Source organism: Anopheles coustani, chromosome 2 (assembly GCF_943734705.1).
Source record: "Anopheles coustani chromosome 2, idAnoCousDA_361_x.2, whole genome shotgun sequence".
In the NCBI taxonomy this organism is placed as follows: Eukaryota; Metazoa; Arthropoda; class Insecta; order Diptera; family Culicidae; genus Anopheles; species Anopheles coustani.
Genome location: NC_071289.1, coordinates 72,385,633 through 72,510,218, shown reverse-complemented (window position 1 = coordinate 72,510,218; position 124,586 = coordinate 72,385,633). Strand labels below are relative to the sequence as shown.

The following is a 124,586-nucleotide window of genomic DNA, read 5'->3' as shown; positions in this document are numbered from 1 at the left end:
AATATCGTTAGACTCTAAATACATGTTACTGTAAATATATTACTAATCCATTTTCACGTAATAACAATCCATCAAAATCAACCAGCCTCATCATTCAAACTGACTTTCAGGTTATTGAAAACATTTTAAAGTGTTCATCTCGATTAACCACATTCCTTGAAACAATTTTTGCAATTTAATTAAACACCTTAAAATCAGTTTTATTGTCTCCCAGAACGAGCTTAATCCCCAGCGACCGCGGGACACCTCCCGCAAATCCGTCAACGAAATTTTTCCTATGTTTACGATCATATTTCATTAAGCCTGAACGGGCACGAAAATGGATTACCGTAACGTCGTTACGGCAAGCCCGCCCCGTTAGCGGCCATCAAAGGACGTTTAACGCGGATAAGCATCGGCGATTCTTCGACCAGTACGCATCAAACCATGCCGGAAAAACTTGCACCACAAAGCTAAATTTACACATTAAAGCGCGAACGGCCACCGAAAATGGGTAATCGTGTTTAAGAATTTTAATTAAATCGCGGGCAATTAAAGCTAAACGAGTTAATGAAACAGCTCGGGTGGGGAAACTTGGGATGGCGTTTGGGGAAGTTCGTTGTTCGCCATCGGGGGCCATTGAACAAGGCTAACACCCTTCTTCCTTCAACCCACCACCTAGTGGCCCTTCGGCTGAGGTCATCGGATCAGGAAGCGAACAAGGTCCATTAGAGTAAGGTCCCAGCACCCACATGCAAATCGGAAGTGCTGCCCCTAGCATCAATCATGATTCTGTTGGAATATTTTGAACGAAAAAGTGCACGAAAGAAGACTTTTTTGTGACAAAAAATCTGCATCCATGTTTTTATTTCCAACCAAACACCACATCTTTCATACAAATAACCGCTATCCAATGGTGGGCAGAGTCAAAAAACGAGATTTTTGTAACAGTTGGCCGTACGTTCTCGTTCCGGACGCACGAAAGCGCCAAACCCATGGCCACACCGACCGAGAGTCAATGGGATAGCCGGCTTTTTACGTATGGGTTGTAGAAGTTTGTGTGCCAGTGAGTGCGTATGCAAATAGCTTGAAAAATAAAAATAAAGAAAACCCGACCAAGCTACATCTCAAGTGGTCCAGCCACGCGACCAAGTTCGCCTGTTGTTTGCGCGAAAGCTGCTTTGCGAAGGCGGGGACGGCCACAAGTTAACTTATCCAACAAACCTACACACCCCCTTTCCGCGGTCTGCACTTACACACGCAGGGCCCGATCGACTGAAACATGCCGCATGGTTTTTTGGCTTGCTTCGTTACGAGATTTTTATTTCATTCTGTTTGCTCGCTTTGATGGAATTTAAATCACATCGTACCTAACCTCAAGCAAATTCTTTCCTAAGGTGATCGAACTGCGGAAGCGTCTGTTCTGGGTCCGATTACAACCCAAGCGCCTTCACCTGTGTTGGTTGCATAGCGCTAATCCGAAGCTGGCCTTAATGACATCATAAGCGAGTCTCGTGTAAGATAGTGCCGCTTGGAGCAGCATCTTTTCTCCTTCCTGAATTGCAATTCCAACAAACTCACGTGGGTGAGGCGAGGAGAAAGGGATCGGTTCACACATGATGGCGCAAGGATGCGATACATCATCGCAATGCAAAGACTCACTCCCCCGAAACTCGCGATGATTTTCGATTGGATTGGTTCACGTTCCCATTCCAAAAGTCACTAGCACCGAGAGCTGGCGCAATTAAGAACTTTCTGAGAGTTGAAATGACAAAATGGAGGGGCTTTAACGAGTGTTTCGAACGACGATCGAGTTTGGGTCTGGGAGGGAGGCAATTGTTTGGATTGCACCACCCTGTCGTAAAAGCGTCAAACGGCGAACAGAAACGGCACAGTCGTACTTACAACCACGCTGACAAACGATGCCTCATCAAGAGCCGAGTTTAATGGCGACTGTTCACTTAGTAGCATATAGTCGGTGCATTGACACTTTACCGGGAGCTCAGCGGATGATTCCATTTAGTTTACCATGCAACAAATCGTACAAACTATTTTGTTATTTTTATTTGCAAACAAAGGGGCAAAAATGGCTACGTTTTAAAGCCAAGCATTAAAGCTAATTTTTAATCGAAACAAAATGAACGATTAATCACTCGACTGATTGCTATCCGCTTCGAAAGCGACGGTTTTTAACACTGACTAAACAGTTTCGTACACTTCGCGAAGGAATCTCGTCAAGTACTTCCAGTTGATTTCCTAATAACAATAAATAATCCTTGACATTAGCATATTTATCGATGAGTTGATAAGACGCTTGAGATCCGAAGCAATGAGAATTTCGCTTCATTAAATTATAATTTATCATCATTTCGGCACCCGAAACGAGCGATAGCCGTCAGGCAAAGGCTTTAGGTTGTCGTTCGCTTTGCCATCCCTCGCGCAAACTCACTTTAAACCGATCCGGAGCCCCTTCGAGATCCTCACGTAATCTTTTCCTAATACGAAAATTCTCATCAATATTAAACGCCACCCCGCGACCCCAGAACACGTTTCGGGTGGTGTAGCCATTGAACTGGGACGGAAACGCACGAGGCTGGGCTAGCTTTAAATCACAGTTCGGTCGATGGATTTCGGCTGTCCTTCCGAGAAACCGCAGGACTTTACGCTGTCCCGGTGAGCCAGCGAAAGTCTTATCCGATTACGCGGGGATTACTTTTATTTATCAGTGCTGCTGAGGAGAAAATTATTGAGACACAACGGCCTGTGGCCAAAACGTATCGAACGTAAAGCTTCGGTGTAGACCGCAATTGGGAAGGAGAATATTTTAAGAAGGAAAGGAAACACACAAAAAAACACCCTTCATTCCCGGCTTCATGGCCACCAAATGCAACCAACCAACCGAACTGCACACGTTGCAAGCCAGCCATCGAGGCGTGGATGTAAAACAGGTTCCCCTACTCGGCTGGTGGTCGACGGCCCGTGCCTACTCAATCTGGTAAACGAGAATATGGCATGCTGTGCGCCGTATGACAAAAAAAAAAACAAAACGTTGAAAAAGTAAAAACCTTGGCATTAACTTCCGAAGCAACCAAGGGGAATAAATTATCCCCGTCGTACCCAGAGGCAGGAGCCATCCGTCCACGAAATAAATGTTGCAGCATCTTTTTGCAAACGAATATTGTACAATCTGCCATACGTAAGTTTTGCAAAAAAAACGCTTCAGTTCAGACTAGCTACATTATTCAGGGCTTTTCAAACGTCACACTCATGAGAACACTATTCTAAACAACGGCATACCGTCACACTATCTTCAATTGCCTTCGCGTGAAGAAGGCCAAGACTTACCGAAACACGGGCACGTCCGTTAACGAGCTTCCGACGCTTGGGCGGTCGTTGAATTCCCAAGAAATACGGGTGGCCAACAGTGTTAAATGAGTCTGGGTACATACAGGCATACAGGTCGGATGTTAATTATGAATAACGCTCCCAGCAAGGGCATGACCATGTCGAGGTCATGCTCATAAAGCTGTTCTGGTGAATTTTCACTCCCAAAATTAGTCATATTTTTTATGCAGGGTAGAAGTTGATGAGTAAATTGAATTGAGATCAAACAAACATGCGCTAAAGAAATTGAATTGTTCTAGTTAGAATACACATTCACGATTGACATGGAAAAGTTAAGAGATGTTTTTCCTTGAGGTGACTCCCTATCAGTACTTCGTCTAACACTTGTATCATTCGGAAGCTTAAGCTTTAGGCTCATAGGAAATGCACTTTAATAACAACAGTTTCGACACGCGTATGTAGCACGCACACCTTTAGACACACGGTACACAAAAACAATTTCCTCCCTAGTGAATGCCCCGTTTTAGCCAACTTCCTGTCCAGGAAGCAGTTGTAACCCTGCGAGTATCGAGTCCAGGGAAGCACACGGTACCACTATGGCCGCCACACGGACGCGGACAGTAATATCTTTGATTTACCGACGCAATTACATCGCCTGGTCGGGAGAGGGGGGGATGTTTTCGTCGTGTGTGCGACGCGGAGGTGAACGCGGCAATCGTTTAACCTTAACCACACCACGCAAGGTGACCAACCGTAGATTGGCGTGCAGTTTGAGGAGCCTGGTGCTTTATTTTTCCCAAACCGAGCCGAAATGGTTTACCGTAAAACTGACCTTCCTCGCGGCCTAACAAACCGATGGAAGGTACGCACGCCAGTAGCGTTTACGAGCCTCACAAAGGCGCCAGTAGGAGAAGGTAAGAAAAAGCACTTTTTGGGGATGGGAATTAAAAATGGATTGATTTACCATTCGAACACAAAAATCAAAAACACACTGCTACACAGTAACGACACACGTGCACCCACGGCACGAACAATTTAATTTTATCAAACCAGCAACGTTAATCCGATTGTTTCCGATTTAATGGTGCGAATTGATCTCTACTGCAGCACCACTAGGCCCCATGAGCGTTTACCAGCTGTACAGGTAACCTGTGTTGCTTGCAAAGTAACGCACCGTAACGCATCCAGTGGCCACCGAGCAGTGTTGTCATCCGGGACGGTCTACACCGAACGCGCGTACAGATTCAACTGAGCGGCCCGGCGCTCGAGCTGCCTATGGCACATCAACAGGCACGGAATCGAATCCGGAACTGCGTGTGGTGCCCGGGTGTTGTGGGCGCTCGCGTGTTGCCACTGGCTGCGTTATGCCGAGCCGAGCGTCCGAATGCGAAGCTCAGCAAGCTGGATCCAGCAGCCGCCTCCCACGATCGGGCACGAAACGGTGCGAGTTCGCGAAACCCGCTTGAAATTGTGAGCGCGAGAGAAGAACCTGTAACGAGCGATGCAACACACGGTTGGGGGAAAGGTGATCCCCGACGAGCCCTCTACTGCTTGCCAACAACATAATCCTGCAAAGCGGCGGGCATCTTGGACGAGCCTGTCGCGGAGGTAGATCCAATAGCCTCCGTAAACCACCGAACGCGTACTACATTCAACAGGGTTGAAAACAAAGCAACCGAGCCGTCAGGATGTGCCGAGAGTTCGTGCAGCGAGAGAACTCGTTATGTTCATGCTCCCCGGGTGAGCTTTTTGTCTGTGTCATGGCGAGCGTGAGCAGCTCCAGGATCCGGTGGAGAGCTTTTGGGACACTCGCATTGACTTCCTGGGGGAGCGACGACTGATAACGAGCTGATAATAGCAGGAGCGAACGGCGGAACCTAGGGTGTCCTGTTCCGAAAATACTTCCGGCAGCTCATACCCCGCTCCATCGACGTGGTCACTCACTCTCTCGGACAAGTATTCTCGTTCGATAGGAGCTATCCTTCAAAGGATTCTAGGTCGCGCGAGAGAAGCACACGCGCTACAGGTGAATCCGATGCAGAAAGGTCAAGCTGGTTCTGCAGTTTTTCTATTCCACGAATCGTCTTGTTTGTCTTGTGCTAACACTCCAACAACTTAACTGGAAAAAAAAATGTATTCTTTTATAATGGTTTCAAATTTGTCAATCATAATCAATAGTATAGTCGTTTCGTTTTCCAGTTGTATTTTATAATAATTAGTTTAGAACCATTTTTACCTAACCTCAATCCATCGAGTTAAAATGGCTTGTAAAAATTGGTTTCTAAAATCTGAGCTTATGTTTCATTTTTTCATAGCTATTTTTAGTTAAAAAAGTTTTATGTTATATCTCGAGCCTCCCCGAAAAGGTCCAGTACCCAAATGCTAAAAATGCTCCAGACGATTAACAGTCTGTGATTTCGTGGAACGGATGTTATATGAATTTCCTAGGTGCAATCAACTTAGGAATTCATAAGCTATTCCCTCAAGTATCTTTACAATTGTACCTATGCCAACACCTGCATCTGACTTCAGTTTTCCTAAGCCAAAACTGTCTCTAATTTCTACAATACTCATTATCAACAGATACGGTGTGTGTTTCGTCAAAAGCCTCACCTTACGCTAACAAAGGCGAAGAAAGAAAGACTGTTGTTCCTTATGGGCAAGAGTCATACCTAAAGTTTAGCACGCCGTCCACTGCACCTGAGCAATATGCCACTATGAGCTCCGGAAAATATGTCCAAAATGCCCCTCGATATTTCTCCTCAACAACTCTCACCACGAGCGTTCCAATGAACGTTCGCCATATCCTTTGTGTTTCCGAGCGCGTCAAGTACCGCGAGGAAATCATTACGGCCTAAATAAATAATGATCCGTGGCCAAACGACGAGACTCGCCAAGCCTGTCTTCACTTTATTGCTTCCTTGGGTGTTTGGTGGGAAACTACGACCCGGTTGTAAAGTGGTGGAGAAGCAAATGAAGTGGATTATGCTTAACGATAAGAGGGGCCATGTTCTAGAAAGAATAACGATTTGTGAAAAATTACTTATATTGAATTAAAAAAGATATCGCCCCACAATATGCAAGAAGAGATGTAAGAAATGAGGAAATAGAGTGGTCCAAGAACTAAGAGTTACTCGTGGACGTCCCCATAGGTAGAGGGCAATTCGTCGGTCCAACTCCTTCTCCGAGCTCATGCGAACCTTCGAACGTACACCACCATTGTACTATAACTTAGAATCGCAGGAAATAACAGGCATGGTACAACTTTTTCCAGCCACAAACACCTACCAAAACCATCAAGCCTCTTTGTTGGAGTGTTCCCGTAAAGTGGCGATGACGTAGCACCTCGGTGTGAAGGCTCACTTCCGGAAGGTGCAGAAGTTCAACCGACAAGCGCCGCTTGCGGGATTTAAAAGTGGTGTTGTGCTCTTTATTGATTTCACCATCACAAACCCTGGTACAGGTGGGCTTTGTAGCTTCCACTCTAAACGTTCGTCCTCGAAAACAGGAATCGTGCCGGGACGTTCAGCTAGCAGCTGGGGATTAAGAACCACGAAGTAAGCGTCCGAACTTGTGCATCCACATTTGACCCGGTTCCCAAAGCCATCACCCGGATTGGAACAGCTGCATGGTTCCCAATCCTATTGACCGCGTGAAAAAAAGGGAAGGAATGATACAGAGAGACATGGTCATCAGGTTCACTAGATTGTGACAGGTGCACTAGTTAAAACCTACTATTATTCCACCTGGATGTAGCCTGAGAAGAATGAACAGGAGAAGAATAAAACACGTACTTCCCCTCATTAGAAAATCATTCTAATGACGAAGATTAACAAAAAAGTGTTGAATATGCAATTCCTACCTTTTTCAAAGAATATTCTTTAAAAACATTTAATCAAGTAATTATCATCACATCCGATAAACGTGAAAAATAATACAAATAAAATAAAAGTAATAGAAGTAAAGTAAAAATCAAACGATAAAAAGTACAAGATAAAACCACAAGACGGTCACCATATCGATGTCCAACACATTCGTTGAAAGAAATAGAAGCGTTACTTCAACAGAGCTAATTTAATTGCATTGCAAGTTGTACAAACTGTCAACACCACAGTTTGGGTTTATCAAAACTAGGGTTGCTGCGTTTCATTTCCAGGACATCTGGAGAAAACGAACCAATATTTGCAATCAAGAGGCAAAATAGTGAGGTTATCTTCATTCCAGGGCGGACAAACAAACTTTCGCATTCGTTTGGCTCGTACACTGTCATATAAACCCTATCCGTCGTGCAAGTCTAGGGCTAGGATGGGCGGGCCGCAAGAAGGTGGCCACTTTCACAAAACTACCTTCAAAATCTCATCAGAAAACGAAACGACGGTTGGTTTCAAGTTGATAGCATTAATAATAGTTGTCGGTCCAACTGTAGATAGACAGAAGGGTTAGATGGGGCGATCCGAAAGGAAACTCGGATGCACCGAATCCGTTTGGAGATAAAAATGACAAGTCATAAACTAACTCTGCTCCGGTTCGCAGGGCTTGTTTGCAGCTTTCCTCTGCAGCAATGTGTATGAGCTGAGCAGCGTTTCTCTGACGAAGAGGAGGAATCTTGAGAAAGTTATGAATTTCGTCCACCCTTTCTCCCGAAGGAAGCTTCATAACCCTCAAAGCTCTTATCGAGATCATCCACTGGGTTGAAAGTCCCGGTGTTTTTCATTCGAAAGCATCTATCCTCTACAGAGAACTGAATGCTTTCGTTATGGCAAAACTTTACGCACCAACATTCTTGCCCTTGGAAACTTGGCGAGGTTTCTCATGAGATTTTCCAAACTGTGAGTGGAACGTTGTTTATGGAACTTAAGCAGTAGTGTTTGTCATTTCTTGGAAACCTGTTTATTTTTAAAGTTGTGTATTGGTGAGAAATCTATCACTCACGTTTCATTTTGGTTATGAGTTAAATACATCCTTTTCACCAGAAAAGTAACGATCACTCGATAGAGAAGAGACCACTTCGGGAATTCGTTAACAAGGAAACCAAATCTAATATCCGTCTTCCCTGCTCTGTCAGGTAGGACTAAAAGCAATTTCAACGCAAAATCTGATGGGTTTCAGCGAAAATTTCATTAAGGAAACCATTTCCAATCGAGCGCCAAGGAACTGGGACCATTTTATTTTAACTAACGAAAGCCTCCACTCAACACCTTTTAACCCTTCCTTCCAAAAACAGGGAGGGGGAATCTTAATGATTGTTTGCGAAAAAGCGTCCCCCAGCGTTGGCAGATGATGGCGTCTTGGCATTGTAGTAATGGATTATAAAATTATGCATTTAATTTCGCACTATTCCACCGATCGTTTAAGACTGGGGGTTTACCGCAAGAAGTCGTTCGTTGACCAACAAATGACACAGTGTGGCCTTCGCTTTTCGATAAAACGACGAAGAAGCGCTGTTTCAAATGTAAATAGAACTCTCTCTTCCGCAGGGATTTCAACAGATGCCGAAATTCACGAGTGAGCGGTTGACAAGGAGTTGAGTGGGGCAACAATCCTCGAAGGATTTCCACCTGTGGAAAAAAATGGCCAAGCGAAATGAAAAGCTCGACGTAAGGCGAGACGCAGATGAATGATATCGAATGCAGAAACTGTCTTTTGCGAATGCAGAAGCCGCCAAGCAATGGTTGCATTACGCGAAGGTAATAAATTGCACCCTGAAGATCCTTTTGCATAGAAAATTACAATTTGAGAAGTAGTTTTTATCAACGGCGTGTTTGGAAGATGAACTTCCTACTGATACTTTTTGGGGAAATGATGGAATTTGTGTTGTTTGTGGCAAGAACTTTCAAATGAAATAAATTGTCAACGATGATTGTCAACCAACACCTGTTGAGTCCTACCAATTTCCTGATCCAACTCTGCACTAATTTCAATTTCCCTTAATTCTCCATAGAATTCCCATCTTCATCAATACCGCACGCTGATACCTAACTACGGAAGACGTTTCGCGCCATTTCCCGTAATGGGCCAACAAACCGATCTCGAAATTAGCGGGATAACTGCTGCACCTGCTACTACCGTACGCCAGATAGCTCTCTAATGGCGTCAGAACTTTTGCCAAAGATTTTTCTATCCGACCAGTTTATCGAGAACGAGTAATTGTACCGAGTGTGCCGGTGAATCTCGGACCAGCAAAAGCAGACGAAGGCAACCCGGGGCGCACACAAAAGAATCCCGGAGAACTTTAGCTTTGTAATCTTTCGTGTCGGGGTAGTGCTAGGTGCTAGTGGTTCCCTGGTGCGCCTGATCCTCGATGTTCGACAATTCCACATGCTTCAATTCCCTTCGATCCATCGCTGGCACCAGCTCGACGAGGGTTGCGCAAACAACGTCGAATAAAGTAATTACATTCTCATTTGGCATGGTAGATAAACTTTTCCAAGCACGTACACCGAGCGAAAAACCCGCTCACTCTGGCCCGACTCGAAACCGCGCCCGAAACCTTGGCCACCGGGGGGAGATGAGCACTGAAGTTGTCTGAAGATCTATCAGCAGCAGACACCCTCCGTCGACTGTCCACCGTATCTACCCCGCTATGGCACGGAGACTCTGGTCGTGGCTACTCGCGTCTGGCTTCTGACAATCGGTTTACGACAAATGGGTTCCATTCGGTCCGGGCGCGAACGTCGTCCTGCTGCAGTCGAAAACGCACTCAACAAGAAGCTAAAGCATCGCAAGACATCAGCTACAGCATCCGAGATAAACGACGTTTGGCCGCCCACCGCCTGCCTTCGGGAGAAGCCCTAACTGCCAGGTGTCGCTGGACGCGCCTTTCCCGTCACCCGGTGCTTCCAATACCCCGGTGTGCCTAATGTCTTCATGCCACTTCGTAGCCTTTTCGATTCGATTCGCTCCGCGTTGCAACCGGTACGATGTTACGCACAATGGAAGCGTAGTTTGAAACCATCGGTCAAATCGGGTTTGGTTTAAATTCGTAGGGAGGATATGACTAAACTCACTTAGAGAAACTCAACTACAAAAATTTCATTACGATTTCACAACGAATCATTATTCATATCACGTTTCTCCATAAACTTTTTCTCTACTTGTTAAGCCTTTATGGCAAAAAAAAAACCTTTTTCCCGTTCGTATCTGGCTTCACCTACTTTCGAAGAAATGTTGTCTGTTTGAAATTGACCTTTAAATGTGCCTTCACGACGGAACTCGCCGCAAACACCGTGCCATTCGTTTGTCCGGCTTAACAATTTTTTATGTTCTTTCGTGTAGCTCTGGTCTTTTCAATCAGTACACATAAATTACATAATTAACCATTAGAACTATATTTACTATGACGATCACGTACACTTTAAAAACAGAGGTCCTTGGCCTAAAACTTAACGGTACATAAAACAGACGCCACGCGCGGCTCGTCCGTGCCCGATCCTCTTCCGATTCCCAGCCGAAGTCAACTGATCGACGGACGCTGCGCATTGACCCCGATGGATAGCAGGAACCCACATCAGCTGATAACGGCGAGTTATCAGTGAGTGGCCCAAAGCTTATCCATCGGGTCAGGTCCTATCACAACATCTCCCCCTTTTAATTCAGACGATACTCGTCGAGCCTACGTGGGGGTCTTCTAGGCCTAGAAGACCGGCGTGGCTCTTGTATCGGCTGCCGTCGTCTGCTAGTCACGAAAGGGACTGGACGTGGAGATGCAACCGTATCCGATGTGTTGATTTGCTGCCCTGCAGGAGAAATCGGCCTTGTTTCCTGCGGCGCCGGATCGATGAGCAAATCCAACGGCAATCGGTTCGGCTCTACGGTATTACTAGGTGCATTAATTGGCGTGGCAGCACCGCGCTCTCTAAGCTGATTCAGGTGACGTCGATGCACCTTGCGATCCTCGGTCTCCACCTCGAACATCACCGTACCTAGTTCTCGTACAATCCGTGCTGGAACCCACCGCCAAGAGTTTCTAGCATACATCTTGGTATAAACGGCGTCACCGCTACCGAACCGTTTATCGCCCACTGGCGGTGCTTCCTTTTCTGCGGAGGGAGGTTTCAATAGTTCTAGGGCGGTCCGAACCTTTCGCCCCAGCATAGCCTCCGCCGGAGTTTGGCCATTTCTTACAACCGGGTTGGGAGTCATCCGATAAGATGCAAGGAAAATATCGAGTGATTCCTCTCGTGTGGCTCCACCTTCGTGGATCTTTTGCATTTTTCTTTTTAGCGTGTCCACGAAACGCTCAGCTTGCCCATTCGATTGAGGATGAAACGGCGCGGTTTTCACGTGGTCTATGCCGTTTCTACAACAGTAATCCTCAAACTCGGACGATACGAACTGGGGCCCATTATCGCTGACCAACGTTTCGGGATAGCCAAATCTTGCGAAGATGCCCCGCATCATCGCAATAGTAGCCTTTGTCGTAGTGCTACGCGTCCTTACCACCTCTGGCCACTTTGTATGCGCATCAACCATTACCAAAAAGTAATCACCGTCAACTGGACCGGCATAATCGATGTGGATGCGCTCCCAGGGCTTCTTGGTAGCTGGCCAGGAAACGGGTTTCTCACGCGGGGAGGACTTCGATGCTACTGCACAGGCGTGGCATGTTTTCACGTACTCGGCAATGTCTCTATCGATGCTTGGCCAGTACACATAACTGCGAGCCACCGCCTTCATCCTTTGGATCCCTGGATGTCCTTCGTGCAGCTGCTCCAAGCAACGCCGCTGTAGCTTTCTTGGGATGACCACCCTCTCCCCGAACAAAATACTTCCCCGGAACGTGGATAAGGCCTCGCTTCTGTGGAAAAAGCGAGCCAAATCTTCGCCGTATGATTTGTCTCGCGGCCAACCTTCCATAATGTATTTTGTTACTTGCCGCAGTACCGGGTCGGATTCCGTTGCCTTCGCGACATCTCTAAAATGAAGCGGAAATAGGTTAATACAGTTTATTACAACGGAACTCACGTCCTCTTCCAACTCAGCGCTTGCAATGATGTACTCTGGATCTGGTTTTGCGTGCTCCCTTATTAGCCTTGAGAGCACGTCCGCGTTGCCAAATTGATCCGTTTTAACATATTCGATGCTAAAATCGTACAGTTGAAGCTGCAGAGCAAAACGCTGTAACCTGTTGGCTGTGTAAACAGGTATGCCTTTGTTGGAGCCGAAAATGCGCAACAGTGGTCGATGATCCGTCTGCAACCGGAAATGGCGTCCGTACAGCATTTTATGGAATTTCTTAACGGCAAAAATGATCGCTAGACCTTCACGATCGATCTGACTGTACCCTGCTTCTGCCTTCGTTAGGGCTCGTGAAGCATGCTGCACCACCTTCATCGATCCATCAGCAAATCTATGGCTGATCGTTGCGCCTAGACCAACCGACGAAGCATCCGCAGAAACCACTATTTCCGCGTTGGGGTCGTAATGCGTCAGGAGCAGGTCGGAGGCCAGTATCTCTTTAAATTTCCGAAAGGCATCTTCGCACTCGCGTGTCCATTCAAATTGTGACTCGTTTTTCAGCAGCACATCCAGAGGGTACCGAAGGTCTCTCATCTTTGGAACGAACTTCCCGTAATAATTCACGGCTCCTAAAAAGGATCGTACTTCACTCACATTCCTTGGCGCCGGCAACTCGTGAATTACTGCTATCTTTTCGGGATTCGGTCTGAGACCCTGGCTATCAACGATGAACCCCAAATACTCAATTTGAGTCATTTTGAATGCACACTTTTCCGCGCGGATGGTAAATCCGTAATCTTCGATGCGCCGGAAAAGGTTTAGCAGGTTCTCATCGTGCTCACGCTCTGTTCTTCCTCCCACGACTACGTCGTCCATGTACCCGGATGTACGATTCAATCCGGCGAGCATTGCATCCATCAGCTGCTGGAATGCCGCTGGTGCAATCTTTATCCCGGGTGGCAGGCGGTTGTAATGGTATAGTCCGCGATGCGTATTTATCGTAAGTAACGGACGATACTGCTCATTTATTTCCACCTGCAGGAACGCGTCCGAAAGGTCAATTTTGCTGAAAAACTGGCACTGAGCAAGTGTTGCAAAAATATCCTCTGGAAGTGGTAGTGGATACTCATGGGACTGGAGAGCTGAGTTCAGGCCAGTTGAATAATCTCCACATATTCTTATACTGCCGTTCTGTTTCCTCACTACCACGATTGGGGCTGCCCAATCCGAATAGTCCGTTCTGGTGATAACACCCAAGTCTTGCAGGCGGTCTAGTTCTTTTTCCACAATAGCTTGCATCGCGTATGCAACCGGACGTTTGGGACAAAATACTGAACGGTGATTATCCTTCAGCCGCAGCTGAATATTTGCCTTAGTGCACAATCCACTTCCACTGAACATTTTAGGGAACTTGCTTTCCCATTTTAGCGCTTCTGTGCTTATCGCGTTACAAAAGTGGTCCATTGGCACCGACCCGAGCTGGAACTGCTCGATCGCATCTGCTCCCAGAAGCTGCAAGTCTGCTTGTATGACGCGAATAACGACGACCTTTGTCCTGTCGCCAACCGTTACCCTTGCCGTAAATTCCCCATCCAGCTGCAGCTGCGAGCCAGACGCTGTCCTCGCACATACTCCTACCGGCTTCAATGTTGGCCTACCCAACTGGTCCCATGCACTCCGTCCGACCACCGTGATGTCCGAACCGGTGTCGAGCTGCATGCGCACCTTCTTGTTGCCGATCAGAAGGTCGACGAATTTCCTTGTTTGCGTCACCTTGCAGACGTTGATCGTTACAAACCGTGTCTCAACCGGAGTGCGCCTGTTCCATTTCTTGGATTTTCGCCGCTGGCGCCTACCGTTTTGTTGGTTGCAGAAACCCTCTCTATGGCCCGTTTTGTTACAGTCACGGCACTTATGTTGGGCATAAGAACAGTTTCTTGCCCAATGGGTACCTCCACACAACCAACAAGGCCCAGCCGGCTTGTCGCGAGTTTCTCGATACACGCCACGTTCTTGCCGCCATTTTCCTCCTTGATCTTGACCAGGCGACTGGTATCGCGGTCCTCTGGCCCTTAGCGCCAGGACGCGATCATTAGTTTTTGCTGCAATCATCGCGCTGTCGACTTTAAGACTTGCGATCCGTTGACATTCCGCGGAAAGCTGCTCCAATGTCACGTCGTTTCGCTCCTCGATTCGAGACAGAAGCCTCGTTCGCACTTCAGCGTCGGCTTCATCTTTCAATCCGCAAACGAGCATTAAACATTTAAATTGCTCTTCGCTCATTGCGGCAAGTTGAAAATTCACGCAGGAGCGGTTCACTCTGCAGACAAATGAAACTAAGTCCTCGTTCCGCGACTTTGTAAGCTGCAAACAAGTGTATCGCTTACTAACGAGCGACTCTGCTTTTCCGAAAAGAGCTGTTAACCTTTTCGTAGTATCGACGAACGACAAGTCACGAGGGACACTCGGCAAGATAAAACTAGTGTACCGCGCGTACTCGGCGGGTCCCAGCTTGCGTATCAGCAAACGCACTTTAGCTGCATCGTCGAGGCGAGAGGCATCCTGCGCAAACAGATCCTCGTATCGTGCAAACCATGCACCGAAAGTTACGTCCGATTCCGCCTCGTAACGAAACTCCGTGATGCTACTCGATAAAGCATCCATAATCACCTCGGGATTGCTGGGAACACTATTTGTCGGCTGGGAAGGCTGTGATGCGGATTTCGGCTGCTGCAGCAATTGGGCGAATAACTGATGCTGTTGTTGCATCTGCTGCTGCTGTTGTTGCATCTGCTGCTGCATCTGCTGCTGCTGTTGCTGCATTTGCTGCTGCATCATCTGCATCATTTGGGCCAGCATCGCAAAATCAAAATTCTGCCCAGGCGCTCCGGATGACGCGGCAAAATTATTCTGCAATGGCTGCGCGGATGCACTTTGCGATGGAGGCTGCGTCCATGGCGCTTGGTTTTCGTTGGCGGGCTGCGCGGATGCGCTTTGCAATGGAGCCTGTGGCCATGGCGCTTGGTTTTCGTTGGCGGGCTGCAAATGATGTTGCCCGGGAACAAAACCACCAGAGCGGATCGCGGATGATCGACGCTCGTCCCCTTCCACTGGAAACTCGGATGCACCGCTTCCGTTAACGCTCATCCTTCGCCTTTTTGCCCGTGGACGCGGAATTTTGTCTTCACTGTGCACGCTCGTACCAAAAGTCTTGTGTCTTTAATGCACACGTTCACACCAAGCGATTTTTTTTTTTTTTTTTTTTTTTTTTTTTTTTCACTCGTCGCCACTTTTATGTTCTTTCGTGTAGCTCTGGTCTTTTCAATCAGTACACATAAATTACATAATTAACCATTAGAACTATATTTACTATGACGATCACGTACACTTTAAAAACAGAGGTCCTTGGCCTAAAACTTAACGGTACATAAAACAGACGCCACGCGCGGCTCGTCCGTGCCCGATCCTCTTCCGATTCCCAGCCGAAGTCAACTGATCGACGGACGCTGCGCATTGACCCCGATGGATAGCAGGAACCCACATCAGCTGATAACGGCGAGTTATCAGTGAGTGGCCCAAAGCTTATCCATCGGGTCAGGTCCTATCACAACACAATTCATTCCACATCAACTTAAAATGCCATCCAGCGTCCAATTCGGTTTCCAATGGTGCAACAGTTTAGGAAAAAAAAGGAGAAAAACGGTAGCAAATTGTTGCTTTTCCTTCGCCATGTGAAAAACAATTTCGAGCTGGCAGTAACGCAAGGAAGAGCGGATGCATCTTGCGGCGCCATCCGCAGCATGTGAAGCTCGGGCAGAATGTGAGCATAGTTTTTTCAGTAAGCACACAGCTGATATAAAGTAAACTAAACGAGCAAACGGAACTGACCAAACCCGTACGTGACGACCGAAATCCCAAACCGCTGGGAAATGATCCACCGGTGAATTTCCGGGTGCCGCGTGGTATCATTTTCTTTTATTTTATTTTTTCTAAGATAAAGATTTCCCACCTCATCCTCTGAGTGTGAGCAACGATAGCAGCAGATACCGGTTAGCACTGTCCCGCCTAACCTCTTACCCTGTCTGCGGCAGCTAATGGCCAGGGCTAGTGGTACCACATGGTGCACTTCAAGGATATGGCATAGATTAGGTTCACAAAGGCTGCCCTGTAGTAAGTGACTTGTATGAAATGCATCGTTTGTAATTTTCTTCGAAGAGAGAAAGTAAAGGGCTCTCCCGGGACCACTGCATGATCACGCGGATTCCGACGCTTCCTAGTCTCAACTTAGTTTAAACTATGGAATTATTTTTTATTTAATACAAATGTTTAGTACCCAAGGGATGTTAGCAAATGATTTTTTTCTGAACGAAACACGAATATGTAGCTTTATTTTTGAAAATATCCTTTTAATATTTTTTTTTATATTTTAAAACTTAAACTCTCAAATCGCATTGAAAACAAACATAACGTCAATCAAAACTTATTCAAGGATCTTGTTGATTTTTTAATAGTTGTATTTTAATAAAAATAAATAAGTGCGTTATCAAATATCTCAAACATAACAGCTGAAATGAGCAAAACACGAAAGAGTAATATATTTGATGTGCGTTATTGTGTATTTCATTTTACATTGCTCCGTTCAGCAGGACAATTTCCGCTAGAATCTAGTGAAATAATTAGACTAAAAGTCTTACTTCATAGGTTTCGAACAATTCTCTCCTCTGAGTTAATGTCTTGTTAACCTTCCGCACCAAAATATAATTTGAGGGAGTTTTTACATGACACACTTGCCTTAGGAGGTCCCGAGAAATGGAACATGACCGCAAACTTTTACTACATGAACTGTGGAAATATTCTCACCTGCAATGAGGATCATTTCAGGTACAGCGTCGAACTAGAACATTCGCTACAACCAAATCCTTGTCGATGCTTCTCACTAGAGCATAATCTCCACTGCACAGGACTAGAACTAACTGTGGGGAGTAATGTTTTACATTCAGTTGCTACTGGCAAAATAGAAAAGGATTTCACTCGTTTCATAGCGAACTCGAAAGCTTTGGTTGCATACGATGTTTTCGGAATCACTAAGATCATGTTTTTGAACCATCATGGAGTTGCGGGAGATGATCAGAATCATTTAAAAAATGTATTCAAATAATGATGCTGAGCCCTCTTTTTGTGGCGATATCATACTCATAAAATTCAGATTCGTGACTTAACATGTCCAAGAGTCACAGGAAAAAAGTAACACACACACACAAACACAATCCTTTGAACCGAGTGCAGTTTTCCCGAGATGCCCAGAATTCCTTTTCCGAAGCACAGATAGTTACCCTGCGTCACTCTAATTTATACCACCGTAATTTGCTTTAATCTAAATGCTAATCAGCATCGGGCAGTTGCGCTGCCAAGTGACCGGAAGTGGAAAATGGGGAAAAATTAAACACCGGATTCGCGCCGGACCCAACACCGGGGTCAGTGCAATTCCGGTGCCGTGCCAACAGGTTGGGCGTGCAATGGCACGTTTGCGTGTCGATTTGCGATGACGATAATTATGAACACACCAGGCTCCAGCTGTCCGACCGGAGAAGTACAGTACAGCGCATGAGAAGCATGCAGGGTCACAGCGTGGGTGAGAAATATTTAGGTCAACGGAACTCAAACATTCCGGGGTGAGGTTTTGGTGCGTAAAATATGAATTCTAATGCACTCAATATAAATTCAAGCATTTTGTAGGTAACAAAACAGAGGATCTTAAAAATAAAAAAAATACTGAGCTACATTTAAAATTTGTTGATAAGCTAAGGAAGAAGGAATAATTAAAATAAGCTACTTGTTCGTGTCACGCTACCATGGGAAGTTTTTCTTTACAGAGCTCCTTTTAGCATACATCGAGGCGAAATTGCATGACCCTTGGAGTGAGGCAAACATCATACCCGACAAGATAAATTCATTTTCTCCGCATGTAGGTGAGATCCCTGTCTTAAAATCTAATTAAACTTTCGTGTGAATGTACCACAGATTGGACCGTGGACCACGAGTTTAGTGCCATTTTTCACCACGAATTTTGAACCACTGAGGCAGTATTGTAATGCTAAAATTAAAAAAAAACCTTAGACCACCAGCAAGGTAGCTTTTTTTGCATTCATGAAAATCAAATTATTTCTAATGCACGTGCATGTTAAAGCCATGCGTGTGTTACCTCATCGGAAAAAGGACAACCGTTATGATATCAAACTATGAAACCAGATGTTCAAAAGGAATCAGGTCAACCGAAGCGTATCCCGTACGCTTTTTTACAGCTGGTGCATCCCGTTTCACCTTCGGTTTGCTGGCGTGCAGTAGGTTGGAAAAATTGAAAGTCGGCTTAGGGTAATGTGGGTTGAAAGAGTCAACATTGGATTTATGATAATGGTGCCTACATCTAGAGGATAACAATGTGAAATAAAATCAATTCCGCTTTTCGCAGGAAGAGTTTCGATGTAATGGATTTGGCTTTATATGTGGGCCGGCTTTACGAAATTTTATTTTATTGGAATACGCACATGAGTGTGTTTGAAAACTAAGAGTACGCAACATGTGTTCTACAATCAACTATGTAAGTTGATACCAGTCAACATCTAAAACTGTTTTTGATGCGATATCCTGATCGTTTCAACGCAGTATGTTAAAATCGAACCAAATAAAATGTTATCAAAAGTATTTCAATTTTTTTTTGCAATAGTAACACCCGTAATACCTTAATAAATAAAAGTGAAAACGCTTGGACTTTTCGGCACATTTTGCTTTTGTGTTAGTATTTGCGAACCACTTGTAAATTCTTGAGTGCGCAGCAAACTGAGTGATTTTATTACAGTTTCGTGCACTGTGTAATGCTGTGAAATATTTACACATACTACTGTGTCCAAAAAGTAAGGTGACATTGGATGTTAAATTTTGCGCGCCAAAAATAGCCCCTTGTTTTTATTTTTCGTATGTCACTATGCATGTTTTTGACAGCTGTGCCAAGTTTCAAGTCAAAATATCAACCCGGCTAAGAGCAGCAATTTTTGAAATTTGGTGCTACCTGTGTAATCCTCGTTGGGTAAAGATGTCTAGCACGAGCAACTTTGTTGAGCAGCGCTCGTGTATCAAATTCTGTTTGAGAAAGCCTTAAATGCACTGTACCACTTGTACACTTGTTTTTTTGACATTGTTTTGTCACCGAATGCTTTTACCAACATTCTCAACGTCTCTGCAGCGGTAATGTCGTTTCTCAAACAGAATTTGATACACGAGCGCTGCTCAACAAAGTTGCTCGTGCTAGACATCTTTACCCAACGAGGATTACACAGGTAGCACCAAATTTCAAAAATTGCTGCTCTTAGCCGGGTTGATATTTTGACTTGAAACTTGGCACAGCTGTCAAAAACATGCATAGTGACATACGAAAAATAAAAACAAGGGGCTATTTTTGGCGCGCAAAATTTAACATCCAATGTCACCTTACTTTTTGGACACAGTAGTATTTCAAACACATTAACCGACATATAAACATTCAAAATAATTTGAAAGCACCTGTGCAAATGATTCTTCCTCTTATCGTTGTGTTGGTCTTACACCAGATAACATGAAGTAAATGTTTGTTCAAGCGCATCGTAATCAACTTGCAATAAACATCATTTGCAGGCACATGAGAGCATATGTTTTCGTAATGAACTCCTACCAGACAACCAAACGATCTGTAAGTTATCCGGTTTACAACCCAGTCGTTTCCAGCGATATCTGGCCTTGCGGGGTTTGCCATCCTTCTAAGATTGGACGTACTCAAACGTGCTTTATTGTATGAATAAGCATTAAAGATACAACCATTGTTAATTGTTTTAATCCACTTTAAATCCTACAAGATCCTTGATGGATGATTTAAACTAAGAAGCATCAGTGTTGATTGTTCAAAGGTCCTTCGATCGTATTCGATCTGGTAGGAAAACTTTTGTCGAATCAATACTATTCCCAAACATAACTGTTTCAAACAGAACTTAGCCGTGTAATCCCGTACCAATTAATCCTTTACACTGTTGTAATATCGAAGGCGATGGGCGCCGGGGAGTTGGCATTCTTTTGAGCTCCCGGAAGATACTATTCCGACAAGACGTTTATTTCAATGGCTACTACCTGCCCATGCCGGATCTTTTGTCGGAAAGATTTCCAAAACGACCGCCACTGCCATCCCCCTCATCGAAATGCTACGCCTACTACGGCATATCAAGATAATCGCTTATTTACTTTGCAACTGGTCATCTTACCGAGCGGGATGAAGAAAGCGGGAGTCCTAAAACAACAAAGGCGCATCCTCCTCAGGTTGAGGATAAACATTGCCCACATTCCGTTTAATGGCCGATGTTCAACACAATGCGCCCCCAGGTGAGCAGATGGGTTAATAGCGGCATAATGTTTCAATCTTCCAATGGCGTCAATGTTGATTGTCCGTAAGGCGGGTTGAATCCCATAAATGCGGTATTGTTCTTAGAATTAGTATCGCTAAGTATTACCCGACCGGTTCCGCGATGGGTTTGGAAGTTAAAGTTTGTTAGTTTCACGAACCAAGAGAATACTGCGGCTAAATGGTTAGTTAACTTGTTTGAATTTGATATGTTTCTGTCGATTATTTGCCACGGGTAACCTCGATGAGGGTAAGACAATTTATAATCCGAACAGAGGAAAACGCGGTATCATCATCACAAACCTCAAAGTTCATTATAAAATTTATTTGCATTTCATTACGTTTCAACACTCTGTATTATGCAAAAAAAAGAATTGAGATTACAGATTGTGGAAGGTGAATTTATTTCGCCATTTTCTGCGAACTAGCTTCCTAATTAGGAACGAAACATCTATTCGGATAGTTGCCGGAAGGAAAATTGAAATGCAGTTGCACCTGTAACATGCTTAGACACAAAACCAAAGCTATTCGGTTACCAAGCATTCTCTAATGAGATTTTGTCCCGGAAAATGTTGATGTACTGAGATTCTGAGTAAGGTTTGAAAAAAGGCCCGCTTCCAGCTGCATCCCGTAAAAGCCAGCAACACCGGTGCGAACGAAGAACGCATCGTGCCAGAGGAAGGAGAAGCCAAATATGCTTGATTTACCATCCGAACCACGGTTAATCGAGCTTTCGACGGGTTGTGTCGTTCCTTTGGCTGGGAGATGTTCCAGCTGTCTACCGACAAGGGTACACCGCACTCTGGGCTATCGGGATGGTTCCAAAACTCGGGATCCTTCATCGACTCATCCGTCCGGGGTGACGAAATGGAACGTAATTACGAAGCATCGAAGCGCAACCTACGGGAGAACACGAGATTCCGATTGCGTCCCAGTTTTTCTCCCCCATCAAAGCTTAGGTGGCCGAAGAAGAAAAAACAAAAATGGTGACATCGAAAGGTTGGAGGTCGAGAATAGCGCCAGCTCTCAGCGCGAAGGCGGATCTAGGTTGATGAGCAAAAACATAGAAAATCCTTTCAGATCGAAGATAAAAAAGAAAGAACAGAATAATCCGGAAGCTTCTCGCCATCGCCGGGCATCTGGTATCCCCAGGTCCTCGGTCGGGGACAGAATGAATCCCTAATGGAAAATTATCGAACATCAACTTTCTTCCCCCTCTCGCTAAGGATGGAAGATGAAGGCGAAAGAAAAAAAAATTACCAGGTTTCAACAATTAGGATGTCCAAGCAAAAAAAAACCTAAAAGTGAAAGCATTTCTCATGGAAACTTTTCCCAAGAACTAAACGAAGACAAAAAAAATGTTACCCACTACCTCGTCTGGAGGGACCTGTTTCCAGGGACGAGCTTTACTGGATACTAAAAACAAAGTGCTATCCCCCGTAAAATAGAAGGATCTTTCGGTCAAAACGGAAGCGACAGGTTTGCCGCCGCCGCCGCGTTTGTATCCAATTTCGAAACACCACCCCGGGGTTTGGGGATCGGTAAAGTTCGACAGCATAATTCGCCCCCGATTGGAAACGAAACCGAAAAGTTGAAATTACTTTCGCATTACTTTGAAGAATGTCACCCGGGAGAACCGGGTGTGGACAGAGGTCCGAGTGGACCGATTGGGACGAGGGAAAATCCTCTATGAAGTGAAACTAATTTACCACACGGAGACGAGATGAGCAAGTCCGCTAAGTACTCGAGACAACAGCTTAGGAAATATCAGGAAGCATCGTTGCACCGGGAAATCCCGAAGCCGGAATGGGACGAAAAGCACTGCTACGGAGCTAGAACGTGTAACATGGTGGAAAAACTGGGAAGCCGGACTGGGACGGAGGCAATGACATAAATCAGTTTCTTCGCTTTCATCCGTATGTCCGGAACCGGTGCAGTGTTCTAAAAATACAAACTTTGCCCATTAATTAATCCAATTCAGTAGCATTCATCAGACTGCTAGCGGTCTTTGGAGCGCGTCTAATTGCGAGCGGTCGCTCCGGGCGGAGGTGAAAAGAAACTTTTTCAACCCATCTTCAACTCCAGGCTCAGGTTTCAACGCCATACGCATCCATTCGTTCGTTCGCAGGAGAAATTGATGGTTTTGCCGAGCTTAACAAATGCCAATACGACTATACAGTTCTAATGAGCATTTTTTCCAGCGACTTTAATCTTTACCCTTATATTTTTACGAACTATCGGAACTATAATCTTTGAGCAATTCGGCCATGCTGTCCCTTTTGAGTTTTTATTAAAAATGGAATTGTCGAGCTGCTGGCGCTTATTTCATGTAAATTAGTATCAAAACTAGACTACCTTTGAACAAACTCCAAGGATTCAATAGAAAACGGGTACCGAGTTTGAGAAGATCCTGCCGACTGTTTGACCGCGTGATGAAGGTCGTTTGGCATTTCGAAATGAGCATCAAACCAATCACCCCATCGTCATCCCTTAACTCCTTCGGTCATATTTAAAACGCTGTTCAAAGGACGATGCCGTTTGTTTACACTGAGGCAATCGGGGCAGTCTGGCCAGGGTGAACGGCTGGCTAGCTTCTCATTTCCTTTCTCGTTGATCCGTAACTAATGACTGCCCGAATCGACCCTCAGGTGGCTGTCGGTTTTTGAAGATTCGATGGGAAAACGGGTAGGTAGAGTTTATCTCCCTTTTTCCCGACAAATGCCATCAAATAGCGATGATGTTTGTTTTGGTGTCCTTAAAAATGAACCGTAAAAACCGCGTACGACGTCGCTTTTCCTTTGCAGTACGGTAAAGCAAGCAGGTAAGGTTAAAGCGAACAAACAAAGGAATAAATGCAATGGTCATCTGGGATCGGGTATCTTTCGTTTTCCATTATTGTTTCCATTGACTACAACGAATACTCAACGCAATTTGCAAAAAAAATCTACTTAATGTGTAGATTCAACGATAGAGTTCTTAGGATTGAAAACTGTGCTTGATTAACATAAATATATACCATGATGACGATGAAAATAAATTCAATTTGTAGAAAAAAGTAAAGCAACAACATCAATCCGATGAGAAGTCAATTAGTTCGAATATGAATTGATTTTAATTTTTAGCACGCAATTTAATTATCCCGACAGGTAGAGAATAGGAAAAATACTCACACGGTAGCAGTTCATACGCTTTTCACTTATGTAAAAAGTTTTTTCACACATAATCCACTAATCTAAATGATTATTGTTGGTAAACACAAAACTACTTTGCTTAATTTTGTTTACGTTTGACAACTGTCCCTTTAAACTTCCGCGGAATCAGTTCCATCAACAAGGAAGAATGATATGGGTTCGCTCGCAAGCCAAGACCGAACTAGAGTTGGGTAATTTCTATTCACACGAATTCTACCATGCAGCGTTACATCCCGCTTCAAAAGTAGCTTAGTTTCAGCAGAACAATCACGACAGCGAAGTGCGACAGAGGTAGAAGTATATGGGGAAATATTTACAGCGTTTTACATCGCATCTGCAACCCTGGCAGTGCACGTAGAACATTAAAAAAATGATAGCCTACTGTAAAATATCAAATGATGTTGAACCATCAAACTTCCAAGTTGCAACACCAAACGGGTCAAGTAAAATATTCGTCGATTTCTAGGATTTCCTGCAATGGGGCATTTGAAGGATTTTGTATTTTTTCAGAAACGTCACCAAGAAGGTTCCTGTGAACGGATCGAACCTGGTGAGTTCCACTACAAGATGCCCATCACTACAAGGGCTGTGTGTGTTTGACAAGGTGTCAAAGCAAAGAGGAGCAGAGAAAATTTTCAATATGAAGATGGCTGACGGCTCTACGATCTTGAGAAGAAATAGACCCGGAACAAAAGCAAAGGTTTGCAATTCTTCTCCTTCACATTAGTGCCAACACCTTGCTCAGTGCCCCGTGTTAAGTGGTAGCCAGTTGAAATGACTTCGCCCTCAGTTCGGTGTCTCCTTAAATGGCGTTCGCTTCCCTTGTTGTGATGAGAAAGTGCACCCCTTCCACTGTGTACTAATCGATTACAGCGCAGCGCTGTCCATTGCAGTTGGGCTTGGTTTCCTTTCGATAATATGCTCCATACGTAATCTTTTTTAGGATTTTTCCAACTGGCCAGATGAGGTGTTCGAGGAGATGGACAGCACGCTTGCCGTGCAACAATACATTCAGCAGATGATCAAAAAGGATCCATCGAACGTCGACCAAATTCTTACTATGCCCGATGGGCAAGACGAGGGTGTATGGAAGTACGAGCATTTGAGGTGAGTGATGGGAGGATTTGCTGCCTGTTAAAGTTCTGCCCGTACTCACTTGACGACTGTTTGGTTTTCTTATGCAGACAATTTTGTATGGAACTCAATGGACTAGCCGTAAGGCTACAGACGCAATGTTTTCCGGCTACTTGCACACAGATGACGGCTACGGAACAGTGGATCTTCTTGTGCGCTGCCCACAAAACCCCGAAGGAGTGTCCGGCTATCGATTACACCCGGCACACGCTCGATGGTGCTGCTTGCTTGTTGAATAGTAATAAGTATTTTCCCAGCAGGTACGACCCGGGACCACCATCACGCTATAATCGCTGCCCATTAATTCCATCTTTGTTTGTTACGCTTTCTTTTCCACCTCGATAGGGTATCCATTAAGGAATCATCTGTAGCTAAGTTAGGTTCGGTTTGCAGACGCGTGTATCGGATTTTCTCACACGCTTATTTCCACCACCGGCGAATATTCAACGAGTTCGAGGAGGAAACTTCGCTCTGCTTGCGATTCACCAACTTCGTTACGAAGTACACGCTCATGTCGAAGGAAAACTTGATCGTACCCATTCCGGAATGTGAGCTTACGCCGGGGGAAAGTGAAGCCTAAGTGGCGGACAATATCGTCGACAGGGAAACGGCACGCGTTTGATCGTGAGAAGAAAAGCAGATAAACGTAACCGTTTAATGCCGAACGAGAAGATTAGAATCAACCCTCGTCCTGGTAAAAAGGAAAAACAAAAAACAACCGAACCTGCACGGAAAGGCGCCTCACAGAGTGTTGAAGGACAATAGGAACAAACAGTTTGAAGGGGATATTATATCCGGGTTCCCCACACGCTATATTCACTCGAAGAAACGCTAAAACCGCTAAAGCCAAAAACGGCAGTACAACAAACATCTGAACGAATACGCCATACATTGGTCTATTCGATTGCGTATTTTACCTTCCTTAAACGACTTTACATGTATCATATATTTATAACTAACTTCTTTTTGTTCCCTCTCGCGTTCTTCTGTTCATCTTTCAAATGTCTTACATTCGGAACGGACTTCTAGCTAGGATTCGCTCTATCCCTCAGAAAACAAAATATTGGAAGGAGTTAGAAAATCCACTAACATGCACGTTAAGTCACGCACCAAAATTCATTGATAACATCTTTTGCTGCAGTCAACAACCAAACATATAAGTGTAGCGGTGGAATTGCAATATAAAGTGAAATAGTGTACGTGTGTGTGTGTGTGCGATTATAAAGAACAAAAAAACATATAGCAAAAGATATTATGCAAACAAAAACACAGGACATTAACGTAAAAAAAGTAATATAATAGGTAATCCTATGAATATATAAATATTCATGTATAAATAGTGACACTATTATTTAATTGAACAAATCTACACACAACTCAAGAAAACAGAAAAAAATCATCGGTAAAAAGGTGCCCTAAATACGTCCTGTTGCCCAACGTTAAATTTAAATAAAACCATTTAAAGTATAGCAAAACTGTCGGGAGCATTTGAAACTCTAATAATACGAATCGTAATACCACAGGGACACAGAATGAATCCACTCAGAATTGACTAGATTTATGTGTTTCATGTAATTATTTTTAATTGACTATTCAATGACCCACATTTCGTTCCGTCATTTTCTCTGTTCTCTGTTAACTTTGACAATCTAACAAGGTTTTTAAGCAAGAATCGTTTCGTGGTTTAAAAAAGATAGGCTGCATTTCGTTTCTTTACATTTGTGTTATTGTAACCACTCCCGACCGATTGCCCCTTGGAGGAAAAACGGATGATCTGTGCCGTGGACAACTCATTCGAAGAACGAACTCGAACTCAAATCTGTAGTGAAACGAAAAATCATATGCGAATAAACAAACACCTTTCACTAACCGGGAACACGAGCAAACTCAACCGACATCCGGCGTAATCTATCATATAGTAGTTACATACATGCAACGTGCGTGAGACGGCGAAACATTATATTAAAAGCAAACTGTAATGTAAGGAGAAAGTAATAAAATACATTGATCTAATACTTTCCTGAAACATGTGGTAAAAGGACGTTTACTTGCCATTGTGAGAATGATATGTTTCGAGGAAAATTGAATGAGGCCCCTCACCATCGGTCAATTTATCTGTACAATGTAAACCCGTTGACCTGGGGTTGTTAAGGTACGGGGAGTTTAAATGAACATTTTCCTTGGCATTCGGTGAAGCAAACTCCTCCTGAGGGTTTGAGTTTAAAGCTCTACAATCTTTTTTTCTTGTGTCCAAAACGGTTCCCTTTTTTTAAACGGCTCAATAATTTTATTCACGAATGACTGGTTTGCATTTACGAGTTCAATGTAGCAAAAAGTAGGAAGATTAAAAATGTGTCTGTTTTAAATGCCTGTTGTATCAACGTGACTTCATGATACCATGACTAAAACGTTAATTTGTATTAACGTTAATTGTTTAATGAATTTACCTTTTTCCGTAGTTTATTAACCTATGGTGAGAGGCAAACGGTTCTGTACTCTACTTTTCTTTCTCAATATAACGAATAAATTATTCAAAAACGGCTGAGAAAAGTAAATATGAGGTTTGTACAAGTCACGTGTTCATAGGAAAAGATTTGCACACAGTCGTGCAAGTCGCTCAGCACTTGCTCCATCGCTGGTTTCCAACGGCATACTGCTGTCCTTTGCCGTTGTGGAGTCGTTCGTACTTTGGTTATTTTCCCTTCGTCTGTTTACCCTGCTTACCCCGTTTACCGTTAGCAAAATCCCTTTTTAAGTGTCTTCGATTTCGAACCCTGCTGCTGCTTACCTTTTCCCTGCGAACCACCAGCCGTACCGCCACCTCCACCACTGCTACTCCGTGGTTTTCCACCACCACCACTCCGTGGTTTTCCACCACCTTTGCTATTGTTTCCCGCACCGTCTGCGGTACCATTGCCAAAGTTCCGGTTGGGTCGTTTCTTCAACTGTGGTCCGCTGAAGTAGTTTCGTTTTCGTGCCCCTTCGGGAGTTGTGGGTATGCCGGCACCCAACCAGAAGCCAGCTTGCACCTTCGAGTGCTGATAGCCGGCCACTTTGGTGTCGATTTCATCCATCGATAGCAGTATGTGTACGCAGGGAATGTTCCGTTTTGCTACAATCCGCTCCAAACCGTCCTGCTGTGGGTCCCAGAACTCTTCGACTCTGAAATGAAAAGACATGGGAAGAAAGATAGATCAACATCAACCATCTGGGGTGGCAAAACCAGATCCAAACCCCCGGCCGTTACTTACTGTCTGTAGCAAATGCGTGTCACCTGATGCAGTTCGAAGTGTCGCTTTAGGATTTCCGCACAACTAACCGTCTTGCCGACGCCACCGTCCGATCCGGACCACACCACCGACCGGTACGAACCATCCTCGAGCGCTTTCTTGGCGTACTCGACCACATTCGGTACGGCCGTGCTTCCTTTCACCTGCATCCAGAGGAACTTTTCCGGCAGCACCTCGATCGGGATGAGCTCCTTGGAGAGGTCCTCCTCGACGTTCTTTCCCTTTTTGTAGTGCATCATTCTGATGCGTTCGCTTCGGTTGTACCCGTCTCAATGCCGTATATCCACCTAGCTTCCCAAACAACTCCCAAAGCGTTGTGGGAGAAATCTACGAAATAGAACAAACAAAGCCAGGGAAACAGATTAAGAAATTGAAGAGAAGTTGGTCGAAGACGGGTCTTTACTCAACGACGGGCATATGAACTTCGATCGATTAAGGCCGTCGCTAGGTAAAGAAATGTAAAAGGAACAATGCCAGGCGCCCGCAAGCAACCGAGAGTGTGTCGGGAAGGTTGTGGCGTAGCACCGGAATGTCACCAAGGAATGTTTTCTGCATTCCAAAGCGACCGAATCGATCGACGTTCGCTGAACCCTTTCGAAAGCAAAATGCGTGAGCAAATAAAGAACCTCATTCATTTCGTCTTAGTTTTCCGACGATTGAAGCGATGATGACTGAAAATATATATAATTAATCTCCAAAATTATATATATTCGACGTCTTCTCAGAAACAGCGAGTTGACCCAACGACTTGCCACCGTTTTACGTCATTCTATCGGGACACGCGGCCGATTCAGCTGATCAACCAGTTTCGCCAACGCCACCATCCGATGGCGGTTCAATTTAACTGAACTAGCTCGATTAGATTATCCAATTGAAAGGCGTGTACGCAAATGCGAGGGCTCAATGAACGTCGCATTTGTATCATCCTTGCTTGAGTTTCGGATGATAAATTACTGGCTGCCAAAGAAAAACCTCGTTGTAATCAATTCGCCATTTTTTAAATGCGTCATCTACAGATTATGGTCGGGGCGAAAAACTGGCTTATGATCCTAAACCCTTACAAACTGATGTCCAAACCGCGGTTTGTTTAAGGCTTTATCCTTTTGAATTAACTCCTACCTATCGTGCGAAAACTAGAAAAGGTTTCCATATGTTTAATGACAAAATTATGTGAATTGAAACGAAATTGGCAGATTACAGAATAAAATTCGTAAGGTCAAAATAATTAATAATAACCCCATTATTTTTCCCGAAAACACGCAAAAAAAATTGATAGAAGAATAACCTAGTATATTATATTTCTTTTTTTTTCTTTTTTTTTCTTTTTTTTTTCTTACTTGAAGGTAGCATTCTTATTATTTTGTTCAAAATCCAGCATATTTGAATTAAAAAAATGTGTTACTTTAAAAATTTCTTTCCCTTTGAGGGTTAAACAAACATTGATAATTAAAACCAGCACTAAATAACAATAAAACTCACATTTGGAACCGGCACATAAAACGCCACCGCTTCCAAAATAATTGATATCAACGTGATACTGCCATTGAAGAACCCAAGGAACATGTGCGAACATAGTCAAGCTACAAACGTTTTATTTCTTCATTGAACGAACACTTCTCACTTCTTGAGACCAACCACCGTACAAGAAGTGGCCGTGGAAATGATTCGTAATTTAATTGACTCTCACCACTTCTACACGTGCTGACGGAGGCCCCAGTAAAAGATAGATGATGAAAAAATTACCAACTCAAAGCAAGAAAGCAGCATCACATCTTGAACATTTGATAGAGAGCCAACCGTCGGTGACTTGTTCGAATAACGTCGATGCCGATGGCCTGTGGTTGACATCCACCGCTTCCAGTGTTCCGTCTAAGGAGGTTCACTTACATCGGAACGTGAACCGTGGTAAGATAATTTTCTCAAACACACAATTCAATTGTGCCACCAGTTCGACGGTGTTTCTATCCGGTTCGCATCCGGGGATTCAATATTTCCTACTGCGAAAAACCACACCACACGCATACGAAATCAAACAACCCACCCGGATCATCATCGCCATCGCCGTCGACATGCCGGTTAGGAAATTGGAACGGTGGAAAAACGAGTGGGTGAAATAATTTTCCATCGACAGCCTTCCAATGCTCTCGGATTGTATGTTCTCCAATGAGAATCACTAACACAAGCACCATCAGCACTCGGTTTTACGTCTCACATCTCTGTCGCTCCGGTTGCGGACTCATTGGGAGGTGAATAAAATCAAACAAACTTCCATCGCTTCCCTTTCGCACAAAGTTATGTTGGCGGCGTGAAAGAATTTCATTCAGAAATTACTCGTCCCATTCTTCGTCCTTTCGCCCGTAGAAGTGACACCCGCGATTCTGTTTTCCCGCACAATGTCTGTGTACGAGCCGGGAAGCTACAGAAACAACAGCAACACTCCAGAAGGAGACTAGAGAAGTACACTAAAGACTATTGTAGTAGTATTGTAATTTAAAAAAAAAAACTACAAACCAACATAGTGGAACAAACATATTTGAAACTGGAAACCTGGAATATAACCCGCAAGAAAGGCAAGGACCAGTGACGTCAAAACTTTCCCGCAATGGAAATATGTAAAAAAAATGAACGAACGAATGCGTCTTGTTCACTGGAACGGACGATAGCAACATATGTTGCAACCCGAAGGCATCGATTCGTAAGTAAGTAACTTAAACGAAGCACAGACGAAGAACTTCGAAACTAACTCCAACTGTATTTCATTCTCAAAACACGGCAGGATGTTTTATTGAATTTAAAACTATTTAATAATAAGTATTAAATCGTTAAAATAAAATAGTAATTATAAGATACTTTTTGCATAAAAAATATTATTTAAAAAAAATGTCCTTGTAAAGGTCATTAAACTTTACCAGTGCTGACGTTGTTGCAAAATATTACAAAATCACAGAGCTGGCCAAGTGCCGTGGTCAATTAACGTCAAGCCGACACATCGAGGGCACTGTCCGGAAATCATCTGAATCTTCTTTTGTTCAGTATACATTAAAACATATGCACGCAATTTCAATTTCATCACCGTCGTTCATCCTTCAATCATGCATTTTTAAACTCTCCCTATTGTTCGTGATTATCTCCTGACAGGGCAAAAAAAAAATAACCAAATTACATCCTCTGTAAAATTAAACAACATGCCGAACTCCACCGTCGTCGTAAACGCTTCATCATATTTACGGGAGCTATTCAAAGGCCTTTTTCAATTAATGAACACTCGGTAAACAAAAAAAAACAAAAATCGCAAACATGCACTCCAACGGTAAAGTGTAAAATTTTACCAATAAGCATCCCGTCCTACCCTGGGCGGGAGGAAGATTTATGGACCGCTTGGCCAACGGTTTTCCACCGGTTTGGAAAGTTGAAAAAGGTGAATGAAAGTTAATTGATTGGACGTAAATAACACCGAACGTGACGAGCTGAGCCTCACCGGGGAACAAAGCCATACTAGAACACGAACGTAGAACTTTTGACTGTGACAAGTCATGAGAAGTAAGATAGGTCGTCTATGATCGTATCTGATAATCCCACAAGCGGAGTTCTTAAAAATAAATTATATAAATAAGGATACGGTAAGCAATGAAAAATACAAAACAAATGTCAATATATTGAAAACCAACGTTTAAAATACTCAAGTTTGGAACTAGCTGGTTTAAAAATACACTATTTTTTATTTTCAAATCGATTAACGATAAATTCGTCAAACTAGCTACATAACGAACACATTACCCTTACAATCAACAAGTGGCTTCCCATTGAATACAAGATCTGTTTTTCATTCTCGTTCTTTCCAGCTCACCGGGTCAGTCGACAACCGGGACATTTTTAACCATGGCACAATTATTTTAAACTGTATGTACCAAAACGAAAAAAAAATCCAAAATAAATTAAATGTCTTTCAATTCGATTTATTTTTTACGAACTCGTTCGAAATGAAACCTGACACTCGAGTCTGCGTCTGCGTGCCGAGTGCCGGTGACGTGCTTCGGGAAAAGGACCTCCCTTTCGGTCGTCACAACTTCGTGCCATGACGTCAGCAGCGGGAACCGCAAGGATCGACCTCGGGTACGACTGATCGGTGCCACCCCGTGGGATGTTTACTAATTTTACCACCTCATGACTACCGTTTATCGGGATCTACTTTGCACCCAACAAGGCTTTTTTCAATCTTCGTTCGGGAAACCACACTTATTGAAAATGTGATTGGGAAAATCATATTCCGTGGGACACTTTTTTCTTCTCTTCGCTTGCGTGGTTCAAACGGGTTGATGGAACACTCTCCTCCCTAATCGATATGCTGCTTTTCATTCATTCTTTTTTCCCCCTTCCCACGCCTGAATAGACATCATTCTAATGCATTGGTCTACGCGGAGCGAGGACAACTTCATTACTTCCACTGAAAAGGCCAAGCTGTTGCGCGCGTCGTCGGATCGTCGTCGGAGTGCCGGAGTCCCGACTGTGGTACGCGTTGGAATGTGGATCGTATCGAAGGGTGGGCACCTCCCGGGTTTCCTGCTGATACCAGCGGGGCCAAGGAACGACGAATGTTGCTTTCTCTCTCGTTCGTATCCGGTGGAATTCATATCATCCTTTTTTCCCCCCAATGAGCCCCGAGAGATAAGCAGCAAAACACCCACCAACCGTCAAGTGATGGATGATGGATGCAGAAGAGGAATGGGAAGCATTTCGAAAGCGAATGAAAAGCGCCCAGGATACCCCTAGTTGGCGAATACTTTATCGACAATCCTATCCCGCCGATGGTAATGATGAAAAACGCCGAAGCTACCGACAACGATAACGATGATCCACCGAGGGGGGAACCCGTGAGGATGTCGTAAAAGGGGAGAAAATACAGAAGAAGGACCGCCAAGGACCGCCAGGATCTATTCTGACCGACAGAACGACCAACGGCTCAGTTACCATCGGGAAGTCGTACCGTCCGGTTGTGCCAGCAGGACAAAACAGGATAGCCCGGGAGCTCTTGTTGCAATTTCTAGAATTGAGTGATCATTTCCAGTGCACAAAAAGAGTGAATTCTTCAACCGGTCTATAAGAAGGGAAGTTTCCTAGTGTAACAGATTAAGAACCCCCAGTGCTATGTGATTTGCTATGTTTGATAAATAGAAACAAATTAACGCATGGTGAAAGTGTTTAAATGGCTGTGATAAAAATCCAAAAAACACATTGTTCCTGAAAATAATATTTTATACCTTTTGTAAACGATGGATATTTTTCATATGGAAAAATATTTACCCACATCTTTTTAAGATTATATAGAAATGTCGCACAAATAAATGTTCCAAATTGCGAGTTCGAATCAATACGACAAACACTGATACGAATATGTTTTATGATAGTACACGAACATGTTTTTCGCAATTAAAAAAAAAACCTCTCCAATTAATTTTTGCAAACGTGTATGGATAAAGATCTTTGAATGAAACAACTATCATTATGATTTTTATTCATTAATAGTGAAAACATAAACTGTAAAATGCAAAATTTTAGAATATAACAGTGTACATTTAGTAATATTGAAACAGAACCAGAACAGAAAAGAAACTTTTTCGAAAATTTAATTTCACGTGTTTCATGGAACTTCGACAAATCACTCTCCTTTATATCATCGTTTATGCCATAGTCATAATCTAAATGCACAGGTTCTAAATGAAAATCGTTCTATGGCGACTAATACTGATATGCAATGTGTGATGGACCACTGAATAGAGAATAACGATCTGATTGTAAAATCACAATCCTAGGACTAACCATGAAACAGACATAGGATGGATAGTTACACGATGACGCACTCGTTAATTTGAGAAGCAAAGTTTCATATGAACAAGCGAACCCAGTGCAACTTAATCGTTGCTAGCGGCAACGCGTCTGCATCTATTTGCGAAGATCATGAAAACGCATTTTAGGTTTCACATAAAACGAATTGATAACTTCACACAAACGGTCAGCTTGATCAGGGCAGTGAATCATCAAGATTTATAGGGTCTTTGGCATCGGCCGGTAGCTGCGATCATTTGGCGATGCGTTCGTCTTAGCAGTTTGAACGATTGTTTATAAATTACGAACGTTCTCCGAAATGTGCCACGCAATGCAGCCCCGTTCGCGTTAGCGTTGGCCGTCGTGATATAATCGTTGGCGCTCAGCTGAACGCAGAACGTGCCGCTCTATTTTTGACATTTATTGCCCTCCACAGAACGCCACACGCCCGCTGCACCAACCGGAGACCATGGACAGCAAAGAGTTCCGTCGCCGGGGCACCGAGATGGTCGAGTACATCTGTAACTACCTGGAGACGCTGGAGCAAAGGCGCGTGACGCCTTGCGTGGAGCCGGGCTATCTGCGGCACCAGCTGCCGGACGAGGCCCCGGAGGAACCGGAACCGTGGGACCGGATCATGCAGGACGTCGAGGACAAGATCATGCCGGGCGTGACGCACTGGCAGCATCCGCGCTTTCACGCGTACTTCCCGTCCGGGAACTCGTTCCCGTCCATCCTGGGCGACATGCTCAGCGACGGGATCGGGTGCATCGGGTTTTCCTGGGCCGCCAGTCCGGCCTGCACCGAACTAGAGACGATCGTGCTGGATTGGTTGGGTAGGTGGATACATACACTTTTAAAACAGATCATTTGATCATTTAAGTAACACCGTTACACCCGTTATCCTATTCTAACTGTGACGTACTAAATACGTGACGCAGACGTCACAGCATCACCAAGCGGCGTTACGACGTGCTGCTCGTGACCAAAAACCATAGCCTCCAAAAGAGGAAAAAACACCATCCATCCCGCCACAATAATGCAAACAAACAGGTCGCGGGTGTGCGTAAATACTCTTGGACGGTAGCATGAGCGAATCAAAATAAATCATACAAACATTTCTCGCACACACAACTTGTACAACAAGCCTTCGTTGAGAAGGAAAAAGAATACGGAACATTTCTTCCGGTGCTCGGCCGCAACGGGCCAGAGGAACACGAGGAGAAAGGAGGTGTGGGAGAGTGCAAAATCGAGGGGGTAGGTCAGTGGAACCGATCGCCTATTTTTAGATCAATCTTGTGTCCGAAAATAGCCCGCCAAGTCGATCGGAATGGGAACCATGCGGTACTACAACGATATTTAACGGTTCAATTATTTTTACAACCGTATCGCATACGCGCGGGGGTTCTTTTTTATAATCAATCATTGGCAATCGATCGTGAGAAGACGCACAAAAAAAACAGCAGCGCTCAAATTACCACCAATTCATTGGTGACGACGATCAACAAATCGTCGAACGTTTGTTTTGGTTTCGAGACAGATGAAAGATTTACGGGTGTGATTGAACGAAATTTATGGCCATCACACGCCGAATGGAGGGACAGGTTTAAGTAATCGGTGGTAAAAGTGTACGTTATTTATATGAAACAGATGGCTTTTCCGGAGGAGGAAGCGAACACTGGTTGGATGTTGGTGTAGAAAAGTGTTATCATCATAATATTTTGTTCAAAGCAACAAGCGAAGCGAAATTGCAAATTAAGAGACCTAAAACTAATTTAATTTCCAACTTTTCCACGTGCACGCTTTAAAACTATACTATCAGCACTTTTGTATGCGCCCCACGCACTCGACGGTATGTTTATCGCCATGAACTGCACCGTTTAAAAATAATTGAAATTCTTCACACATGACTCACGGCGCAGATGCTCCTTCCGGTCGTAGATTTTTTTTTCCACAGAAACGCCTTCACGATCGTGCCCTCCCGAAAATATTCTTCTCCAATCGAGGAAATCCACACGTTCTCCAAAACGGGGTGTGCGTGTTGTTTTTCTTCCCACTACGCCTACCGTCATAACCGGCAGCAAGAAAGACACCGTGACGCCTAGCCCGAAGAAAATAGATGCTGTTTGGTCCAACTCATTACCATAAATAATCGATGATAGAGCAGGGCCGAAGGCAAATGTGACGACACGGGTTAGGAAAGCGAGTAGATATGGAGTGTGAAGCATAGGCAGGCTACTGGAGGAATATTTCACGCCATCTTCAACCGGCTCCACCATGCCTATGGCTCAGATCGAAGTTTTCCCAGCGAGAGGTTCCGCGTGGAACGGTAGCATAAAAATGGCCCACCGTGACACTCCTTCTCCGACCCCTCTGAGAAAGGATGTTGTAAACGGTGTAATAATGATGAAATTTTGCCCACTTGTTACTCCATCGGCTGTATGTTGGTCACCGTTGGCAGCAGAACTGTGTTGAGAGCGCGGTCTGGTCGAAATGATAAATTGCATTTTAATTAGATCAGTGCGTGATGGCATTCCGTGGCGGTTTCATTCTGCTAGAGGAGTCCATTAGTCGTTTGCAGATTAGGTACACTAATTTTGGTTGAATCACATTTCTTCTAAAATATTTTAACTGAAAGATATAAAGAAATTATTTAGCTCAGAGTTGCGGACTTGTTCTACATAACACCAAAAGTTGTTGCTAACTGAACTTAGACAATTAATCCATCTGGCCATAATTTAATTGAAAACTAGTGATGATAAACGAAAACTAGTTTGGCAAATTACTGATAGAGTTTAATTAGTAATTACCACCGTGAGCTAGCGGCTACCTTAAGGACATTAATGAAGAGGATATTCATTAACAAGTAGTTTAAGAACCACTCTCCACTCCTGTTTCATCTTTCCGAACAGGTAAAGCGATTGGTCTTCCGGATTCGTTTCTCGCACTCAAACCCGGAAGCCGTGGAGGTGGCGTAATACAGGTAACGGGTTTGCTACTATTATCATCACTCGACGGAAGAACTAACTCCCTTGCTCTATTGGTTTCCCCTTTGTAGACGTCCGCCTCCGAGTGCGTACTGGTGACGATGCTGGCCGCCCGTGCCCAAGCCATCAAGTATCTGAAGCAACAGCATCCGTTCGTCGAGGAAGGCCACCTGCTGTCGAAGCTGATGGCGTACTGCTCGAAAGAGGCCCACAGCTGCGTGGAAAAGGCGGCCATGATTAGCTTCGTCAAGCTGCGCATCCTTGAGCCGGACGAAAAGTGTAGTCTGCGGGCGGACACCTTGATTAAGGTAGGGTAAAGCTTTCTTAACCAATTCCGAGAAAGTGTCCGAGTTAAATTTTCCCAAATTTATCAATGCCATCACCCGCATTCATTTTGAGTAAACGAAAGCCCCACTCCATCGTAAGATGTGTAAAAGAAATGTTTTGAAACTGATGCATCTAGCACAGGAGAATGATACAGCTGGAGGTTGTCTTTGGTTGCCCCGCGGAGGAGTGTGAAGTAATTTCTAAAAGTAAACAAGACATTCCGAAACAAATGACTCACATTCGTACGTACCGGTTCGAAGCAAAGTAAGCCTTTCCGTATTTCTTGCCAAGGTTTGTTCATAAAATCAAATTTAAATCGAACAAAAGTTGGCAAGAACTCACTTAAAGGAGTATAATATTATAATTTGTGTTGCGCAAAGGCACCTTTCAGTTTATTAACAAAAATACTGTTTCCACCCTTGTCTTCTGATTTTCTTTTCGCTTTTATCAATCGATGCCTAGGCGTTCATAGCTTTTGCAAAATCGTCTGTTTTAAACTTCTTTCCTAATTCATCACACAAAACAGTGGTGGAAAATCGATCACAAAACCGATCGGCGTGACGAAGCGAACAAACGCACAATCCATAGCATGGTCGCGTTAATTTCCAGCCTCCTTCCTACGTGCCACGTCCTCCAGGGCACGGCGGGCCTGCTGCTGACCGTGCTCGAATCCAACCGCGAACCCCTTCCGGTAGCCTTCGTCAAAATTTCGCTGATAGTGCAGCTGCCGACCGGCATCGACTCCGTCCGCGTAGGCGGCCTTAACGAGCGGTTCCGTGGCCCGCTGGGCGTCCCGTTCGGCCATGTCAATGTCTTCCCGGTCCATCCCTTTTTATTTTAGAACGCCTTCATGCGGAGCGGTCGCGGTCACGTGGAGAAGGAGGCGAGAAAGAAACAAAGGAGAAGGAGGTGGTGTGATTAAAAGGATCCCTTTACAAATCCCACTACCATGCTGGTAAAAGTACTTTTGCAAAATCGAAATCGTCCCTTGATGCTGGTTTGTAATTTGTGCCGCTGACTGACATCTGAATCGAACCGCCACAAGATTAAACGTCATGGTAGTCATGGCAACCAACAAACAGCCGGCGGGACTGCTAGAGATGGCTACATGGTTCCGCTTCTTTGAAACTGCACCCAAACATGAGTTGAATATTGTTCAAAAGTGCTTTTTATTTCCCCACTAGATTAGTTTGCCTTCGGCCAACGCCACAGTGATAAAGAACTACGTGCCTCTCAGTCGATTGGTAGCGAACGGTGGTACTGTAAATAAGCGTCCCACAGGTCAGCGAGAAAGGTTAATGGCGGAGAGACGGTAATTTTATTTAGTTTTGTTCTACTATCTGGCTTCCGTTGCCTTTGTTTACGGCGTTGTCCAAGGTGAGTTTAAGGCACGGCGTAGTATACAAAAACATCGAGGTTCGGTCCAGAATTTGATGGTCAATCAAGAGCGTATAGGGATTTGCAAATAACATTGTTCCCTAACGTATCATTATTTTGTTTTTGTCAGATGAGATTGAACAAATGTTCAATCGATCGTGTCTTCCAAGGGACGTTTGGTAATTCATGGATCCAGGAAGCAAGGCACGCCTACCTAATGACGTCATTTCTCTCGACTGTTTTAAGGCCATGGAGGAGGACGAACAGCAGGGCCTGATACCGTTCTTCGTGTCGACCACGCTTGGCACGACCGGTTCGTGTGCGTTCGATGATCTGGCAGAGATCGGCGAGGCTTTGCAGCGTTTTCCCAGCGTCTGGCTTCATGTGGATGCGGCCTATGCCGGTAACTCGTTCATCTGTCCGGAGCTGAAGTACCTGTTGAAAGGCATCGAGTACGCGGACTCGTTCAACACCAACCCGAACAAGTGGTTGCTGACGAACTTCGACTGCTCGACACTGTGGGTGCGTGATCGGCTCCGGCTCACGTCGGCACTCGTCGTGGATCCGCTCTACCTAAAACATGGCTACTCCGACTCAGCCATCGATTACCGGCACTGGGGTGTACCGCTGAGTCGTCGGTTTCGTTCGCTTAAGCTGTGGTTCGTACTGCGCAGCTATGGCATCAGTGGGCTACAGGCGTACATCCGGCACCACATCCAGCTGGCGAAACGGTTCGAGTCGTTGGTACTGAAGGACGGCCGGTTCGAGGTTTGCAACGACGTCAAGCTTGGGCTGGTGTGCTTCCGGCTGAAGGGCACGGACCGTATCAACGAGAAGCTGCTGTCCAGCATCAACGCTTCCGGTAAGCTGCACATGGTACCAGCTTCGGTTAACGACACGTACGTCATACGGTTCTGCGCTACGGCACAGAATGCCAAGCTCGAAGATATAGGTGAGTGAGTCCTTGATGAGAAAATATAACAAATACTCTTCCTTTGACTGAGCCAAATGCTTGACAGACTTCGCCTGGGACGTCATTAGTGACTTCGCCGCGGAAATACTGGAAAAGGAACAGGCGGACGAAGTCAGCGAAATTGTCGACAGGCGCAAGACGCACACGCTGGCCCAGAAACGGTCGTTCTTCGTGCGCATGGTTAGCGACCCGAAGATCTACAATCCGGCCATCAACAAGGCCCAAACACCGCACCGTATTTCGACGGAGCTGACCTCACCCGGACACGATGGCACCGTAGTGACGGTCCAGTCCCCCAAGTATGCATTTTCCCAAAAAACACAAAAATGCGTCACTGGTTGCCAATTGATTAATCGGATGAAATTCCATTTGCTCCCCGCCTAGGACTCCCGGATCGGCGACATGGATCAGTTGGCCGCTGGCATTCCTGTTCGCTTCAGCGGACGATGGTACGAAGAATGATGTCACACTGAGGTACGGATACACCCTTTTCTTGACTCATAGCCAAGGCGGCCTTAAGAAGTGCATCCTTTTATCCTTCTTGTTTTCTTTTTTTCCTATTTTATGAAGATTCCGCCACCTCGACACCATGATGAGGCTGTCGGCTTCCCGCCGCAACTCGGCCACCGGTGGCTCCTCGCCGTCACCCGAGGCCGAAAACGGTATAACCCTGCTCAAGTCACCGAAAAAATCCCCGATCATGCTACGAAAACGGGGCACATCGCCGAACCCGCCCACCGCCAGCAACGCCAACAATGGATCGAACAAGTAATGCAGCAACATCATAACCAGTCAGCTTATCCTCCTCTCCCCTCTCCACCCGGCCACTATTCGAACGAGGGAATGATCAAACAACGAGATGCACCGGTTCGCCAGCTTTTAAGGAATTATATCTTAAACAACGTTACGAAAACAAACAGTTTATCTAAATCTGATCTAGCCGCAACACACTTCCCCCAACATGGATGTTACTTAGGAGTGCAGGGCCAAAGTCGAACTCAACCGTAATTAAAATAAATCCCCCTTCCTCCCGAGCGGACGCGGTCATCCGCATGAAGGAAGACATGGCAAGTGGAACCAGATATTAGAAACTCAACTTTGCTGTATTTATTCCCGTGCATAAATAAACAATGGTCGAACGCACCAACGGTCGGCTTCTTGATGAAATCTGAACCACACTCCATAAAACACACGGCTGATCGGATTTGTCGGTTAATATCGATAAGTTCGATCGATCGTGTACACAACATTCCTTCGCAGGTAAGTGGCCACTTGAGCTTTTCTGGAATTTACTCACCCACTAGCCAGTCTACTGTTTGTCCTGCCGGTAAGTTAATATATTTTCCGACATTTAACAGCACTTCTCGGGAATGTTTGTGGCCGACCCGATGGGCAAACTGTTTACTTCCAAATACGCAAGTTGTACGGCGTTACATTCCGGCATCCGATCAAAGCAGTGTGATGTGCGAAGGTGATCATTTTGGGATGTTGGTACGGGCTACATTCCATTCGAGATAGGTCAGGTTCCGTCTATGTACTGCTAGAGATCACCTCAGATTTCAAAGCGGACGTCACTAGACTATGGCGAAATTCTTGCTAAACAAGAATGCAATAGTCTGGAATGGTATTTGTCTCTACGTCTCTACAATGTATAAGGCAACATATCGATGGAAAGATCGGATGATCATTGACTATAAGTATTACAGCTGGGCCTGCATAACGTAGAATTTAGGGCTTATGGGTTTTTCATAGCTTACTACGATTTTTTGTTCTATAAGCGCTTCGCGATAACCTCCAGTTTACTGAATTCATCATTGAAGAGCATACGGAACTTGGTCTTGTAGGGAACCATAATTCTAAAATATCCAATATTTCATACATGCCTCATGCGACATTCGCGATCAATTTAGCAATATTACAAAAATGTATTTGAAAAAGATTTTCTCTCCGACACAATCTGTTTCGAATGTGCACACTTGTTTTTCGTTGACACATCCCTGGGGGATTTGGTAAGCGAAACAGCTATCGCATTCAAAGGCCTACAATCGGACAAGGTCAGCCGGAGGAAAGACTACAATCTTCAAATGGGTGTGTACATGCTAAAACAAAACGTTAAAAAACAGTTAGCCATCTTATCAACGAAAGGAAGCATAACACACGTCAGGTCATCTGAAGGTTCGCGCATTATCACCGACAGACGAACCTGGGATGAGCATAATTAGGCGCCCGCAAGTTCAGTTTGACCGCGAGGTTTTTCGAAGCAACACTTGGTGTTCCTTGTGGTGTGATCGTCCGTGACGTAAAATCATACAATTATGCTACCGAAATGGATTTCTACAGTGTTGTTGCTGGCGACGGTTGTGTGTAATCGAGCGGAAGAAGCGCCTCAAGTTGAACCCCCGAGCGCTATGGACTTTTCCTACGCCCAACTTTGGAAGTACGCACAACAGCAATGCGAAACCAAAGGCATCACTCCGTCGGAGTTTACAAAATCGTGGCTCGCCGTACGGCAGTGCTTAAAAGAAAAGCTGAATGTGGTCCAGTTGAATGAGGATTCGATGAGAATGGATATAGACAACCAGCACGACATACTGGGTAGGTAAGTAAGCGCAAGAGTGAGTGCACGCAGAGTCCTGGAAAATGGTTATACAAATGTTCGTCCCGGAATAACAGACACTGCCCGGATCTGTTCGAGGGAGTCAAATGTTTCGACCCGTTCGTGAGCATGGTGCAGGGCTGCGTTAACACGGAGAGCTTCGAGATCTTCCAAGCCTTGCGTGGCTGGTTCCAGGGCATCTTGGAGTACCTTTGTGAAAACAACGGCGCTAACGTTGGTAGGTAGCACGGATTTGTTCTTCTGTGAATTTCAAAGTTTTTCGCATGATGCACTGGGTGGAGTTTAAAATTGATTGGTTTCATATCGACCTCAGTTTACGACAAGAACAAGCATGATAATTGTACACATGAAATCAACAAGTACATCATTACCTGCGCTGCCGAACACGTAGTCCTCTCGCCGGAGTTGAATCGTAAAACACTTACGCAGGAGAACTGCAAGTATGTTTATAAATTACAACGACATTACCGGTGGCCGGTGTTAATCAAAGCATATGTTTCTATTTGATCTACCAGTTCGCTGGCGACGGCTAAAGATTGCCTACTCGGAAAGCTGAAAGATTGCAGTGTGTTCGCCAACGGGGCACGATTGTTCTACGAGAACTTCATTCAAATTACGTCCTGCAAAAACTACATACCCAAATCCGACTGAAAATAAATCGTCACCATTGACGAAACGTTTGAGAATTTGAAGATGTGCTACTGTTTGTCAACTCTTTTATCGGTAAAGTCGATCCACAGGTCACATTGTTTTGGTAAGTAACCAATTCTAAAAAGCCTAAGTGTAATATTGTTAGAATGCCTTTAACTCCAAATAACAGCCCGCTATCCAAAACTGTTGGATATAAAATGTTTCAAACCATTCTGGCAAAATGACGAAGGTTTGGGTTAACCAGAAGGGATAGGACCTTTTCCATGTTTGCTCTAAAATATTGCGAAGTTCACCTGCTGCAATAACCACACACCACTATAATTGCCTAGAAAATAAACGACATGGAGATTGAAGGATACGAGGTTCGGCGATGGTCTACTTTTTGTCTCTTATACAACGCAAACGTGCCCCACGTCACGTCCCAAACCAACCGGACGAGACGAGCATGTGATCGACGACGATGCTTCTGTCCCCCAAAACCAAACCGACACACCAAAAGTGTCAAAAAGTGGCGAAATTGTAGCGAACAGTTTCAACGAGATGATTCATCTAGGAATTCACCTTACGCCTAGTTCCGTGTGCCAGGTGCACGTGCCACTGTCCACGCTTTGGAAACACGATCGCGATCGATAATCGTTCTCCAAAAAGGGGTTCAACAGAAGAAGCCAATAGCAAACAAAAAAACCGCGACGATGGTCATTCATCAACCTCCGTTGCCAATCGGCAACAACCTTTATGTAGCTGTGACCAATGGACCAGGTTCGCTACGGTGGACGAACGAGCCACCAAAGAGACTACCGGATGACGGATGACGTCTCAATAGCAAACAAACGCTCCATTCCTTCCCCCCTCCGCAAGAGTGTCCTCAACCTCTCGAATTCCTCTTTTTTGCAGCACTTTGCACACGCTAAGTGTGCACGCCCGCTCAAAGGCCGGTTCATGACGAAACCGGGTAAAATTATTACAAAATGAATAAAAAGCGCACCTCCCAGGGAGAGAAAACATTGTTTTAAGTATAAAAAAACAAATGTGAACGACAAAAAGAAAACTAAATTTAACTTGAAAACCACAGAAGAGTGGAATTCCCGGTCGGGCGGATTTTCGCCCGCTGCCCGCGTGGCCTTTCAGGGCGGTTCGCAAACTCATTCATGAGCCAAAAGTCTGCAGATCACGGCGTGGCGTGTGTCGGTACGGTAATTGATGTTTGACCGGCATACAACCGTGCATAATTCGTGGGGCCACGGGCATTTCTGTGCCTTTGCTCCATGGGAACTCCCCTCTTGAGACGGCGAAAAAAGGTGTGAATGACGCATCCGCCATGACGTAGCACTTTTATTTGCCCATAAACGATGGGCGATGGGCATAACGCGATGGATAGGTCTATCCCCTATGTTGTTTCCCTCTCTTTGCCGGGTGAAACTCCAAACGCGCAATGTTTGCGAGCGGTTTTACACGATACGGTGGAGCCTTCCGGTCGATTTGGAGTTTGCCCAAAGACTTTGCCAAACGACGATCTACCTGACATTCCTCCTCGGAGGCAAAGCAGGATGGACTTTGGACCATGTGGATTGATGCCACGATCGACAGCTGTTGATTTTTTTCAGCTAGCTCTTGGACAACAGAACATTGAATGGGCGGGCAACATTCGAAAGATGAAGCAGAAGCATAGAAAGCGAATGGATTCAAGTAATGACAAGACATTTTTGACACCGCGTTGAAAGTACTTGTTCAAAACGATATAAAAACGACACTGGATATCCCAAGGAAGTAACAAAGAACCTGTAAATATGTATTAAAGTCAGTTTTCTGCCCTGCTGTTAGGACCGTTTAGTTCCCGGATATTTGGGCTTTTGATTTTGCATGTGCGAATAATAACAGTTCCTTTAAAAACGGAGTTGATAGATTTAGTGAATCTCATATATATCTCCTGAGGGTCAAAACAAGTAAAACATCTGTTATGTTGAAAGCTTGTAAATTTCGTTCCAAAATGTGTCACCAATTTGATTTGGGTATGAGTTTGCCGATAAAATCTTCCATAAGCATTTCTACCAGATAAATCCCTCCTTTGTCACCTCGTGAGTTTGAGCTGACCATCGGCTGTAGTACTCTCTTTTTTTTGTTCTCCAACAACTTTACCGGTTGATGGCACGTCATGGCTAAAGAGGAAGCTGCCTCACCACTAGCCCTGGTGTACTACAAAAAAGCAAACAAGAGCAAGACCTCTCCCATCCCGAGGCTAATGCGATCGCCAGCAATTGAATTAAGTCACGGGAAAGTGTAATCGCCTTAATTCGATAATGATTGTCTCGCGCATGGGTCAATGGTGTTGTCTGTGTTCCGGTACGCGAACCCAGAACCCTTGACGTTCCCTAATGTTGCCATGCACACTACAGCAACAGTGAGGGTTGCGAATAAACACACCCGGTAGTTGACGATGGTGGATGGGTAGTGTTGGGATTTTTTGTCGTCCATCGTTATTCCAAAACAATGGCCCCGGAAGGGAATGGGGAGTGGCAGTGATTGTGGCGACGATCTCTACTTCTTTTTGTCCCAGATTTGTACCAGATACAACACCGCTAGAGCGGGTGTAAACCAGATCGTCAGATCGTAGTCCGTCAGTTGAACGGTAGGTTTTAGGGTGATCGTGTTGACACTTTCGTTGCTCCGAGAAAGATGCATTTCGGCGGTGGTTCGTCATTGCTTGCCATACTTCCACTTCTACTGATGGCGTGCAGTGCAGCGCCATCATGTGAAACTCAATCCCTCGAGGGTCCGCCGTTCCTACAAGACATCCGTCAGTACTGCCGCAACGCTACCGGGGACGAGCGTGCGTTCGATGAACTTAAAGACTACATATCGACCGACCTGCCCCGGTGCTTCATGACCCACGTCAACATGGATCACCTGAGGGTGAACACGAGCGGCCTGGAAACCAAGGATAAGGCAAAACTGATTGAAAAGTGAATGAACTGAAACCTTTCCGCCTACTGCGACGCATCGAAATGAAACACATTTCTTTTAACAATGTTCTAGCGTATGTGATCAGATCAACGAGTCTTTCGTGTGTCTAAAGCCGGTGATGGCCAAATTGAAGCCCTGCCTGGATAAAGAGAATGTCAAAGTCATGGAGGAGGTGGTTGGCGCCATCCCGGAAGCGTTGAATATGGCCTGCACCAACGGTGGAGCGCTGCTGCAAAGTGCGTCATGTGAGCTAAAACGAATATCCCGAACATAGTGTGACCACTCTTATGCCGTTCGTTGTAGAATTCTCGGAACCCGTCTACCGGGCCTGTGCCATGGAACTGCCGCCGATGATAGAGGAGTGCACAAGCGAACTTCCGGACAGCATAGAGAACGTTTCCTTCTCTCAGTACACTGAGAAGCAGTGCGAGTAAGTTGCGACTCCAAAGCCCCTTTTGTGTAATATCTGAGGATGGTTTGTAATTGGTCAATATTGCTCCTCCAATTCCTTTTCATCTTCAACAGTGAAATCTACAGTATGCGCGACTGCTTCTCGAAACGAATCACCGAATGCGGGGCCACCGGATTCATGGATTACTTCATACTGTTCTACCGGAAACTACTCTCCCTGACTCCATGCAAATAGTTGCCGACCAGACACAGCCAAATCAACCCACATTCCACACGGCCGACGGAAAAATGGCGGACCTTCACCATCCCATTACCAACAATGCAATAAATATGATCGACGGATATTTAAATATCGCTGATTCACAAAGCATGTGCAGATTATTTCCATGGCCTACCGGGAACAAGTACATAAAAAAGTTACATCGTCGGCATCGGCGGGAATACCCCTTTTCCAAAACGATTACTAATGTCGTCGCGATGCAGCACTTAGGAAGACGACGGTTGTTACATTGATACACTTTTAAGGAGAGCTCAAGAATCAACCGCCCCACCGTCGCCACCGATCGCCACCTTCGTAGGCACGCGCGTTTGCTATCTATAGAATATGGCCTCCGGTATGAGTTATCGGTGGACCGATATCTGATGCGGCATCAGGTCCGTCCAGAAAGCTGACGAAAGAACACCCGTTCAAAGTTTCGCGCATTTGTGTGTACCAAGCAATTAGCAAACAAACATAATGTACTCTACGCCGGCAGGGAGGTTGTTTAAATTCTGCGCAAAACCAAAAAGGGACAACCCACTTCCCGTGGCGCGCCACGGGCCACATCCGAACCGTCTGCCTCCGTATGCAGACAAAACTTTTCCAGTACGCAGTAGAGCGTACATTTATCATAAAGCCAATAAAGCTATAGCGGCCCGACCCGATGCTACCGTCGACGATAAAAAGCTATGAAATCGAAATGCACTCACTCTCGGCACATAATCAGGAAAGAAAACGTGATTGGATTGATGAACGTTTATCGTACCGCCCGCTCGCTCCATCGATCTTGTTTGAAGTGTGATCAGACGAATGGAACGGGGATATGATGCAACGAGGCAGGCAGCTTACCGTTAAACCTGAAGGCGCTTTTCACCTACCCAAACACACTGTGCATGATAAGGTAAGGAGGCTTTATGATACCCTGTCACCTCGGGATGAATCATCCGACATCACACCGGGGGCTCGTGATTGAAGAGGATTGCACTAGCGCTTTCCTTATCGCAACATTACACCTATCTGTGCGAACCGGTTCACTTTTTGGGGCACGTTTCTGCACGTCAGCCGCCTAATTGTTGCTGGTGATAACGATCGAGATTTACGATCATGTGTCGGTTTGCAGAGACTACTGATAAAATCTCATGCAAAACAGTTTTGCAGCTTAATTTATATGTTTACACCAGCATTAAAACAGCTGAGAATAGCACAGATATCTATAAAACAAAAATAATCAATGGAAAATGTGACTCTTCTAACGATGACCAGGCGTCCCCATCGAATACCTGCCAGTAAGTGCGGTGGCGAAAACGTAAACAACAAAACGACGCGAGGAATCCGACAAGCTCATAACAATGATAAACACAAAATGATAAATAGATAACACCGATAAAACGGACAAATCAGTTTCGGTATGATGTAATTAACTAGCCCAGACATATGAACACTGGTATGAAGGTACATAGCAACATTCGGTCGCTGATAACGAATAGTTCCTAACGGCGTAACCGACTCCACCATATCTCTTATGCTATCTTTTTCACTCACCCTCTCCTTGGTTTAAGGGATTTTCGGATTGTTTATAACGGAGCAGCAAAGGCCAGCGCTGATTCACACTCCAAATGGAAAAGCGATGACGCGGGCAACCCGGCATCCAGATTTCCATCCAGTCGCCAGATACACCTATCAATGGCGGGAAAGCGATAGTGAGTGGCCATTCGGGAACATCTGATCGGGTTGAGTTTTCCCGACGGTAAAAACGACACCTACGCGCGTGTTTACAACTTTACCTGCGTTAAACCCGGCTCCACCTCTGCTGCCTTTCTGTTCCGTGTACACTGCGGAACGGTTTATCAATGGGTGGTGCCTTCGATTCATAACGATCCCGTTTTACGGGGAGAGGCTAGAGCTTAAAAACATCCGCCTGAGAAATTGTTCTGTTTTCAACGCTTCGCACTGTCAAACAAACGATAAATTTTTCACACGGTGCGATGTTCCCAACAGCTGTGATGGAGAAGATTGTTTGCTTAAAACCATCCGAGCTACGCCGGAACCTTTGGAAGATTCCTTTCCGGGAGGGAGAGGGATTGTAGACGTCACGGAGAATTCAATTATTGATCCAACAAAAAATCAACAATGTTCTGCATGAAAAAATTGAATGGAAAGCTCGCAGAGAACATACAGAAGAAGAGATAAACAGACAAACGATACAGCATAATTGATCATTGGTCTTTGGACCGATCTTCCTTCGGATGCGTGAACCGAACATGACGACATGACACTCATCCGCTACCAGATGTCCATCCAGCCACGCGGCAAACCGCTGACAAGAGCTGACCGTTGAAATTTACTTAGTTGGATGGTGTTAATTGGCGAGATGAATTGTGACGGATTGTGGCGAACGAAGCTTCACCGTGGCGGTAGCTTTTGCAAAACCACTTTTCGCCCGTCATCCGATTCGGCGACTTGTTCACCGTTAACGAGATGGGTCCAAGGTTCAAGTGGGGGACCTGAGTAAGACATAAGCATCGCCATGACGTCAGCTGTCGAGTGGTACTCCACGCTCTGTCTAGCGGTGCGATCGATCTCCAATCTAAGATCATCGTCGATAGAAGGCACACGCAGGAGGCGCTTATTAGACGCCTTCACCAACATAGAATTATTGGGCCGGGAACCACCGGGAAAGCGATATCATCATACTGCGGAGATATGAAGAACCCCCAAAAGCTACGCAGAGATAGTGATGCTTTATCAGTACAAGCAACACCAGCAGCAAGTCAATTCTACAAGGTCCTAATTAGGCAATACACCAAGTGGATGGAATCGGTCAGGAATTCACACAGGAATGCAGCATGACTAGACTAGCCGAGGCACACCAGAATCGACGTCGGAGAGCCGTAAATGAGTTCCTGTGAATGAAATACGGCACCCGCACTTGTTGTTGTTTACGTACCCGGTGGAAATATACTGACCCCATCGCACATCTGAAGCTAACCGCATACAATCAAAGGTTATTCGGCCACGTGGTGGGCGGCAGTTACTCTAACGCAGCCAGTCCAAACATCCGCGGTACAAACGGCACAGATATATCTATGACCTAGAATGGATGCCGCACGGCCGAAAAAGTCGAGTTGAGGGAAAATGTTGTACAAACATGCGAGTATCCATTCCGATTTTTATATGCCATCTTCCGTTTGAAGGGGGGGGGGTTCTTTTTTCTGTAAAGTGGGTAATAACTTTGCGTATACACAGTTGGAAAGCGTGGCATTGCTAGGCCATGAGTAAGATGGACATCGCACCGACGCAGGACGGAGATCTTAAGCAAGATCTTAGACGCCAGGGACCCAAAATGAAATCATCCGGCGTAGGGTGATTCACACCGAGGAGGATGCCAAGCGGGGGACAATCATAGGAATGCCGTTCGAACCAGGTTCAAAGACGGATGTTGCAATAGTTTTCGCGACAGACAATAAAAAGAGTTCCAAGGTTAGATTCTTGGAACTAACGTTGGATCCTTTGCGTTTGATTTGATCCGTACAGCGTATCAATCGGACCTACTGTGACCATTAGCTGGCTCTCTATTTGCCAAGTGATGAGTTATGAACACTAGAAATGCCCGCGACAACGGTGGCATCTCAAGCTGCGCCCCGGCTCAATCGGCACGATAATCCGTAGCTTCCGATATCGCAAAGTCGTCTGATAACGGACAACGTGGAACAGAGTCGCGTGCGGACATACGATCGGATCTTGCCCATCGTGCGCTTTTGCCCTTTTTTTTGCAAGCCAACTCCTCTGTGTATGGTAGAAAGTGTAGCGTCTGACACAACTCCAATACCGAACACGAAAGAGATCCCAAGATGAAGATAGGAGGAACGTGTCACTGATGACGTTATTGACGAATATTGTGAAATTTTGACCCACCATATCGTGGGAAATGGTGCTTTTTTCCCGGCCTCGGAATTGGCGCCAGCGGTTATCACTATACATACCTTGGATATCGCACGTGGATCGTAATTTTTTGGGCGGAAGGAACAAACAGTGGATCACGCACACGGACGCAAACAAAGTTAAGATCCGGTGATCGGAAAGGAAACTACACTCAGGGTATTACACGTGGTATGTAGTAGGTTCCCTCCCAGGCCAGGTTCAAGACTTCTCTCGAGGGGGTACGCCTTCGTCAAACCGCTTCCCGACACCGAAATCCGAACACAACGGCTATGGTGCCGGCCTCCTTTTCCACGACGGATTCATCGTCGGATTCGGGATCGGGTCGATGACGTCGCGACGTTCACCGGTGGTGGCAACCGAAACGTATACCGGCCGAAGCCGTATCGCGCCATCTCGTTCGCTCGGAGCGCTTCTCGCATTCGGGCGCGAATTTGCGCGGTCGCACTCGGGGGATGGTCGCGATAAAAAGCTTTCGTCCGCCATCGGACCCGTTCAGTTACGATCGTTTAACGAAAGCGTAAGCACACTACCCCCGGGACTGAAAGAGTGGCCGCACCGGAGTAGTGAGAAGTAAGAAAATTGTAAACTAAAACAAACACGAGTCCATTGCAAAACACGTGAAGATTTGCCTCCACACCGGACTTACCTCGAGCAAATAGAGGATTGTACCGATTCAACTACGCTACGGGCACGGAACACAGTGTGTGTGTGCACTTAGCGAGGATAGGTGTCAAACAGAGTGTGCATATTTATGCAAAGTATAACCGAACCATTGCGTGATTTTTGCGGATAAATATTTTCGGTAGCAAAACTGAAGTGCAAACGATTTTACGTACGCGGTGGCCAACTACACAGAACAAACAGTTATCACCCACCGTGTGTGTGCTGGTGTGCTTTGAGTTGAACTGAGTGGAGTTTCGAAGTGAATTGGTTGTGGCGGAAATTTGTGACGGTCAAAATAAACACAAATCAATCACCATGAACACGGAGGAGTTTCGAAAGTACGGCAAACAGATGATCGATTACATCTGCGACTATGGGCAGACGATTGAGACGCGGGACGTTGCTCCAACGGTGGATCCCGGGTTTCTGCGCCAGCTACTTCCAGGTAAGCTCTTAGCCTCTAAGCATTTAGGCTAGCGTTGATTTGGGTAAAGTTGTTTTGCTACATCAAATCGTCAAAGCCTAGTAGGCTACACGTGCTCCTCTATAACTCGTAAGCCACACGTAGTTACTTGACAAAAACGTGCGCACCGTGTAACGTTCCTCGGGGGGTGATTATTGACCGATCATGTGCAGAAACCCCATCTCAATTAGCAACCTCTTCCGAAATCGTTCTGGCTGTGTCATTCTATAGATTACCTACAATTGAAAAATTATAACCATTTAGTGATGGAGTTTGAATTGGAAACCGGGAAATGATTTTCCCAACAGGATTCAGCTGGTTTATACGATCAGCGTTTTTTTTAACAACACATTAGTCACCTGAAACAGGAAACAACTGATAAACTTGAGATCGTTAAAAGAAAACCATACGTTATAAATTGAGGATGAAGTCATCGATAGTGTTTATGGACTCCCTTTGAAGAATTCCCTTGCAGGGGTGAGGCAGTTTACTAATTACTCCCCTTTAGTACCCCCTTTTCCCCTTCGCAGTGAACCACCGAGCCTTCTCCGCGAAAAAAAGGGGGTAAACTATGGCCTCCTCAATTCGCCGCCAAAGCCTATCCATAGACATTTCCTATCCATAGATATCTCTCTCGCCGATGGTGACGCGCGCAAGCACGCGGTCAACCGAACACGGGTACATCGGGGGATATCTGCAAGGATTAACGTTCGTTTGGCGATAATCCATTTTAGACAAACCAACCGAAGAGTGGACCGAGCACACGCGTACGTTCTATGCCACGATAAAACTTTTGCGGTCTCTTGTGTACAAAACGTTTTTACACTCACGTTTGGTTTTGTTTTTACTTCCTTTTCAAAGAGTCCTGGATTGCCTTGCAATACCTTGACGACGCGTGGCCTGCTTGAAACCGTGTGAGCGACCAATCGATCGTACAATACGCTCGCAGTTTTATGTGCAATATGACGTACATGTCGAATGTGACACCTTCAAAAGTACGGGAGGGCGAAAAAAGAAACGAAAAACGAAACTCAGGACGGTTCTTCCTGGCTTGGAGATTCCCAGTTAAAAATAACGATTACGAGCGACTGCAACGCCTCAACGGTGGGGACTGCAAAGTCACCTAAACCTTATACTGTGTCTAATGCCAGACAGATTTTGTTCGCCGAAACTGTAAAGAACACAAAACATTAACAAGCCATCGCGCAACTTCACAAGATCGGACTCGGAGGTAGAAAAACAACAAATACACTTCCGTCAACTCCGGCCGACGGGGGAGCTGCTACTTGACGTTTCTATCCCACCTTACCCGGGTTCAACTGTTCCGGGTGGGACACGGGTGCGCATATTACATCAGAGTCTAATAGTTTATTGATTTAGCGCTCGAGCACGGGTGGTTCAAGTTGTAGGAAAGTGATTCCATGAATGAATGAACAGCGCTGACATTGACTGGTTAGTGTATAATCCATCACCCCGACGACGCACGACGCACGGCCTGGGAAATGTCCCGGATGCTGCGGTACGCAGGGGATTTACACAGACGAGCATCGTTCTACCGCGCGTCGAAAAGATTCAAATATTTGTCCATCAAAACTATAATATAGGTATGGGAAAAGAAGAAAGGTCTGAATTGTTGGTAAAGTGTTTGTTATTTACACACGCGGATAATAGAAAATTGGCCGATATATTGAAAGCCCTCAAAAATGAGACATGGCTGTTTATCCCTTTTCTGATTATCACCAATGATTCACTACGAACATATTATTTCGAACGGAGATCCTGCTGCAAAATACCATTCTCAATTCTTCGTGACCTTTTCCGTCACGACGCCCTGGTGCTAACAAGCGTTCCACAGCGGGCGGACCATATTTCAGCACGTTGAGTCACTTCTCAAATCGACGCTCGGATCATCTGATCTTACAATAGCTCAGACCAAAATCAGCACAATTTTCAAATCCCTATCTCCAGCGGGGAAGAGGAAGATTGCACGGTGTGCAACCCGTGGAACCCGAGCACAGAAATAGTTGGTGCAAAAACTACGCCGCGTAGAACGCGCCCCGTACACTGCGGCAAACCGAAAACAGTATAATCAAATTACACCAAAACCCGCGGGGTTTACTGCCGATGCATTCGAATGCGCCAAAGTACACAAAACCCACCGGCACGCAGAAAAACACGGTAATCAAAATGCCAACTCCTGGCGAGGGTCGGGAGAAAGAGAGTACCGCTTATTTGGATCGAGCGATAAACTGAGGAATAAAGATGGAAACTATGCTAGTGGAGGAAACTAATTTTTTTAATACTACTATTTTAATTCCGAATAATCCCGTGTTTAGAAGGGTAAAAGTAGCTTGAAGTCTGCCTTTCGTGAAACGTGATCAACAGACGGTGATCGTGCCCCTGTGTTCTGTGGTCTCCAGTATCCATCCGGTGGACATAAAAGCGGGCCATTAACATTAAAAAAGAGAACCAACAGAAACCGGGGGTTTAGTGCCAAAAACTCAAACCTAGCCGACCAATTGAATAAACATACCCGCCTTAAACTACATTTCACTAACAAGAGATCATCGTCGCGATCGACACTCGGGTCGTTTCGCGTGTCTTTTTTTTTCTCTTCACCTCCAACAGATGAGGCACCGCAGAAGGGCGAAGACTTTAAGCGTATGCTGGATGACGTCGAGACGAAGATCATGCCCAACATGGTACACTGGAATCATCCGCGCTTCTTTGCCTACTTCCCGGCCGGCAACTCGTACCCATCGATCCTGGGCGACATGCTGAGCAGCGCAATCGGGTCAATTGGTTTCTCATGGGTAAGTGTACGAACGATGAGAGTGAAGGCGGTGTGCGCTGTTGTTGGGTGAAGGTGGTTTACGGTGTGAAATATTTACCCAACGCGTTCGTCCCCTTTTCCTCTAGGCCTCTAGTCCGGCGGCCACCGAGCTGGAAACGATCGTCCTCGATTGGTACGCGAAGGCGCTCGATCTGCCCTGCTTCTTCCGCAGCGACGCCAAGGGCAGCCGCGGGGGCGGCGTCCTGCAAGGATCGGCGTCCGAGTGTGCCCTCGTGTGCATGATGGCGGCCCGAGCTCGTGCCATCAAGGAGCTGAAGGGAAACCACCACGACGTCCACGACAGCGTCTATCTGCCGCAGCTCGTCGCGTACGCCTCGAAGGAAGCACACTCATCGATCGAGAAGGCGGCCAAGATGGCGATCGTGAAGCTGCGCGCACTCGATACCGACTGCCGGGGCGTCTTCCGGGGCGACACGCTACGCCAGGCGATCCAGGAGGATATGGCACAGGGTTTGACCCCGTTCTTCGTCGTCGCCACCGTCGGCACGACGTCGGCCTGTGTGTTCGATCATCTGGTCGAGATTGGACAGGTGTGCCGCGAGGTGCGCAGTATCTGGTTCCACGTGGACGGGGCGTACGCGGGCAATTCGTTCATCCTGCCGGAAATGCGACGCTTCAAGGAAGGTCTCGAGTACGCGGACTCGTTCAACACCAACCCGAACAAGCTTCTGCTGACCAACTTCGACTGCTCGGCCATGTGGGTGAAAGATGTTAAATCGCTCACGACGGCGCTGGCCGTGGATCCGCTCTACCTACAGCACGATCACAGCAGCGCGATCGACTACCGGCATTATGGAATTCCGCTCAGTCGCCGCTTCCGAGCGTTGAAGCTTTGGTTCGTGTTCCGCTCGTACGGTATCGTTGGGCTGCAGAAATACATCCGCAATCACATCGCGCTGGCCAAACGATTTGAGACGCTGGTGAACTCCGACGAGCGTTTCGAGGTTCGCAACGATGTCAACCTGGGGTTGGTCTGTTTTAGACTCAAGTAAGTACCAACACCACCACCAGAGTGCAAGCGTTGGTGACCAACTTTTGGTTCCCTTACTTTCCCTTCCAACAGACAACAGGATCGCATCAATCGGGATCTGCTAGCGAGGATCAATCAGTCGGGCAAATTCCACATGACCCCTGCAATGGTCCGGGGTAAATACATCATCCGGTTTTGTGTCACATACGAGCACGCCACAGAAGAACATATAGGTAAGTCAAGGGAAAGCACGTGTCAAGCAGGTTGAAAACCCCACCCCATATTCTGTCGCCCTACCTACTTCCGCTCGGGTTCAGTACGTTTCCAAAACGTTACTATCGATTTGCATAATTGTACGGTATCGATTTTATCTCACACCAATGCTACGACACAAGGGATGGTTGCTTCAATGTGTTAATTTTTCATCACATGATGCAATACGGCGCATGGGATGTTATCAGCTAGTTCCCCTTCGATAGCAAGTTCCTCCACGGGAACCATTTTGCTGGGTTGATTATTAATGTTTCAACACGTTGTGCGCTCTTCGCCAGATTACGCCTGGGAGGAAATTAAAAACTACGCCGAGGAAACGCTGGCTGCCGAGTGTCCGGAAGAAATCATGGAGCCCGTCGTCACGGCCGCCGCCAAAAAGCCACCGAAGAAGCTCACCCGCAGTATGTCCACCCGGTTTTCCTTCACGCGCAGCGTTTCGAGGGAAATTTTCGAACGACAAAACAGCCGGTAAGTGTTGGATATTTTCATATTTTTTCGAAACTTCTTACAAAGGAAAAAGGTGTTACTATAATGGGTTTCCTTTTTCTTCGAACAGTTCCCAACTTACAGACGGATGCACACCGATCGTCATCGTCGACACGGATGACATCCTGGAGAGCTTACAGCGCGCCTCGCGGATGAACGGGGAGCGAAATTCAAACGACACATACGACAGCGACAGCACGGACGAGGCCAGCAATTGACTAAGCCGGGCCAACTCTTGCATTTCCCGATCGCCCCCTCTCTTGGTCTCCAGCCCGGACGAAACGGACCCCACGGAGAGTGCGATGGAGCCCTCGACTGAAGCAGCCCGATGCAACCCGGTGCAGAACGGTTGCAGTCATCCGCCATATCTCCACGAACGGCAGGACTCACGACCGGCCACCAAGTCGAAGAGTTGTTCGAACATTCAGCAGTTGTGATACGCCCGACCGTTATCGCCGTCAGTTATCGTGTACAGCCAAGGCCGAGAGCACGAGACGCGCTACTTTTAGGAAAGCATTTATCATCGATCCGCATCTATTGGACGTGGTACCGAGGTGGTCGTACCGACTGAAAAAAGTATTATTTATTTGTGTATTATCGCGTAGCCAGAAAAGAGCACTATACTATAAGGCCTCTCCACCAGAAGGATTAGTTTGTAAGTTGTTTCCCTTTCATACCATGACGAAACTTATGTAACTGTGGCGTTCACCCAAAATGCAGCGCCGTTTAAAATAGGAGTATAAGAATTGTGTGTACTTATGTGCGCTAAAGTAACTGAAATAAATGTGTCCATCAACGAACTTCTGTTGTTGTTTCGAATTTGTTTGCATTGTTTTGACCATTCAAGGGTTTATTGTTTACATTGCAAAACTGCACGGCGGGATCAGTTTTCTACCATGTAAAATGATAAAAAGGTGCACAGAATTTGGCCACTTAATCACATAATTGGAAACTCACTGCAAACCTCTTATCTATTGGTGTTGCACGTAACATACAATCAATTGCCTTTAAAACACCACATCGGAACAGTCTGTACGTGAAAGTAAGCACGATCTGCATTGTTTCAATGCAAGTATCAAACCTTAACTTCAACCATGCCATTCGGCACAACATTGGAGAAATTTTTCCACTAACCTGTTACAAAACTATACTGCTCGTTGCGTTCACAATTGTTCGATTTTCACTTCTATTTACAGAGAATAAACACCGCGTGTTTTTTCCAAATCCAAACAAACCTTTTTGGCAGTTCAATCTGCCGGTCTTCTTACGTTTATACTATAGTGCTATCTTATTAATTTCAACCCAGATTGAAGTTGGAATGAAATCGGGTTTTGAAACCAGATTCAAGTGATTCAAATTAAACAATTTTATGGCAACGGCATTTTTAAAAACTATACTAAGCCGTCGAGGATCGAAGTGCCAAAGCAAGTGGTGTAGTGTAATTTTTAAAAAATTGGCCCCTGATTGGAGTTCATCGTGACATATTAAGATTTATAAACACTGAATAACAAAACAATGTACAATTAAATTAATCGAGTGTATCTCGTATCCTAACATCGGACGGATATTGAATTAGTTCCTCATGGCGATCATATCCATAAAGCCAAATAAAATGAATTATTGACCTAATTTATAGGCAATTCACCATTGTAATGCTATCCCACAGTAGCGAATAGATTTGGTAAAATTGGGTCACTATTTAAAATTCAATGCTGGTGCAATTATTTCAAATTAAAAATTTTAAATTTTCTCAAACTCAATGCCGTTTTGCCAAAACAGGGGTTTTAAAATGTGACCTCATCACAGGTGCCGGCGTCTCCCCAGCCTATAGTTCTTTATATATACGTGCCTTTTGTTGCCGAATCGATAACGCTTCGGTGTCGAGCCACGAGCAGCAGCAGCCGCCGCAGCACCAACGGCAGCAGATCACTGGTAGTAGTATTCCGTATCCGTGAAGACAAAACGTTTGTTACGCTGTCTACTTGCTGGCCGGTCGGGCGATCGAGTACATCAGTCGTTCCACCATACCTGTGCCTCGCAGTCGCAACACTCTCGGAACCCGTCGTCGGAAAAAGAAGGCAGATCGTGCAGACTTGAAATAACTTTTGTCTGTTCCCATCAGTAACGACATCCATGACAAAAACTATTTCAATGTGTTTCGTGTACTATTCCGCTGTTTTACTACTGATCGTGTCGATACACGGACGACATCATTCGGGCGCGCTACAGCTAGATGTCGGCGAGCCACTGAAACGAAACCAAAACAGTGTAAATGTTACTGAGCGGGAAAGTGGTAAGTTTAATTGCAATTATTTTCCACCCAAACGGAGTGGTTATGTCGAACAACGCATGCCACAACTCTCCCCTAGTGATCTACAAATGAACGGATGAAATGAAATCGAAAGTATCGAAATTATGTATTCATTTCAGTCCATCCACCACCTCAACCGCCTGGTGGCAATGCAGGCGGCCCCACTCCGGAAGAAACGACCGATAGCGGTCGTGATGGACAACCAAATGAGGCACGGCTCCGACAGAAGCGGCTCATTTCCGCGGGTGAATACGAACAAACGGCACAGTACTGGAACATCGGGGCCCAGCTGAAGCTGAAGGAGCAACTGCTGAAACGCCCGAATCGCAACGTGGCCAAAAATGTGGTATTCTTCCTCGGTGATGGTATGTCTATACCGACGCTCGCGGCAAGCCGCATGTACCTCGGCCAGCAACAAGGTCATACGGGTGAGGAAAGCATGCTGTCATTCGAAGAGTTTCCCGATGTTGGCCTTGTGAAGGTAAGCGCCGTTGGTGGATTATGTCATGCCGTCAAAACATTGTTCTGCATATGGATTTGGATTTCAGTTCCTTGGAAAGTAGTGCCAACCTATCAATTACATTGTGTAGTGTACGTGACGTTCGAACGAAAATTCCTATGGTACTGAAAGCTCGTTTACCCTCTTCACAGACGTACTGCGTTGATAAGCAAGTGGCCGACTCAGCCTGTACCGCCACAGCATACCTGTGCGGTGTGAAGGCCAACTATGCAACGATCGGCGTTACGGCCGCTGTCAACTTCAGCAACTGTGCCGCCGGTAACGATCGGCGCAACCACGTCCAGTCGATAATGGCGTGGGCGCAGGCGGCAGGAAAAGCGACCGGAATCGTGACGACAACCCGAGTAACACACGCTAGCCCCGCCGGAACATACGCGCACACATCCAACCGTGAATGGGAAAGCGATGCCGACGTGGTCCGATCCGGTGGTGATCCTTCACAGTGTCCCGATATTGCCTCACAGCTGATCTACGGCGAGCCGGGGAAAAACTTTCGTGTCATCCTCGGCGGCGGACGACGTAAGCTTATCCCGCGCTCGATGAAAGACGAGCAAGGCATCCCCGGGCAGCGCTTGGACGGGGTGAATCTGATCTCGCAATGGTACTACGACAAACCGCTCGGAACGGCGCGATATGTGTCGAATAGGCGCGATCTGATGGCACTGAACTTTACCGAGGTGGACTATTTGATGGGCCTGTTTAGTGCGGATCACCTTAAGTTCCATCTTGATGCACACCCAGAAGAGGATCCGACGTTGAGCGATCTAACGTACGCGGCGATAAAAACGTTAGAAAAGTACCCCGAAGGCTACGTTCTGTTTGTGGAAGGCGGAAAGATCGATTTGGCGCATCATTTCACGAAGGCACGTAAATCACTCGATGAAACGGTACAGCTTTCCGATGCGGTGCAGGTGGCCCTCCAGCTAACCCGTGCCGACGATACGTTGCTCGTGGTTACGGCTGACCATTCGCACACGATGACGCTATCGGGGTACGCGACACGCGGCAACGATATACTCGGCCTCAACAGCCAAGTTAGCGACGGTGACAGGAAGCCGTACACCACACTAGCCTATGCCAATGGGCCCGGTGGGCCAGTTCCGGGACCGCAGGGTGAACGGCCAAGTATAACGGAATCGATGCTTAAGGATCACGAGTTCCAGTTTCCGAAGGTGGTACCGATGAAGTTTGAAACTCACGGTGGAGACGATGTTGCCCTCTTTGCCTACGGACCCTGGTCACATCTGTTTGGCGGGATGTACGAACAAAACGTTATACCACACCTGATCGGCTACGCTGCCTGCATTGGTAACGGCGAGCACGCGTGCGGGGCTGGCGGTAGTTTGTAAACAGGTAGCATTGTTTTATTTTAATTAACTATAGTTTGTGTAGTGTTGTGTATGTAAATAAATTTTAAATGTTTACCGTTGTGCCGGGATTTGCTTATGAAACGATTTCGAGTCTATTTTTGCATGCACATGTGTATGTCATTGCTGATGTTCATTATGTCTACATATTGTAACAATATCCATAATTTTAGGTAAAAGGAGAAATTCCACAAACATATTTTCAAAATCAATACCCGCTTCTAAATTGGAACAATGAAATATCCAAATTTTACATATTTTTTGGCGCCAAAACGAGCGCATGGCATTTTGGGCCAGTAGCTTAGCATCAGGTTGCATCATACAAATCTAAAATCTCAATCTAAAATAAACGATTAACATCAAAAAGTAATGGTAAAATCTGATGGTTATATTCTACTTCACTTCGCAAAGATGTTAAAAGTTCACCCAAACAGGATAAAATTACAGCAAAAAGGAAAAAAGGGACAATGATTAAATAATGTAACCTGAACTTAGGGATCCTTTGGCAAATTAACGTCACAAGTGACACACGGCCGCCATTGTAAATGAATTCATACGTACCGGAATGGATGTGTTTGTGCATACCATGCGAATGTATTCGTTACACAATTGACTTTCTTAGAGAACTACTAGAAAAACTAGAAAAGATGGTTAAATTTGTAGTACCATACTTATGACAAAGTTGCGTGTCTTGAAAAGACCATTAATTTGAGGGGTCATTTGTCAAAATCGGTTCAGGAACTAAAAAGTTATTGCAGAATCAAGTTATGAACCAGAAAAGCTAACCCGAAACCTCGCTGCAGTTCAGTTGACAGCGGGTCGCCGAGAGCTCGTCGCGGATTCCTTGATCGTCCCTAGCGGATTGTGCAAAATTGTTCGCATGTGTGCCTATGTTGTGTCGTGTGCGGTGTGCTAGCAGCACCGCGGGATACAGGATTGCAAAAGTTCCGTGAAACTGAAACGAAACCAAACTTCTGAACGCCCCGTTCCGCACGACACACTCATCGGAGGTGTGAGCAAAACCGCGTGTCTGTTTTCCGGCTCTTTGTGTTTTTTGAGTTGCGAATCTTTCCCTTCCTCCGGCCGGGAAACCGTGGTCGGTTAATCGACTTTTTCACCGTGCAAAGCATTTGCAAGTGTGCACGGCGTGTTGTTCAATCTAATCAGTTCTGTGCGGCTAAGAAATCGCCTACTCAGTGCATTAATAATCGCGCTTCCTAGCGTTGCCATTGCGTAGTGTCAAAAGTGCTGCTGCGGCTGAAAAAGTTGATTTTAGGTTAGGAAGTTCCGTAGCCGGTCGCACGGGAGTGAGCGTGACAGGAAACATCAAGAGGAAAAATGGATACCGTCAAGATTAGCGAACTGCTGCGGGCCACCATCGAGCCAACGCAGCGAATGCAGGCTGAGGAGCAGCTGAACCAGGTGAAACAGGCGTCCATTAACCAGCACGATGTCTGCCGCCCGGAAATTCCATCGGGAAGATCGTGGCAAACCATGTGCTTTTCGTGTAAAAATTCCATCATCGCACGCGTGATCTCGCTTGCACAACCGCAGTTTTCGCTTTACCCTCTCGGCGCTTCGATCTCGCTCTTTCCCGGCGCCGTGGAATGTAACGATGTCGATTTTTGCGTAGCTTCCGGTGGTTCTGCTGGTCCACCGGTGACCTCGACCAAGCCAAAACCAAGCACTATCAGCGAAGGATTGTTGGACCCATATTTTAAAAATAGCGATTTTGTAAACCGGCCGATAGTGGGCTGGTGGGAATGATTCGTGTGCTTGTGACACGTACTTTTGTACGCTGAACATCTGTGCGATGCGAGACCGCGAATGTTCTATCCCGCTTCACGTGTTTGGCATGTCGGATCGAAGGATTGAAGTTGTTCAATTTGGCGGTTTCGGAAAACCTATTGCACTATTTACAACTGTAATCTTTCTGAATGTATGATAAAGCTATTGGGTTTTAAAAAAAGCTGAGTTGGTATAAAAAAGAACGTAATTGCTTGATAAAAACTTGGATAACAAGACTCCTAGTCTTAATGATTTCCTATTACCTTGAGGATTTCATGTGCTTGTTGCAGTATGAAGACAAACGATTAGTAAAACTAACTTTGAAAAAGACTAGACAATCCTCCAGGGCTCATGACGAATCAACCACCTTGCTTTTACCCCCTCGACCTGTTGGCGAAGATAATTCATTGACCAAACACTTGAAACTGTTTCTCGGCAGTTGTCTTGCCACAAGTCGCTGTAGAATAAATCCTCCCACCATCGGGAGAGATACAACCTAAAGATCGATTCTATCGATGCAAAAACGACTTGGAAACAGTGTTATAACACTGCTTTTGTGAATTTTCTTGATATTGTTTTTTCACTTCCAAGCGAGTTTCCATTAAAATGTTGAAACATTTAAATGAATCATTAATCAAATTCCGACCCACCGTCTCCGGTTAGTCGATAGCAGTTGCTTGGCTCGTGTGGTCGTGAAAAACCTACCCCCTAGTTCACAAATGAACGTAAACTAGACGATCGGCGGAACGATGATAATCTGCTAAATAAGCGGATGATTCATGCGTTTCTTCCAGAATGAAGGTTGATTTAAATGCCTTTCGACTGTGTGTTCGCGTATCTTTTAAGATTGCTATTTGAGGCTGGAAAAGATCTTCTGAAACCAATCGATTCGGGTATTTCAAAAATATGGTCAACAAATCTGTTGGCTCAACTGTTTTACACATAAAATGGGCCATTTTCGCCTTGAAAACCGTAACTTGGTCTCGGAAGGTGTTTGAACGGTTGCCTAGGGTGATCGGTGTGAGCGTTGACCTAAACACCCCTAAAATAAATATCCTCCGTTATTTTAGCTGCAGCGTGGCGGGTCGATGGGATTTTATAGCACGGCTTGCTTTTTGATGGAAAGACGGTTGTATACCACGGCGATCAAGGTTGTTCGTAAATACTAACATATTCGCTTAGTTTATAATAACTGTTGCTTCTGACGATGTGCCGATGTTTCTTAAAATACAAAATAAATCTTCATCGACTGTCCGGATATTGTATTGGAAAATTTTCAACTTGTTTTCGAATTTGGTAACAATGGATGTCGGCACATAAAACGAACCATTTGCTAATTCTGCATTCCGATCACGAAGCAACATACGAATGGTCTCTGATACGGATGCGTACAGCCCCTCTACGGTCCCCCTGGGTCCTGTGTAGTCTTGTAGCGATTGCTGCTAATTTCGTTTCTTTCCGCCCTCTCTCACAGGTACACAAGATCATCGGTTTCCTGCCCAGCCTGTTGCAGGTGGTCATGCAAAACGAAGTGGAAATGCCGGTCCGGTTGGCGGGGGCCATCTACCTGAAGAACTTGGTCAACAGCAGCTGGCCGGACAAGGAGGCGGAAGCTGGCAATCCGATTCCGTTCGCCATCCACGAGCAGGACCGGGCCATGGTCCGGGACACGATCGTCGAAGCGATCGTGCACGTTCCGGCCGAGGTGGTGAGGGCTCAGCTTTGCTTTTGCCTAAGCCACATCATCAAAAGCGACTTCCCGGGCCGGTGGACACAGGTGGTGGACAAGGTGAGCCTGTGTCTGCAGAGCAGCGACCCGAATGCGTGGCACGGCGCTCTCCTGTGCATGTATCAGCTGGTAAAGCACTACGAATACAAGAAGTCATCTGAGCGGTTCCCACTGACCGAGGCGATGAACTTGCTGCTGCCGCAAATCTACACCATCATGCTGAACGTGCTGAACGAGCCGTCCGAGCAGAGTGTGCTGATGCAGAAGCAGATCCTGAAGATTTACTACGCGCTGACGCAGTACTGGCTGCCGCTGGAGGTGATCAGCAAGGATGTGTTTGCCAGCTGGATGGAAATCTGCCGCCAGATCCTCGAGCGTCCGGCACCGGACTCGTCGCACATCGAGGAAGAGGAACGACCGCAGTTGCCCTGGTGGAAGACGAAGAAGTGGGCCTCACACATCATCCTGCGTATGTTCGAGCGTTACGGAAGCCCGGGCAACGTCATCTCGAAGGAGTACAAAGAGTTTGCCGACTGGTTCCTGCAGACGTTTACCAGTGGGCTGCTGACGGTGCTGCTAAAAATTCTCGACCAGTACCGGAACAAGGTATACGTGTCGCCGCGCGTCATGACCAATACGCTCGACTACATCAAGACAGCCGTATCGCACGCGTACTCGTGGAAGATGCTGAAGCCGCACATCATTGAGATTATTCGGGACGTGATCTTCCCACTGATGTCGTACACGGACGCCGACGAGGAGCTGTGGGATAGCGACCCGATCGAGTACATTCGCAAGAAGTTCGACGTGTTCGACGATTTCGTATCCCCGGTGCAGTCGGCCGAGATGCTGCTGCACAATTGCTGCAAGACGCGCAAGGGCATCCTGACGCAGGTGATGCAGATCATCATGCAGATCATCAACACGCCGAACCTCGGCCACAAGGAGAAGGACGGTGCGCTGCATATGGTCGGTTCGCTTGCGGAGGTGCTGCTGCGTAAGAAGATCTTCAAGGAGCAGGTCGAGCAGCTGCTGATGCAGTACGTTTTCCCGGAGTTCGCCAGTCCGCACGGGCACATGAGGGCGCGCGCCTGTTGGGTGATGCACTACTTCAGCGACATCAAGCTAAAGTCGCCGCAGGTTCTCGAACAGGTGATGCGATTCCTCAGCAATGCACTGCTCACCGACAAGGAGCTCCCGGTGAAGGTGGAGGCGGCCGTGTCGATGCAGATGTACCTCATCGCGCAGGACGATGCCGCACCGTACCTGGAGGGCCAAATCAAGGAGATTACGATGGAACTACTGAAGATCATCCGCGAGACGGAGAACGAGGAGCTGACGACGGTACTGCAGAAGATCGTGTGCACCTACTCCGATCAGCTACCACCGATCGCGGTAGACATCTGCCAGCATCTGGCGACCACGTTCAGCCAGGTGCTAGAGACGGACGAGAACGGCGACGAGAAGGCAATCACGGCGATGGGTCTCCTGAGCACCATGGAAACGCTGCTGGCCGTGATGGACGAGCACCCGCAAGTGCTCGCCTCGCTGCACCCGATCGTGCTGCAGATCATCGGCCACGTGCTGCAGCAGAACGTGTTCGAGTTTTACGAGGAAGCGTTCGGGTTGGTGTGTGACTTAACATCAAAGTCGATTTCGCCGGATATGTGGAAGCTGCTAGAGCTGATCTATCAGGTACGATGAGATGAAGTTTTCATAATCTAAAGATTCTTTTCTAAAAGAAACTATGTGGAAAGGATGAATGACGATCCGTAAAACCCATCTTTTTTGTGGAACAGTTGAATCCTACGCATTTTGTTTCTCTTCTTGTAGACTTCGCTACTTTAAGATTGTGTATAAATTCGAGCTGAAAGATAATCTTTCGAACTATTTTGTTTATTATAAATTTATTAAGAACATAAAACGACTTTGCATCAAAGTAGTTTTGGAAATCTTGTTACTATTCGATAAGTGGTTTATTTATTAATGCATTAATTTAAAAACTCTCCTTCCCATTCAACTTTAGTTGTTCGAGAAAAATGGTGCCGACTATTTCGTCGACATGATGCCAGCCTTGCACAACTACATTACCGTCGATACGCCCGCGTTCCTGTCGAACCAGAATCACGTCATTGCGATGTACAATATGTGCAAGTCGGTAAGCAAATTGAACCACCTGTGACCTTCCGGTCACATCCGCTATTTATATCAGCATGGGAATAGGTTGGTCTTAACGGATTGCGTCCCTCCTTAGATACTTGCGAGCAGCGCCTCGGAAGAGTCGGAGTGCAGTGCGGCGAAGCTGCTGGAGGTTATTATCCTGCAGTGCAAGGGGCACATCGATGATTTTATACCGAGTTTCGTGGAGCTGGCCCTGATGCGACTAACTCGGGAAGTGAAAACATCCGAGCTTCGAACCATGTGCTTACAGGTAGGTTTACAACAAATCGGTCCCATATCCTCGAACTTTGGGGTTTCATTAGGGTGTTTCGTTTGTAGGTTGTTATTGCAGCTATCTACTACAATCCAACGCTGTTGTTAGACATACTGGAAAAGATCCCGATACCGGTGCCCGATTCATCCATCACGGCCCATTTCATTCGGCAGTGGCTGCACGATTACGATTGTTTCCTCGGGTGAGTGATTGTCTGTGCCTTCCTACAAACATGCTTTTAATTAAATTCTTCCTACCTCATCTCATCTGAATGAATTGTAGTATCCACGATCGCAAACTGTGCATCATCGGTCTGTGCACGCTGCTGTCGATGGGTGAGCGAAAACCGACCGTTTTGAGCGAACTGCCAGACAAGATCATTCCAACGATGCTGCTGATTTTCGACGGCCTCAAGCGTGCGTACGCGGCCCGCGCTGCCGAGGGCGAGGAGGAGGAGAGCGAGGACGAAAGCGAAGATCTGGAGGACGGTCTGTCGAGCGACGAGGACGACGTGGACGAGATGAGCCCGTACTTTAAGAACGTGACCAAGATGGTGCAGGATAAGGCGAGCGAAGCTGGCTTCGAGGTGACCGCATCAATTCAGGTGAGAAGAAATGGAACATTATTGTATGAATTTTGCTCAAAAACTTGTTTCCGACTTGTAAGGATGCCGATTCGGACGATGACGACGAAGACGACGACGACGATGATGATGACGGTGATGAGATCGATGAAACGGCGCTGGAAAGCTACACCACCCCGCTGGACGACGAAGAGAACCCGAACGCGGTGGACGAGTACATCCTGTTCCAGGATGTTATGAACAGTAGGTGTCTTGGAAGCCAAGTCCTCCCTGTCTTGAAGAGTAAACGATCATATTCATTTTCCATTCTCGCTTTGAAACAGATCTCCCCAACACCGATCCGACCTGGTATACAATGCTTACCAGGAATTTGAATGCATCTGAGCGCAAAAATCTGCAGGATGTGCTCGTCCTAGCGAACCAGAAAAAGGAGACGAAACGTTCGAAAGAGATTGAAAAGAGCGGAGGTATGAACTGCTAGTAGACAGTCGTCGCTGTGATCAAATGATTTTCATTTATTATGGTCCGTGCTTTTCTCTACTCACAGGCTTTCAATTCACCCAACACCAAGTACCCAGCACGTTCAGCTTTACGGGACAGCAGTAGTAATTTGCACTGGCCGGCCCCGGTATCACCAATCCAGGCATAGACAGAGTGAGGGAAGCCGAGACACCATCATCATCCAATCGAGAATCCACTCTTCGACCGTGTAAAGAGTAGTTAGTTTTCCACCCGATATCATCCTTGTCAACCGTTCACCCGACGATCGTCTTGATCGAACGATAATACTTATTTTGCTACACATGTTTTTGTTCCTCGTCGGCTTCAATGTTGCGGCATCAATCACAAGGGCTAGAGAGGGTCCCGGTTTTCAAAATGCTTATCATTTCGTGTCCCCAATCTCCCCAAGGGTCTGGTGTAATGAAGAAGGGAGACATACAGTAAACAGTGTAAAAGAAAAACCAATCCAAAACTGAACCAGAATATAATGTAACCGACATTTATTATTGCGTACCCAGTAGGCTTAGGACAGAAAAATGTATGGGTGTGTATGTGTGAGTGCGCGCGCGTGTATGTAAAACAAAACAGGATTCGAGACACACAATAAAACGGAAGATGTGGGCAGAGTATAACCAACAATGCAACAAGAGATGTGGTGCATCCTTCAAGGCCCTGAGTTATCACCGGGCTTTTTCTTCACGTAATTGATGAGCACAGCAGCAAAGGAAAACTCGAAACAAAACATTTTCCAAAAGCAATACAATGCGAGGCGACTCCTCCTGCGGGCGCCATTAGAGAGATAGAGAGAGGAAAGGGTAGAGTGTAGCACCAGGAATTGTTATTTAAAATACTTGTTAATGATTTGAGGGAAGAGTTGTTGTGCACCAGCACATAGTTGGCAAAAATGAATGTGAAAGGCATCGACTGTTAGCCGACTATTAGTATACCGCTAGGCGATGGCTTACTCGGATGATAATACAACGTTTACCGGAGAAAGCAAAGCAATGTTGTCGCCGGGAGACAGGACGTGTTGCTACGCTTCAACACGTGTGCCACAATTATCAAATGTGCCCTCATTATTTAACGGAACCTTTCCGGAAGACCAAGTTTTCTGGGGCAAAGGTTTGTAAAGAGAAGAAAGTGGAGAGATGGGGGGAATGATCTCCATGAGAAAAACCCCTGGCTCCGGGCCAAAAAGGAAGGGGACGAATTTTAAAAAGGCTCCTCGTTTCTTTTCCATATATCTCCCGCCTGTTGTTGTTGTTGTGTATGCAATGGCTAATCGATGCGCTTAATAAATTTTGAACACAAGCAGCCGGGAGAGGGCGAGCACAGAAGCACAATCTCCCCTGCTTAGTTCCGGATCCAACTGTGATATTGATCCTAACTTGACCGCGATGCAGCAGCGAGTCCCACACGCAGACTCGGTCGTCGCCGGTCCAAGTTATTTGACGAGAGATGTTTTGAGGCAGAAAAAAAGGAAGAAGAAAAGAAAACACGATAAAGAAAGGGAAACCATTTGTTCGAGACTTGCGCTCGCATTTAGCATTTGAGGGAAGGGAAGGGAGGGGAGGGATTTTAAGTCAGGGCAGCTTAGGAATAGTAGGTTGTTTATTTTCTGTTGTGGACGCATGATAAAACAACGCATTGAGACTAACCACATCTTATCCCCAGTACACGTGCTTCCTCTTCTCCCACATGCGGTGGGAGGGGGTGGCATTATGAAAGCAGTTATCAAGAGAAAAAAGAAACACTAAGAAACGAAAAAGCATTTTATATCCTTTCTGCGCACGACTAAATCCCAGCGTTAAGTGTATTCGCATTTACATACGCACACACTCATGCACGCATTCATATTGTTTAATGCATTCTATATAGCAGGAATTAATTGAAAAGTAAAATAATGAAAAAAAAACTGATTGAAAATGAAAACCAATAAAAAATGCATGAATTATATGTTGTGTTTTTCGTTAGGTGAACTAAGGTGTTGCGTAAGCTAAACTTAACCCATTTTTCTTTCTTATTACACACAAAGCAACCGAGAATGACTGAAAGGGCGCGACGATCGACGAAAAACTGGAACTAATAGTCCGAGAGAAGAAAAACAAACTCTGATACACGCTTCGCAAATTATCTCAGCCTAACAAAGTGATCACGAACGGACACAGAAATAAAACGAGGTAGATTTTAACAGACCTCCTCAAATGTACACAACAGAATCGGATACAAGAAAAGCACGGCAGGAACGCTCGTTGGAGAAGCATTTAAATACACTTTGATCCGCAATGGCTCTATATACTTCTTGCACCAAAAACTGGAAAAAGAGGGAAATGGAAACCAGCAAACAGAAAAAAGAAGACAAGTGTGTGTAAAAGCAGAACGCGTGAAGGATTATATATATTGATTATAAACGATAAAGCTAACGATGCATGCATGCGCGAGCTACGAAAAGAGAATTGCCAATCGTTAAACCTTTATCTTTTTTGGAAAGAAACAATAGAATGCAACATTTTTTTTAACGGAGGTTCGAATAAATGAATGAAAGCAAATGTATTTTCGATTGTAGATACACGTAAATTTATTGATTTTTTGCTTCTAAACCTCTCACAAACTTTCATTCAATCCCCCTTTCCACCATTTGGTGCCTCAAGGGCTGGCGGTAGTGAAGCCAGCGTATTTGGGTTTGTTTTTTCCCTTCAGAACGTCAATCAGATGAGCTAGAATTGGATTGATGGTTTGTTTTTGATATTTTTGTTCTATCGCTATCATTTGTTTTTTTTTTGTTTTTAATAATTGATGTTGTTAATACTTGCCAAAATTTAATTCTTTTTCAGTTACTTTTGTTTTACACCAGTCGAATTGGCTACATTTGTTGAAATGTGTTCCTTACTTGTCTTCTGTCTTGTTTTTTTTATTATTTTCTCTCACTTATAGAATGTATGCTTATAATTGGATTTATCAGTTGGTTACGTCAAGGACTAAAATTGATGGTTAAAAGTTGATTTTGGCGTTCATTGTTTGTATTGCTGTCGACGGTCGATGTATTTTTGTTGTGGTTTAAAATCGGTACAATTGAGTTTTCACTTGTCTTTCAAACTTTCTTTTACAATTTTTTTTTGTTAACCTTTCTCCTTTTCTCGGTGTCTATAGATTCAATGGCAACATTTTACCGGGACGGGACGACAACGGGAGGTAAGCATACACAGCATCCGCGCATGGGACAACACGCGCAATTTCATCTTGTTTTGTTTTTCCCTTTTTCCAACCCATAATCTCAATTGTGCGTGATGCAGGTTTGCGTTTCGCCTTCATCTTTGGTTTTGCTCGTTCCGAGAGTTGTTCAGAATACCGGACTTGGTGGCCACGGTATTTTAGGCCAGCCTGGCAACTGGTTAACTGGGCCTCTGGGCCGGGTCCGCGTTCAATCTATTCTCGCTTAAATAATTTTAATAAATGATCAACAATTTGTAATATTCTGACTATCTGTTTCCGCACCATCGAGCTATTGTTATGATAAATGGTTTTCCCAAGACACACGGCGGTGTGGGAAAATATGCCTTCCTTCCGCTTGGGAAAGCTAGCTGAACGGTTCTGTTTTTTTTCAATACCCCCTTCCTTTCCTAACCTTGTTAAACATTCGTGACTTAAACTTTACACTTCTTACATCGTATTTTCTTTTAAAACCATCTCACTTATAACTAGAACAAACAAAAGGAAATGGGGAAAGAAACCCGACCTCTAGCTGCCACCTGCGCTCGCTGTGTCCCGTCGTTTCTAACCTTGTTTTCCGATTCACGCAACTATACACACTCACAACTCGTTCATACTTTACGTTTTGCTCAAATCCACGCATTTTCCTACCATTAGCCTACATTCTGTTCGTTTTTCCCCCTCTCTCTCTCTTAGTATTAATTAAACTAATTAAACATTATAGAATCCGCGAAGGACTGCTTCACCGACCAAAAAAAAATAAACAGCTATGATATTACGGTATATCGCTCATGAATAGAATGTTTCCGTTCCAATGTGTTTTGTAGGTTTTGTGTGTGCGTGTGAGTTTTTCTTGTTAATCCTTTCCTACACACCCACCTCCCCCGCTAAGATGGTCCCCGAACGATGCCCTTCCCTCTCCCTTTTCGCGCAAAGGGTGGGGTGGGGCCACCGATCGTTCACCTTCTTAGATCAGCCGCTGTTAATCGTACGCACCGCGATCCTTTTTGTTGATGTCCACGAAGTAGATATCGTCCTGATGCTGCAGCACGTAGTCGATGAACGCGTTGATCGGCCCTATCTCATCCAGTGACATCTGCTCCTGCTTCGGCCAGATGAGGTTCGGCCCGAACACGATCGCCAGGTTGGAGGAGGTCATCTTGTTGAAATCTTTCCGCTCCATGATCTTGCCCAGAAACTCGACCACGTACTTGAACAGCTCGTAGTTTTCCTCCGGTAGCCGCTCGCGCAGCAGCTGCTTGACGTTGCGCGACCGCTGCTCTTCGGTTTTCCACTCGCCGAACTGCGTGATGTCGTCGTACAGCTCGTACGTTAGCAGCGGTTCTTCCAGCTCGCGCAGGAACGTCTTGAGCAGGGAGGCGACGACGTGCGTATCTTCGCTGGACAGTTGCACCTCCTCGCCGGCGTTGATCTTCGTGCGGAGCTCCTTTATCCGGGCGTAGTTGCCCGACCGCCGGAAGATGCCCTCTGTTTCGACCACTGGAAACGGGAAGAAGAGGGATAGAAAGAGAGGTTAAATTTGATGTTAGTCAATCAAAACTGAAATATCTCGAGGTGCTTTACTTCGAGATTATCCTTATTGATCAATTTAAACGATTTATTTCAGTTGAACTAGGGGTCATATTAAAGTCCTCAATTAAGTAACTATGTGAACTGTGAAAAAACAATATTCGGAGACAAATTTAATGAGTTTGCCTAAAGAGTTTACAATATTGGGCACGCCTTCCTTTAATTTTGCAAAATTAAAACACTGATGGTTGAATGGTAGTTGGTTGGAAAATTTAAACAAATGTGTTATTTCAAACAACACATACATATTTTCTTTATGACTAAAAAATGTCGCGAAATTCAAAAAAGAAAAAATGGGGTGATTAGTAAAATTATTAACCCGGGGGGCCCCCCCCCGGGGGGGGGGGGGTGTATCAGATTTATTAGAATAAATCCATGAGTAACGATATCCCTCAGACATTATGATACACCAATTAGTCATTGCAATATATTAAAAAGGAGGGTACGATCAACCGTAATATGTGAGTAATAAAAAACGACCCCGTCCCTTACCATCCGGCAGCGACAGATGATCGACGCACTTTCGCACGATCGGTGGAATACAGTTGAGGCAGGCGCTATTTTCGATGATGAATCGCAGCGACACGCCGAACTGGGCGGACTTTGGGATGGTCTCGAGTGACCGGCTGCTCTTCAGACTAGATTTGCTGGCCCGCAGCGTGTAGCGGGCAGCGTTGTTGATCTTCTCGTCGAACCTGCGTCGGAAGAAAGGCACGAACGAGCGGAACAGTTGCATTAGGATTGTGATCTTCCCAGGGAAAGCGATCTTCCCCGGTAGCTACAAAGTTGGTGCGTAAAAAACAACATACTCTTTGACTGGATCGGGCACCTTCAGTGTGTTGAGACCGAGCGACTGCTTCAGCTCGTCCAGGCTGCTGGTGTAGATGAGTTTGCTTTTGAACTTTTCGCTGATGATCGGCTTGAAGAAGAACCACACCATCCTGATGAACGTTGTCGGGTGTACCTGGGGACGGGACGGAGTCGAAACCCAAAACGCATATAAGCACACCGCAACTTTCTTCCAAAGATCACTCAATAATCTGGCGTCAAACTCACCACGTAGAGTTTTTTCAAATTTTTCTTAAAGCTTCGATCGAGCTCTTTGTAGGAATTCCACAGGAACTGGAGGGCCGGTTTGCTGTTATCCTTCATGCCCTGGTGGAAGTACGCGATGATGTAGTCATTCTGGACGAACTCTTCCATAGATTTGATGATAAAACTGTAACGAACGGGGGACACAAGCATCGAGTTAAATTTCAAACATTATCGAACTCTCGATCACCGCAATGAATTAAACCAAATCACCGAAAAGTAACACTCACAAGTAATCCACTATCAAGCGTCACCACCCGGTTTTTTTTTCTTTTGACAAACTTAAAGTAAAACTTTCTTAAGTATATCTTTCTTATGCAATGGAGTAGTATTAAAACCGCACGTGATCACACGGACCAAACAGATTGTCCCGGAGGATCGACTGAACCTGGATGCGATCAGCTTCAAACGGTCCGGCCGTCTGCCAGCAGATCGACTTCCACACCTTAACGCTAGCTGCCGTTTCGACGTACTGCTGCTGCAGGAGGGATGATTATTTTGTTTAACGACGACGGCCTAGAGACGGCCTACCCCCCGCATTCCCCGAACCGTTACGGTACGCTTTTCTCGGGGAAAAGTAATCTGCAGGCGAGCGAGCGCACGCGTGTATTCGAAGCAAGCAAGCAAGGAAAAAAAGCAGGAAAATCAGGAAAAACAGAACGGGGAGAAAAACGAATGGATTCGTTACACGCGATTCTCGGCGGGAGAGCTAGAGATGGGCGGGAGCGAAACATGGGTGACACAAACGTACAAACCCACAGGCGCACGCACGGAAAAGGGATGGGCGCAAAGATGGGGTTTTAAGACAAGTGCTGCGCCGTGGGTGAGGAAAAGCGATCGCCTCGCCATTCGTTCGCGACGCAAAGGCTAGGAAAAGTCGTAGAGTCAGTGGAAAATGACATAGAAAAGAGCTCGTTCGACAAGAATCCCTCCCTTGACGCCGTGGCTTTGTAACGGCCAGTGTATGAAGGGGCAAAAGGTAACACGAATTCGTTGGAAACGATCACCGTAACCAAAAAAACGTTTAAAAAACCGGTAACGAACTAAACTATCGCTGCGTGGGAAGAGACGTCATCAGCGACCTCCTCCGAACCCGTACTCATGTGGCGCAACTGGCAGGCGCCAGTTGGTTTTTGGCCGGTGAACTAACGCAGGCCTGGTTGCACTTTCGGTTGAAACGGGCTAATGTAAACAAGACGGGAGGTGATGGCGTCTGAAGGAATACCCGCGCGTGCACAACCCGAAAACCCGATCTTCATGGCTTGGGATGTGGTCCCTCGGTGATGTTGCTAATTGATCGGTAATGTGGTCTTGAGCTTTCCCTTCACGTTCTAGGTGAAACAGCTTCGTTGCGAGGACCATTGCACAACATTTAGGGTATGTTTTTTTTTCTCTCGATATATGTTTTGTTTTTTTATGCTGGCATGCTCCTGCCAAGCACATGTGAGCAATATTTTCTTGCGGTCGCACGACCAAGATGAAAGTGTTCGGGACGTTCATCAGATGGTTCGCAACCAAGGCAAAAAAAATAGAAAATCTCCACACTTCACCCGCGGAGTGTTCAAAACTCGAACAAATGATTTATCCGTTCACGCCCATCCGTCACCATTCGGATTCGGTGCGATTTTTCACGCCTCTTCCCGGAACGATCTGTCCGGGAGAGGGTGTGCCATATTTATTTCAGGTTAATTTTTTTCTTCAAGACTCTTCCAAAACACGTTGTAGCAAGAAAGCGAAAGTACTTTTCAGCGAATTTGAGAATTATCATTAGCGCCGTCAGTCTTTTCGAATTTTCTGCGAAACTCCTGCGAAGAATGAAGGATAAATGGTCCACCAGATGGCCGACTAGATCACGCTACGGTTCGCTCTCTGCCACCGAGGACAGTTAGGTGGAAATTCGTTGCATCGTCAAACCGGGACAGCCGCTAGGACGCCGTAGATTCAGGTCAGGGGTACGCAGTAGCCATAATGTGTAAAAGCGATTGGTTCTTAGATCTTAACCCCGTTTTCACCTTTACCGGGAAGTATATCTCATCGGGGGAAATTCCCGCGGAAACGCATATTTACGTCTGGTTTGAAGCAATTCGCCCGAAAAAAAACCGGACCTTGATATACAAATTACGCAAAACTACCTAGACTAATCCGTCCAGTCGAACAGCTCATTCGTCTCATTAGAGCAAAAGAATTGCGTTTCCGTCAAACATAAATAAATAAGCCAGTGGGAACGAATGAGGAAACGGATAACAGATCCCGAATTTCCCAAACAGCATTTGCGTTCCGTGTTATTGCTTTTATTTATTTATTTATTTATTTATCTATCTGTCCCTCTGTCCAACGGGACACTCCTGCCGATCGGATCGGGGCACCGACGACTCGGCGAGGCGCGGCCTAGATGTTGCAAAGGGTGCGAAGACAAACGACACGCGCTCGCGCGCGCTCTTGGGAGCAAAGACTCTTCGACTTGTTTATAATTAAACCGATGACACTATAGTGCGCGTGTTGCATCATCGGGAAACGCGGTTTGTCCACTGTGCCCACTGTGTTGGGGAAGATAGTATGCTTAGGCGGGTGTTGATCATGGTGGTTCCCGGCATGACTCAACGACAAATTGAAGTTTTCTTAGCGCAATAGACAATGGTGTCAACGATGTCTTTCTTTTATGTAGTTTTTTGCATGTTTGTGCGACCGTCAGCAATCTTTTTTTCCCAAAGACGAGTCACTTGAAATGCATTGTAAGACGCACGACTGATAAAAATGCTTCATAAAACATCGTATGCCCACATGCAGGGGCGGATCAAGCGGTACGCAAAGTAAGCGGCCGCGGGAGGCCTCGAGCTGATAGGGGGCCTCGAAGCAGTGAAAAATTTCCTAAAATTTTCAAGCTGCTCTCACAAACAAAATATATCACATATTATGTAAGTAATTGTAAATTCAGAAGACGAAAACAATGTTACAATAACAAAAGCAAAATCATTAATATCGAAAATGGAAAAATATGAAACAATCCTAATGACCATTCTCTGGAACAATATTTTGCAGCGATTCAATGATACTAGTAAATCGCTACAATCTGTAGAATGTGAATTATTTAAAAGTTCGATGTTACTTAAATCGTTAGATCAATTTTTACAGACATTTCGTGATGAAGACAAGAACTATCCATGCGTGTGCAAAGATACAAGGAAGCTTTAGAACCATTTAGAATTTTTTTTGATCGTCACATTTCTTTGGAAGACAAGAGTAAGCCATTAGAATACTTTAAAAATATGTATAAAAATGATATTGATGGCCCTACATTAGAGGCAGAATTGAAACACTTAACTGAATTAATACGAGAAAATGAGAGTAGAACTAATTATAACAAAAATGTAAATATAATGGACATATATAAAATAGCTAGGAGTATGTCATGTACTTTTCCAAACGTAGAAATATTGATTAAGATATTTTCAACATTACCTTTGTCCAATGCATCACATGAACGTTCATTTTCAGTTTTAAAAAGAGTGAAAAATTATTTGCGAAACGCAATTGGAAAAGAAAAGCTTAACAATTTGGCCATTCTCTACATAGAGCAACTAATGGGTTCTATTTCTTCTTCAACTAATAGATGACTTGGCAAGAATAAAGAAAAAAACATATTTAACTACCCGGTATCGCTCAGGATTATTTGTAATATTGAAATATAACATTGTATGTGGTATAAATTTGCTTTGAGATGATGTGATAGTGAGAAATTACGAATATAGAATATGTGGTAGTAATAAAAAAAGCTCTTCGCGCTCCTAGTTTGATCCCAAATTCCAAAAAACACATACAATTTTGTTATTTGGGAGCCTCAAAATTCCTACCGCTTAGGGCCTCCAGTATCCTTGATGCGCCACTGCCCACATGACACGTCGGTACTACGTCAATTTCCAAGGAACACGTTGTTGGGTAAGGATATTTCGCACGGTTTTCTCTTCCACGACACGACAGAATTGCTTTTCTCCCCGCAAGGTCTAGCCACTACTCACTCAATAAAAATATTCGAATTCAGATCCTTCCGCTCCGGCAGCCGGCAGGCGTAGATCGCGATGATGGGCTGGCCCTGCTTGTCCGTGCCGATAAACTCGATGAATTTTCGTCGCTTAAAATCTTTCCGGATGGCATTTTCATCGTGCTGCAATGGCGGGGAGAACATCGGTTAGTACACCGGAAACACGTTCGATTCCGCACGGGGGGGGGACACACACTTACCCCAACCATCGTCAGCTGCTCCTCGTAGTTGTCGGCTTCGAGGGTGGTTTTGATGATTTCGTCGTCCGAGGGAACTTCAAATTCGGCTGTAGTCGATGATGAGATAAAGGAGAGAAAATGTTACTATTAAGTATCGCACTAGGAACGCAGTGAAAGGTCTTCCACCAGTACGATGACGAGCAACGGCACGGCACTGGCAAGAAGGTGTCTGACATCATCCGTCGATACCCGACGGCACCGTTTCGATTCCGGCTCTCTTATCTATACCGAGTATCGTGAGTGGCATGTTGTGTTGGTGGTTAGGTGTGCAAGATAACAAACACACTTGACAAACCGAGGCCCCCGAGGGTGGGCTTGCAAATGGCCAAGAAGTGAATGCAATATATTATTTAATCACCCTACAACAGGTACGTCATATGGTAGCGAAATGTTTTAATTCTTTGCAATTAGCTCAATAATCAAATAACCTTTTTTTAGAATCGTGCAGTAATAAATTTGGCTTATCTGAGTGTTTCAACGATGAAGCGAACAATTTATCAGTCTCCATGATAAGGACATTTTGTCAGCACTTTTGTATATCTTGCATTATTCTCGATCAATACAATACCAATACGAAAATACTTTTTTTTTCGATGGAACATGGTGCATTGCGGGGTCGAAGCATCGAGAAGATGGAGATTAAACCGTTTAGGCAATCAAACATCAACACGGGACGAGGCTGATTACAATCGTGCCCTTTCACCGGGTTAGCATAATTCCGGGTTTCGTCCGCTCGACCAAACAAACCGAAAGGTGAAAAGCGGCCATTAGAAACTGCATCGAAAGCGTGCTCGCCTAATCAAGCCATTTGTACTTGTGCCAACTTTCGGTATTTTTGGCTACTCGGCCGAGCCCGGCCGCCACTGATTGCATTCCGGGATTGAATGGTTGGGAATTTTCGCACGACTTCTGCAGGGGTTTTGATTTTGGAGGATCAACAAGTCAAGCACCCGAGGAAAATAAATGCACGCTGGGTCCCTTGGGTTAAGCGAAGGGATTAAGTTTATGTCCGGCTGCCAAAACTTAAATCGGAAGCCTACGTTACTCCCACATGGGTAAACCTTTCTACACATCGAAAGATTGGATTATGCAAATAAAAAAAAGCACCAGAAAATGCATCCAACTTTAGCGCCAACAGTGGAAAAAATGGCCAACCAGGCGCAAAGGTCACCGATGTCATTGGACCTTCCGGCCTAATGCCACCGAACTGGTCTCGCAAAAACTCACCGGAATAATTGATGTCATCGAACACGGCGGCGGTGCCCGGTTCGGGCGAGGGGTGCGTCAGCTCCGTATCGTCAAACTCCAGGTTCGGCTCGTAGTCGTGCCAATCGGAAAGGCTCGGATGCGGATCCTCGGTGGAATCGATCAATGGTGGATTCAGTGGTGCGCCTGCAAAGTGAAGTGAAACGGTAGAAGGGAGCGGAAAAATTAAAGCATACACACGATAGCACAAAATAGAAAGGTACGTCGTTTGGCTTTCATTTCGGGGGGTTATTTAATTCAAATTTAAATCCACTAAAAGGTTCGTTTGGAAACGAACGGAGGATTGATGGATTGAAAATGTATTTTTGGTGGTGCAAATATTATTGTAAATATTTGTTTTCAAGCCATAATTCGTGCAAATTTTTGGCGAAAACTCTTTTTTCGAAATCATCATCCTTGGGATCATTTTTCAACAACGTTTTATTCAAGAAATGCAGACGGGTTGTTACAATCATTCTACGCATTGTTCCAACAAATCATAGTTTTACTTTAGAAGTATCTAACTACATACCAAAAAATAATCCAGTTCCAAAACCAACGTGGAGCCGTTTTAACCCCCTTATTGGATCAGGTGTAGAGCAAATCGTCTTGACCAAACTTGTAGAACTAGGCGGCGATCGAATTTCAGCCACTGTTTCTTCGGGTATAGAATTTCTTGTCCGGAAACGAATTACAAAATGAGGTTACATAAGGTAAATATTATGTTTCCGGGGCAGAAAAGCGACAAGGTGTTTCCGGGAAGCACAATTCTCTCTATGAAATCGTCAAGCACAAAGAGCGTTTTGCTTTCTTACAGAAAGATTTTGGGAACGTCTTACGAATAATTCTGACAAGCTGTACGTTTGCGTTCGTTGTTATCAAATAGGGTCATGTCGACAGTAATATGTTTAATAACATTATCTGTCCATCCTAATTAAGTGGTGCAGTGATAATCTTCGGTCGAAGCTACCTTCCCAAATGGGGATCAAAAATGAAGCGAACTGGCATAGACGCTAATGATGGCTGAGGTGCGAAGGAAAACGCCACTTCCGAGCCGATAAAGGGCAAGCGAATCGTGTCGGTCTTCGATTGACCTAAATTGACCGACCAACCGGGTGCTTCCGGGCTTCCTAATATCTAAAGTGTCCCCGCTGCGTCATCGACCATCAACCGTTCCGTTCTTCTGAAAATTAGACCGCCACCAGCTGCGTTTGTTTCGAAACTCAGGAACCTTTTTCTTCAGGATTATCCGTATCCGAAAGGGAATGTGACTTATCGCAATGGAAGGGGGAAATGGGGCGAGTTGGAAAAACTATGCGTAGAAACGCCGTGGGAGGTTCATCGTTAAAACGAAACGATCGGTTGACATGATAGAAATTTCTCTTCTTTACAAGTGTCTTAATGATCGGCAAGCAGCGAGAAAAAAGAAACTAACCATTAAATGAAAATTGTCTTCTTCTATTCTAGCTAGGAACGAAATGTTTGAACTTAAAAGCAAAGAGTTCGTCAATGAAAGGTTTCAAAAAAATATCCCAATGCCCGATATATTTAGGAGACGAGTAAACTACTTTTAACCATAACCTCGGGATGTGATAATACATTATCCGAAAGCGATACTAACCCCTCGGCTCGCCCATGACGTAAGCGACCCTTTAAGAAGTGCGTTACCGAATTTCTATAAATAATAGATCGCTGTAATTTGATAGGAAAAACCACTAAACACCCACACCCCCAGCCCCCATCCACTTCACCTCGTCTTCCGAACCGCACGAAAACAAACATGCTGTAAAACATGACACGCCACAAGCTTTTACGATTACACCTTGACGGAGGGAGTGTGGGGCGAGCTGTGCCGACCACGAGACATGGAAAACAAACGGCATTCTCTGTTACCCTTTCTTTTCGGCCCGAGACAAGGTAAGCGGCCGAGAGAAGAGAAAAAAAAACTCTGTATCGATTACGAACCGAGCTTTCATGTGATGCCCACATTTTTCCTTGATGTCTTGCTTTTCCACCGCTATCACGCGCTAATCATGAGCCCACGTGCATTATCGCCCATATCGAAGCAAATCGCCCGTGGGTGCCAGTCCTCCTTCGCGCTGGTTAAGGCCACACTCCATTAGCCATCGTTTGTAATGCAGTTACGGGGTGCATCTCGATTGCAGCGGCGGTGGAGCGAGAAGTGGAATCTCTTTTTACATAAGTGTTGCAACAGAAAATGCATTAAGATGCTTTACATCGGTCGGAAAATGTATTACGGGTAATAGCTTTTAAACTTCTGATGACGTTTATAGTTTCTGATGATGTTGTGTCGCATGAGTTTCGAGAGGAAATGTTTTAGAAATGGTGTGAAGAAATACCTTTTAGCTAAGAATGTTTTTCGAAAAATTGTTCCAAATTATAAGAATTTAAAAATTTCCTACCATTCAACCTATTCCTGATATCTAAATACTCTGCCACGAAACGTTAGAGCTATTTAAAAAAACATGGAAAAGGTTGAAATCGCTCGTGTTCAATAAAAAAACATAACTTGATTTTATTTAAACCAAAATTCATAAGCTATTGTTAGAGAAGCAAATAAGTTTCAACCAACGGGAATATAAATAAGAATGGTGCAGATCCTCCCAACCAAAGGTGGTGTAAACCAAGGGAAATTACTTATTATTTCGTTTACACATTCCGTACCAAAAATAATACCATCAACGTGCGAGTTTAAAAAAGCGATAGAAAAAAGCAATCAATAATTAAGTTAACACTTCCCATTCATCAGCCATCATCATGTTAATCAATAGGTTTCCTCCTGGATAGTATATTTTAAAAAATTATCACATGCTTTTACCCAATTTATTGAGCAATTTAACTCTAAGTACCGAATAGCTTCCCACAAAATAAATAATAAAAAGAGGGATAACAAAATTAAACTGAGGTAAAATTTTAATGTATTACACAAACAAACCCACTGCACGCGCCAAACGCCTTTATTACACACACGCACACACACCCACTCTACGTGAATGTGCGGGGGCCTGCCCTCAAGATGCAGCAGCCTTTTTTTCTTGTAATCGATGTGGGCGGAGGGTGGGTTTTTTTTTTTTTTGGTTTCCAGGCCTGGTTTGTGCGATAATCGCGTTCGCGAAACGAGGAAACAGGAGGAAAACCGCCACGAAACGCGAGCATAACACGTACTCCCCCCACCCCACCTTGCTGCATAAGAAAACTGCACTCGGCCAGCATGTTTCTCCGTTCTCGTGTCTTTTTGTTTTCCTTCCATACATTGCTTCACCGTGACATAAAAACGCGCACACCCGTCTGGATATGGGTGTCTGTCTGTCTGTCTGGGCGACCGCTGGGAGGGGGAGGGTGGATCATGTAACGTCCTTTCGCTACCATTCGCAGCTATTTATTGTGATGTGAAAATTTCAGGTGGCATGAGAGTACTCCATGCTTGGTGGTATTTCCGTTAAGGAGCAGTAGCAACTGAAATATCGATCAAAGAAGGCTCTCCTTGACCGTTCATTTTTTTTACAAACACCTGTATCACTGTGGCCTACAAACAAAACGTCTCTTCGCGTGACAACGCTCACCACCCCGCATACTGGACTCTTCCGGGTCAAACTTGGAACGCAAATGACGCACGTGCCAGCTGGTAGGACACGCTGTCTCAGAGAAGAAAACTCAACATCCCGCCCCGAGTGACAAAAAAAACCTGTTGGTAAACATTTTCGGCACCGACAAGTCCAAACAGAAGCTACTTTGCCATCCACCCACGGAAGAAAGGTTGGGGGTCAACGAGGGCCAACGTAAACAAACTGCATCTCTCAAGCAAATGGACGAGAACTGGGGAGGGCAAATGCTAAATGCCAATGTCACGTCATATCGCCATCAACCCCGCCTGGCCTCGGCGTTTGCTACTCGAGAGCCGAAGGATAAGCGAAACCGTACGTTCATCAATCACTATCGAGAGTGTGTTTGCTGCTGCACTGGCCTTATGAACCTTGGAGAGAAATACATCATCATCATCATCATCGTTATTGTGCACGTCAATAGTAGCATCATCTGCTTCCAGTCCATTATGAAACACTTGAGTGATTTTTCTTATTTCCCTCCCAAAGCAAAGATTCCCTTGGATTTGTTTTAAGGCGCAACTTTCTCTCTCTTTTAATACATCTATTTCCACGAGCGCATCCATGATACTAGGTCGTTTTGGCTGACACAATTTGGACGTCCAGTCCGATGTCAATATTTACACAGGAAGAATCATACCCGGTTGCAGGAAAGCAGATATTTGTGATTTCCCCTCCTCCAAAGCCTCTCGGCAGTTAACATTTTCCTTGCGAGATCATTTTGGCTGTCTCAATCGAAAATGTTTACACCATATGGCCCTCACAAAACAACAACCACATAAAAAACCCCCGCCCCAGCTCGGGGTTACAGGGAAAATGCCAAGAACAAACGCATGGAATGACGTCAAGAAGAAAATCTCCGTTGGAACGTTGGATGCCCCAACAACAAGAATCCCCCCCAAAAAAAAAGATGATTTATTTTTCAAGCAATTTACACGTCCACAAAGATACCGGCTTGAGGAAGAATTATGGCTCCATTTCGTTATGATGCATTTGCTGTTGAAACGTTAGATAAGATTTTTCTTTATTTTCAAGTGAAACGAAGTGTTCAAAAAAAGTGATCTGGTTTTCCCAGACGAAGCTCAAAGTAAAAAAAAAATCAAATAGTTTGATCTCATGTCAAAAATGTGTTCATACGTTTCTGTTTCTAATCGGTGAAAAAAAAAACAGCGTACCCATTTGTACGAACCCTTCCCGGGTGCAAGGGACAAGTCTAGGGCACAACCCCTTCGTTGAACTCAACGACCCTCCGGAGGCCATGCAAACCTCGGTCGATTTTCTAACACTCGTACGTGAGCAACCCCTGCGCGTTGGAGTTTGGACCGAAAAAATCGCCGCGAAAAGTAAAGTGATTAGATTATTTATTTATTTTTCCTAACCTTCCGTGGCCTCCGGGTGTTTCTTCGATTTGCTTTCAACCCTCCGACGCGGGTAAGGTGGTAGTGTTTTCCGTTCCCGAGGGAAACCCCCCCCCCCCCCCCCCCCTCCAAGGGTAACGTCAACGAGGCGCCGTACACGCAACACGTATCCTGTGGGGTTTGGGTAGAAGAGGGTTCGGTTCGGTTCAGTTTTGCCCTTCTATGTACTCTGAAGCCTGAAACCTACCATAATTCACACCGCGGCCACGTGTTGGATGTCGTGGTAAGGGAACTCGGACGAAGTCTCGGCGCAAGACAGCGCGGGGCTCTCTTTCGGCGAATTGGAACATTTATCTTTGCGATTCACATTTGCACGAAATTGCAGCCAGCGATCATGCACGCGACACGGACAAACAGTGAATCATTTTCATCGTGGCTGGATTAGTGCTTTCGAAAACCCTAAGGGTCATCTCGGAGTCGGAGGATTTGTTTGCGCCCTCCTTTGTCGCCCTCTAGCGGCCCAAAAATCGCACATATTTATTTAGCAATCACTTTTTCGGCCCAACTCCAGCGCGGAGGGGAGATCCCTAGGCCAAGATAGCGATGTCGAGTGGAAGCGGGCAATATCTTAATGTATTTTCCCAATATTTTGTTCCGTGATTAATGGTCTCATGTCGAGGAGGGGAACGTATATCTCGGAGTTACCATCGCGGGGGATTGGGTTGACTAATTCAATTCTTGGATTTTTTAATGATTAATTTAACATTTTAGGAAATAGCCTAGCCGTTTTTTTTTCTCCATTCGAAAGTAAGTAAACTGCCTTTGGCACATGACTGTTTAGCAAGTCAAGAAGGCAAGCGACAGTGCACTAGCACCATTTGATTGACGCCAAGGAGCAGAGTATAACGATGCTAATCATTGTTATAGTGTTGACTGAAGAAAGCCCTTTTTCTACCATCTCACTCCATAGGGAACTGGGGAGATGGAAGCGGGGATGCTTCAAGTGAACTCAAACAAAATAAACCACTCGGCGGTGATGGAGAAGGCCAGCGTGGACCCGTGCGACCAAAGTAAAGCTGATGCGCCAGGCAATGATACTGTTTACGACAGGCAGAGGAGTTGATTATGGCGTCGGACGATGATGTTGGACATCTTTCCTACAATTTCCACCAACATCAAACAGACGAAATAGGGCTAGGGTATTCGCCCCGGACAGTATTATTGCTCTTGAGCCGCGAATTGAGCCAGGTTTTCTTTTGTCTGGCTTTTCGCCCGGGAACGGCCGTGTGTGTGTTTTGCTTCAATCATTGATTTATTTCACACGAAGAAAATTGCCACCTAACCATTCATTTCCTCGGGGCAAAAAGGCGCCCATCATGAGCTAGTGATGAGGCGCCCCATATCGCGGTGTTTGATTGGTTTACGACCACTAATGTCCAGCGCTTCCGGTATGTCACTTCCGACAAGCGCCTCATTCTCAGCGCTCAGCTTGATCGCCATGAAATGAGATCGGCGGTTTCTCCGGATGACAGAGTGTAAACTCCCTTACACTGCGCTATCTAATTTAATATCCCGAGGTGAGCGAAAGAATGGCGATTTTTAACGGATGATCTTTTTATGATTGAATTATTGCTAGTTTAAAGAAAAACTCTATACAACGTAGACAACCTCAATAAATCATTGAGTGAACATTAAACTCGAACTCGAGGTTATCTTTCCGTCATTCTCATCTGCTGTTTGAGACATTTAAATTCTTATGATATAACTAATTTTTATTTATTCTCTTAAATTATTAATATTCTACCAGTTTCATCATGAATAATATCGATTTAGCATTTTTCACTACAACCAATGATAAACAAAATCCAAACTTAATATTTACAACTGCTGCTTCATACAACAATCGTTCTAAATACGTTTTCTTCTCTCAGGTATGTCTTTATTCGAATAACAATAGCTTCGCAAATTACCAAAAAACCGGTGGGCTTTAATGCGCACCCCGTTTCGCAGAGGAAACGGAAAAGCTTCTCCGCAAGGGCCCCCACAGGCTGTCGTCAAATAGACACGCGTCCATAAAGCCGGTGGCTTACCGGTTCCGGAATAATTTTGCCTTCACTACACCGCCAAGCTACGCCGAAGACGCCCAAACTTGAGGTGTTGCATATTTATGAACATCCAACCGATCCAGCACGGAGTTTACTCGTCGCGGAAACGTAAAGCGAAACAGTGTGTACGGTGTTTTTTTTGGAAGGAGTTTAGCGGATGGAATTGTAACTGGAATGAAGACTTTTGCTGGGTTTTTGACGGGTTTCGTTTGCACAACCACCAAACATAAAATAAATTAAAATTAAAAACTATGTTCCACCTGGCTGTGCCGCAAAAGTTTGATTGCAAGATTTCAGCGTGTACCGCAACAGCTTGGTCGGGGTTCCTCCACATAAAGCATAAACATGAGCAGTATACAAACGATTGCTTCATAGCATTACCACCAATTTAATCCAATATTCTCCCCGGTGGAAGGAGCATTAATTTCGTGTAAAACAAGGAAAGTGTTTCACGGGTGTAACGCATACAAAAACTTTATCGATCACAACCCATCCCATTTTCCCATCCCCCCCACGGAGGGGAAACTTCCCCAACCTGTTCTCGGCAGCTTTGGTATTTTCAATTTTTTTCGTGAGCAATTCAAACACATCCCCTGCTAGCTACCTTAAACACCTTTTCCCTTTCTGTAGAGAAACTCTACCAGCAGCACCGGATGGTGTCGGAGGAGGCCAAGGTTAACGAACAAATTCAACCGATTAACATATGACCTTCCACAGAGGCGAGGATTCGTGTAACGGCACTGAATGCCAACGATCAGGGGGAATGTATTTAATGTCCGGCAGCTCCCGGTACGCCTTGGGAAAAGGTTACCAGGCACTTGAAGTGGCCAGCCGACATTCTTTTCTCACTTTCAGTTTTTTTTTGGATTGAAGTGGGAAACGATCACGAGTGGGGGCACAACAACGGGTTTATAATTAGTCCGGTATTTAGTTAGCAGGAGCATTTTTTTTTAATATATCACAAAAATATGCCAACAGTTAATTTAAAGTTTGGACAAACATAGCTGATGACAATTGTAAACTATCATTTAAATTCAATTCCTTTTCATAATTTTACATGGTTTTCCCTAGTTGACCCGTCAATAACAACGTTCCCAATTTCACACCTTCTACTTCATCCGTATTTACAACATTTGCAAACAATTTTACACATTACCCGTGACGTAGAGCGACATGGTAACATGCCTTATCGTAACTATTCTGCAATTACCGACTCGACTTTTCGCGCCCAACCATCCGACAAACCATCCACAACCCACTCCGGGCTTTTGAGTCCGGGCGAACCAAAGGGCGAGGGGACATTTCTGCATTGGGAACGGGATAGTTTTGTTCCGTTTTTATAAATTTGTTTCGTTTGCACGCCGCCAGAAAAGCGTCAGCCCGATGCGTATGTGTGTCACCATGGCCGGCATCGGTACGGAACGGAGTCGTCTGCGAAGTAAAACCGCCGTTCCGGTGGCTAATCATCATGCGTCAGTGACAGTTAGATAGTTGTCGTTTTTTCTACCGGCAACCGGAACAAGCGGTCGGGGCGAAACGATGGCGGGGAGAATCGGGACAAACCGAACTCCGACGAAGGTGGTTCCCGGAGCCGTTGGAATGCGACGCATGGCAGGCAAGTGTCGTTCGGTGTGCGGAGTACGATGTTGATAGTGAACTGGTCTCTCCGGAAGAGCAAAAAACGGGGAATGTTTTTACGACCAACAAAGAAGTGCACGAGTCACCGTGAATTTTCTTCAACACAGCTGGGGTGTTTTTATTTCTTAGATAAATTTCTCACCACTTACGTTTCATTATGCATTTTACAATCGACAGTAAAATGCATCTCGCTGCGGCGCACGATCAGCATTCGTATCACTCACGTACTTGCGCTTCCGTTGTTGCAGATGATAAGCAATGGGGGAGCGGGACAAGAAAGAAAGCGCGACCACTTCCAATCTTCTCACCCAACGTTATCTGCGGACTGCGGAAGTGGGCAACCACCAAGAAACGCGATTGTTGAACCTTAACACAGGTACGGTTAATCCGGTACGCGCCTCGTACAACCTTAACCCTTAAGCGCATCGCTCAAAGAAAACCTTCCACCTCTCAAGTGAAGCCTACCGAGGGGATCTTCAACTCCGAAGTGTGTTTCATGTTGCTCATTGAGGCATTTATCACGATCAATCACTTCTAAAGACTTAGACATTAGGGAACCGCCTTGATCAGTTTTCTTTAAAATCGTGTCTTGCTTCTGTTGTTATTTAAATATTTATCTATTAGTATTTCGTATAAGCTGTTGTCATATTTCCAATAATTTCATCTAATTTTGATTTCTATTTCAAATTATCAAATGTTTGAGCTCTCTATTTTTTATTTAAATTACCAATTTTTTTTTAAATAATAATTTTGTATTGTAAATGTATTATATTATTGTGTATGTTTTGTGTATTGTTTTACAAACAATTGTAAATGACAAACAAAAAATCACTGCTTTTCGAGAAAGTTCAGTTTTTTCAAAGAAAATTGTAGACTGTTAATGCCAATAATTTTAGTCGTTGCGTTTTCGAGTTTTTTTTAAAAAAAAACTGGAATAATAAGTGCAAGGCTCATAATTTGAGATTTAACATTCTTTCTCCGTTTTATTCATCGTTCGACAAACAACATCATCTCCTCCTTGCGGTGAAAACAGCTCCTGGTGTTCAAAGAAGATTAAAAAGAGTTTTGCAAAAAGCTGTTCATTCAAGATTGCATTCAAACAAAAATACTCATTTATGAATGCATTTTTCGCATGATCTCTCTGAAGCGGGTTTATGGCAGCTTCAGTAAAAGTTAAGTTAAAACAATAAATTTGAGCTGTGAAGTTTGCATGAACGACCAATTAGCTTTCCAGATTACTAATGAAATTACTATTTCAATTTTGATAAAGAAAATTGAAATCATAAACTTACTCTCACCACCGTGTTCCCTCTTTCCTTCACAGCGCAATGACTCGGATCAATAATCATTGAAAAATGGGTAATAAACAGTGCGGACAACGCGAGAGAAAATAAAGTCACAGCCATTCAGACGATTCGCCATCGTGGATGAAACTCTCCAAAAGAAGTAATTATACTTATTTTGTGTTTTTCTTTTGCTTTTAAAACTTATCCAGGACAGTCAATTCATCTAACGCAGTCCTCCTCTACGGCGAAGAAAAAGAGCGTGGCCTTTCAAACGTCGTTTCAACGCGGGTTCGCAATAAAGCACCGTTCCAATTAAGCTGGGCCGAACGTACCCAAAGTCTTATCTATTAGCGATTTCGCCGCTTCCCAGTGCCATACACACGTACACATGCACAACAATCGGCAAAAGCGCGGAAAAGCCCTCTTTCGGAAGCGCTAAAGGTTGAGAAAATCGACCGCCTAGGACGGATTCGGAGGTAGGCAAACCTGCCCCCAACAGCGGGTATTAGACGTCACCACCCCTCGCCACTCGTAATCGTAACGCTTTCTTCATCCATTGGGCAAAAAAAGGAGGAAAAGTTTAGCTTGAGTCTGCGAAGCCATGGGGGTTGAAAAAAATTGCGCCCCTTACCGTTTGATTCCCCGACGGGAACCTTTCACCCAACCTTGACTCAAACTTCACCGGGTGGCGAGGTCCACGGTCGTAAAATTATCTTGCCGACGAGCGGAACGATCGCAGGTGGAAAACCGAAACGGGTGCCGAAAGCTCGGCAATAATGGAAACTGACTTTGCGAGCCGCCAGGGAGGACCACACGTTGGGAAGATACTATCTATTTTAATCTAATGTAGTCTAAATATATGCAGGAATGGCATGAATTGAGAAGATTAAAAGATTTTAAACGAAACAATCCATACAACACGGAATGGGTCGATGTTGCTCTAGCTTAAATTTAACAGGATATGCATACTTATAAATTAACAAATAACTTTCCTCTTAATTTTTACTATCCAAGCTTTTTCTTTTATCCAATGCATAAGTTTTTGTGTTACGTGGACCTTATTTGATATGGTGCAATTTACAATGTTTAAAATCAGTGCACAATATTAAAATGAAGATTTGACTACATGGTCACATCAATGATTCTCAACCAAATTAAATAAATACTAAACCAGTCTAAAACAAACCTCAGTTCCTCAGATTCTGAAGAATTTTATGTGATTGAAAAAATATTATCACAAATATCTATAATCAAAAGGAAATTAATATACTTCCTCAAGACACTGAATTACAACACAAAAGGATACGCGGAATTGAATTGTTTGGCCACTTCTACAAATATAGATTCGACCCTTAAACATGTTTTTAAGCATGTAAAATAGATTTGAATCCGGTCTCTGCAATTAGCTAATGCATAATCTAATGAAAAGACCAGAGTAAAACAACAGTGTCTCTAACTCGCCGGGATAATTATGGAGCACTTTAGTTTAGATACAAGACACAGCCAGTGCCCGCATTCCGCAGCCGTTGGAGATCGTGTGCGATGCCATTGGAATGCCACGAAAGTTTGGCTTCAAAATAACGCTCGTTGGGAAGCGTGCCAAGAGGGAACAAGTGCTCGACTGCATTAGAATAGAACCACAAAATTTTACCCCATAACACGCGATTGGGTTAACCGCTGGTGTGTAACTGGGCCCTGGGAAATACGTTAATCAACAACGTTAATGTGGGCAGACTTTTCTTCTTCTAGCTATGATGCACCAAAACCGTTAATCTTCTCTGCTTGCCTTTCGCAATCGAATGTTAGTGTCAAAAACTTTTCCCCCGTTTCAACAGTGTGGATGAAGTTTTCTCATGTCACCCGAGCGTAGAAGATGTTTCTCAACAAGTTGTTCGCTAGCGATCGGCGACCTTGGGTGCGAAAATGTTCCGACCACATGTTCCGGTCTCCATGTGGTAGGTGCGACACCATCTCGAATCGATCAGCGCGCGGTGGAAGTTTTGTTTACACAATTGCTGCCCCGTGGATGCTGCTTTTCGAGCTTTCCTGCTAGCATTCAACGTGTGGGACGCGTCATCCGCGCCACGATGATCATTCCTCCCTCCGCTGGGGCTGCAAAACAGAAGAGATTCGTCATCCCAGCAGAGCCCCACGCGGATGCTATACGTGGTTGTGTCACATGGTGCGATCGCGTTGTAGAATGAATTTGTTTACGTGTGATTCCACTTGATCAAGGCGCAAACAAAGCAATCGACGAAGGCTGACGTGGTCGGGCAGCGAAAAATATGGTCAAGGAACGCCCGGAACCAAGGAAATGTTTGCCTCAACCGACCCTACAGGTTATCGTTATATTCCTGTGTTTGCTGAATTTGATTATACAATTCATTAAGCTCAAGGGTGCGTGATTTTCTTTTTCTTACCTGGTAGCTTTATCGGTAATCCCGTGTTGGCCTGCTGATCGACGACAGTGGTATTCATTGTATCGACTTTCTTGCTGACGATCGTGTGCGTTGAATGTTCCGCGACGATCGGCGGTTGTTGCTTTTACTCCTTAAGCTGCTACGACTACTGTTGCTGTTCGCTGATAAGAACGTGTCGTATCAACTACATGCACTGTTCTTCAAACGTCGGTTGTCAAATGGTATCCCTTTGAAGCGGCCCGGTCGAAGGAAACCAAGGATAGTAAAATGCTGCGTTTTCGTCGCCAACTGCGCTGTGCGTTTGTACTTTACACGTTTCAAGGTTTTTTCACTACATATTTTCACCACACTTGCCAAATATCGATCGAGAGCGATCGGGTGTTGATTTTATTGATTTATTTTCACATCCTTGTTTACATGGAACTGCACAGAGAAGCTCAGAGTTACACGAGCTGAAATTGGGAATCAAAGAAATGACAACACTACGACAGAACTTTGAAAACCTTGCATTGTAGTAAATGGGGCAAGGCAAAGACGAACACTTAGGCAGCGCTCTGTGAGCTATCGAACAAGACAAACACGACAAACACGACAAAAAAAAAACGATCAAATCCATGCAATCATATGGAGGTGCTCTGTCAACCTGCATCGAACATGTCAGACAAACACGACACAGAACAAAACAGTTTGATTTTGTCGTGCAGGGCTGTATCCCACTGTGAAACTGTTATACCTTGTGTATTCTGCTACCTTGCTGCTTGGATGAGTGACAGTTCTTCACGACAATTCGCAGAGCACCTTTCCGACAGTGTCGTGTTTGTCTGGTTTGTTGGACTGTTCACAGAGCGCTGCCTTATGCTGATGGACACTCGCGAGTCACGATGGTTTCAAACGGCATCAACTGGCGCTGCCCTTTTTTGGTTACGCGGTCGCGCGCACAAATCAACCACACAAAAATGGTGAATGGCGGTATGCAATCGAGCACGCGAAAAAAAAAGTTAACACACGCACGAGAAGAGATTGCAGCTGACTGAAGTGACACGAGATCCGCGAACTTGGAAGGTCGCCCGGTCTGCGGTGACGACAAGACGGGCTCTGGATTAAAAAGGTCGATTAATCGATTGCTGCTATGAGACTAACTCATTGACTTCTCGTGGGAGAAAATATGATGAGGGTTTGAGTACAGGAAGCGAAGACGACGTCATTCGTCCAATGGTTTCTTTGATGCGTCAAGACGCCTGCATCGAGACAACGACCGATTTAAAGGGCAACGCACCAAGGCACTTTTGGGAGACGTAATTTATTGATAGAATTACCAGTAGGAACATTTTGATAATGGGAAATCTCAATCCGCTAACTCTCTCAAATAAATTAAATGCTATTAGTTTTCCTACCGGACAATAATTTAGCACTTTAGCACGACGATAACAATAAGGGTACAGACACAATTGATTAATCAACACGCCCAGTTCCACCATCCGATCGGCACCAACCCTCTCCGTAAACCGAACAACCTCGCGTGCTAGACCTAGTCAGAAACAAAACTAATTCGTTCAGCAACACACCCCACACCATTGGTTGTAGCAGGATTTGCGGAGATTTCCTTTTCTTGCTCAACAAAGAAGGGGTCGATTTAGATATCCTTCATTGTTATCGCAATGGTGCGCTAATGGTAAAACTGCAGCGAGCGGACCTCAGGACCTGAGCTTCCCTATTTCACTTTAAGTTGGTAGGTTTAGAGGTTTTGGGCTACGCGTTCCACGTTCGCGCTGTTTGGAAAAGGAATCACTTTCACAGAGGTTAAAGGCCCCCAGGGCAAGAACTGAATCGAAGGCATACCAACCAACTCCCTGCAACGAACGGTCCGCGAAAATGCCACACGGTATCGAACGAACAACGCGAGCGAAGAAACTAAAACGCCCTCCGCGGACAAAACACGTTCGACGACTTTACCACCCTCCGTGATACAACGGCGCAGCACTGGGCAGGTAAAGTTACGAATAGTGTGGAAAGCAAATGAAAAGCGATGATTGTCGTCTGTAGTGGTGCTGATATGCCAAAGCCACGCGAAACACGAATTGTCAAACGAATTGTCAACGCCAAAAAGCAATTGAAACGTAAAAACAATTGGTTAATTGAAGTTGTTAATTCGATTAAAATAAAAATAAACAACTTTCTAAAATAAGAAAAAATATTGCCAATGCTTATCCATTCTAGAATCTGAAAAAAATATTCTAAATCTTTAAGCTATACGTTCATGTCTAGTGGCTGTCAAGCTAGTACTCGATGAGTAAATATAAACATCATCCAGTTGTAGTCCATCGATGGTGTTTGGGTTGTCAAATTGCGAACTCCAGAAAAGATAGCAGAAAGATGGCGATTTTCAGTTCCTTGGCACGTTCGAGCCAACTTTCGGCCCGTTTGGGGACTTTCTTGACCAAACCGGCGCTGTTGCAGGGTAGCAAAAATGGTACGTTAACATTTTTTAACTCGTTCCGCCAATGTGTATGGCAATTTCGAGCCAATAACGGATCGAGCAGACTCGTAACCCACGGAATGCTAGTTATGCAACATCAAAACAAACGAATATACGATTGCATTTTGTTTTAGCCCTCGTCAGCACTCGTTCGATGTCCGGCGGCCATGGACCGAAGAATTTCACCATTACTCCGTCGCGTTTCCAATGGCACAAGTTCAAGGATATGTTCCATTACTACATCATGATCGGCCTGATCCCGGCCGGTGCTGTTATTTTCTATGCGAACGTGTTCGTTGGACCCGCTACGCTGACGGAAACCCCCGACGATTACACCCCGAAACACTGGGAATACCATCGGCATCCGATCACGCGCTTCATTGCTCGCTACATTCTGCCGAATCCGCAGCAAGAGTACGAGAAGATGCTCCACCACATCTATGAGGAGAACGAGAAGGCTCACATCCGTGCGCTGGAGAAACAAGTTCGCGAAAAAATGGCCGAACGCAGCGATTATCAGTCGTACTACTACCGCCCGGCCATAGGCAAGTATCACCGGGTGGCCAAGGAGGCAGCTGATGAGCTGGAAGCGCTCCGTGGTGATTAAGAAGTGGGACGAAGTCATGTAGAATATGTTATTGAATAAACGAAGTGGTGCTGCGATCAAAACTCGTTTATTGTTGTTATCGTTTAATTTTAAGATTGGTTTTGGTTAGATTACATTGAATGGCTCACAGTGAATGCAGAGAGAAAGCGAATACGATGGAATGGCTCAGTTCAACACGCCTGAACATCTTATCCCCATGCTTGCGTTTTGGCGTAGTGCAGGTTCAGCTTCCCATTAGTACCGTAACATTCATACAGGTTTTTGATTATTTGATCAGGCGATGGCGCAAATGTTTGATTGATGTACAGGAACTTTAATAGATGGAAATATTTTTGTTAATAATTTGGATTTCGTTTAAAAATTGCTATCTTTCATACCAGTCGTTCTTCGGGATCCAGTTTCAGGTATTTATGAATAAATTTAACGATTCCACTGATAGGCTTCTCTTGGTCAACTGACCACTTTTTCTGCTTCAGAATTGGTGCACTACCGGTAGCATGTAGAACAATATCGACTAAAAACAGGGAAAACAAATTAGTTAGGTATCACAAATTTTCTATCTGCTGTTCTAGTTACTTTTCTTAATTTCCTGCCTTTCCGCTTTCTGCCCGGTGCCAGCCAGATTCAGGTTTTCTACGTTAGCTGCAAGATCTTTTTCGCTTAGATTGTCTCCGCCTTGCACCGTTTCTTGCGACATTGTTGTAGAATATTTACTTAAAGTTTGGGGAGAATTTGCAGAAATTGCACTGCTGAAAATGTTTTTGTTTATGAGCTTTCAAATCATCTGCAGACAGATGTCAATTTATGTAAAAGCTGTAAGAACCTTGATCTTTTGGAATAATTTTTATATTTCATTTATATTTTATTTTTGAAATAAAATTAGAAACATTGATTTCTTATTGAACTGCTTAAGTTTTGTAATCTACTCATAAATTCGAATTTTCCAGTGATTGCAAAGATATTTCTAGCATGTTTTAAGCATTCCCAACGTTTTTCTGGCAGCACTGCTCAACAGTCAATTTGATAGCTCAGAGCTCGTAAAATCATAACAAACACACGTTGTTTGAGGCACGTTGTCCCTAGTTGTTTCTCTATTGTTTGAGAATTAGAAACATGAGCAATAAAGTTAAACTGTTCAATGAATCCGACCAGGAAGAGGCGGAGCCGGTTGAATTCCGTACTAACAAAAACTACGCCAAACACTACGATCAATTTCGAAAGAAGGAAATCCTCAGTCAACGTAGGTCGCTAACAGTGCGTCGCAAAAACAATGCCTAAATAACTGGTTCTTTCATTTTTAGTGAAAAATGCAGAGTCAGAAGAATCGTCAGACTCCAGTGACGATGAAACAACCGACGAAGAGATTGTCGATCCCGATTTCGATAAGGAATTCTTCCGTACACTGGCCTTTCTAAAGCGCAACGACCCGGCCAAGTATGCCGAGCAGCCAAAGTTTTTTGAAAAGGTAAAGTCAGTCGAGGAAGTTGCCTTGGCCAAGCGGCATCATAAGGAAAAGCCGATGACTTTGAAAGACTATGAGCGCAAAATGCTCCTGGAAAATGGTGGTGTGTTCGAAGACGAAGATGACATTGATCCTAACTCGGAGCGGATACAACAGCGCGCAGCCTCTCCTACGTTGGTGGAGCAGGAGAAGAAAATTAAGGATGAAATTAAACAAGCACTGAGCAAAATTGGTGAAAGCGATAGCGAAGACGACGGAGCGGAGGGCTCAAAAGCTCGTGGCGGAGGGTTGCTTAAAGAACGTTCGAAAAATAAAGACGAACGCGAAAAGGACCAAGCTGACTACATCCAGTGGCTCGCGGATAAAAAGGCACAGGAACCGCCGAGTAAAGAATTGAAAGATTTGGAGCCCTTGAAGCACTACTGGAGCAAGGAAAAACTCTCCAAAGAAGACGCTTTCCTGAAAGACTACATTCTCAACAAACGGTTCGTGGAAGCTGGGGAACTTCCGACCTACGAAGATATAGTGGCCACGTCGGAGGATGAGGAAGAATTGGAAAAACAGGAGGAATATGAGCGACAGTACAATTTCCGTTTCGAAGAGCCGGATACAGAATTTATCAAACGTTACCCCCGAACGATGGAAGATTCGGTGCGTATTGAGCGCAATAAACGAAAAGAGGAACGGCAGGCCCTAAAGGAGCGCAAACAGAAAGAAAAGGAACAAAAGCGCCGTGAGCTGGAGGAGTTGAAGTCAGTTAAATTGCAGGAAATTAAAGAAAGAATACAGCGCTTGAAGGAGATTGCGGCAACGAAAAATTTGGCAATGAATGAAGATGATTTGGAATCGGATTTCGACCCCGAGGAACACGATCGGCGTATGCAGGACATGTTCAATGATGAGTACTACGGCGTGGATGAGGGTGATCAAAAACCGGAGTTTCCCGATCTGGACAAAGAGCTGGGCATAGAAAATTATGATAAGGACCGAATCGATGACGATGAAGAAGGAGATTTTGCCGAACCGTACTGTGAGGACGACGATTTTGTCATGGATTGTGACTATGAGGAGAAGGTAAAGTCGCGTAAGGAAATGCTTGCGCAGGAAATGCTGGACTCTACCAGAAGCCGCAAAAAGAAGGGTCGCCGGCAATCAAAATTCCGTGAGGTATTGAAAGCAGAGAAGCCGCTCTTCGATCCAGAAGACGAGAAAACGTACGGAGAGTACATCGATGAGTACTATAAGTTGGACTACGAGGACATGATTGGCGACGTACCGTGTCGCTTTAAGTACGTTGAAACGGTTCCAAATGATTTTGGCTTGAGTATAGCAGAAATTCTAGCAGCGAACACGCGTGAATTGAACCGTTGGGCGAGCGTTAAGAAAACCGTCCAATTGCGGCCGAAGCAAACTGAGCTGACAGAAGTGGAAGCTTATCGTCGACGGGGTCAGAACGAATCCTTGAAGCGTAAACTGCTGCCAAGTCTATTTACTGAAACCGATATAAATGAAGAAGAGGACACGGAAATCAAGGTACGGAAACATGATTTGGTACCAAAGTCTGAAGATAATGCCGAAACTAGTGAAGGAAAAAGTGCAAAGGCGGCAGAAGAATCGAAGCAAGGCAAGAAGATTAAGGATAAAGTTTCGTTTACGGAAACTGATAACGTCACAGTAGAACCAGTGAAGAAAGAGAAGAAGAAAAATAAGCAAGATAGTTCAGTAGACGATGCAAATGTTCACGAGAACAATTCAGCTAATGGTAAAGGCTCAGCACAACAACCTAAAACATCGTCGGATGCTCGACACGCAAGCCAACAGCAAGCTAGTGGAGGGAACTTTGAATCAGGTAATGGACCTGGCCATAATAAAAAACGGACGTGGAATCAAGCGAATGGGACATCGGCTGCCTCACATAGAAACACTAATTCTTGGAGCGGTCCTCAGCAAGGACGATTCGCGCCAAACGGTCGCCCGCATGGTAAGCCACATATATACGGCAGAGCACCGCAGGGTTCGTATCAGGATGAAAGTGCGAGTGACCAACGATTGCGCGCCTTCGGATTGAATCCTAGAAAATACCACAATAAGCAGAAATATGGTAATCAGCAGCAGAAAAATAGAAACGGTATCGGTCAAAACAAATCGTTCAATAAGAAAACAAGGTTTGAGTAAAATAAAAAGGATATAATTGAAAATTGGAGGATCGTTACTTGTTTTTCTTTCAAAAAAGAACATAATTTAAAAGTTTAAAAATGTTGTGAAACCACGTGGCATCATCTAATTTACATTCTTATTTTTCGTGATATTCTTTTAGTGTTTGCCGTTCGCCGCGTTCGCAATCTTTTAAAACCGGTTTCATCAACATCTAATGCTGTGTACACACTTGTCCAACAAGTAAACTAATATTTTTAAAAATTTTGAGTATATGTTTCTTATCTCGTTGTCGTAAAATGTTCTAACTATTTGATATATTTCAAATATTTAGAAAGCAGTAGTATTTCTCGTAAAATTTCACTCCACAAGTGTAAACGCATCATTAGTTGGCGTCTCCTTCCATGATTCATACGTTTCGCTCGCCGTCGTGTGGTTGTCAAAGTGAGGTCTGCGTTTCTGCAATTTTCAACCAAGTTTGTAGTTGCGAAGTGAACTGGTTGGTGGCGTGTATTTCAGTGCGATTGTAGTGTAGACAGTGTTCAAAGTTTTTGCAAATTCTTTTACTATTTTTGCCAAAATGGAACATGCCCTTGAGCGTGGCAATGGTGTCTACCATTGCTAATAATAAATTTGGCCGATGCCGTTCGAAGGTAAGCTCCCGGATACGTCCTTTACCGTAACAAATATCATGGGATTGAATGGAAAGTTCACACGATTTCTTCGAACATCTCGAGCAACAGTGTATGAACGTAATTCATCGTTGTTCGGTTTTGTGGTTTCCGATGGTTTCATCAAGGAATATTTAATTTTACTCTTGTTTGCATTGCACACCACCCAAAGCGAGCTCATCGAGACCCCTCGCTTTGCAAAATATGCCTCCGCCATGTTGCTTTTGTGCTGCTACTGATATGGTAACGCGCCTCGAGAGATAACAAATAAGGCAAGCACACTTCAAAGAAAACGACTGATGTCGTCATCCAGTAAATGAAGTGTGGAAATAGTAATAGTACAACCTACTTCATGCCACAATTTGTCGCAATATTTGTAAGCGTTACAAAATCTCAAGATCGCATTGTGTTCATCAGCTTTGCAGATGTTGTAAGTTGAAGTGTTATTCACTTCCTGGAATAAAACATGACCAATCATCTTAGCAACCTTCCATTGCACAGTGGTAATGCCCTGCGCCACGATTGCGGCCATAAAGGAGGTTGTTAGTGATTCCTAAAATATTCGTAGCAACGATGCAGTCTGAGTTCTTTTTAGTATTGATATGCTAATTGGCGTTTTTCGTTACTGAATGCGCGTAAATTTATGCTAAAACACAGAGAAATTTAATTTGCGAAAATAAATATTTCCAACAACAATAACCACCGCGAGTTGGCAGTGTCTGGTGAAATCAGACAGCAGACTGTGTGTGTGCACGGCACTGCTTACTCGTACGTCGCCTTTAAGGTCGTCTGAACCTATTTTAGAGAACCGGTTTTCCGTAGTAAAACCCACGTCGAGTCGAGTCGTAAAAAGGTGGTATGCCAGTTAAGACAAGTTTCAGAGCTGTGCGAACCATTGAACGGTCGCAACCTACGTTCAGTGGATTTGCGGCAAGCATTTGCTTGCAAATAAGATGTTCCACCGCGCCTTGCATTCGTTTTTAATTTTTTGAAGATTTTTTAAGGATGTTCTTTTACCGTATGATTTTGTTATTGAGCAAAGATTTAAAAAATGTTAATAGTAAGTATTCTTATTTACTGTTGGAAGTACAAGTTTGTCGCCGTATGCTGCAACTTGGAACCAATGTAAGAGAAAGTTGTTACAAGTGTGAACTTTCTCCTTTTACCATAGATTATTGCTATTTATTTCTAAGCTACTGTTCAGAGAACAGGGATGTACAACATCAGGGCTTGGCAATTGACGATTGCAAAATGGTTTTAAAAAGTTTATTGTCCGCATAAATTCGCAATAAAAATTCAAACTAACCGTTTCTTCAAATATCGAAGCCGTACTAGGTTAGGTCGCCTTTCTGTCGCCTTCCTACACGTGGTATGCAGTCTTCATCCGCTTTTTTCATCGACCAACGCTATCCATTCACCCGAGAAGTATCTTGTATCCATGCCGACGAAGGTTCGCTGACTCGAAGGTTGCCCCCGGGAAGAGTTGGTGACTTATCTCCGCTCGGCGACTCGCAGAAAGACTCCCACAAAGCCTCTGCAGGAGTGTGTGGGCCTTTTTTTGGGCGTAAAGGAAAATTAAAACTAATGAAGCTACCGCCGCAGGACAAACAAGACAGAGTGAAGCGTAGGCACGGCCATGTTGCGCGAGATGATTTCCTTTCTTTTCGATCACAACACATCCCTCTTTTGAGTCTGTAGCAACACCCGATGGTAACCACCGAAGCCCACCAAATGCAATCGGGTGCAATGCAAGTAAAAATGTTGGCAAAAGGGTAACCAACTGGGAGGAAAAAAACAACATTGCCAAGCCAAGGGTGCTTTTGCAAGCGAGCCTCGGTTCCAACGTTCTCACGGTCCCGATCTCGGGCTACAGCATCCATTACGGTTCCATGCTCCAGATCCTCCCGGCTCTTATTTCGAGCCCAACGTGGCTGCCTTCATGTAATGGTTGGCAGGAGGTGGATACTAGCTACTTTTTCGAATCTCCCTCTTCGCTTGGTTACATTCCGCTGGGGGTCTCTCTCCGCTGTGTGTGGTGTTCACCTTTCGCACGATTTCCATCGGCGTCAAACGGAGTACAGTTTGCATAAAAGGTCAACACTGTTCTACATACCAAGAACGAGGATCAATCGACTGTTATTTAATATGCTACAATTCCATCGTTGCTTGAGTTAGTTAACTGATGGCCAATGTTAAAAAAAAACAACACTACTTAAAAGCCTATTCCTTACTTTTTAGATCCAATATAAGAATGAAAAGGAGTACCTTATTTTGACTGGAACCGTTGAATACAATCCCAATCGAAAGGGATGCTGTGGCGGCCTTTTGTTTTGCCTTCTTTGGGTTGGCACGGTTGTCGTTTGCAGGGCAACTGCCTGTCAGCTTCGGTGTGTGGTCGGGCGTCCCAACGAAAAAGGGTTTCCCGTTTCTACTTGCCGACTGTTATTATTGCTCCAGAAAATGGACTTTTCTTTTTCCCTACGAGGACCTCCTCTCGGGCGTTCGATTACCATTTTCGGGCGCTCTCTTTCTGCCGTTCAACGGCGATTCCGTGGCTCGGCGTCAGCCATCCGCTTTTTGCTCCCTTGGGGTCTTGTTACATCTTTAACCCCCTTTGAATGGTTTGCGGACGGCAGCCAATCAGCCGCGAAGCCTCCGAAGCCACTTCTTATTCGAGGCTTTTCGCGGAATTGGATGACTCCTTGGGCATAACTGTTCGGGGCTAGCTCGAGAGGTGATTTGCTTTGTGCAGCAAAACCGAACTGTGTAGTGGGTTGTATGATTATTTTGCAAACTGCCTCGTAGGCGAGCGTCGATCACTGCGCATATCGTGGCGGGGTGTCTCCTAACGAACGCCGGTTTTCTCTACTTTAAACATTTTCTACAAGATACGAGTATTTTATAGGTCGTATAAAACTATCGTAAAAACGTACAGTTTGCATTTTAATTATTTTGCTTGGAAAAGTGTTAATGGGAATATTTTGCATTTGCATGCATACTCATGCTTTGGCTCATTTATTTTTATTTACCCTCAAGCGTGATGGCATACCAGCTTATTAGTCATCATCCAAGTAAATTAAATTCGTTAGCGAAAAAATAAAACATATTTTTACAACATTGATGACATTTCTTATGTAAATTAGTTTTGCTCCTTTTTTTCAATTTTAGTTCAAATAATCCATGGCCAAAATCTGCACCGTTCAATATGGTCGGCAGTGTAGTGTGCTGGTAAAAATGCTCAATAATCATCTCGACGAGACGGTAGTTGTGTGCCGCTCGATTGGTGTGGGTATCTGCGCGGCAACACCCGATCAGCCAGTAGTATACCCGTGGATCGCCAGAGTTTTACACCATGTGGCATTACTTGCTTCTGAGAAACGGCTTACGACAGTCTTGCAAGAAATGGTGGGACGGGTAGGGACGGGAAGGACGTACGGAATCTCGGGGTATAGCGGCACGTAACCATTCAAGAGAATGAGGGGCACAGCTCCGACGACGGTGTAGGGTTGTTGTGTGGTTTTGGGAAGGGTCGATCTCAATTCATGGCGCATTCCTTAGCTTCGTTTTTGTTTGTTTGAATTGTTTGCTTCGCCTTCGCGGTGGCTTCTTTCCAGCAAGAACTTCTTAACTCATCAATTCGAACACAGTGCATCGAAGGAGGCGTGCACTGATGGAGAAACGTGATAATTGCGACAATCCGTAGAATATATCGTGATGTCATGGTACATGGCTTTTGAGATATTTGAAACTTGCTCCAATTGAACATTTTTCTTTATTTCTAAATTATATTTTCGTTGCTAGCACATTAGTGACCGAGCATGAACATCCCTGGTCGTATCCATTTTTGATGACTTTTCAATGTCGCCGTTTTTACGCCTCAGAAGGTCGGTTGAGTTTTTAGCAACGTGTCCACCGCAACGCCTCCGTCATTGTTGCTGTATCTTTTCTTTCATATTTTTTCTCTATCAAACAAACCACTTTGTTCAAGACATGTGGATGATCTCACTGTCAGTTTGTCGTAAACAGCTTTTTCCTGCCACATCTGCGTTAGTCAGTGATGATGATCAGTTCATGGTTTTGCATTTCACCAAGCAAAAATTCGAATATAAAAAAAATATGGTGAAGGCGTTGTTCAAGGGGATGTTTCTGTTTGTATATTTATAACATTTCGCATGACCATAGTCATAGCTGGAGTCATCGAAAAGAGTGACATAATCATTTTTCCTGGACTTTTATGATGAACTCACAGTAAACAATCCAAACAATGCAACCGAAGGCAAAATCTCTGGCAATATGCCATAATACTTTGCACCCGCGTACGGCGCATAGTGCAATGGATCTTCCAGTCCGCGCAAGTGCATGTGCACTCGGGAACATCGTGCAGCATATAAACGGCGCGATCGACATGGACCAAAGGCCAATCCAGTTTTGCGGTTTGAATTCAGTGCGGGACCCGTCCGGGTTGCAGCGGGCCGCGATCAGCGGGATGGGAAAATGAAAAAGTACCAACCGTCGTGTGCCTTTCCAACCAATCAAGGAAGTGAATGCGCGGCTATTGAATTGCAAAATCGTAGGAAGAAAGACAAGCGCGAGATGGAGGAGTGGGGGAGGAAAAAAAAGCCTGCATGAAATGTCACCGCGGTTTTCTCGAGAATCAGTTAAACATTATTCTTTATGAACGGGAAAGGTGAGCGTCGGCTAGAGAGTTTCCGAAAGTATTTCCATTTACTTGGCCCCTTGCGATCATCATGGGGCTGCCCGTTAGGAGACCTCGATTGGCTGAAATCTTCTTTTTATCTGTTTTTTATGGTTTATTACCTGTTTTTTATGATTATGAGTAACACGATTGAAAGTTGTTCGAAAAGGCATAATTTTATATATATATATTTTAATATTTTTAAAACATTAAAAACACTCTTATGATTAATAATGTTGATAGTGACTCAATTACTGCTACTGTTCGTTAAAATTATTCATTTTAAAATTAATTGCTTCATATTTTTTAAGAGGCATATCTACGATTGTGTTTTTGTTCAATTAATATGTAAGCTTTGTTATCATCGACCGAAATGGATGTAGATTAGGACCGTAATTTCCAAGAAAATACATTTTTCTCCAATTCGAAATTCTCTTTCTCGCTTTCCAAAAGTACGTACCTTAAATAGGGGTAATAAAAATAGAACTTTCCCGAACGATTTTCATCTCGAGAAGGAACGCCGGAAGATTCTCCGGTTAATTACTCCACACCGTTCGATCGCTTATTTAACGACCGATCGGTGATCCATCCATCCGCTCCGTACAACGGATGAAAGGTTGGAATTCGCCGGTTTCGGGTGGCCACCTCAGATTCTCGGAACTGTAACCGTTTATCTTTCGGGTTGCACCGAACACCTAAACGATGTGGGCGCACCTTGGGCCTAGGGCTGCTGCCTCGTGTAGGTCAAGGGAAATTCAGCGCGATAGCGCGTTCGGATCACAAAAGACGATTCAACCTTCGATCTCCGGACATTTTACGGCCAACCAACGGCGTGCCCTCCGTTCCCCGGCTAGGCGATCGTACCGATGATCCATTACCGATCGCAGCATGGCTGCTGTTGCGAAGATCTCCTCTCTCTCTTAAGGGGTAATGGTAGTCGGTCCGGACGGTTTTATGATTGTTCCATCGAACTCTGCTCGTCCGATCGGTTTTCGGCCGATCGCTTGATTGGGTTCCTTAAGCCCCGCGGAGCTCGTGGTGGCTTATTCTACGGGAACTGGTGTTATTATTTCGGTTTTTCCTAGCTAGCCTCCGCTCCGTCATGTAATCGTTCCGGGCAACAATTGGCTCCTTTCCTGAAGGTGGCGGCCAAATCGCGTTTGAAGTGTGCTCTCTCGCCCGGGACGAGATGAAGATTAATGTCCTTTCGATCGGATGGGCGATCGGGTGATGGGCTCTGGGTTCTATTTTATGTTTATGCTTTTTATTGAATGTTTTCGAAATGTTCTTTGGTGGTTAATATATTTTATACAGTTTTTCACGGTACCTTAAGTAAAAGGAAAAAGAGTTTCTTTAAAGTAACATAAACCAAAAGTAATCTGGGATGGAAAACGATGATATGAATTTAATGATTTTTTTTTAATTTTTGAGGAGAAGTAGTACTTCAGTATAATTTTCCCAACAAATTCAAAATATAAAAATAAAAGTAGCTGGGATTTTCCTGAGTCAAGAATTCACAAAATATCTCTCCCTGCAAGCCAGAAATATGCTCGAGCACGTTCCATGTGTGTATGTTTGGCGTGTAAACCGGCCCCGGGGCACCGGTTTTGGGAACTCCCAGAAAGCGGTGATCCGGTCATCGTCATCGTCTTCTGCTGTAGCTCCGACGATCCGCGCTGGCGAAAGCACACGGGGAAAAGGTAACTGGTTTTCTGGAATGTGGTGTGTAAACCATCAACCACTCCGGTGGGAGCCCGGTGGGCATATTTACCGACTTCTTCTCCGATGCCCGTGTTGATTCGGTGGGAAAAGAGGGCCGCCGAAGACCTGAAAGCAACTGGCGCAACACACGGAACCCGGTGAGATCGATCGACGAAGCAACAGATACAGAGAGATGATGGGAGAAGAAGAGGAACAGAATACCGGAAAAAAAGTGCCGAGCCACAGCATCCTCATGATGATGTGGTACCTGGCGAAGGAAGGAGCTTGCTACGCCAGGGTCCCTCTTCTCACCTGGACTAGCACAATGAGAAAGCTTTGTTGGGGCCATCCGTCGGTCCGGCTTTGCAGAAGGATACGAACCGAAAGCGAGAATCGAATGCGAACCGAGAGCCGGTGGCCTAAGGACATACATACCTATACACACTACCCGACATAAGGAAGAGTGCGAAAGCGGAAAGGAGAAGGATCGTAAAGGACCTGGCAATGGTCGTGGCGGAGGGAGTGTAGGGTGGTGTGGTGGTGACGGTGATAAAGTGGCCTCTCCAAAGCGGATGCCGCTGCCGCCACCGAGATCGAAGCTAAATCTGTCCTTCCGAGAATTTTGTCTGGCGTTCGGGATTGCCTTTTTACTACCACCCTTTGCGCTGTAGTGTTGTTGCTTGTCGCATCCCTGCGCCCTACCCGCCCCTTTGCTGATGACGGTTCTTGGCTTCGCCTTCCTGGGCAGCCAAGGTTCAGCAACACGCTGGAATATGTTAAGATTTTCTGTTTACTTTCCCGGTTTTCTTCGCGCTCTCTCGGCGTCTTAGTTCTCACAAACGGTGAGATGCGAATGGAAAAGAAGGTATGTAGAGTCATCTGCAAAGGGTCACGTACGACTTAAGGTGCGTCTACATCGTACAGGACGAAACGCATAAGTACGAAAATGCCAGCGACCGACGGTTATTTTGTCAAAAAATATATCAAACTAGCAACAAGAATTGACGAGCGCAAAAACTTAATTGTCGAACCGCCGTTGTGGGTAAGAATTCGTTACTTGAGCCACTTAAAATAAATTTAAAACTCGAGCAACTTGCATGAGCCTTTTATTTACGCCTTTTGGTATGCAATTGTTATGCTTGCAGGCGAGATTTTGATTTTTTTATTATCCAAAGCTGCTTTTTCTTCGAAAGGGATAAGGATAAGAAATGTTATCTTCTTGTGACTTGTATTAAATATAATACTTCTGTGACTTCGAATCGAAATCTATCTTAGTAAAGGACTTTGACGCCTCTACATCGCTTAAACCTCAGTGGATCATTCCTGTTTTAGGTATTTTGTTGCTTTGCAGTTACTCTTATTTAATTCTTTTTAAGTCGGATCAAAAATTCAATGCAGATAAAGAGATAAGTGAAGACGATTATGGGATGTATTCGCGACTAAACACATTTGACTAATTTTTTCAGTTTAAAAAAATGCATATTTTTCTGTTGGTAAACACAGCTAAGGTTGTAAACTGAATTAATCTCCGCCTTTGACCAGTACTTCGTGCTATTGTGGAATATTTGCAAATGATTGTGCAAATAAGCTTAATTCACAGCCGCGTCATAAAGTTGATTTTTATATTTTTATGGGTTAAAATGTGAAAACTCTTTATTTATGTCGCTGATATCGCTCAAACGATTGACTGGATGTCCGACTTTGTGGGTCTACCTTTCCTTCTTTTCTTTTTGTTTGATCCATCGAACATTCCGTGTGGGAATTCATGTGGAAGAAAAGACCACAAAACGCGTCCCAACGTCGGCAGGGGCGCTATAGCTTCGTGTCGTAGCCGTCATGGGTCGCTTGTAAAAGCCCACCCACAGCATCCACGTCCCTCCCACGTGCACACACACACACACCCAGAGTCACCCACGCGGACTCGTCCATCAAATCTTGGACGGTTTATGTGAATGCATAAAAATTTATGATTAGTTCTTCTCGAGGCATCCGAAGTCGTCCGGGCTGCGCCCCACGGGGGAACCGTACATGAAGAGACCCGCCGTTCTCTCGACAGTGATCATCAGCGGGATGACTTGAGCGACATCGGCAACCACGAAGATCGATAAGAGAAACGTGGGGATCTACAGAAAGTTATGTTGTTGTTTGTTCGGCGCATCCTGCAGCATGAGAGAAACGGAGGATAAGGGCCTTCATATTCTTCACGTTCTCTTGCCTCTACGTTCTTGTAGCCCCTTTTTACTCTTCTGTTTCTTTGCTTCCCCTTTACTTCACTCCTGCCTTCTACCTATACGTTCCATTCGTAGGGATTTAATTTTTTTTTTTATTCGTATGTCTGCATTTTGTTATGCACACGTCGCCGGTATGTGAGAGAATTTCCTTGTTAAGGCGCCGCTTTTTACTGCCCCCGCCAGCGCCACCCGCCTCGGCATCCCGTTCCATTCCTCCCTGCTCACAGTTTAGGGATGCGATCGGACGGTTTTATGGATCCTTTCCTTTCCCTCGAGCAGCCCACAAACCTTGGTGAAGGGTTTTTTTCTGTGCGTGTTGGTTTTTTTTCTTCTTCTTGGAAACCTTCACCAGAGAGCGGTGGGGGAGAGAGGAGGGTGTGAAGTGTGAAATTTAGACATTATCGATCGGTTTTACGCTTCTCACGCATGACGCTGCAAAGCCATGGGGGCATCGACGGCAAGGGGCGTGAGAAGATGGTGGAGGCGGAGGAAGGATAACAAGAAGGAAGATTTGAATGAGCGCGCGAAGAAAGATCTCTAAACGATCGACTTTTTGATATCGTTTTCGGTGTGAAATTTTCGGTGCAATATCTCGCTCCGATCGCTTTTGATCAATATTCTTCCTGAACGTTTTCTACTCATGGGGTGGCGTTACTGTTGCTAGAAATTATTGACCTCGGATTGTGTTGTGGGGATGAGCATTAAACATGTCTCTTTGTAAAAAGAGCTCTTTGGTTTATTTCCTTCAACAAGTGTATATCTGGTTAGAATACTTATACCTTAATAGTTAGAATACTTTAATAGTGATTTATTATATTTTCGAAACATCATTATCGCACTTTGGAATGAGTGATTATATAGAGATTTCAGGCTGGGATAAGAATGGAATTTATGGCTAATCTTCAGCGCGTGGTCTTATTTTGTTCGGCCACGGCAACACGGAATTGTGTCTGCGAAAACTGCGCCACTGCGATTAAGGTGTAATCTTCGATAACACACCCACCTTTGCCCACTTTGATTATTTCTTATTTTATGTTATAGCTAAGATTAAATTTTTAATTTCTTGTGGATTAACACTTTAAGCGCTATGCGCAAATTGCACTACTTTTCGTTCTGCCAGCGATTCGTAGAAACGCCGGCCTTCCTAACAAGTTCTGTCGGTCCGAGCAGACCGACGCCGGCTTAGGGGAAAGAACACTGTCGGCCCCACGGGCCCAACGTAGCGCTTAACGTGTTAACAGTGACAAGTTTCAGCATCTAAATCTCGGCCTATCATAATAACGGCAATCTACATGTTGTAACAGTAAAACATCAACCAAAACAATAGAACTGATGAAAGCTGTTAAAGTTTCCAGGAGAATTAGCCAAAGATTATCTCTAAGTTTAACATTGATCATTCATCAGCCAAATTTGATGGATGTTTTGTTGCGGTAAAATTTTAAATAACACAATTTTCATCCTTTACAGGATTACCGATTTACTTCATATTACCGTTACCATCGGGTTCTAGTATTTATTTGAATTTTGCCGCCCCGTTGGCCGATCGTTCGATTTGGAGGGAGTGCGCTTCGGTAAACAAATCTCTCTCGAAGGTTCCTTCCAAGCCTATGCTGCGCAAAGACAAGTTTGGGCCGCCCGCCCGGACTAATTTATGAATGATTTTGGTCCGTTTCCGGTGCTGACAAGTGTTATGGAGATGGGTGCGTGTGTGTGTGTGTGCGTTGCTTGGCGGTTGGTTCTGAACGTTCCTTTTTTCGAGAGCTTAGCTGGCTGGCTTGGCTGTACTGTAAACATTGTAATGAGTGCACACAGCGCAATACACGTACTGAAACCCTACCCCGAACGAATGGTCCTAAGTTATTACGGGTTGCTAGAAAGAAAAAAAAACAACACGCACTTCAAGAGGTCGGGATGTGGAATTTTCGACCATTCATTCATGGATCGTCGGTTCCAGTGCGCAGCAAAACTGTGTTTTTGTTTCTGGCTTCTCCGAACCGCGTCTCCAGCGGCGACAATTTATTCTCACGATAATCGTGTTCCCAGCGTCCGAATGCCGGATGCATGATCGAAACCATATGGCTGCAGCCTCCTTCACTCGTTAGATGTGCATGGCTTCTGCGTTATGCAACGGTGAGTGAGTCCAAGTGGTGCTGTGCAACGGCAAAGCATATGCACGCTGGGAAAGGGCCCAGCTCATTATTTCCCACCAACCGACAACTGCACATTGGATTTGGTTATTTTCATCAATTTCAAGTGTCTCTGCTCTTTGTGTTGCTAGCTTTTTTTCCATAGAGAGATGCAGCAGGACCCTCGCTAGGATGTCAGTTGGGAAAAGTTGGGATTCAACCTTTTTTTAAAGTTCATTCACAGCCTCAGACTGTATTCAAAATAGCCCACTTACCATATTCCAATGTTCATTCATAATCTAGCGAGAAATAGAAAGTATGTATCTGGTGAAATACATTTTGAATTCTTTGCGTTTTGTACAATTGTTGTGGACATATTCAATGTTGCTCATGGGGATCTATCCCTTGCATTGGACGCATGGTTTATTTATGATAATTTACAAATGGAGGAACGTTCAATTATTTTTTATTAACAATTCGAAAAAGGCACAAGAAAACACGTTTGCAGCGATGAAATACGAGTTGCTGTTTGTAGATGAAAACCGATGTTTTGAACGTCGCCACCGATCGGGCTCGATCCGGGATCATGAATGGAGCGCATTGTATTTGTGTTGTTTACATACCGATGAGGGAAATGCCGTTTGCTTTCTCGTGCCCTCATGCTAAAGGATTAACAGAATGTTGTGTAAAATGGCTCTTTTAAAATTTGTATTTTTTCCTCTCTCCTCCAAGTTTGCGCTGTGCATATATGAATGTACATAGCCATTAAGCCGAGCTGTCTGAGTTGTTGTCCATCAACACACGCAAGCTTTGTGCACTTCTTTGTTCGTTCGTGCGCCACCCAGCGATGCAACCGGAAACCGGCAGACGCACACCGTCGAGTGCAGCCTCCTCTTGTCGCCATCCAGCAAGAGGTTTGTCTTCGTTCATTCCTCCCAAACTTCCCCTAGCCCAACGCGCCGCTGAACGCAAACGATTGACGAGCAAACTTCGTTCCCATCGATTTGAGCCTTTGCGAGATATACGCCCCGTAACCTTAGAGCGCAGCGCAATAAAAAAAAAGGACATAAACCACCAGCCTGACAACTGCGAGGCGCACACACGTTGTGTACATTGATGTGCGCCTTGTGTATGTGTGCTTTAACGATCGTTTTTGTAAGGACATGCGCCACCCAGCGCGACATGGTGACAGATAGAATGGTGGGAAGGAGTCCTTGAGTTAATGTTAATCGGTGTCACTGATAACCCACAACCCAGTCGAATCGATTTCAATGCGTATCTTTTCCTTATCTTTCCAGTTCAACCTTCATTAACATAAAAAACAAGGTGTTGTTGGACTTTTTTATTTGTTGAGATATTTAGGGCGTATTAAATTTTATATCCTGGCTAGATCGCTTCGCAACTGGAAACAGTTACTTTAATGGCCATGAGTCTTTATCGGTCACGTCACATTATGACGGATGGTTGAAATGAACCTATACTGCATTTATTTGAAAAAATAACATTGATTGATAAACGAACTTATCGTATCCTGTATCGATAATCTTGTTTTGTTTCTTTTGAAGTTTACAACCGGGAGGTATAAAAAGGGACATTGATATCTCCCATGCCGTTCAACAAACGAACCGTGGACTAGTATTTCCGGCCTTGACCCGGCGGTGCATTTCCGGGTTGTTGACGGTCTGTTTGTTATTTGCCTTCCCCACAAAGGGAACCGGAAAATGCATCTCATGTTATGTTGATTTAGGATTGTTTTCACAGGAACTACAGATAAAAAGACAAGGGAAAGAAAAGGTGCCCAAAATCGGTTGCCCCGTCCCTCTAGCCGAGAACGTTTTCGTGGTTAGATTAAATTGTTCTGGGAATTTTGTGTAAATGTAAAACCATGATTCGATGCAACTAAGATGTTGAGCTGTCTCTCACTTGCTGGCCTTTTTAGGGTTAATGTACTATTTTTATTTCTGCTTGTATCGCGCTCGCGGGGTAGTGCAATCGGAAGGCGTAGGTCGGGTTAAGAAGCAATTAACCACATAACCCACGATATATACCATGGGCAGCAGCATAAATGTTTTCATCTTCTTGTTTCCCTATCGTCAGCTGCGGCCTTATCGCGGCTCGCTAGCTTTCTGTGTTGCGGGTTTAAGGCGATATCGTTTGAAATATCATAAAACGCCCGAGGAGATGTTCGTTCTCGGTGCCATAATTTGCTCCACCTCAGAACAAAGATTATTATGTCACAATTTTCCGACCATCTTTTCTGTGTGCCTTGGGAAAATTTGGGTAATCCCATTTTCGTTCGGTGTAAAATACAGTTTAGTATTTCGTTCCCAGGCTCTCCGCGGTCGGTGTTCATCTTCCGATGGGAACATAAACCGAGCGCGCGAGCCCAACTCAAACAGCACAATGCAATGCGTCGGATGAGCCGGAGAAAAACGCGAAAAACGGAAATAGTATTTAAAATCGCCAAGCAATCATCGCATGGCGAGCCGACGCTTTTGGGAAAGTCGTGAGCGAGATAGCAGAACGATGCAACCGGATGGCGAATGCGGTTTCCGAAATCGTTTTCGGTGTGTTGGCCTGGGAAAGAAGTGGTGCGTACACTGCCGGGGGGTTATCCTTGCTCTCTTAACTCCTTGCATGTGGTAACCTCGCTGGTTGCCCGGGAGTGAGGGGAAGGAAGCTGGTCCAGAATGGCCCAGGTAGTACAAGGGTACAATCGAAACGCCGCGCAGCAAAACGGGATCGTGGCCCTTCTCTCGCTGGCCGTGGGATCGGCATGGCGCGATGTAGAGAGGAAAAAAAAGACAGAAAGGAAGGTTTCAAGAATGAAAGATATAAAAGGCATAAACTGTGAGAAGATTAAAGCAGAGCGTGTTCAAAGGGATGTGGGCAACATAGAAATGGAAGAATGAAACGAGCCAAAAAGAGAGCATAGGAGTAGAGCAAGAGGGTGGAAAATTGTGTGGGAAAACGTGGAAGACAGAGAAAAGCGATCACTTTTATGCTCCCGTACAAATTTGATATTTTCCTATGCTTTCTCTCTTTCTTATGCTATTCCATTTTTTCATATTTTTTATTCTATGCTCTCTTTTGCTAACACGAGTGTGTGAGTGCTTGTGTGGTTCAACCCGCACGTATGCTTTTTTATGCTCAACCTCCTCCTTCTCCTCCTCCTCCTACTCCTGCTCCTATTCATTCTGTTGTTAATTTCAAAAGAATTCCATTCTCGATCTCTCTGCCCTTAGCCCGTGGGGTCGTGACGATCGCTCGAGCGGCGCAGTGTGCGTGTGCAGGGCCGCAACTATTATTATTTTCCTGTTTTTTCTAACTTCCCTTCTTTCTGAATGGTTCAGCGCCGTCCAAACCACCCACCCAATCCCTACCACCCCGCGAAAAATTCCGATCTCATCCGGTGTTCATTCGTTGTGCTTAGGTCGGGAGGTTTTCGTAATGCTTTCCTTCCGAGAAGGAACACTTCGACTCGGTAAGTGGAAAATTTTTACATTTTCACAAAAAAATTTTGTTCATTGCGTTTTGAAATGTTTTTTACGCCATTATCGCTCAGTACTGTGTCATAAAGAAAGTCAATTATACAAGCCTTAGTCGGGGTAGTCTTGTAAATAAAAAGGGAATACAATTGATTTCAGAATTTTATGGGTGGAAATTTATTGCAAAACGCAGATTGCAAAATAAATAAGTATTCCACGGTAGCTGAATAGTGAAAGGCATGTAAAAAACTCATTCATGTAACATATTGAAAAATTGCGATTGAGCTGGTGAATCAAACCACTCCGTAAAGGATGATTCGCTTTGTTGTTTTCGTTATCGTTTGCCAATCCCTGAGCCTTCAACATTTTCCACCATTGTAACTTGGCTGCTAAATAAAGTTTTTAGTCGGAGCGTTTAGCGTAAGTTGCATGCTTCACTGCATAAAGACTTAAACTCAGGCCCCCGAGACTGTATATGTGCGGTTTGGTGGTTTGGAACGTAGCTTTACGAAGCGAACAATTTTCTCAGCAATGTGTTTGTGAGCTGACTTGGTCCAGCATTCAGGCGCATCGTAGCATAGGCGTATAGTTCATTCATACATAACGAACGGTTCTCCGTCTGATAGTGCGGAGGCGCCCCCTTGTTAGGGGAACGTATGGTGCTATGCACCGGTGGGGCTAAATGCTAGATTTTCATATTTAAGATAGAAAAAATTGGTGACTTCTTATATTAAAAAAAAATTAAACAAGGAAAATGAGAAAAAAAAAATTTTGTTAGCACTTAATTATGTTATTTTAAACCAAAACATTTTGTTTGGATAAAGACAAGACGCTGAAGTTGTATATTGGACCACTTTCCCTTACACTCATGCAGCATTAGAAGACATTCCACTATGTGTAACTGAGGCAATGATTGCGATTTCTACGAATTTCTAACAATAAAGAACAATGTAACATACAATCAAAATCTTATCATGTTGCTTGTCCAAAGAAAGATTCTATTGCGATGCAAAGAAATGAAGAACACGTCCTCAAAGGATGTATCGAAACGTCTGGTATTGATAAGACCGCCGGAGAACCACATGACTCCAGGTTTGAACAATGACATGTACAAATCATGCTGTGTTTTGCGATTGCCCTGATGTCCAAGAGATACGTCTCTGTCTGTCGAATGATGAGTTATTCGATCGAAACTAATAACGGTCATGTGGTGTCAGATAAGGACGTTGGTGTCGCGAGTACTCGAGCTTCCCAGCAAAACACCATCTCTCCGGCAGAGCACCGGATGGCCATCTTGTCGAACCCAGCGTTCAACCGGGCAATGGACGACCCGAGAACGATGTTGCCTTTTCGGGGCCTGGCTGCGCATGACCGTAAAAAGCAATCGAAGTGCAATTCTCCGAACTGCAATTGCAGTAGGAGGAGATGGCGTCGTTGAACGTTTTTCTCGGCGGGCCGGTAACGTAGTCGTTGATGTGTCTGTGTGTGTGTTTGAAACTCGTTTCTGTGGCCAAGAGGGTTGGTGACAGAGCCACCTCCTCCCCCTTTGGGGTGGCACCGGAGCCGTGGGAGTATGTGACAATCGTGGGAGCGATTAAGTTTACATTCCACAGTGTGTCCGATATGTGAGGCCATCTGCAAGCAATATTCGGATAAAAACTGTAACAAATTGGGGTAGAACAAGAGCAAGATATTTTTTCAGTTCTTATGTAACTAAATCTTGAAACTTTTGCTAATTTTTCAAAGATTTTACATTTTTATCATGTAGTAACAAAAGCTAAGTGAACATGTGCATAGCACATAAGTTAAATGAAGTAAAATTTGTCATTTTTTTCAGTTAGAATTTATGTATTTCTAACCGGGAAGGGAATTTAACACATTTTAATTGTAGTTTTTACATTTGAAACAAAGTTTGCTAATGGTAGTTTTCATTTTCATGGAAAATTAAAAAAAACTTTAAATTAGCTTTTTGTTAAAGCTATACGATAAATGTAACCTGCAATCCAGTAAATCAAAAAAGATGAAAATTTTAAGAAAGTTAAGTTCGACAAACAATAAACATGAACAGTAGAGTAAACAATGTGCTCAAATATGTGAGGAACGTGCATCTCAGCATGAAGCGTCTTGCATTTGAAAAATTTCCACTGATCATAGTGTGCGTATGTGTGTCCGACATTTAGGCGGCACTCACACACCGATCCCTGCCAGCCAATCTTTTCCTCCCCGCGGGATGCTTGTCGATTGCATTTTCCACACGCCAGTGCGCAGCTGTGCTGTTTGTTTATGCATCGATGCAGCACGCACACTACGGCAGGCAAGCAATGGACCGGATGAGATCAAGCAGGCGGGTAAACATTGAGCTAGAGCGAGAGACACGACGGAGCGCGAGAAAAGGAGGCACAATTTCGTCGACCCTTGGGCCGTGGTTGAAGGGCCGCATTCCAAACAGTACGGAGTAGAACGTACTTCGGAAAGGTCGTTGTCTACGTCGTCTGGTTTTGATCTCATCTCAGTACGCATCTCTTCGCCGAGTCGAGAGAAGCCTCTTTCCGCGAACAAGTAAATTCATCAAAAAGGACGAAAACGGAAGTACAGCTTCCGCTCCCGTAGTAGAAGTGTTCGTTTATTAAACCTTGAGATATAAAAAAGAGAGACACATAATCGCGAGGGGTTGTGGACTTTGCGCATACAGGATACTGGCCTGGAAAAAAAAGGATACAACAGGATATTGCCATCGCGCCGTGTCCTTGGCAAAACCCCGCAGTTTTCTGTTATTGCGCCGTACGTTCAACCGACCCTTTGCATTTACTCTGAATGTTGTGAATGCCATTTTCGGTGCAGCACTGTGGTGGACGTTTGATGTTTTTTTCAAATACTACTTTGGCGTAGCGTTTTTGGTCGATTTTTTTTCGCGTCGATCGCTCGTGTTTGTGAAACCAGAGTGTTGCGAGAAGCGTGACGCAATCACGACGAGAAAAACACCGAAAACAGAGCAAAACACAGTTTACGAGCAGAAGTGGCGTAAAGAGTAGTAGTATTAGTAGTGGAACACTCGCGACTCGAACGAAGGAGCCTGGTGTTTTCTGAATCGAAACGGAATCAGTACTGGGGCAGCTCGTGGAGTTGTTGTCCCTCTATAAGGGTCAAACAGTGTGATAAGATAAGCCAACCAGTACAACCAATATAAGGCTAAGCTGTAGTGAAGAAATAAACGCTCGTAACCAAAGAAGGCGAAAGAAGATTGCAAAAGTTTGCAATAGTGGAAGCAAATTAAACAAACGCTTTTTGTGATATCTGCTGGATGAAATATAGTTGCAACATTTCCTGGACCTGGAGTTATCTACAAACAACAACTAAAGCTCTCTAAGCGATAGAGAATCTCATTCATCAACTTCAAACGAATCCAAAGGTAAGGGTCCTGAAACCAACGCATATATTGTAGATTTGTTGGAAGGCAATTTTTGACCAATTTTAACTACGCTGTACACATTTTGTTTTTCTCTATGGCTTCTCTAATATGGCGTGCGGGACACGGGGTTGGCCTTGGCTTTAATATAGTTAAGCAACCTAGCTCTACCCTCCGTATTACGCTACCGACTAATGAAAACTATCGTGCCATACACTTTCCGTGTGGTGGTGCGGCCATGGAATACTTTAAACAATGAACCACCAGAGCGCAGGGGCCCTCCCTTCTTCTGGACAAAATCCACCCCTTGCTCGTTCTCACATTTTGTATACGCTACGATGCGCAACGGCAAACGAGAACGACGCAACCCGAGCGCACCAATGGCTTTTCCTTTCCGCTGGGGTTAACCCCGGCCAAGGGGCCCCTGGGCATGGGTCCGGAACGACGTCGTGGCCTAAAAATATCTAACCGATACCGAAAAAGTAAAGCACCACCAGCCCCCCGTGGGTTATGGTATAGTGGCCGCTGCCAGAGAAATGCAAATGGCAGCCGCCATTCTTCTTCGCATCCGCCGGAAATGAACTTAATGGCTGGGAAGTGGCACGGGAGAGTATTGTATGGCTTTCTTTTCTTTTTTTATTGTTGTTGTTTATATTTCGCTCCACGGTCCCCTCCCCGGTCGTTCCGTCTCTGGAGCCTTTTCGTTCGTACGATCGCTTTTCTTACGATGTGTTGTTGACGTTAAAACGGAAGGCCCTTCTGTAAACTGCGGACTTGTTGTTTTTTGCGTTCAATTTGCTCTCCATATGCGAAGCAGGAAGTTTTTCGATGTATGAGAGATGTTTGGCAGCGCAAAAGAAAATTGTTGTGGAAAAAAAGAGGAATGGAATGGGGGGAGCGGGCGAGAAGGGATCGTCTAATGCCGAAAACACGACGAGCGCCTCTTACCATACCTTCCTTTACTCTCAGCACCCCTCTGGTGTTTTTAATTTACGCGAGTTCATGGGGGTGAATAAATGTTTCGTAAAGTAGCTCGTTCGTAGGCCAGAGAGAGAGAGAGAGAAAGAGAGTTCACATATCCAATGGCTTCTTCGCGGGTTGCTGGCCAGCATAAAATTAAGAAGGAAGTAGGGAAAAAAACCTTTCCACTGCGTAGAAATAATATTTGAAGTAAGGGAGGAGGAGGGCAGGCATATTCGGTGACTTCCTGTTTGGTTCTTCCTGTCCGGAACATGAACGTCGTGCGCATGATCATTTTTATTGGAACAACCCCAAACACACGCATACACTTATCTGGTTTCTTAGAATTGAGGAAATAGTTCGGTGAAACATAAACAGATAAGAGGAATTGCACGACGATTCACCCGGAAGTAACCGGAATTTTATGTTCGCAGCTGCCGTCTTTATCGTACATCCGCTAACAGCTGACTGTGTAGAATTAAGGGAATCAATTGATACAAGCAACATTTGTCATCAGCGCGGTGTCCAAATTGTTTTGTTGATGAGCTTTTTCTGTTGCAACAATTGTGAAATTTCGAACACGTTTGTTAAGCTTCGATCGATCAATATCGCGCTTATCGTAGATAAACGAAAGCAACGGACAGGGCGGGGCTCATAATCACTTATATTCCTGATTTTCGCAATGTTGGTGTCGGTCAAAATGACAGTTAAATCATTTATCTTAAATCGGTTTTTGAACCTTTCTCCAAAAAAAATTTGGGTGTTCGTGCGACCGTCACGTACAATCGATAGACATGTTTATGCAAGATTATAAATTGTTTCCGTTTGCAATCGATGATAATCATATTATTCCTTTTTTGCTAGTCATGCTTACTTTAGTAAACCTTATTTTATATGATAGAACAGATTTACGTGTGGAACAGCTGTGCATCAGCAATATGTGAACAGTCTAAATCAGAGGTCGGCATACGTTTCCTGAAAAAAGGGCCAAATTATTAAAAGGATACCGAAAGCGCGGGCCGGATACCTTTCTAAATAGTAAAGTTATACAGAAAGTGGTGAAAGATAAAGTATTTGAAATTTTATCGTTAAACTAAAAAAATTCAAAAAATATACTGATTTTCGTTGAATTTTGAGTTTTTCCATCATATAACGTTGCCGACCCCTGGTCTAAATGACCGTTAATTTGAAGATTTCCTCCACCGAAAAGTGGGGCCACCAAATGCCCACTACACAAACGGGAGCACAATTTACTGAATTAAACCTATTTTTTCGCATGTTTATCTCGCCAGTGGCAAGAACTTGCCGTGCTCTGATTTCAACCGTGCTTTGTTTCTCCTCGTCCAGCCTAAAGTCGTTGTGTGGTGCGGCTTTCTCGGGCCCTTCGTGTTGGCAGGCCCGTGGGAATGGAATGCGGACTTCGCCCGGTCACGACAAATCTCCGGCGCGCGGCGATCGCGATAGCTCCACCGCCGTCATGTCGAAAGTAGAGGTTGCCGTTCTGCGCGCTCTCCGCGTGCTCCGATGTGAGCCTCCGAGATATGTGGGCTCTCGATTGCCTTTGCCTATAGCTATAAGCATACAGCTAACTGCCGGCTGCTGGGCTCTCGACGAAGAAAGAACGAACACTCTCGACCATGGGCTCTCGCAACGGGGGAAGGCTTTTATTGCTGGGCTGGGTGTGATTGGATCATGCAATGTTGCGGCACAGCTGCCAGCCCGACGACCCGTCCTCCACTGGAAAGGGCTCTTTTAAAGGAGGGGCTGGAATGTACTTTAGAGGAGAGTGCGCTAATGAAGGCAGGCACACTTACCAACGCTTTGCCCAGACCTCGAAGCTCCACCAGCTCCACACTGGATCTCGGTCTGTTGGATCCGGATTGCAGGGTTTGTTATTCTTTGAAGATTTTCCAGCCGGAATGGGCAAGTGGAGAAATTAACCTTGGAAAAAGATGTTTTTTTCTGTTTCACATTTTATGCTTATGTTGATCTTGTTCGTATGGAATCTTCTCTTCGGCTTCCAATAATTGCTTCAAGGGATTTTTGCTGTTCCACAAATGGGGTCAAAATTACTGGAAAATTCTGATCATTTGCCATGATCCTGTTTCAAAAACTCCCGAAAATTGGTAATTTTATTACGGCACCAAAACAACCGATGATGGCAGCCTGTTGCCGGTCGGATGGCCATGTGCAGAACGAACGAGTTTGGTTTGTAACAGTACCCTTCCCCCCACCTCCTCTCTCTCTCTCGTACTGCCGGCACACGATCATAATACGTAGATGCCACCGTATAGTATGGCCGATCGATCATCAGATGGAAACGCACTTATATAAACCAGAAAGCGAGCGCACGCGGGCGGCGACGACGGCGACGTTCACAAACACAACATCTGCCACCTTTCGTTCCGGCGAATGAGATCGGATCGATCCCCTGGCAGCTGCTGCTGCTGCTGTCGCCGCGCAACGGTTATTAGTGTTGCGCCGTAAACCGAATTTCATTTTGGTCTTTCATGGCGCAAATCCCCTTCCGGCGAAGGATGGAGAGAGGAGGAGGAAGTGCGCGAGAGCGGGGTTGTTATCCTGCAGCTGCCACACACCGGAGGGACGAAGCTGCCTGCCTTTGATCGAGCCCCGGGTTGGTTGTTATTTCTTTTCATTCTCACATTCGTCCTTTGAGGACCACCGAGATGCGGATGACGAGCATATGTGAAAAGGTATAGGCCGCATGATTTCGGAGAAAGAAGGTCCTTTCCGTTGCTCTGTCAAGCACGAGGGATAGATGGCACGTGATCGGACCCGGCATGGCATGTGCTCACAGCAGGACATTTGTTTCATTATTGCGTTTCCTTCATTTTCTTTTTTTTTTCACCTCGAGCACAGTCCCTCTCTAGGCTTGAAAGAGGGATTATCTGGGTTTCCCCCGGCAGCTGCTGCTAACCCAACTAAGTTCTAGCAGTTGTAGCGCGCGTGCACCTTCTGCGAAGGCACCCGGTACGTTCGTGCAGTCTTTCTTTGTGCTGGTAATCACTCGAAATCCAACGAACCCTCAAGTGCATTGCAAATAGGTCGAGGATTCACTCGAGCAGTTCTCGGGAAGAAATGATAACTCACAACTCTAGACGACACACTTTTGGTATTTGGCGCAATTGGTTGCAATACGTGATTTGGCACGTGATTAACACTGCACGTCAATGATGATGCTGTGGCGCCTAACTTATCTTTGGCTAAACAGACACAAACAAACCTCGTGAATCATTCTCATATTTGCTATCGGGCCTCCTGACCTGCTAACCCCTTGAATGACTCGTGTAGACTTCCGGCTCTAGTAAGCTTATCATATTTTTAATAAAATCCTCTCTTTCCGTTTCCTCCCTTTTTCTCTTCGTCGTCTAGACTTCTACTGCATTAAAACGAATACCATCGTAAAGGATCAACTTCAGTGCATCGCCCAAATTTATTTAAAATTCGCCGCAACTTTCTGTCTGCGTGATATCGATTAGGCACACGACCAAAACACACTACCCGCAACAACTACCACACTGTGTATCGGCTGCTTCTGTGTCCGGTGCATCGAGAGTGCATGATCAACATCTGCCTCATTGTCAGCAGCGACAGAGATAGGGTAGTACGAGCGTCAACACTCGATCCCCTCCCATTGAAACGTGCGCTTTGTAACGAAACAGTACTAATACCACGGTTGAATCAGTTGAATCGCTCATTTGATGGACCATACACACGATAAAGGCACGTTCTTGCTTTGTCTCGCGATCTTCATACAGAAGATAACGATCGTGTTCCAGTGGACTCAGAGGATTTACAGTCTTAAGCCACAGTCGGCGACCTCGTTAGGTGCAGGAGGTTACGTCGAGGACGAAGAGAAACGAGTATCGGACAGTGGGTTGCTTTGTAGTGGTGCAGCAGCTGCTACTACAACTACTTCCCGTAAAGGAAAAGCAGAAGATAACGTCAGCATGACGGCACAGGTGTTATCCCACCCGGTACCAATCGATCTGCCGGACAACAAGCATAAAGAAGACGATCTGCCATGCATGTCGTCGGAGTACTACAACATAGAGGAGAATCGGTTACGATCGTTTGCCCGGTGGCCGGTACCGTTCGTCAGCGCGAATGTGCTGGCGAAGTACGGATTCTTCTACCTTGGCACGGACGACACGGTCAAGTGCTACTTCTGCCGGGTGGAGATCGGCCTCTGGGAGCCACAGGACGACGTCATACAAGAGCATCTGCGCTGGTCACCATACTGCGCCCTGCTGAAGAAGCGCCCGACGAACAATGTGCCGATCAACGCGAACTACCTCGATGCCGTGCCGGAACCGAGCTACGACACCTGCGGTATCAACATCCGGCAGCATTCGTACGCAGAGAATAGATACGAGCGGCCGTCGCAGGAGCTGGAGCGCATGAGCGGCGACTCGTGGGGTGCTGCCAGCGACATTAGTCTTAGCAGCAGCAGCAGTGGGAATAGTCATGATGAACCGAGCGATATGGTGGTCGTAGCTGGTGGTGGTACAAGTGGCGGAGGGGTGCAGCAGGATCGTGCCTCATCGATGACGGTCGCCGAGTGGAACAGCGGGCTGTTCATGGGCGAACAGAGTGCGATGCGCCGCCCAGAGTATCCGAACTACGCGATCGAAGCCGATCGGTTCAAGTCGTACGAGGACTGGCCAACGTCACTGAAGCAAAAGCCGAAGCAGCTCAGCGATGCCGGGTTCTTCTACACCGGCAAGAGCGATCGCGTGAAGTGCTTCAGCTGCGGCGGTGGGCTAAAGGACTGGGAGCAGGACGACGAGCCGTGGCAACAGCATGCAATCTGGTACAGCAACTGTCATTACCTGCAGCTCATGAAGGGTCCCGAGTTCATCCGGAAGTGCATAGCGCTAAAGGAAGCGGCAACGGCCGCGAGCGAACCTACCGCCGATAACCGTGCGTCGTCGTCGGCCTCGTCACAGCCGTCGACATCGGGTATCAGCTCGGCGTCGTCATCCATCATGAGCACCTCGCCTGCTTCCTCGAGCGGACTCAGTTCACCATCGCCGGTCGGCACGCTGGAGGACGAAGATTGTACGCTGCGCTGCGGAAGCGACGTTTCGGGCGGGGAAGAGGCTGGTCGGGATGATACCGGCAACCGCAAGGTGTCCGATGGAAAGATTTGCAAAATCTGCTTCGTCAACGAGTATAACACCGCGTTCATGCCATGCGGCCACGTGGTAGCCTGCGCTAAGTGTGCATCTTCCGTCAACAAATGTCCGCTCTGCCAGCAACCATTTATCAACGTGCTACGGCTGTACCTGTCGTGAAGAGGCCTTCCGAAGCAACTCTAATCAGTGGATTGCTAGCTTTTTTTTTGCCTCAAGGGTGCTGGCCCAACTGTTGTTTGCTTTCCCGAAAGTCCTTTGTTTTACCGCGAAATCCCGTACCATGTAAATTTTTCCGATTTCTCGATGATCAACGTACGTACAGAAAGATTAAAGGCATTTTTTTCTTCTAAATTTTATCGTTTTCAAACGAAATCGAATTTAATGAATTCAACGAACATTTCGAGCAACCTTTTTAATTATTGTCAGAAATTTAAAATTCGATCAAAAGTAAACTTTTATCGTCAACAAAATCGACCATCAGCCGTCTTCGTCAAATGTCCACGTCAATTCATGAATTCGTAAATCTCCGCAATTCTTCGACAATGAACATTTGACTATCAAACGGCGGTTGTTTGCTAGAATTTGAACGCTTTGGTTGTCGGTAAGTGCTGCTGCATAATATTTCGAATCGAAATCGAATTGGGTAGAGTTTCAACGAGAAGCAAAGACCGCAGGGAAAAGGTGCGCAAAAGAGAAACAGTTTTTGCATAGCACGGCAGAAAATGTAGCGAAACGTAAAATCAGTCTGGTTTACATCAGTCAGAAGGAAACTGAAACTTTCCACCGAAGAAACCCTAACGTGTAAAGTCATATTATGGGCAAGAGGGCACTGATAGGACGTGCCAGCCCTCGTCCTCGTCGCCTTCGTCAGCATTTACGCAAACGGCTCGCGGAACGACGGTGGGGCGAACACGCGGCGCACTGCTGCGTTCGTCTAGGATGCGAACGTTTTTGGATTATCACCGCTTCGGTCCATTGTCTCCGTGCCGCTGCGTGCCGGTGTGTATTGCAGGGAGCAAGAGAAAGGTCCTGTAAAAATGGAATAATGGACAGATATACTAGCGATTTAACATAGGAATAACGAAAAGGTATGAATGAAATGAATTTTGAGGAGGTGAAAATGAATTTCTATTTCTGGAGGAGTGCGAGAGTACGGGGCTAAGACATGTCCTTAAGTGGTAACTCTGGTACCTGGCTGACAGTTTGGGAATGTAGATATTCAATATACATAAATATATATATTTTTGTTTGGCGACATGTCGGTCTTAAAAACTTTGCCAAGTAAAGCGGCTTCAGCATATACAGGCTTCAGCTCTAGTGTACTAACAGCATAACGAAAGCCGCGACCTGTCATGAAAATGAAAAAATCGAAAAAACTGCAACACACATCATCCTAATAATTATTAAAATAGCATAGTGGCTCTAGTGCCTGCTAGCGAACAATAGACCTAGATCTCCCAGGAACTTATATGGAAAATCATAAAATCAACTGTGCATGAAGAAGTACCTTATAACTATGTGACTACTATTCGAGTAACAACATTGACGATATATCGCTCCGGTGTGCATATAATTTAAGACGTAATTATACACTTTTTGCATTAGCCGTGAATTAGTTATGAGGTTACTTTTAACCTGGTTATTAAACCTGACATAAAAAAAAAAATGGAATAAACTGTAAAGAATTATGTTGAACCTGTAAAACCGTGCCGGCGTCTAGTCTTTTATTTATTTTTATGTTTTTGTCTAGTTAATAAATGATGACATCTTCGATCGACGCGAGGGAAAGCACAAGAGAGCCGGGTGCAGCAAGTAACATTACCATGAATCAAAGGTGTACATTCTGTAAGGATCAAGTTTAGCAAGCGCATTGTGTCTCGTTGGTGTTGCTTTGCCTGGTTGCATCTTTATAATTATCCGTCGACGGTGCGTCCCATTTTCCAAGCGATCGCGCCGTCTATTTTAAACCACAGCCAGTCTGTTAGATGGCGGGTGCGCCGCCGCCGATGTCTGTC

At 45.0% G+C, this 124,586-nt stretch overlaps 14 protein-coding genes across 16 annotated transcripts; 10 read left to right on the top strand and 4 right to left on the bottom strand.

The window, feature by feature from the left end:
- Positions 1–10,911: 10,911 nt before the first annotated feature.
- LOC131264976 (uncharacterized protein K02A2.6-like) lies at positions 10,912–15,051 on the bottom strand. The gene is made up of 2 exons (XM_058267237.1): positions 14,771–15,051; positions 10,912–14,164 (listed from the first exon to the last, which is right to left on the bottom strand). The coding sequence occupies exons 1-2, from the start codon at positions 15,049–15,051 to the stop codon at positions 10,912–10,914; spliced, it is 3,534 nt and encodes a 1,177-aa protein (XP_058123220.1).
- Positions 15,052–24,513: 9,462 nt separating this feature from the next.
- LOC131261896 (MOB kinase activator-like 4) lies at positions 24,514–27,046 on the top strand. Of its 2 annotated transcripts, none has more exons than XM_058263747.1 (4): positions 24,514–24,595; positions 24,839–25,002; positions 25,080–25,289; positions 25,375–27,046. In XM_058263747.1, exons 1-4 carry the CDS (start codon positions 24,536–24,538, stop codon positions 25,607–25,609), a joined length of 669 nt encoding a protein of 222 aa, XP_058119730.1. In that variant the 5' UTR covers positions 24,514–24,535; the 3' UTR covers positions 25,610–27,046. The 2 variants fall into 2 exon arrangements, with proteins under 2 accessions (XP_058119730.1, XP_058119731.1); XM_058263748.1 differs by having other exon boundaries at positions 25,080–25,298; positions 25,372–27,046.
- Positions 27,047–27,584: 538 nt separating this feature from the next.
- Positions 27,585–57,607, bottom strand: LOC131263810 (ribonuclease P protein subunit p25-like protein). The gene is made up of 3 exons (XM_058266070.1): positions 57,491–57,607; positions 28,281–28,646; positions 27,585–28,191 (listed from the first exon to the last, which is right to left on the bottom strand). The coding sequence occupies exons 2-3, from the start codon at positions 28,556–28,558 to the stop codon at positions 27,765–27,767; spliced, it is 705 nt and encodes a 234-aa protein (XP_058122053.1). The 5' UTR covers positions 28,559–28,646; positions 57,491–57,607; the 3' UTR covers positions 27,585–27,764.
- On the top strand, positions 34,612–40,906 carry LOC131263808 (aromatic-L-amino-acid decarboxylase). Its single transcript, XM_058266068.1, has 7 exons — positions 34,612–34,978; positions 37,055–37,125; positions 37,201–37,437; positions 39,080–39,785; positions 39,853–40,105; positions 40,191–40,280; positions 40,377–40,906. Exons 1-7 carry the CDS (start codon positions 34,612–34,614, stop codon positions 40,576–40,578), a joined length of 1,926 nt encoding a protein of 641 aa, XP_058122051.1. The 3' UTR covers positions 40,579–40,906.
- LOC131263812 (uncharacterized) lies at positions 42,122–43,074 on the top strand. The gene is made up of 4 exons (XM_058266072.1): positions 42,122–42,405; positions 42,480–42,640; positions 42,737–42,863; positions 42,939–43,074. Exons 1-4 carry the CDS (start codon positions 42,122–42,124, stop codon positions 43,072–43,074), a joined length of 708 nt encoding a protein of 235 aa, XP_058122055.1.
- On the top strand, positions 45,724–47,388 carry LOC131263811 (uncharacterized). Its single transcript, XM_058266071.1, has 4 exons — positions 45,724–46,034; positions 46,108–46,271; positions 46,339–46,465; positions 46,561–47,388. Exons 1-4 carry the CDS (start codon positions 45,748–45,750, stop codon positions 46,679–46,681), a joined length of 699 nt encoding a protein of 232 aa, XP_058122054.1. The 5' UTR covers positions 45,724–45,747; the 3' UTR covers positions 46,682–47,388.
- Positions 51,626–57,142, top strand: LOC131263809 (aromatic-L-amino-acid decarboxylase). The gene is made up of 6 exons (XM_058266069.1): positions 51,626–51,755; positions 54,402–54,586; positions 54,693–55,615; positions 55,691–55,830; positions 56,149–56,338; positions 56,427–57,142. The coding sequence occupies exons 1-6, from the start codon at positions 51,626–51,628 to the stop codon at positions 56,572–56,574; spliced, it is 1,716 nt and encodes a 571-aa protein (XP_058122052.1). The 3' UTR covers positions 56,575–57,142.
- A 681-nt stretch (positions 57,608–58,288) lies between the features above and the next one.
- Positions 58,289–60,638, top strand: LOC131261986 (membrane-bound alkaline phosphatase-like). The gene is made up of 3 exons (XM_058263872.1): positions 58,289–58,649; positions 58,787–59,148; positions 59,319–60,638. The coding sequence occupies exons 1-3, from the start codon at positions 58,490–58,492 to the stop codon at positions 60,534–60,536; spliced, it is 1,740 nt and encodes a 579-aa protein (XP_058119855.1). The 5' UTR covers positions 58,289–58,489; the 3' UTR covers positions 60,537–60,638.
- A 510-nt stretch (positions 60,639–61,148) lies between these two features.
- Positions 61,149–69,543, top strand: LOC131267627 (importin-7). The gene is made up of 9 exons (XM_058270548.1): positions 61,149–61,976; positions 63,817–65,766; positions 66,098–66,229; positions 66,326–66,502; positions 66,571–66,707; positions 66,788–67,109; positions 67,172–67,331; positions 67,412–67,555; positions 67,636–69,543. The coding sequence occupies exons 1-9, from the start codon at positions 61,893–61,895 to the stop codon at positions 67,692–67,694; spliced, it is 3,165 nt and encodes a 1,054-aa protein (XP_058126531.1). The 5' UTR covers positions 61,149–61,892; the 3' UTR covers positions 67,695–69,543.
- A 1,649-nt stretch (positions 69,544–71,192) lies between these two features.
- LOC131267632 (rho GTPase-activating protein 68F) lies at positions 71,193–93,379 on the bottom strand. Of its 2 annotated transcripts, XM_058270553.1 has the most exons (9): positions 93,274–93,379; positions 91,435–91,886; positions 78,987–79,151; positions 77,721–77,806; positions 77,498–77,643; positions 73,446–73,608; positions 73,199–73,353; positions 72,882–73,084; positions 71,193–72,299 (listed from the first exon to the last, which is right to left on the bottom strand). In XM_058270553.1, exons 2-9 carry the CDS (start codon positions 91,490–91,492, stop codon positions 71,782–71,784), a joined length of 1,494 nt encoding a protein of 497 aa, XP_058126536.1. In that variant the 5' UTR covers positions 91,493–91,886; positions 93,274–93,379; the 3' UTR covers positions 71,193–71,781. The 2 variants fall into 2 exon arrangements, with proteins under 2 accessions (XP_058126536.1, XP_058126537.1); XM_058270554.1 differs by lacking the exon at positions 78,987–79,151.
- A 390-nt stretch (positions 93,380–93,769) lies between these two features.
- On the top strand, positions 93,770–94,573 carry LOC131267642 (NADH dehydrogenase [ubiquinone] 1 beta subcomplex subunit 5, mitochondrial). Its single transcript, XM_058270567.1, has 2 exons — positions 93,770–93,904; positions 94,045–94,573. The coding sequence occupies exons 1-2, from the start codon at positions 93,808–93,810 to the stop codon at positions 94,515–94,517; spliced, it is 570 nt and encodes a 189-aa protein (XP_058126550.1). The 5' UTR covers positions 93,770–93,807; the 3' UTR covers positions 94,518–94,573.
- LOC131267643 (autophagy protein 12-like) lies at positions 94,573–95,290 on the bottom strand. Its single transcript, XM_058270568.1, has 3 exons — positions 95,094–95,290; positions 94,895–95,031; positions 94,573–94,828 (listed from the first exon to the last, which is right to left on the bottom strand). Exons 1-3 carry the CDS (start codon positions 95,212–95,214, stop codon positions 94,706–94,708), a joined length of 381 nt encoding a protein of 126 aa, XP_058126551.1. The 5' UTR covers positions 95,215–95,290; the 3' UTR covers positions 94,573–94,705.
- A 302-nt stretch (positions 95,291–95,592) lies between these two features.
- Positions 95,593–98,167, top strand: LOC131267630 (protein KRI1 homolog). The gene is made up of 2 exons (XM_058270550.1): positions 95,593–95,757; positions 95,819–98,167. Exons 1-2 carry the CDS (start codon positions 95,631–95,633, stop codon positions 98,152–98,154), a joined length of 2,463 nt encoding a protein of 820 aa, XP_058126533.1. The 5' UTR covers positions 95,593–95,630; the 3' UTR covers positions 98,155–98,167.
- Positions 98,168–98,589: 422 nt separating this feature from the next.
- On the top strand, positions 98,590–124,300 carry LOC131267631 (death-associated inhibitor of apoptosis 1-like). The gene is made up of 2 exons (XM_058270551.1): positions 98,590–98,786; positions 120,806–124,300. The coding sequence occupies exon 2, from the start codon at positions 121,135–121,137 to the stop codon at positions 122,728–122,730; it is 1,596 nt and encodes a 531-aa protein (XP_058126534.1). The 5' UTR covers positions 98,590–98,786; positions 120,806–121,134; the 3' UTR covers positions 122,731–124,300.
- The last annotated feature ends 286 nt before the right edge of the window (positions 124,301–124,586 follow it).

What these genes read in the sequence shown, in the direction of transcription:
- LOC131267630 (XM_058270550.1), top strand. Translation starts at nt 95,631, where the DNA reads ATGAGCAATAAAGTTAAACTGTTCAATGAATCCGACCAGGAAGAGGCG. An exon ending in GAAGGAAATCCTCAGTCAAC is followed by an intron (nt 95,758 to 95,818) that starts GTAGGTCGCTAA and finishes TTTCATTTTTAG; the next exon opens with TGAAAAATGCAGAGTCAGAA.
- LOC131267627 (XM_058270548.1), top strand. Translation starts at nt 61,893, where the DNA reads ATGGATACCGTCAAGATTAGCGAACTGCTGCGGGCCACCATCGAGCCA. An exon ending in TGTACAATATGTGCAAGTCG is followed by an intron (nt 66,230 to 66,325) that starts GTAAGCAAATTG and finishes GTCCCTCCTTAG; the next exon opens with ATACTTGCGAGCAGCGCCTC. An exon ending in AGAGATTGAAAAGAGCGGAG is followed by an intron (nt 67,556 to 67,635) that starts GTATGAACTGCT and finishes CTCTACTCACAG; the next exon opens with GCTTTCAATTCACCCAACAC.
- LOC131263808 (XM_058266068.1), top strand. Translation starts at nt 34,612, where the DNA reads ATGGACAGCAAAGAGTTCCGTCGCCGGGGCACCGAGATGGTCGAGTAC. An exon ending in GATCGTGCTGGATTGGTTGG is followed by an intron (nt 34,979 to 37,054) that starts GTAGGTGGATAC and finishes CTTTCCGAACAG; the next exon opens with GTAAAGCGATTGGTCTTCCG. An exon ending in GTGACGGTCCAGTCCCCCAA is followed by an intron (nt 40,106 to 40,190) that starts GTATGCATTTTC and finishes CTCCCCGCCTAG; the next exon opens with GACTCCCGGATCGGCGACAT.
- LOC131267642 (XM_058270567.1), top strand. Translation starts at nt 93,808, where the DNA reads ATGGCGATTTTCAGTTCCTTGGCACGTTCGAGCCAACTTTCGGCCCGT. An exon ending in GTTGCAGGGTAGCAAAAATG is followed by an intron (nt 93,905 to 94,044) that starts GTACGTTAACAT and finishes ATTTTGTTTTAG; the next exon opens with CCCTCGTCAGCACTCGTTCG.
- LOC131261986 (XM_058263872.1), top strand. Translation starts at nt 58,490, where the DNA reads ATGACAAAAACTATTTCAATGTGTTTCGTGTACTATTCCGCTGTTTTA. An exon ending in TGTTACTGAGCGGGAAAGTG is followed by an intron (nt 58,650 to 58,786) that starts GTAAGTTTAATT and finishes TATTCATTTCAG; the next exon opens with TCCATCCACCACCTCAACCG. An exon ending in CCGATGTTGGCCTTGTGAAG is followed by an intron (nt 59,149 to 59,318) that starts GTAAGCGCCGTT and finishes CCCTCTTCACAG; the next exon opens with ACGTACTGCGTTGATAAGCA.
- LOC131263811 (XM_058266071.1), top strand. Translation starts at nt 45,748, where the DNA reads ATGCATTTCGGCGGTGGTTCGTCATTGCTTGCCATACTTCCACTTCTA. An exon ending in AAGGCAAAACTGATTGAAAA is followed by an intron (nt 46,035 to 46,107) that starts GTGAATGAACTG and finishes ACAATGTTCTAG; the next exon opens with CGTATGTGATCAGATCAACG. An exon ending in TACACTGAGAAGCAGTGCGA is followed by an intron (nt 46,466 to 46,560) that starts GTAAGTTGCGAC and finishes CATCTTCAACAG; the next exon opens with TGAAATCTACAGTATGCGCG.
- LOC131263809 (XM_058266069.1), top strand. Translation starts at nt 51,626, where the DNA reads ATGAACACGGAGGAGTTTCGAAAGTACGGCAAACAGATGATCGATTAC. An exon ending in GGTCAATTGGTTTCTCATGG is followed by an intron (nt 54,587 to 54,692) that starts GTAAGTGTACGA and finishes CTTTTCCTCTAG; the next exon opens with GCCTCTAGTCCGGCGGCCAC. An exon ending in TTGGTCTGTTTTAGACTCAA is followed by an intron (nt 55,616 to 55,690) that starts GTAAGTACCAAC and finishes CCCTTCCAACAG; the next exon opens with ACAACAGGATCGCATCAATC.
- LOC131264976 (XM_058267237.1), bottom strand. Translation starts at nt 15,051, where the DNA reads ATGCAACAACAGCATCAGTTATTCGCCCAATTGCTGCAGCAGCCGAAA. An exon ending in GGACCCGCCGAGTACGCGCG is followed by an intron (nt 14,165 to 14,770) that starts GTACACTAGTTT and finishes AACGGGCCATAG; the next exon opens with AGAGGGTTTCTGCAACCAAC.
- LOC131261896 (XM_058263748.1), top strand. Translation starts at nt 24,536, where the DNA reads ATGAAGATGGCTGACGGCTCTACGATCTTGAGAAGAAATAGACCCGGA. An exon ending in GACCCGGAACAAAAGCAAAG is followed by an intron (nt 24,596 to 24,838) that starts GTTTGCAATTCT and finishes AATCTTTTTTAG; the next exon opens with GATTTTTCCAACTGGCCAGA. An exon ending in TTTCCCAGCAGGTACGACCC is followed by an intron (nt 25,299 to 25,371) that starts GGGACCACCATC and finishes TTTCCACCTCGA; the next exon opens with TAGGGTATCCATTAAGGAAT.
- LOC131267643 (XM_058270568.1), bottom strand. Translation starts at nt 95,214, where the DNA reads ATGTCGCAAGAAACGGTGCAAGGCGGAGACAATCTAAGCGAAAAAGAT. An exon ending in AAGGCAGGAAATTAAGAAAA is followed by an intron (nt 95,032 to 95,093) that starts GTAACTAGAACA and finishes CCCTGTTTTTAG; the next exon opens with TCGATATTGTTCTACATGCT. An exon ending in TGGATCCCGAAGAACGACTG is followed by an intron (nt 94,829 to 94,894) that starts GTATGAAAGATA and finishes CATCTATTAAAG; the next exon opens with TTCCTGTACATCAATCAAAC.
- LOC131267631 (XM_058270551.1), top strand. Translation starts at nt 121,135, where the DNA reads ATGGACCATACACACGATAAAGGCACGTTCTTGCTTTGTCTCGCGATC.
- LOC131263810 (XM_058266070.1), bottom strand. Translation starts at nt 28,558, where the DNA reads ATGATGCACTACAAAAAGGGAAAGAACGTCGAGGAGGACCTCTCCAAG. An exon ending in ACACGCATTTGCTACAGACA is followed by an intron (nt 28,192 to 28,280) that starts GTAAGTAACGGC and finishes TTTTCATTTCAG; the next exon opens with AGTCGAAGAGTTCTGGGACC.
- LOC131263812 (XM_058266072.1), top strand. Translation starts at nt 42,122, where the DNA reads ATGCTACCGAAATGGATTTCTACAGTGTTGTTGCTGGCGACGGTTGTG. An exon ending in AAACAACGGCGCTAACGTTG is followed by an intron (nt 42,641 to 42,736) that starts GTAGGTAGCACG and finishes TATCGACCTCAG; the next exon opens with TTTACGACAAGAACAAGCAT. An exon ending in CTTACGCAGGAGAACTGCAA is followed by an intron (nt 42,864 to 42,938) that starts GTATGTTTATAA and finishes TTGATCTACCAG; the next exon opens with TTCGCTGGCGACGGCTAAAG.
- LOC131267632 (XM_058270553.1), bottom strand. Translation starts at nt 91,492, where the DNA reads ATGAATACCACTGTCGTCGATCAGCAGGCCAACACGGGATTACCGATA. An exon ending in ATTACCGATAAAGCTACCAG is followed by an intron (nt 79,152 to 91,434) that starts GTAAGAAAAAGA and finishes TTCACTTTGCAG; the next exon opens with GCGCACCACTGAATCCACCA. An exon ending in ATTTGAAAAAACTCTACGTG is followed by an intron (nt 73,354 to 73,445) that starts GTGAGTTTGACG and finishes TCCCGTCCCCAG; the next exon opens with GTACACCCGACAACGTTCAT.